This window comes from Leptodactylus fuscus, chromosome 1, assembly GCF_031893055.1.
Source record: "Leptodactylus fuscus isolate aLepFus1 chromosome 1, aLepFus1.hap2, whole genome shotgun sequence".
Lineage (NCBI taxonomy): Eukaryota > Metazoa > Chordata > Amphibia > Anura > Leptodactylidae > Leptodactylus > Leptodactylus fuscus.
Window position 1 is genome coordinate 28,556,713 of NC_134265.1, and position 129,090 is coordinate 28,685,802.

Sequence of the window (129,090 nt, forward strand, 5' to 3'; positions counted from 1 at the left end):
ACTAAGTAGCCAGAGGATTAAAAAAAAAGCCACAAGCCCAGCCTTCTTCCTAGCTCTTTAACACTAACCTGGGAGGCGGGTGCAGCGACGCGAAGAAGAACGAGAACACCGGGCATTGGACCAGCCATCTCTGCAGGTAAGTAGCTAATAGAGATGTTAGCTAGCCTCCCATTAGAATGAATGGACACAGTCGGCGCGCAGGGGGTTAAAGGCTGTGTGCCGGCTGCTTTTATTCATTCCTATGGAACCGCAGCGGAGCCTTCACACTGAGTATATACTCTGCTCAGAAGGCAGGCGTGCAGAAACGCGCGCGTCGGGTGAGAGCCAGCGTGTCCTTTTAATGCCCTATAATTTATTCTAATGCTGCTTTTATGATGGGTAAGCTTTACTCTTCAATATGTATATGACTAGAGATGAGCGAACACTAAAATGTTCGAGGTTCGAAATTCGATTCGAACAGCCGCTCAATGTTCGTGTGTTCGAACGGGTTTCGAACCCCATTATAGTCTATGGGGAACATATACTCGTTAAGGGGGAAACCCAAATCCGTGTCTGGAGGGTCACCAAGTCCACTATGACACCCCAGGAAATGATGCCAACACCTCTGGAATGACACTGGGACAGCAGGGGAAGCATGTCTGGGGGCATCTAACACACCAAAGACCCTCTATTACCCCAACATCACAGCCTAACAACTACACACTTTCCACATTCAAAAAAACCTCTATCAAAGTGGGAAAATACCTGGAAACCTTCTTTACTCCCCAAATGGATGGACACAAACCCCAATTTAAGCTCAACAAACAGTAACAACCACCCCTTTAAATCACGTTCCCCATGACAACCACGGATGGAATAGACAATGGGAAATCCAAAAGCCCTCACCCTTAACTGTCATTTTGAGTGTGTGTGTGTGTGTGTGTGTGTGATGTGGTAAGACCTTCCAAAATTCACTTTTCTAGCCCTTAACATGAGCCCTTCCAAACAAAGTCACAGGACCTTAAGCTGAGCTACCAGCAGAGATTGAGGCCCTTGGCATGAGTAGAGCCTTGCACCAGCAGTGTTTTTGGCACTTAGGGTGAGTTGAGCCTTGTACCAGCATGTGTCCCTTAACATCAGGCGGGCCCTAAGTTCTGCGCTTTGCACAAAAGTTCCACATTAACTAGGCTGAATGGTACAAAGATTAGTAGGCCCGAGAACCAGGAACAGGTCTTGCAATGGCTGTCGGATAACGCTTAAAGCACATTGTCCACCAGCCAGTCAGCCTCTACCTCCTCTTACCCAACAGTCTTGTCCTCCTTCCACCCAAAATTCCCAATCTTCCCAGAACAATAACCCCCACTGTCCCTGCTCCCCAGACCTGTTCTCCCTTCCTTTGACTGTACCGCAACCTGCCCCTCCATTTCGCGATTCCACGGACCTAACAGATGAGTATCTGTGTCCAGATGCTCAAACACTAGAGTCTCCTCCATTCCATCTCCGGTCGATTTGGTGGCGGATGACCAGCAACCCACCCTCATCGACGACGATGAGACGCAGTTGCTGTCAGGGCAGCCAGTTGACATGCGCATTGTGCAGGAGGAGGAGGCGAGACAGGAGTTGGAAGAGGAGGTGGTGGACGACGAGGACACCGACCCCACCTGGACAAGGCGGATGTCAAGCTGGGAAAGTAGTGTGGATGTTGAGGCAGGTGCAGCACCAAAAAGGGTAGCTAGAGGCAGAGACATGTCCAGAGGCAGAGGTCAGCTGCTTTGCCGAAGCCAGGCCAGACCCGGAATGTCCGAAGATGTTCCCTTTTGTACCCAGTCCAGAAAAACTCCCCCATCGAGGGTATGTTTCTTGAAGGTGTAGAGTTTTTTCAAGGAATGCGCCGAGGACAGATATAGTGTCGTCTACACAATTTGCCTCTCGAAATCAAGTAGGGGCCCTGAGAAGAGCAACCTGTCCACCACTTCAATGCACCGTCATTTGGAATCCAAGCAATGGAATCAGTGGCAGGCAGCAACGGCAGGACAAACGTCGCCCGCCGTTCATGCCACTGCCTCTGCTCACAGTGCTGGCGATGCACTCCAGAGGACGAGCCAGGACATCACTTCATCTGCCTCCGCCACTTTGTTGACTTCTCCCTCATCCTCCCCTGTTTCTGTCTTATCTCCTTCTCCTGCACCATCAAAGGCACCATCAGGCGCTTCTTTACAACAACCCACCATCTCTCAGACATTGGAGCGCCGGCAGAAATACACCGCTAACCACCCACCCACGCAAGCCTAGAACGCCAACATCGCTAAACTGCTGGCCCAGGAGAGGTTGGCGTTCCGGCTTGTTGAAACTCCCGCCTTCCCGGACCTGATGGCAACTGTGGCACCTCACTATGCCGTCCCTAGCCGTCACAACTTCTCCCGGTGTGGCGTCCCCGCCTTGCACCAGCACGTGTCACTCAACATCAGGTGGGCCCTTAGTTCCGCGCTTTGCTGCAAGGTCCACTTGACCACCGACACTTGGACAAGCGCCTGTGGTCAGGGATGCTGCTTATCTTTAAGGACAGGCAGGGTGAATGTGGTGGAGTCTGGTCCCGGGGTGCAAACTGAGGTACCCTATCTCCTCTCCCAGGCCAAAATTCATGGCAGGAGTAGACTGAAACCCTACGATGCTGCAACCTCCACCCCAGCTACTAGCGGCAAATGCTAAAACACTGGTGTGGGGAGACGTCAGCAGGCGGTGCTGAAGCTCATCAGCTTGGGGGACAGACAGCACAGTGCCTCCGAGGTCAGGGATGCCATCCTGGCTGAGATGGCATTTTTTTTTCCCTGCTACACCTGGGGCCTGGCATTTTTACGCCTGTGATAATGGCTGGAACCTGGTAGCGGCTCTGGAGCTTGCCAGCCTCCAACACGTTCCATGTTTGGCCCACGTCTAACCTAGTGGTGCAAAGTTTTTTGAAAACATACCCAAATGTACCGAAGCTACTGTTGAAAATGCGGCGCTTGTGCGCCCACTTTTGCAAGTGTACAGGAGTCGCTGCTAGCCTAAAAACACTCTAGCAAGGCCTACATCTGTCCAAACACAGGCTGTTGTCCGTCATTCACACACGCTGAAACCCTACAATACCATATCTTGAGCAGGGTGTGTGAGCTGCACAGACCTTTGATGGAGTTCCATCTACAAAACCCAAGGGTTCCTCAAAGTCAGCTCCCAAAGTTTCTGCACCATGAGTTTCCAGGGGTGGCAGAGTTATGGCTAGGGGAAGAGGCATGGATAGGGATGATGTCTAGGGGAAAAAGCAGTGTGGATGTGGAGGCAAGCTAAGCAGCAAAAACTGGGGGTACAAGCTAAGGCATGGACTGGGGTGATGTCTAGGGGCAAAAGCAGTGTGGATGTGGAGGCAAGCTAAGCAGGGAAAAAGGTGGCTAGAGGCAAAGGGATTTCCAGAGGCAGAAGACAGCTGCATGACAGAAGCTAGACCTGAGCCAGCAAGGCCCAAGATGCCCTCTTTTCTAGCTTCCTTAGAAAAATTCCCCCATCGAGGCCACGTTCCTCGCTGGGGGAGATAATTTCTAAATGTATAGGTCGAGGACAAACTGAGTGTGGTTTACACACTTTGCAATGCAACTCCCCATCTCCCAGGCCTTTCATTCCAGGCTAAAGTACAGCACAACCCACCCACATGCCCAAGGCTTCAACGGCCTCATCTCAAAAATTCTGGCCCAGGAGATGTTGGGGTCCCAGCTTGTGGACACTCTGCCCTTTTTGGGCCTGCTGGCTACTGCGCCACCTCACTGTGCCGTCCACACCAGCACTTTTCCCCAAACATGAGGCGGTCCCTAAGTTCAGCGCTTTGCCCAAAAGATCCACGTGACCAGCTACAAATGGACAAGTGCATGCGGACAGGGACGCTACCTTTCAATCTTGGCACAGTGGTTGAATGTACTTGAGGCATGGACCGGGTCGCAAAATGTGGTGGACTGACTTGTCTCCCCACACAACATTCCTGGGAGGAGGGCTGTAACACCACCCTCCTCCTCCGCTGTTAGATTGACCCCAGCTACGAGCTGGAAACGCTGCACCACTGGTGTGGGGAGACGTCAGCAGGCTGGGCTGAAGCTCATCAGCTTGGGAGACGGACAGCACACTGCCTCTGAGGTCAGGGATGCCATCCTGGATGAGATGGCAATTTGTTTATCCCCACTGCCCCTGGGGCCAGGCTTTTTTGTCTTGTTGGAGGGCTCTGGAGCTTGCCAGCCTCCAACACGTTCCATGCCTGGCCCACGTGTTCAATGTAGTGGTGCAATGATTTTTAAAAACATACCCCAAATTAGCTGAGCTAAGGGTGAAAGTGCGGCACTTGGACACCCACTTTCCCAAATCTACAGTACCTGGAGCTAGCCGCAATACACTCCAGCAAGGCCTACATCTGCCTGAAGCACCTACTGTTGTGCGAGGTCACCACACGCTCTAACCCTAGATACCGTATGTTGAGCAGGGTGTGTGAGCAGCAGAGACCTTTGATGGAGTACCAGCTACAAAAACCAAGGGTTCCTCAGAGTCAGCTCCCTCACTTTCTGCACCATGAGTTTCCATGGGTGGCAGACTTATGGCTAGAGGCACAGGCATGGATAGGGGTGATGTGTAGGGGCAAAAGCAGTGTGGATGTGGAGGCAAGCTAAGCAGCAAAAACTGGGGGTACAAGCAGCCGGTGCCATCATCACTGACAAGCACAGCTGTCTGTCAGCTGACAGGCTGACTTTCACCAAAATGAACAGACAATGGATAGACTCATCATATACATGTCAGTTACATGACAAATTTAGTGCAATTTGCAAGTCCAAGATGGGTTGGAGATATGCAGAGAGGAATCTCACCACCTCTTGTGGGTGCCATCATTTGGAAGGCAAGCCCTGGGCTCAGTGGGTCAGAGCAAGCGCAGGATAATCGTCGTTTGGCCTGGCGGCCACTGCCTCTCCCACTGTTGACAGGGCTGGCGCTGCAGTCCAGACCAGCAGCCAGGACACCTCCACATCTGCCTCTGACACTTTGGGGAGTTCACCCTCATCCTCACCTTTTCCTGCTATTTCTCCTTTTGTCCGCGCCATCATGCGCCTCTTCCCAGCAACTCCCCATCTCCCAAGCCTTTCATTTCATGCTAAAGTACAGCGCAACCCACCCACATGCCCAAGGCTTCAATGGCCTCATCTCAAGAAATCTGGCCCAGGAGATGTTGGAATCCCGGCTGGGGGACACTCTGCCCTTTTTGGGCAGAGTGTCTACTGCGCCACCGCACTGTGCCGTCCACACCAGCACTTTCCCCCAAACATGAGGCGGTCCCTAAATTCAGCGCTTAGCCCTAAAGTTCCACGTGACCAGTTACGAATGGACAAGTGCATGCGGACAGGGACGCTACCTTTCAATTTTGGCACAGTGGTTGAATGTAGTTGAGGCGTGGACCGGGTCGCAAAATGTGGTGGCCTGACTTGTCTCCCCACACAACATTCCTGGGAGGAGGGCTGAAACACCACCCTCCTCCGCTGTTAAATTGACCCCAGCTACGAGCTGGAAACGCTGCAACACTGGTGTGGGGAGACGTCAGCGGGCCGTGCTGAAGCTCATCAGCTTGGGGGCCAGACAGCACACTGCCTACAAAGTGAGTCATGCCATCCTCGATGAGACGGCAATGTGGTTTTTGCCACTGCACCTGGGCCCAGGCATGTTGTCATGTGTGATAATGGCCGTAACCTGGGATCGGCTCTGTAGCTTGGCAGCCTGCAACATATTCCATGCCTGGGCCACGTTTTTAACTCATTGCTGCTAATCATTTTAAAAAGGTACCCCAATGTTCCTGAGCTACTGGTGAAAGTGTGGCGCTTGTGCGGATAGTTTTTAAAGTCTATAGTTGCCGCTGCTAGCCTCTATGCACTCCTACAACGCCTGTACCTGCTGGAACAACGGCTGTTGTGCGACATCTCCACACTGCTGGCACTAAACATATCATGTGTTGAGCAGAGTGTGTGAGCAGCACAGACCTTTGATGTAGTTCCAACTCCAAAACCCTCGGGTTCGTCAAAGTCAACTCCCTCAGTTGCTCAACCATGAGTGGCCATGGGTGGCAGACTTATGTGAAATCCCATCCCATCCATTGCACTGGACACGAAACATTAGCATGCGCTCAGCACAACTTCGGATATGGCAGCTGCGTTAAGCAGGGTGCAGGGTACAACACAGACCAGGCCCGAGCACCAGGAACAGGTGTTAGAAATACTGCAGCATCCGCCATTTCCTTCCAATTTTGGGGTTTTGGACCCGCCACCGACTTGTCTGGACCTAAGTGGGGATCATGAGACACAGTTGCCATCAGGGCAAGCTGTGGTCATGTGCGGTTTGCAGTAAGGGGCCAGTGCGCAATTGGAAGAGGAGTTGGTGGATGACGAGGCCACCGACCCCACATGGACAGGGGTGATGTCTAGGGGCTAAAGCAGTGTAGATGTAGAGGGAAGCTAAATCAACAAAAAACCTGGGTAGAAGCAAAGGCATAAACTGGGGTGATGTTTAGGGGCTAAAGCAGTGTAGATGTGGAGGGAGGCTAATTCAACAAAAAAAAACAGGGTAGAAGCAAAGGCATAAACTGGGGTGATGTTTAGGGGTGAAAGCAGTGTAGATGTGGAGGGAAGCTAAGCAGCAAAAACAGTGGGTAGAATCAAAGGCATGCAAAACTCTACCCTGTTGGAAGACTTATTCCTAGGTCTGGAACACGTTAATGGCCCCCCTGGACAAATTACTGCCACTCAGGGGCCTAGTGTCACCAGGAGGGACAAGTATAGGCGCATGTTGTGGGAATACCTGGCCGACACCAGCTCTGTCCTCTCCGATTCCTCTGTGCTCTACAGCCTACACTTATTTTCTCATCTTTTTTTCTGCACTGCACATCTCTTGCCTGCTTCCTTTGGGATCTTACAAGTGGTGGTCCACTTCCAAAGATGGTAATTTCACTAGACAGTGTAACGGGAGTAGCTGAGGGATCGCTGTCTTAACCACTTTTTGGCACAAAATTAACTTCCAAAGCCAAATATGGTGCAAGTATATGATGTAAGGACACCTACACACCTATCTCTGACACATTGGGGAGTTCACCCTCATGCGCCCTTTTGGCCTGCACCATCATGCGCCTCTTCCCAGCCACTCCACATTTCCCAAGCTTTTCATTGCAGGCAGAAGTACAACACAACCCACCCCCATGCCCAAGCCTTTAACAGCCTCATCGATAAACTGCTGGCCCTGGAGATGTTGGTGTTTGTTTATGCTTCTGGAGACCCAGGCCTTCCGTCAGCAGATGGCAGCTGGGGCACCTCCCTATGCTGGGCCTAGCCGTTACTACTTCTCTTGGTGTGCTGTCCCCGCCTTGCGCCTGCATGTGTCCCATAACATCAGTCGGGCCCAGAGCTCTGCGCTTTGCTGCAAGGTCCACTTGACCATCGACACATGGACAAGCGCCTGTGGTCAGGGATGCTGCAGTGCTTATCTTTAATGACAGGCAGGGTGAATGTGGTGGAGTCTGGTCCCCGGGTGCAAACTGGGGTGGCCTATCTCCTCTCCCAGGCCAAAATTCATGGCAGGAGTAGACTGAAACCCTACGATGCTGCAACCTCCACCCCAGCTACTAGCGGCAAACACTGTAACACTGGCGTGGGGAGATGTCAGCAGGCCGTGCTGAAACTGATCAGCTTGGGGGACAGACAGCACAGTGCCTCCGAGGTCAGGGATGCCATCCTGGCTGAGATGGCATTTTTTTTTCCCTGCTACACCTGGGGCCTGGCATTTTTGCGCCTGTGATAATGGCTGGAACCTGGTAGCAGATCTGGAGCTTGCCAGACTCAAACACGGTCCACGCATGGCCCACGTTTTCCAACTTGTTGGTGCCATGTTTCTTTGAAACCTACACCATTGTGCCTGATATACAGGTCAAAGTGGGGCCATTTTCGTAAGTTAGAACTAGCCTCTGCTAGGCAGAAAACATTCAGAGCACACTCCTCTCATCTTCGCACCGTTGGCTGGCGGAGGAAGACGAGGGGGTTGGAGTGGCATCTGATGTCCCTGTCCTACATGAGGCTAGAGGGTGCACTTCAGTGCATCCCATTGCTTCACCACAAATGGTGTGAAGGGGAGTGGAAAATGGAGGAAATGGAGAGTGACCCTTACAGTTGGGGCCAGCAAAGGCATGCCAAGTAACACACTGGCACACATGGCTGACTTCATCTTGGGTTGCTTTTCAACACATATTTCACATCATGAAGAACAAATAATACTGGATTTTTACAAGCCTCGAACCCCGGTTTAGGTCTAATGTCTGTTCCTTTCTTATATTAGGGGAGAGGGAAAAAAAATTACTTCAGTGATACGTTTAGCGTACATAGACTGACTATTAATGTGTATCCCACTTAGTGTTGTTAGGGTTACACACCGTCACAACCTGGCTAAAGCTTCTATAGCTGTTAATAAAGTCAACATAACTTTACGGTATCCAAAAAGACAGCTGGTACCGACAGAGAGCAAGACAAATGTCAACCAAAGCTGTGAGCTCTGAACACCCACAGTGACTTTGGCGTCATCATCATTATAAGGGAGCGGGTGGTAATAAATAAATATATTCTTTGAATTACCAGTCAGAAACTGGCACTATATACCAGTAGCAAAAATTGTGGGTGCACATAACCCCAATATATTCTTTGAATTCCCAGTCAGACAATGGCACTATATAACAGTAGCAAAAATTGTGGGTGCACGTAACCCCAATATATTCTTTGAATTACCAGTCAGAAACTGGCACTATATAGCAGTAGCAAAAATTGTGGGTGCACATAACCCCAATATATTCTTTGAATTCCCAGTCAGACAATGGCACTATATACCAGTAGCAAAAATTGTGGGTGCACATAACCCCAATATATTCTTTGAATTCCCAGTGAGACAATGGCACTATATACCAGTAGCAAAAATTATGGGTACACGTAACCCCAATATATTCTTTGAATTACCAGTCAGAAACTGGCACTATATAGCAGTAGCAAAAATTGTGGGTGCACATAACCCCAATATATTCTTTGAAATCCCAGTCAGACAATGGCACTATATACCAGTAGCAAAAATTGTGGGTGCACGTAACCCCAATATATTCTTTGAATTCCCAGTGAGACAATGGCACTATATGGCAGTAGCAAAAATAGTGGGTGTATATAGCCCCAATTCTATTGCTAGGGGACTTGCAGGGTATTTCTGGGGTGAAGGTGGGGGGGCACACCGTTGGAACGGGGATCGGGGGTGTATATATAGGGTATACGGGAATACACTGTCAGTGTATTTCATTCAGGATCCGGGGAAAGCTGGGTTGCGGCGATTGAGTCCGTCAGTGCCACGTTACACTGACAAGCTTCTCCCTGGAATTTAGCTCTTATAAGAACTGTTGGTTGTCTTCTCCTTCCTATCCTAGCCTGTCCCTGCCTACCCAGAATCTAAGCCCTAGCTAACTGGACGGAAACCTCCGTCCCCGGTGAATTGCAAGCTCAGAATGACGCGAAGCTGGGCGTCGCTGTTCTTTTAAATTAGAGGTCACATGTTTTCGGCAGCCAATGGGTTTTTCCTACTTTTTTCAACGTCACCGGTGTCGTAGTTCCTGTCCCACCTACCCTGCGCTGTTATTGGAGCAAAAAAGGCGCCAGGGAAGGTGGGAGGGGAATCGAGTAATGGCGCACTTTACCACGCGGTGTTCGATTCGATTCGAACATGCCGAACAGCCTAATATCCGATCGAACATGAGTTCGATAGAACACTGTTCGCTCATCTCTATATATGACGTGTTGTACACCTTGTTACTAAACCTAACTATTAGAGATGAGCGAACACTAAAATGTTCGAGGTTCGAAATTCGATTCGAACAGCTGCTCACTGTTCGAGTGTTCGAATGGGTTTCGAACCCCATTATAGTCTATGGGGAACATAAACTCGTTAAGGGGGAAACCCAAATTCGTGTCTGGAGGGTCACCAAGTCCACTATGACACCCCAGGAAATGATACCAACACCCTGGAATGACACTGGGACAGCAGCGGAAGCATGTCTGGGGGCATAAAAGTCACTTTATTTCATGGAAATCCCTGTCAGTTTGCGATTTTCGCAAGCTAACTTTTCCCCATAGAAATGCATTGGCCAGTGCTGATTGGCCAGAGTACGGAACTCGACCAATCAGCGCTGGCTCTGCTGGAGGAGGCGGAGTCTAAGATAGCTCCACACCAGTCTCCATTCAGATCCGACCTTAGACTCCGCCTCCTCCGGCAGAGCCAGCGCTGATTGGCCGAAGGCTGGCCAATGCATTCCTATGCGAATGCAGACTTAGCAGTGCTGAGTCAGTTTTGCTCAACTACACATCTGATGCACACTCGGCACTGCTACATCAGATGTAGCAATCTGATGTAGCAGAGCCGAGGGTGCACTAGAACCCCTGTGCAAACTCAGTTCACGCTAATAGAATGCATTGGCCAGCGCTGATTGGCCAATGCATTCTATTAGCCCGATGAAGTAGAGCTGAATGTGTGTGCTAAGCACACACATTCAGCACTGCTTCATCAAGCCAATACAATGCATTAGCCAGTGCTGATTGGCCAGAGTACGGAATTCGGCCAATCAGCGCTGGCCAATGCATTCTATTAGCCCGATGAAGTAGAGCTGAATGTGTGTGCTAAGCACACACATTCAGCACTGCTTCATCAAGCCAATACAATGCATTAGCCAGTGCTGATTGGCCAGAGTACGGAATTCGGCCAATCAGCGCTGGCTCTGCCGGAGGAGGCGGAGTCTAAGGTCGGACCTGAATGGAGACTGGTGTGGAGCGATCTTAGACTCCGCCTCCTCCAGCAGAGCCAGCGCTGATTGGTCGAGTTCCGTACTCTGGCCAATCAGCGCTGGCCAATGCATTCTATTAGCCCGATGAAGTAGAGCTGAATGTGTGTGCTTAGCACACACATTCAGCTCTACTTCATCAGGCTAATAGAATACATTGGCCAATCAGCGCTGGCCAATGCATTCTATTAGCTTGATGAAGCAGAGTGTGCACAAGGGTTCAAGCGCACCCTCGGCTCTGATGTAGCAGAGCTGAGGGTGCACAAGGGTTCAAGTGCACCCTCGGCTCTCCTACATCAGAGCCGAGGGTGCGCTTGAACCCTTGTGCAGCCTCGGCTCTGCTACATCAGAGCCGAGGGTGCGCTTGAACCCTTGTGCACACTCTGCTTCATCAAGCTAATAGAATGCATTGGCCAGCACTGATTGGCCAGAGTACGGAATTCGGCCAATCAGCGCTGGCCAATGCATCCCTATGGGAAAAAGTTTATCTCACAAAAATCACAATTACACACCCGATAGAGCCCCAAAAAGTTATTTTTAATAACATTCCCCCCTAAATAAAGGTTATCCCTAGCTATCCCTGCCTGTACAGCTATCCCTGTCTCATAGTCACAAAGTTCACATTCTCATATGACCCGGATTTGAAATCCACTATTCGTCTAAAATGGAGGTCACCTGATTTCGGCAGCCAATGACTTTTTCCAATTTTTTTCAATGCCCCCAGTGTCGTAGTTCCTGTCCCACCTCCCCTGCGCTGTTATTGGTGCAAAAAAGGCGCCAGGGAAGGTAGGAGGGGAATCGAATTTTGGCGCACTTTACCACGTGGTGTTCGATTCGATTCGAACATGGCGAACACCCTGATATCCGATCGAACATGTGTTCGATAGAACACTGTTCGCTCATCTCTACTAACTATTGTAGAGCAAGCTCCATGTAAATTTTATATTATCCTTTTTCCTTGCACTTTAATATTTAATAGTTAATCATTATTACAGGGAGGCCTTTTGTATATTTGCAGACGTCTGCATACACAATTTACTATAATACAACTCTACCTAATCCTGTTGTGTCTGCATACACAATTTACTATACTATAACTCTATCTAATCCAGTTGGTATCATCTGTGTATTTGAACCTCACTGGATAGCTGACCCATTTGGTCTATGTGCTATAGACTTATAAATGTACATCTCTCTATTATCTGTACTTTATTGTTATTTAGGGCACCATTTTTGTATATTTACTGTTGCCATTTGCATCTCATATTTTGTATAATTTTTTAATGTGGTAATATTAAAGTTTGTATATTTTATTAATTATAAATCTTGGTCTTTTATGACCTCATTATTCTGAGTGTCTGTTTACCTTTTTTTTGTTTCTCTAATCTTATTACATACTGGGTTTTTACTTGTCCTCATACAGTTACATTGACAGAAATCAAAAATCTATAGGGCTTATTATGTGATGATGGAAAAACAAACAAAATGGTTTTGCTATCAAGGCCTAAAACAGGCCGTGTGCTAGGCAACAACCTTTTAAGTAAGGTCTCTTAAAGTTAGCAGCCCAAGATTCCATGCTGACATCATAGATCATGGTTGGCCATTATGGGGCTGGCCATTTATAATAAGATAAATCTATGAGCCCTAATAAATATACATAATATTTCTTATAATATGACTGACTATGCCGCTATTTTGGTGAGAATTTCCGTTCCACATAATATGGCGACATCTTTAGGTTTATGGACTGCTGTTCTAAGTGTTGATAGGCAACAAGATTCCATGATGACATCACAGAACATAGCTGGCCATTATGACATCACAGCTCACCATCACTATAAATAAACCATTCACAGTCTTGGGGTCAGACTTGTCAGTGTTTGCTCTATAGATAGTGACCTACTGACTGCGCTTGGATTGCAATGTCTGAATTTCTATTCGACAGTGCTGAGGTGGAAGTACAACTACAGGGGATTCTTAAAAACTATTCCCCTGACATTGTGCCTCCACCACCTGATGGCATCCTCAGCTTCACTCACCGGCTGGTGGTGGAGCTAGTGAGAGATTGCCTGACCAAATGTCACCAAGGTCGTCTAACCTCAAGTTATCTTGAGGATCTCCAGACCAACATACGGACGTTACTACAACAGGTAAATAGCAGATACCCTGCACATATTTTATATACAATAAAAGATAATAATAGTAATAATACTGTAATAGAAGGTTACTCACAGGAAATTGTTATTTAGGCCTAAATGTAAATGTAGCAGAAGATAGGAGTGACATATTAACTTATATTGGCAGTCTCTGCTTTCTCCTCTAAGCTCATGATTATACGCAATTTCCTGAGACTTTCTGCAGTAATCTCCTGCGCTCCCTCTAGTGGTGGCTGCAGGAAGGCAGAATCTTATCTTTTAAATATACATCTATGAAAGAGATTTGCAATTCTGTAGTAGATAAAAAAAAAACTCTGATCGCTATAAATATATTTTGAGAAATGAGGTTTTAGGGTCTAAAACCCGCAGGTTAAATGGTGGAAATTCCATAGACTTAATGGTTTCATTAATAATCTAAATGATTTCATAAACAATAAACACATAAAACTATAAAGGTTATTCTACATTGGTCAACAACCAGGTTGTTTGCTATAATAAGATAAATCTATGAGACGTAATAAATATACATAATATTTCTTATAATATGACTGACTGTGCCGCTATGCCGGTGAGAATTCCGGTTGCACATAATATGGCGACATCTGTAAGTCTATGGAATGCTATTCTAAGTGTTACTAGGCAGCATGATTCCATGATGACATCACAGCTCACCAGCACTATTAATATACCTTTCACAGATCTTATATAGGATAATAGATAATAATAGTAATAATAATGTAATAAAAGATTATTCACTTAAATTGTTATTTAGACCTACTGTAAATGTAACTGTAGCAGAAGATAGGAGGAGCCCTAATAAATATACATAATATTTCTTATAATATGACTGACTATGCCGCTATGCCGGTGAGAATTCCGGTTGCACATAATATGGCGACATCTGTAAGTCTATGGAATGCTATTCTAAGTGTTACTAGGCAGCATGATTCCATGACATGTTGTTACTACAATAGGTAAATGGTAGAAATCCTGACCAAATCTTATACACAAACCATTGTGCACGTTCTAATCTCATGATTTTCCTTCTCTGTTTGCTTTGATCTATTTAGGCTGAAGAAAGATCCCAAAGTGGAGAATTCACCTTTCTCAAAGAACTGGCCCAAAACGTCCTGTGTGTGATAGAACGTCTGGCCCCATTGGAACGCCTGGTAAGGATCATCTTCTATATGATATGTCTTTGTTTTCTCCACATTGCCAGTCAGATATCAGAACATCAGATTCATGATCTTCCTTGTCATCTCCAGGCAGATACAGGATATTTTATGGCAGCCTGTATTCTGCTGTTGTATTCACAGGACAATGGTGGGGAGTTATTATTTCTGACCTCTATTTGTGGTCTTGCTTAGTTATCAGATTTGTCCTTCTTGTAAATGCTGCAGTTCTGATAATAGATGTTATTATAGAAATGTTGTGATTATAAGTTACTTATATATTAATGTGGATGTGCTAGAGAGGAGCTGCAGTGTAAAGTAATTCCACCCAATAATGAAATAAATCATGTAAATCCAGGTTTAGTTCTTCCTACCTTGTATATATGGGGATTTAGTGTGTGTGAAATAAATTCATTATATGTCTTATAACTTTTAGGACAAAACAGAAGGCGACGCCAAAGAGGGGCAAATTCCAAAACCAGAAATTGACCATGAGAGCTGTCAACTGGGACCAAAAAGTGATCTGACTGAAGGTAAGCCGACCATCCTACGTCCTATTTACAAGTATGATAAATCCTTTCCAATGGCCGACCTCTTTGAGAAGTTCTCCCCTTCATCTAGACCAGACTGTCCATGATTGTCCCCGTCATTGTCTTCATTATGTTATTGTATTATGTACTTCAGATTGATATAATCTAATACATTATGTTTCTTCTTTGTTCTTCTTCAATATTTTAGATACATCTGAGTTGCCAAATGCAGAAATTAAAATCTCAGAGACCCCAGAGGTCCAAGAATCTGCCAGTGTAAGTATCATGGAGAGAGGTGTCCTTATATCACCAGAGAACTGGGTATAAATGACATATCTGATATTATACCCCATGAAATATCTCTATTCTTAATGTAGATCAGATCTATTGTGTTACATAATAACATTTATACTGAGACCTCCAGTGTGTGATATCCCTTACCATCCAATACTGTACAATAATACATGTGCATGGTGGATACACCTTATATTCTATAGGGTCTGTGCAGAGTCCGGCTTGTATCACCTCCTCTGTATCTGCTGTGATGTAAATCAGTTATGAGGGGAGAAGTTTCCACATCTGGAGCTTTTATTTTCTGCAGCTTCTATGTCTTATTGTTATTTCTTTTATTCTTCTTTAGAACTCGATCAGATCATTGAATGCGGCAAGAAAGCCGTGCAAGAGAGACTTTGAGACCTCCAAACTTGTCAGCAGTGGGGCTTTTGGGTGAGCATTATGTTGGTATTATATACGTGTCCCGGGTTTCTTATGACAATGCTTCTGCCTGTGTCCTCTGCCAGTTCAATGTTATCATAGAGAAATGATATAGATCCACATCACTGTCCACATCCAATAGTCACCATTCAGGTCAGTGAGGATGTGACATGGATGAGGACTCTGGCAGTCCTGACATTGTGTAGACCTCCCAAGTTTATGGAGTGTTATTTCATATATTACTAGACATGTATTTGTAGTGTCCACTGTAGGTCTATCACTCTATTCTTTATAATCCATGGATTTTTCTCTTCTCCAGGGCTGTCTACTTAGTGCACCATAAAGACACACACCAACTATTTGCTATGAAGAAACTGGATAAGAAGAACCTTGATCCAAGCCTGCTACAACTGGCCTTTATAGAAAGGGACATCTTAACATTCGTAGAGTGTCCCTTTGTGGTCTTCATGCTCTGCTCCTTTACAACCAAACTTCACCTGTGTATGGTCATGGAGTATGTAGGAGGTAGGACATATGCATTGTATTTAGATTTCACCCATTTCACCACTACTACAATCATCCTGATAGTATATACTCTATATATCCCTATATGTTATGTCGTTCCCCTATGTCTCAGGTTACTTATCGTTATATGACATGTGGGATCTACCTTGTATAACTCTCTTACCGGTCATTTTTGCTTTCTGCTGCAGGAGGAGACTGCGGGAGCCTTCTAAAGTCAATGGGCTCTTTACCTGTCACCTTGGCTCGGATGTACTTTGCAGAGCTGGTTCTTGCTGTAGAATACCTGCATAGCTATGGTGTGGTGCACAGAGACCTGAAGCCTGACAAGTAAGTGACACTTGTAGTATAATCAAGGGAAAGAGAGTTACAGCCTCTTATATTACAGTCTATGGATTATTACCTGGATCTAACACCATCTTTTCTTTCACAGTATTCTGATAACACCCACTGGACATATTAAAGTGACTGATTTTGGGCTTGCAAAAGTCGGCCTTATGAGACCAGCCACAAATCTCTACAAGCCTACAGTGATGGACATCAGCAAAGAGTTCCCCGATCATGAGGTCAGCTGTACTTACAAGAATCTAGCTTCTTCTTAGCTCGCTCTTTACAGATCTCATCTCTGTCAACTTCTCTATTTTCCCTTCTAGAAAATGTTTGCACTGATATCTTTGGTCATACTGATTTTTAATTCATTGTCTTTCTTCTACTGGTTTTCAGAGCTGTGGTACCCCTCATTACATGGCCCCAGAGGTTATCATGCAGCTGGGATACGGAAGACCCGTTGACTGGTGGTCATTGGGGATCATCCTATATGAGTTCATTGTAGGATCTGTACCATTTGATGGGAAAATCAGATCGGAGATTTTTGTTAAGATTGTCGTGAGTAAGTAGAATAATCCGGATGATATGAGACGCCATTGTCCTTGATTTTATTGTTAGAATTGGTTGATTGGTTTAGATATTTGCTCTGTAAATCAGAAGTTTGCTTTCTATCACACTTCAGTGGTTTATTTTCTGTAATATTTGCTTTTCTATATGATAGGAAACATACATTGGAGTTCTATTGCCAACGCTCCTCCACCCGATGTAAAAAATATTATCAATCAACTTCTTAGAAAAGATCCTGCACGTAGACTCGGGACAGGTAATATATATAACAGTATTAATATATACTTATTACTCCCTGGACTGTGGAACAAGACAAATGTCATATTCATGAGGATCAGCACTGAGAATTTTTACTTTATGTGACTGTCTATTTCCAGTTCTTTATTGTATGGCTTCTAGTAGATGATTATCTTTCTTTCATATCTCCATTTGGCAGTCTCTGTTAATTTCTCCATCACTTTTTTCTTATTTTTCCAGGAGGAGCAAAGGAGCTCAAGGTTCACCCATTCCTGAAGGACTTGGACTTTGAGAACATTCTGAGTCAGAAGCCAGAGTATGTTCCTCAGCTAGTGTCAGACATGGACACCAGCAACTTTGATGATTGTAAGTACAATGAGATGTCAACTAGACCGAGCTGTTGTTTGTCTCGTCTTCCGTTTCTTTATGTTGCCATCATTAGTAATGATAAAATGATTTCTGTTTCTGTGTCATGTCTTATACTAACAACCTGTGATAACACTTGAATTCTTGTGGCTTGTAGCTCATTCTAAGAGACAGCACCATAAAGTCTCAGATGAGGAGGAAACAAGCGAGGACGATGACTGCCAAGAGCTCAAAAACTTTGTGTCATCAACTCAAAGGTTTTCTGAAGTAAGTCCAGTATGTGAGCTATATGTCTATATTACCTGTAACATAATACATTTACAGCAAAAGGGAAACAATATATTTATGTACATTATATCTTCTATCTCCTTGTGTGTATTTAGCTCTGTACCAGGATGGTGACCAGTGAGGATCCCAAGTCCTCTCCAGGTTGTTCCCCGGTGCACAGCGCGGACCACTCAGAAATGTGAGTAGATTGTGGGGTTATTACTGGGATCTCTGGGTTGATATCGGTAGAGAACAACAGATAGAAGACAGGGGTAACACTTTACTAAATGTATCCATCACCCCAGCCATCTTTCCTGACTTAGCCAGATGGGGCAGTATTTGCTGAAGCCTTTCTCACCAGTGTTAGGGTATCAGGTCAGCAGTGTAGACATATTTCCTGCCATCTGTCCTCATGATAATACACTTATCACACAGCTGGGAGCTCAGTAACATTGCAGTGGATTTAGCTGGGTATTCTGTATTGATTTTCATTTTCATTTTTTTCTTCTATAAAACAGGCAGAAAGAATCTTCACCATCTGAAGCTGATGGTGACAATAAGAGGAGCACTACTAGTTGCAGCAAGTCATCCTCATACACATCGTCAGATCTGTTCAGGTCTGCACAATCGTCACCTTCTAAAGCTGCTGGTGACAATAAGAGGAGCACTACTAGTAGCAGCAAGTCATCCTCATACACATCGTCAGATCTGTTCAGGTCTGCACAATCGTCACCTTCTAAAGCTGCTGGTGACAATAAGAGGAGCACTACTAGTAGCAGCACGTCATCCTCATATGCATTGTCAGGTCTGTTCAGGTCTGTACAATTGTCACCTTCTAAATCTGCATTAAACCTGAGAGAACAAGAACAAAACCAAACCATAGGAGATGTAGAACTCAGAGCCAGAGGTAAGTGTGACAATACCCTCCATGTTGTATTATGTCAGTCAGTGAGAATACTTCATGCGGAATAGATGTTCACTGTCAATGATGAGATTGTCCCATGTATGATGAACTATGATCCCTTACCCCCGTATAGATAAGACTCCTCTGCCATCCTGCCGCAGTGACATCACAGTAGTTTCCTGTAATATGTTGTCCCATTACTTACATTATATTTGCTTCTCCTAGGTTCTAGAGTCCGCCGATTGTTATCGTCCTGCTGGCGCAGATTATCCAGAGCTGCTCGTGCCATTAGAAGTGGCTGCCGTTCTGCATGCTGTTTCTGTTCCACCAGTACTTAGTACTATTGCCTTGCAGCACTCAGGTCCTTACCAAGGGCAACATCTGCATGGAGTTTGTATGTTCTCCCCGTGCTTGCGTGGGTTTCCTCCGGGTACTCCGGTTTCCTCCCACACTCCAAAGACATACAAGGGCCCATCATCTTCAGGGTTCCTTCTAAACCTAAAATCCTAACTTCTACATTTCACACCTTGAATGAAGTCAATAAAGAAGTTAGTGTAAAAAAAAACAAAACAAAAAAAAACTGTGTATCTAAGCCTGTCTGTCTATCGTCGTACAATTAATCACATAAAGCTCAGTATGGTAAGGTAGTATGATAACTAAACCAGTTTTGGGGATTTCCACCTACAAACAAATACCACTGTGTGCACACCCACGTGTTCAAGTTGTGCCATAACATGAAATGTCCAAAGTTTGATAGTTCTTCTCAGCTGAATTCCTTTGGTAAATACAAAGGGTTAAACGCTATAGTGAAAAGCATAAATTGATGTACTGCCTCTAGAAACATGCACCCCTTGTCATTTTGAGTATGAAATTTGGTTAACTGTAATCTGCTTTATCTATAATACTTCGGGTCTGACCCATGGTGAAACACAAAAACAGTCTTTATTGATAGGAGGCAGTTTAACAGGCACATCCTATTTGGGAACAATGCACCCCAATAATAGGAGTGCACATGATCTTCTCTTACAGCAATGGTCCACAACCTTTCTTACGTTGCAAGATTCATTCTATGTATAGATTCTATAGAAGTCATATAATCATACCATGAATGAATACCATAGTGCATACCTCCCAACTTTTGAAGAACAGAAAGAGGGACAAAATATGTGTGCCGCTGCAAATTTAGATTCGCCCACATTTATGTTGACTCCGTCCATTCTCATTCATTTTTCATGTGTCCCCACACAGTATAATCATCCTACAGTCACCTGTACATTATATGTCTCCACATTATAATGTTCCCTTCTAACTGCTCCTCAGTATTAAGTCCCTCTCCTGGTGCCCCACTTTAAACTGGGGGAAACTAGAGGGGACATGAAACTGGGGCAGTTGGAGGGGGACATTAAACAGTGGGGGTAATTGGAGAGGGACAATAAATTAATGGCAACTGAAGTAGGACATTAAACTGGGGGCAACTAGAGGGGGGACATTAAACTTGGGCAGCTAGAAGCAGAAAGGTATCCCTCCAGCTACTCCCATGGTTTAATGCCCCTTCCATCTTTCCCCAGTTTCATGTCCCCCTCCATCTGCCCCCAGTTTCATGTCCTTCCCCTGCCCCCAGTTTCATGCTCCATCTCATCTCGGCCCCCAGTTTCATGTCCTTCCTTCCATCTCTACCCCCAGTATAATGTTCCCCTTTCATCTCTGCCCCCAGTATATTGTTCCCCTTCCATCTCTGCCCCCAGTATATTGTTCCACTTCCATCTCTGCCCCTAGGTTACTGTTTTTCCTAAATGTGTCATCAAACTTTAACATAAAAACATTGATACTCACCTTAACCTCGATCCCCTGTCTGCAGTCTCAGTCTGTTCTGGAAAGCTGCGAGTGCAATGTGAGTGACGTCATCATATCGTGCCCGGTGCCGTAGCACAGCGTTGAAGCAAGAGCTGTCTGGCAACAGCTCCTGCTTCCTCCGATACTGTATTCAACTCATCTACGTCCTCCAGATGCAGATGAGTTGAAGCCAGGACATACATCCCGCCGACCACGACTACGGGATATGACCCTGAATTCGGGAATGTCCTGCAGAATCCGGCACAGTTAGGACGTATGGCATAGTGGAGCATTGAGCTATCAGTTCTGTGCTCCATTATTCAACCTTTTACTGGTGTTGTCTGTGCTGGGAAGTGCAATGAGCGCAGACATCATTACAGCCAGACCCTGCAGAGCCATCGGACTGTGGTTAGGTGACTATTCATTCGTTGGTCTGTTTTCCTTTTTTGTGTGGTGGTTGAGACGATTTAACTTACACAAGTTTGTTAGTGGTAAATATTAATCAATATTTTTATATTTATTTATAATTAAAAAAAAAATGGGAAATTTGATGGAAATTTTGAAAAAAAAACCTCACAATTTTCAAAATGTGAAATGCTCTGCTTTTTATCAGATAGTCATATCACACAAATACATTAATGAGTATTATCTACCATATCTCTGCTTTATATTGGCATCATTTTTTAATTGTCCGTTAATGAATTTTGGACATTATAAAGTTTACAAGTGTAACAGCAATTTTCCAGATTTACAAGAAAGTTTCCCAAACTAATTTTTTAGGGACCACTTCATTTCTGAATGGGATTATAAAGACTTATAAATGAGAAACCCCCATAAATCACACCATTTTCAAAACAGCACCCCTCAAATAATGCAAAACTGCATTTGGGAAGTTTGTTAATCCTTTAAGAATTTCACAGAAATTAAAAAAAAATGGAGGTGAAATTTAGACATTTCATTGTTTTTCAATAAAACATTCATTTAGCCTTAAAATTAACATATTCACAAAGGGTTATAGGAGAAAATGCATCTCACAGTTTGTTGTCCAATTTCTCCCGAGCACAGAAATACCCCACAAGTGGGTGTAAACTGAGGTTTGGGCACAGGGCAGTGCATGGAAGGGAAGGAGCAACACTGAGAATTTGAAAAGTAGTTTTTGCTGGAATAGACACCCCCGGAGCCATCAGCAAAGGGGGACATGACTTTGGGATGAGGGAACCAATAACTCCTGCAGTTTCTTCTTCGTGCAGTAGTTGTGTAGATTTATACAGACTGGGTCAGCTTTAAGAATATATCGGTGTATATTCAGCTTTAGGAGTATATAATCAGTGTATATTCAGCTTTAGGAGTATATATCTGTGTATGTTCTGCTTTAGGAGTATATATTTGTGTATATTCAGCTTTAGGGGTATATATCTGTATGTTCTGCTTTAGGAGTATATATCTGTGTATATTCTGCTTTAGGAGTATACACTCACCGGCCACTTTATTAGGTACACCATGCTAGTAACAGGTTGGACCCCCTTTTGCCTTCAGAACTGCCTCAATTCTTCATGGCATAGATTCAACAAGGTGCTGGAAGCATTCCTCAGAGATTTTGGTCCATATTGACATGAAGGCATCACACAGTTGCCGCAGATTTGTCGGCTGCACATCCATGATGCGAATCTCCCGTTCCACCACATCCCAAAGATGCTCTAATGGATTGAGATCTGGTGACTGTGGAGGCCATTGGAGTACAGTGAACTCATTGTCATGTTCAAGAAACCAGTCTGAGATGATTCCAGCTTTATGACATGGCGCATTATCCTGCTGAAAGTAGCCATCAGATGTTGGGTACATTGTGGTCATAAAGGGATGGACATGGTCAGCAACAATACTCAGGTAGGCTTTGGCGTTGCAACGATGCTCAATTGGTACCAAGGGGCCCAAAGAGTGCCAAGAAAATATTCCCCACACCATGACACCACCACCACCAGCCTGAACCGTTGATACAAGGCAGGATGGATCCATGCTTTCATGTTGTTGACGCCAAATTCTGACCCTACCATCCGAATGTCGCAGCAGAAATCGAGACTCATCAGACCAGGCAACGTTTTTCCAATCTTCAATTGTCTAATTTCGATAAGCTTGTGGAAATTGTAGCCTCAGTTTCCTGTTCTTAGCTGAAAGGAGTGGCACCCGGTGTGGTCTTCTGCTGCTGTAGCCCATCTGCCTCAAAGTTGGACGTACTGTGCGGCGTTCAGAGATGCTCTTCTGGCTACCTTGGTTGTAACGGGTGGCTATTTGAGTCACTGTTGCCTTTCTATCAGCTCGAACCAGTCTGGCCATTCTCCTCTGACCTCTGGCATCAACAACGCATTTCCGCCCACAGAACTGCCGCTCACTGGATGTTTTTTCTTTTTCGGACCATTCTCTGTAAACCCTAGAGATGGTTGTGCGTGAAAATCCCAGTATATCAGCAGTTTCTGAAATACTCAGACCAGCCCTTCTGGCACCAACAACCATGCCACGTTCAAAGGCACTCAAATCACCTTTCTTCCCCATACTGATGCTCGGTTTGAACTGCAGGAGATTGTCTTGACCATGTCTACATGCCTAAATGCACTGAGTTGCTGCCATGTGATTGGCTGATTAGAAATTAAGTGTTAACGAGCAGTTGGACAGGTGTACCTAATAAAGTGGCCGGTGAGTGTATATCTGTGTATATTCAGCTTTAGGAGTATATATCTGTATATTCTGCTTTAGGAGTGTATATCGGTGTATATTCAGCTTTAGGAGTGTATATCTGTGTATGTTCTGCTTTAGGAGTGTATATTTGTGTATATTCAGCTTTAGGGGTATATATCTGTATGTTCTGCTTTAGGAGTATATATCTGTGTATATTCTGCTTTAGGAGTATATATCGGTGTATATTCAGCTTTAGGAGTATATATCTGTGTATATTCAGCTTTAGGAGTATATATCTGTGTATATTCAGCTTTAGGAGTATATATCGGTGTATATTCAGCTTTAGGGGTATATATCTGTGTATATTCTGCTTCAGTATATGGTGCTTAGTGTGTTACTGTAGGGAGGGAGGAGTTAGGAATAGATGTCACTTCCTGTCTCATCCATCTTCATCCTCTTTCTCATCACAAGACCTGGATGAAGCATTTCCTGCCCGCCCGCCCTCTTTTCAGCACTGTGTTACACTTGTTTTTTATTTTTATTTTTTTCACATTTTCCTATCTAATGTATTATTGTACCATTGCTTTGTTACTGTAATTGTGTATTTTGCTCTATATATTCAATTCTGAGATTACTTTGATGAGTTATTGTTGGGCATTGTCCTTCTAAGCCCAAGGGAAGGGCAATCTTCCAGCCATGGTTCCCTAGAGGTTTCCTCCACAGGGGGTTTTTCCTCTCCTGAGTGCTGTAGGATGACTCTTTGTGAGTCGGGGGTTTGCCATTATTTAGTCAGTCATGGGTAATAAAGTATTACGTGTCACATGGTCTATTGATAAACTGTCACAGCTTTACGTTTGCGGTTGAGGAGTCAGGTGGGAGTTGCAGGCAAGTTATTGTGGACTTATTTTAACTAATAGAGGAGGTTAAACCTCATGGTGGTGAACAGGCTGAGCTTTAGAAATGGCCAGCCTGAAGGATGTGGTAATAGTAACGTCATCCAGAGGCGGGCACAGTGGTTAAGCACAGGGTCGTTGGTGCCCTTAAAGTGTACTGGCTCTGCTAGAATTGCAAGCCGGAGCGTGCCGCCTCCCTTTATTTATTTATTGCTGTCTGTCAGACAGCTGGGGATCTCACAGTATTCGTGAATCCCAATGGTCTAGCACTTCACTTGACTCCTTCTGTCATTATTTTACTTCTGTGAGTTTAATAAAGCTGTGGCCATTTTTACAACCAAAATAAAGTGTTTTGTGCATTTATTCCAAAGTCATTATTTACCGTAGTTTGGGTGGTTTTAGGAAGGAGTGAGGGACATCCCATATCCAAAGTCAAGTTTTTGGTGCCATGTCTCATTTGCAGAGCCTCTAAAGTGCCAGTATAAAGGAAACCCCCCAAAAGTGACACCATTTTGAAAAATACATCCCTCAGAATTTATCAGGAGGTCTAGTGAGCATTTTGACCCAACAGCCTTTTCACAGATTTTATTAAAGGCATTCTATTATTAGAGTCCTGTTTTTAGTTAAACCCACGTCGGAATAGCCTTAATGAGGACCTTTCATGGTTTTGGGCACAGGCAGTTCTATATACTGCTGGAAAGCCGACAGTGCGCTGAATTCAGGCTTTCCCGATCTGTGCCCCGGGTAAAAAGCTATTGGTCCCGGTACCGTAGCTCTTTACAGTCAGAAGGGTGTTCCTGACAGTCAGTCAGGTACATCCTTCTTTAAAGCAGCGCCTATCGCACTGTACAGTGTGAGCGGGGAGGAACGCCCCCTCCTTCTGCTCACAGTGCTCGTCCATAGATGAGTATTATCAGGAGGGGAGGGGGCGTTCCTCCCCGCTCACACTGTATAGCGCGTTGCTTTGAAGAAGGACGTACAACCAAAACGTGGGGACCAAAAACACAGTAGAAATAAATACACCAAAAGAAAAAGTTTCTTTTATGTATAAAATATGTAAATATGTATTAATACTTAGTATAAAAAAGAGAAATATATGGCAGCAGGGCAGATGTAACAAAAAAGCCAAAGAGAAGATACAAAGATATAAAACAAGTGCACATTACCGATGTATCAATCGCCAATATAAGTATATAGTGGGGTAGAAAGTATAAAAATTATCTCTACACTAGCAGAAATATAAAGATATAATAATTCCTCAATATATACAGTCCTATGAAAAAGTTTGGGCACCCCTATTAATCTTAATCATTTTTAGTTCTAAATATTTTGGTATTTGCAACAGCCATTTCAGTTTGATATATCTAATAACTGATGGACACAGTAATATTTCAGGATTGAAATGAGGTTTATTGTACTAACAGAAAATGTGCAATATGCATTAAACCAAAATTTGACCGGTGCAAAAGTATGGGCACCCTTATCATTTTATTGATTTGAATACTCCTAACTACTTTTTACTGACTTACTGAAGCACAAAATTGGTTTTGTAACCTCAGTGAGCTTTGAACTTCATAGCCAGATGTATCCAATCATGAGAAAAGGTATTTAAGGTGGCCAATTGCAAGTTGTTCTCCTATTTGAATCTCCTCTGAAGAGTGGCATCATGGGCTACTCAAAACAACTCTCAAATGATCTGAAAACAAAGATTGTTCAACATAGTTGTTCAGTGGAAGGATACAAAAAGTTGTCTCAGAGATTTAACCTGTCAGTTTCCACTGTGAGGAACATAGTAAGGAAATGGAAGACCACAGGGACAGTTCTTGTTAAGCCCAGAAGTGGCAGGCCAAGAAAAATATCAGAAAGGCAGAGAAGAAGAATGGTGAGAACAGTCAAGGACAATCCACAGATCACCTCCAAAGAGCTGCAGCATCATCTTGCTGCAGATGGTGTCACTGTGCATCGGTCAACAATACAGCACACTTTGCACAAGGAGAAGCTGTATGGGAGAGTGATGAGAAAGAAGCCGTTTCTGCACGTACGCCACAAATAGAGTTGCCTGAGGTATGAAAAAGCACATTTGGACAAGGCAGCTTCATTTTGGAAACAAAAATTGAGTTGTTTGGTTATAAAAAAAGGCGTTATGCATGGCGTCCAAAAAGAAACAGCATTACACAAAAAACACTTGCTACCCACTGTAAAATTTGGTGGAGGTTCCATCCTGCTTTGGGGCTGTGTGGCCAATGCCGGCACCGGGAATCTTGGTAAAGTTGAGAGTCGCATGGATTCCACTCAGTATCAGCAGATTCTTGAGAATAATGTTCAAGAATCAGTGACGAAGTTGAAGTTACGCCGGGGATGGATATTTCAGCAAGACAATGATCCAAAACACTGCTCCAAATCCTCAGGCATTCATGCAGAGGAACAATTACAATGTTCTGGAATGGCCATCCCAGTCCCCAGACCTGACTATCATTGAACATCTGTCGGATGATTTTAGAGCGGGCTGTCCATACTCGGCGACCATCTAACTTAACTGAACTTGAATTGTTTGTCCAAAATACCTTCATCCAGGATCCAGGAACTGATTAAAAGCTACCGGAAGCGACTAGAGGCTGTTATCTTTGCAAAAGGAGGATCTACTAAATATTAATGTCACTTTTCTGTTGAGGTGCCCATACTTTTGCACCGGTCAAATTTTGGTTTAATGCATATTGCACATTTTCTGTTAGTACAATAAACCTCATTTCAATCCTGAAATATTACTGTGTCCATCAGTTATTAGATATATCAAACTGAAATGGCTGCTGCAAACACCAAAATATTTAGAACTAAAAATGATTAAGATTAATAGGGGTGCCCAAACTTTTTCATAGGACTGTATAGAAAATAAATTACTGCAGGTAACAGGTTAAACCAGTATGTTAATAATTACATGATGGTAAATACCCAAATATTGTACATATGGCTCCACTCATCAAAGATAGTGAAGCAGTAGAAATTTATGTCAGCACAAATACATGTGCACCATCAAAAGGTATATAAAGAAATATATTAAGTCACATAACATCCAATAACAGGTTAACCTGCAGTAATATGTAAAAATGGTGGTACATGTGCTGAAAAAATGCCCAATCATACGATCAACATATATAGCTAAAGAGCAAACGCCAAAAAGCACAAACGCCAAAAAGGAGCGAATCATATATCAATGAAAATGTATTAGATGTAAGACACAGATTAGGGCAAACAGAAACATGTACTATGTGAATAGAACCAGATAACAATTACCTGCAGTCATGGTCACAGAAACTGGTACGGCACTTGCTAAAAGAGGGTGTCCCTGGCATCAGTCTGTCCTTAAGTGTCCGTTCACAAAGATGTCCAATTTTTCATGTCTCTTATATTGTCAGGTGGTAATCTCTAATGTCAGCCATTCTATTTGTGTGCTGTATAGTGTACTAGTAGAATACCCGCAGCCTGGGCCGCCATCAGGAATTTTGGGGCCCCATACAGCCTAAATGTCTGCCCCCCCCCCCCCGCCATTTTAAAACTACTTTATTTTGCAGCATACCAATTCTGTATTACATTTCCCTTTATTTAGCAGCATTACAAGGCTTAATCAGATTCTATTTGCAGGTACAATCTGCTAAGTGTGACAGCGCCTATAGAGAGCCAACACCATCTATAAGAGCCCTCTTAATAAATCCTCAGGGCTTATTCACATTGCGTTTTTGGCCTCCCTTGCCAGGATACGTTGGTAACCAGTCAGAATCAGCTGTCAACTTATCCCTGCACGAAGAACTGGCCATTAAAAAAAAAGGGGGGCCTGCAGTTCTCCATGCAGGGATAAGTGGGGAGCTGATTCTGACTGGTTACCAATGTATCCCGGCAAGGAAGGCCAAAAACGCAATGTGAACACTCCTTTAAAGTGAAAGTCCCACCCCCAAACAGGCTGCTATGCTAGTAGCATAGCAGCCTACATCATTATTAATACAAAGCACACATATGGACCATCGCCATCGCCAGATTTGGCTTCAGGTACCATCTTTATGCTGATGACACCCAATTATACACATCTTCCCGTGACATCACCCCTGCACTCATACAGAACACCAGTGACTGTCTCTCTGCTGTCTCTAATATCATGTCCTCGCTCTATCTGAAACTAAATCTCTCTAAGACTGAACTACTACTGTTTCCACCATCAAACAGATCTGTCCCTGATATATCCATTGCAGTCTCAGGCCTTACTATAACTCCTAGGCAGCAGGCCCGCTGCCTTGGGGTCATATTTGACGCAGACCTTTCCTTCACCCCTCATATTGAATCACTCGCACGTTCATGTCACCTCCACCTCAAAAACATCTCCAGAATACGCCCTTTCCTTACCAGAGATACACTAAAGACACTTATTGTCTCTCTGATTCATTCTCGCCTTGACTACTGTAATTCCTTACTAATCGGTCTTCCCCTCACTAAACTCTCTCCTCTACAATCTATTCTGAATGCAGCGGCCAGGCTCATCTATCAGGCTAGACGCTACAGCGATGCCTCCGGTCTGTGCCAGTCACTACATTGGCTGCCTATTCATTATAGAATAAAATATAAAGTTATTACTCTCATCCACAAGGCTCTCCATAATGCCGCACTTCCCTACATTTCTTCCCTCATCTCTGTCTACCGCCCAACTCGTGCTCTCTGCTCACTCAATGATCTAACACTTACATCCTCTATTATCAGAACCTCCCATGCTCGTATACAAGACTTCTCCCGAGCTGCACCACTTCTCTGGAATGCTCTACCCCGGACAATAAGATTAACTCCCAACTTCTACAGTTTCAAACGCAAACTAAAGACGCATCTTTTCAGACAGGCCTATCACAATGTCTAATGCACAAAATTGTCTGAACACTGTATAAGCAATGCCGCCCCTGCTACCTCTTGTGTCACCCCCTCTACCTCATAGATTGTAAGCTCTTTTGAGCAGGGCCCTCAGTCCCATTGTGTGAAATGACGTTCTTTGTTATGTATGTCTGTAGCTGAACCCTATAAATTGTACAGCGCTGCGGAATATGTTGGCGCTATATAAATAAAATGTATTATTATTATTATATGGAGGTATTGTGTGCTTTGTAGTTCTCCAGCTAAAAACTTATATATTATTGCCCCAGTTCCCTCTCCGCAGTGCTGCACACCCGATGCCCCAACAATACCCCCGTCCACCTTCTAACATCTTTCCATTGCCCCCTGTACCCATACCTCCCAACTTTTGAAGAACCAAAAGAGGGACAAAATGTGCGGCTCATTAATTTTTCATGTGCCCGCAAACAGTATAATCCTCCTACAGTCACCCGTAAATTATATGTCCCCCCTCTATCTCTACCCCAGCTTCATATACACCCTTCATCTGCCCAGTTTCATGTCCCCCATCTCTACCCCCAGATTCATGCCCCCCATCTCTGCCCCCAGATTCATGTCCCCCCAACTCTTCCCCCAGATTCATGTCCCCTCCATCTCTGCCCCCAGATTCATGTCCCCTCCATCTCTGCCCCCAGATTCATGTCCCCACATCTCTGCCCCCAGATTCATGTCCCCACATCTCTGCCACCAGATTCATGTCCCCACATCTCTGCCCCCAGATTCATGTCCTCTCCATCTCTGCCCCCAGATTCATGTCCTCCATCTCTGCCCCCAGATTCATGTCCTCCATCTCTGGCCCCAGATTCATGTCCCCCCTCTCTGCCCCCAGATTCATGTCCCCTCCATCTCTGCCCCCAGATTCATGTCCCCTCCATCTCTGCCCCCAGATTCATGTTCCTCCATCTCTGCCCCCAGATTCATGTCCCCTCTATCTCTGCCCCCAGATTCATGTCCCCTCCATCTCTGCCCCCAGATTCATGTCCCTCCATCTCTCCCCCCAGATTCATGTCCCTCCATCTCTCCCCCCAGATTCATGTCCCTCCATCTCTGCCCCCAGTGTCATGCCGTCCTCTCCATCTCTGCCCCCAGATTCATGTCCCTCCATCTCTGCCCCCAGTGTCATGCCGTCCTCTCCATCTCTGCCCCCAGTGTCATGTCCCCCATCTCTGCCCCAGATTCATGTCTCCACATCTCTGCCCCTAGATTCATGTCCCCACATCTCTGCCGCCAGTGTCATGCCGTCCTCTCCTTCATCTGCCCCCAGTTTCACGTTCCACCTTAGTGTACACGACATTACACTTACCTTCTCCTCCGCTCCCTCGCCGCTCTCTGCGCGCCTCTCTCTCTCTCGCTGACACAGTTGTAGACATGATGTGACGTCATCACATCGCGTCTACACAGCCAGTAGGCGGCGTTCAGTGGCGAAGCAAGGAGCTGACCTGTGTCAGCTCCTTGCTTCAGCCGTGTATGTGTTCAACTCAGATCAGCGTCCTCTGGACGCAGATCTGAGTTGAAATAGGACATACAATGACTGCTGCGGGCGCCAGGGGGCCGGCACATGGTGGCGGGCCAAAACCAGGCCCCCCCCATTTTTCAATTTGGCCGGGCCCCTGACGCCAGTAGCAGTAGTAATGGCCTATCGGTGGCCCTGCCCGCGGCTTCGCTCACGTAAAATATGTTAAATTGTTGGTTATGCTAGCTAAAGTAAAATTTTCCACTTAAAATTTTTATTATTTTGGCATTTTCCTAATTTGTCATAACGTTGATGTGAACAACAACTTTTTCTTTAATTTCAACATTTTTATTGATTTTACATATTCAATACATATTATGTAGTATAAACTATTACAACTATTTTTTTTTAACTATTTTGTTTATCAAAAATGTAAATTTCTGCCCCTTACACAAACAAATAAAACCTTTATACCCAATTAACAACATAGTGCACCCCTCCCCCTCCTTCCAGTGTAATATATAAGTAGTTCATGGACAAAAGAGTATAATTGGTTTCCAGTTACACAACTATCTATTGTAGTTGCTTTTTGGTAACAATGTTTCTTGTTTTACCTTTATGTGCATACCTGTATATGAAAAGATTTTTGGGGTTACCCACTCAAGAGCAAGCAATGTACAACTGTCCATGTGAAAAACACGGGCTCTTCAAATTAATGCCGGCTACTTTAAGTGATTGACCTTGTGCTTTCTTTAGGATAAGTTGACACAGGGTTTTGTTGGACCGGAACCTGAGGTGGTTCAAAATACGGGTACCTGCGACTGGATGCTGGTGCAGTGCACCGTCATCCAGTCGCGCACTCCGCTCCAGATTAGGCTCAATAGGAGGAATAGTAAATACAGAGCAGTACTCACACAGTATTAGGGTCATTCACACGGAGGAATATGACACTGTATTTGGCACTGAATTTTCTGAGCTGAAAAAAAGCCTCCCATTGATTTCAATGAGTTTTGCTAGTTTTTTTTCCACTCGAGTAATTTCCCACTAGCTGAAAATTCAGCGCCAAATACAGCGACATTTTCCTTTTTTGGCACTGATTTTGACACTGAATCCGCGTCAGAATCTACATGGAAAAAACGCCTCCCCATACAGTTCTATTGGTTTCACACTCTTTATTTTTCCACTTGCGGAAAAAAAAGCTTCCTTCAAGCGGATTCCGCCCACAAAAACCAACACAGTCAGTGGGTGGTGTAAAATCCACGTCAGGGATTTGGGCACAGAATTAGCAAAAACCGCACAGAAAAAAACGCTAGCATTTTTTTCAGGGTCCATGCATTGTGCAGAAGGAAAAACAAAACAAAAAAAAGACTCAAAAAATGCTCCAAAAACCTGCTTTTTTTAAAAAAAACATTTCTTAATTCCTGAAGCGGTTTTTTTCCTCGCCAAAATGCTCGCCAAAAAACTCCGTTCTAGTAGAAAAAAAATCCAGGTATACAAATACAGTAAGGAAAACTTTTAGCTCACCGCTTCTGTTGGTAAATATTTTATGTTCCCCGGGTGCACGACCAAATGGCTCTGGACTCATAGAGCTCAATCAATCCAATAGTATACGAAGAGATTAGGTCCTCACTCCTCTTTTTCTTAAAACTTCATTTTTAATGTATTGATTTAAAATCCATTTTCATACAGGCAAAAAACAAACATGCAAACAAACATACAAAACCACAGCAAAGTGATTAAAAAATCCTGACTGGCTGACGTGTTTCTGGGCGCTCTGGCCCCTTAGTCATAGCCATAGTCATAGAAAAAAACAAACATTGAAGTCAATGGGTGGCCTTTTTTTCAGCGCTGAAATTCCACACCAAATTCCTCACCATTTTCCTCGGTGTGAATGGCCTACTATACTATGACCTGAAGGAGCTGACATCTCAGTAATGAAACTCACAGGCAGACTTGTGTATTTTCCCATAGCAACCAATCAGAGCTTAGCTTTCACTTTACCTCAGCAGCTTCAGTGATGAAAGCTCCTGTATAGTAAGCAATAATGACAATCTTACTATCAGGCAGATTTTGCCTGACCAATATGGCTGCTCAGTAAAGCTGCTTGCACACTACAGGAGTTTTCACGGGTTTCTGGGCTGTGGATTCTGCAGCTCCATAGACTTCTGGAACCCCTGTGCACACTCAGCTCACGCTAATAGAATGCATTGGCCAGCGCTGATTGGCCAATGCATTCTATTAGCCTGATGAAGCAGAGCTGAATGTGTGTGCTTAGCTCAACTACTCCACCGGTGTAGTTGAGCTAAGCACACACATTCAGCTCTGCTTCATCAGGCTAATAGAATGCATTGGCCAATCAGCGCTGGCCAATGCATTCTATTAGCGTGAGCTGAGTGTGCACAGGGGTTCCAGTGCACCCTCGGCTCTGCTACATCTGATGTAGCAGAGCCTAGTGTGCATAAGGGTTCTAGTGCACCCTCGGCTCTGCTACATCTGATGGGCTGACCGACACACGGTGTAGTTGAGCAGAACTGGCTCAACACTGCTAAGTCTCTGCATTCCCATAGGAATGCATTGGCCAGCCTTCGGCCAATCAGCGCTGGCTCTGCCGGAGGAGGCGGAGTCTAAGGTCGGACCTGAATGGAGACTGGTGTGGAGCGATCTTAGACTCCGCCTCCTCCAGCAGAGCCAGCGCTGATTGGTCAAATTCCGTACTCTGGCCAATCAGCGCTGGCCAATGCATTTTATTAGCCTGATGAAGTAGAGCTGAATGTGTGTGCTTAGCTCAACTACGCCGGTGGAGTAGTTGAGCTAAGCACACACATTCAGCTCTGCTTCATCAGGCTAATAGAATGCATTGGCCAATCAGCGCTGGCCAATGCATTCTATTAGCGTGAGCTGAGTGTGCACAGGGGTTCCAGTGCACCCTCGGCTCTGCTACATCTGATGTAGCAGAGCCTAGTGTGCATAAGGGTTCTAGTGCACCCTCGGCTCTGCTACATCTGATGGGCTGACCGACACACGGTGTAGTTGAGCAGAACTGGCTCAACACTGCTAAGTCTCTGCATTCCCATAGGAATGCATTGGCCAGCCTTCGGCCAATCAGCGCTGGCTCTGCCGGAGGAGGCGGAGTCTAAGGTCGGACCTGAATGGAGACTGGTGTGGAGCGATCTTAGACTCCGCCTCCTCCAGCAGAGCCAGCGCTGATTGGTCAAATTCCGTACTCTGGCCAATCAGCGCTGGCCAATGCATTTTATTAGCCTGATGAAGTAGAGCTGAATGTGTGTGCTTAGCTCAACTACGCCGGTGGAGTAGTTGAGCTAAGCACACACATTCAGCTCTGCTTCATCAGGCTAATAGAATGCATTGGCCAATCAGCGCTGGCCAATGCATTCTATTAGCGTGAGCTGAGTGTGCACAGGGGTTCCAGTGCACCCTCGGCTCTGCTACATCTGATGTAGCAGAGCCGAGTGTGCATAAGGGTTCTAGTGCACCCTCGGCTCTGCTACATCTGATGGGCTGACCGACACACGGTGTAGTTGAGCAGAACTGGCTCAACACTGCTAAGTCTCTGCATTCCCATAGGAATGCATTGGCCAGCCTTCGGCCAATCAGCGCTGGCTCTGCCGGAGGAGGCGGAGTCTAAAGTCGGACCTGAATGGAGACTGGTGAGGAGCGATCTTAGACTCCGCCTCCTCCAGCAGAGCTAGCGCTGATTGGTCGAATTCTGTACTCTGGCCAATCAGCGCTGTCCAATGCATTCCTATGGGAAAAAGTTTATCTCACAAAAATCACAATTACACACCCGATAGAGCCCCAAAAAGTTATTTTTAATAACATTCCCCCCTAAATAAAGGTTATCCCTAGCTATCCCTGCCTGTACAGCTATCCCTGTCTCATAGTCACAAAGTTCACATTCTCATATGACCCAGATTTGAAATCCACTATTCGTCTAAACTGGAAGTCACCTGATTTCGGCAGCCAATGACTTTTTCCGATTTTTTTTCAATGCCTCCGGTGTCGTAGTTCCTGTCCCACCTCCCCTGCGCTGTTATTGGTGCAAAAAAAGTGCCAGGGAAGGTGGGAGGGGAATCAAATTTTTTTGGAGTTTGCCACGTGATGTTCGATTCGAATCGAACACATCGAACAGCCTGATATCCGATCGAACATGTGTTCGATAGAACACTGTTCGCTCATCTCTAGTATGCATGCATATGCGCGTATGATCCATGTGTTTGTGCGTGTGCAGTGCAAGTGTCTATGCGTGCAGCAGTTGTGTGTCCTCTGTGTCCATGTGTATAGTGTGTATCCATCCGAGTGTGTTTGCGTGCATGTGTGTGCATGTGGTATTTTTGGGGTGGTGTTTGTGTTGTGTGTGTCTAGAGTGCTGTGGTGTTTGTGTTTGTGCATGTGGTATTTGTGGGGTGTTGTGCTTGTGGGTTGGTGTATGTGTGTTGCCTGTGTGATGTTTATATGGTGTTTGTGTGTTGTGTGTGGTGGTGCGGCCCCTTTAGCAGCGACTCTTTGCACCGTTGCTATAATCCATCCCTGTCAGTCACAACTGTTGTTTTCCCCTCAGCGCTTTCACATTTCCCCATTATATATGTATAGGGCCTAACTTCGGGAGCCCCAATCTCATGGCGGGGGGACGCTAGTGAGATGTAACATACGCAGTATTCTGTTCCTGTGGGTGGAGAGGGGGTGTGGCAAATTTCACCCAAATCGGTCTAGAACTGTGGATTTGTATAGAGCAGGCTACTACAAAATTTTAGTTTTATTTATGATATATAGATTGTATTGCATTACTTAGCATACAGTTAGCATTGTCTGCAGCAGTGTAGAGGTTAACTAGCTTTGCACCTTGTTTTAACTTTGCAAACCCACATGTTTTAGCATCTTGCAATTTCAGTCACATGTTTTGCTTTCAGCCTATAGGAGCACAAGCTGCTTCTAGGGCAAGCTGCGACTTCTCCCCAGTCCAGCCCCTGCATTCACAGAAAGAGGTGACTGCAGAATGGAGTCTAAGCCTGGCTTCCAGCCAGTCTACATGTCTGCCAGCATTGCTCCAGGCTGGTCAGAACCTCACATGGGCTATATCCAGCTACCAGTCCATCCCAACTACTGAATTCCTGCCAGTCCACACCTGGGAGATCATCTTAAATTCTAATCCTGTTCTACTGGCCTAAGTCAGAGGAATAACCTGTTGAATAAAGAAGTCCTCTGCCTGGATCCACGCTTCTCATGGGTTCCCCAGCTGGCTCTAACCTAAGCGGCTTCCACGTCGTTGATTCTCTGCTTTAGCACCCTACAAAACGGCATTGCTCTAGCACCTACTCTCTTGCAGCACATTGCACAGTATAGCCAAGCTGTGTTAAATCTCCCAAGGTAGAGCTAAAGCTGCACTGGATTGTGCACCAATTACCCATTTCCTACCCAGAATCAGTATGCCTGCTATTGCAGAGGATATGGGACTGTGACTGAAGTACTGAAATTACTTGTTAGGAGTGTAAAGGCTGTACTGCTATTTGCTACTAAAGAGACTGTGATATCTGTACTTTGCCTGCACAAGGGATTTTCAAGTAAAGTTCTTTAAAACCGTTGTTACTGGACTCTTTGTCACAGAAGTCATTCCAGCCTGTGCTCTGTAGAAAGGTAACAGCCGAAAGTGAAAGAAAGGTACATGTATGTGACAGGGGATCAGGGTTATATGCCACTCAGGACTGTAACACAACTGTGACTACTATCCCATCAGCCCTGGACTACCACCACCATCGTGCACCCCCCTTGCTTACTACAATATGACACCTACAGCTACTAATGTGCAAACTGTAGAAAGTTCTAGACCAGGGGTAGGGAACGTACGGCTCTCCAGCTGTTGCAAAACTACAACTCCCAGCATGCATACTGGCTCTGCTGTTCTGGGAACTCCCATGGAAGTGAATGGAGCATGCTGGGAGTTGTAGTTTCACAGCAGCTGGAGAGCCAAAGGTTCCCTACCCCTGTTCTAGACTGAGCCAAACTACAGAGAATGTCCTTGTTTCTAACACAAACATGGAAGTGAATGAGGGGGAAAACCCTGTGGAGAACATTCAGTGGTCAGAACCGGAGGAGGAGAAAGATAAAATGGACGCTGTTTCTCAAACCACTTTGCTACCGACCTGGAAGATAACTTCTAAATCAAAGGATAAAAGGAGAGCCAAAAAGGCCAGATATGAAAAACCTGAACCAGTTCCTATAGAAACCAGCAATGCTCATTGTGTCCTAGCAATGGACTTAAACCCATACCTCCCAACAGAAAAAAGGACAAAATGTGGGCGGGCCATGGCAAGTTTAACTTCACCCAATTCTAAATTGACCCTGCCCATTTCCATCCATTTCTCATTGGGGACACCCTGCACCCCACATCTTTCAAATAACAGTACACCCAAGCACCCCAAATCTCCCCTCACACAGTACACACTGCACCCCACATCTCTCCCCCACACAGTACTTCCATGCGCAGTCAACCTTGTGCCCCACATCCCTCCACAGTAAACCCTGAACCCCACATCTCCCCCACACAGTATATACTGCATCCCACATCTCTTCCCCCAAAGTACACCCATGCACCCCACATTTCACCCCCACACTACACTGTGAACCCCACATCTACCCCTCACACACAGTCCACCTTGCATCCCACAGTACACCCATGCACCCCACATCTCCCCCATACAGTCCACCCCACATCTATCCCCCCCACAGTACACCCATGCACCCCACATTTCACCCCCTAGTACATCCATGCACCCCACATGCCCCCCCACAGTTAACCTTGCACCCCACATCCCCCTGCAATACACCCCTGAACCCCACATCTCTCCCCCACACACAGACCACCCTGCATCCCACAGCTCTCCCCCACACACAGACCACCCTGCATCCCACATCTCTCCCCCCACACAGTCAACCTTGCAATCCACATCCTCCCACAGTCCACCCTGCACCCCACAACTCCCCCACACACAGTCCACCCCGCATCTCACATCCGCCCCCCCCCCAGTACCTTAGAACACATATCTCCCCATCGTTTGCTGGACTGCACAGAATACAAAGAAGCGCCTACCTAGTCATGTGACCGTTTGATGTCAGACAGGTCTTTCTGAGTACAGGAGTTAAACCTTCCCCTGGTCACCACCCACTCTTATCACAATTACACCCTTTTATCTGTTATAAGAGCAGATGGTGATCGAGAGAAAGTTTTTTAATAAGTAAAACACTTCAGGGACATAGCGGGACATGCGGTAAGCCATGTGGGACAGCAGTCTAAAATCGGGACGGTCCCTCAGAATGTGGGATGGTAGGGAACTATGTTAAACCTGTCCTCCCCCACTTACACCCCAGCTTCTTCATCTAGTGAAAAATTCTTAGATGATACGCAGGTGGAGACCTTTGGCCAAACCCTATCTATCCAATGAATCGCCTTGAAATCTGCACCCTAAATGTTAGGGTCTTTACCAATAGAGCCAGAAGAGCTGCCCTTTTAGACACTATGAAGGGTTATGATTAGATATGAGCGAATACCGTTCATTCGAGTAGATATTCGATGTTCATGTCATTTGCGGCTGGGATAGATAGGGAGAGACATTGTGCTGAGGGTCAGAGAGAAATTTTAGCTTCTGCTAGTAGGAAAGAGTCTGAAAAATAGCAACACTACTGAGTCTATAAACACCATCAGCTTATAGGCTCATCCTGCAGAAAGTTCTCAAAACCTCTTTTTAGGGCTGAAATTCCATAGCGCTGGTATACAGTATATACATGGGCTAAAGCAACAGAATGGGGCTGAGACTGTAAATACTGCTGTGGCAAGTCACAATTGAAAAAAGGGATGGAAGAATGCCTACAGGGGGTGGCAGGGCTGAATTGGCACAAAGGGGCACAAGACAAAAATCTCTGCTTGTGGCCTAATGCAAAAGAATGGGGCATAAACTTGAAATACAGGTGAACAAATCTAAGTAGAACTGAAAAGAAAGCATAGACATGCAGGTTCTATCATGAAGTTACAAGTAGAAGAGTGGCTCAGCAAGTGACAGTTACGGTTCATTGTGTACACTCTATGCCACTAAAAAGGCTAATTGGGGGGGCCTACTTGCATCTCCTCGCCGAACTCACCCAAACCTCAGCTGGGGGAAGCCTCCACTCACCCCAAGGGCCACAGGTCCAACATCTACACCCAATACGTGTAAGGCGCAGAGGGATTGGAGAGGACGGGGCTGTGGTTGGCCAGGTACTCATGCAACATGCACCTATACTTTTCCCTCCTGGTGACACTAGGCACCTTAGTGGCGGTAGTTTGGCCGGGGGGGCATTAACGTGTCCCACACCTTGGAGAGTGATACCCTGGTGGTTGTGGACCAGATGGCAGTTGTTAGCCTCTTTGAGGAAATCTCCTCTCTGCTGCCAGCGAGGGTTGACGGAAACATTTCCATCATATTCTGCACCAGGTGCTTGTGGCAATCATTTATGCGATTGTTCCTCTCCCCTACCAGAACAAAAGACGAGATATTGATGTAACACTCAGGAGGGCCAGGGCTGGTATCACGGGTAATATATCAGATGTGGCCGGCTTTTAGGGGGTCCCTGGGTCCCAAATGTGCACAAAATCTCCTTTTTGATGTCCCCAACTACCCACTCCCACGTGATATCTGACAATGACAACAGACAACCAGGTCTCGGGGGTAACCGTTGCTCTTTTACTAGCAGGACAAGGTAATACAAATGTACATATGGAGTAATTCTTCACATACAATACAGCGATCTTTGTAGGTAGTGTCCAATTGAGCAGGTGATGGAGCTTGGAGCAGGAATGCTTTGGATAGTTTAATTAGTAGTTGCTTGGGTAGTTAAACTTGTATATACTTGTAAAGATGGCCTGTATCCAGGGGGTTAGTCCTCAACAAACTGGGTACACGTATGTAGAAGAGCAAATACAATTGTCAGCAACGGGAGACCCTCAAATTCTGCCAGACTAGCTATGGGCTTCTTAAATATAGATTTGTCGCAAAGACTTACTTGAATAGAGAGATACGTGTAGAAGTCCCAGATGTATGGATAAAACAGGTCCGTAAACTTTAGTGCTTGTAGGCTTGGAGCTTCAGAGGAAAACGCTCTCTGAGGAGAATCTTGAGTACAGAGGAAAAGACATCTCTGTTTGGAGTGCCTTGAGACTTGGCTGCCATTTTCAGCTTCCCATGTGTGTAGCTCCACACAAAAGACCAAGATAAAAGGTCCACAACCCCCTAGAGGGGGCTGTAACTCCTCCTCCTCTAGGCCAGTCAAGGGAGCTTGATTGGTCCTGAAGGTCACCTGATCATACTGGACATTCCTGTACACTGGCAACTCAAATTACAATGGCAAGTATAGGCAGGCGTAGTTCACAAAAACATCCACAAGATGGCGCATTAATAGACCCCCCTGTGTGCTGGCTCTGGTAAAATAGGAACACTGGTAAATATATAGAAGGAATGAAGGGGGAGGAATCTCTTTACCTTATTTGCAAATGTCCATACCATCTCGGTCTGCAAGGACAATACTGTGCTAAAAAAGCGCACTGCCACACAAATATATATCAAACATATTAAACTTTATTAAATTTAACAAGCTTAAAGGGGCTCTATCAGCAAAATCATGCTGATAGAGCCCCACATATGCATGAGTAGCCTTTAAAAAGGCTATTCAGGCACCGTAAATGTTATATTAAACTACTCCCTCCGTTTTAAAATAAAACCCTAAAAAAGAATGTTATCTACTTACGCATCGTGCACTGTGGGCGGGCATTCAGGGTGTGTCTTCTTCTTCTTCCACGCCTCTTCTTCCTCCGATGTCCTCGGGTCCCGTACTCCTCCGGCGCTCGCGAGCGGACACTGATATAAAAAAAAATGGCCTGGGCACCTGTGCAGTAGCTGTAGTAGCAGCCGCATGCTACTGCACATGCGCCCAGGCCATTTTTTTTATATCAGTGTCCGCTCGCGAGCGCCGGAGGAGGACGGGACCGGAGGACATCGGAGGAAGAAGAGGCGTGGAGGAAGAAGAAGAAGACACACCCTGAATGCCCGCCCACAGTGCACGATGCGTAAGTAGATAACATTCTTTTTTAGGGTTTTATTTTAAAACGGAGGGGGTAGTTTAATATAACATTTACGGTGCCTGAATAGCCTTTTTAAAGTATATAGAAAACTGATACAGGGGATAGTACAAAGCATAAAACACATGGAGGTTATGCTGTAGTACTCTATGAAAGCCTGTAGATGTCACTCTAGTTATTTGTATATAATGAATATGATGCAATAAAAGTCAAAGTTATATCAGTTTCAACATAATCACAGATAGAGTGCACATATAAGAACGTAATTTTCCCCCTGACGAAGCCACATAATGGCGAACCACGCGTCACTCACATGGAGGTCCTATTATAGGTAATGTAAAATTCTTAATATTATGCTAACTTTGATGAACCCTTGGGTTTTGGAGATGTAACTCCATCAAAGGTCTCTGCTGCTCACACACCCTGCTCAGCTAGGGTTTCAGCGTGTGGTGACCTCGCACAACAGCTGGTGCTTCAGGCAGATATAGGTGGTTTTCCAGCTAGCAGCGGCTACTGTAGACTTATGGAAGTGGCCGCTCTTTCATCAGTAGCTCATGAACATTGGTGTAAGTTTTTAAAAACGTTGGCACCACCAAGTTGTTAGGTCTGATATACTGTATAACAGTATAGAGGAATGAGTGACTTCACTAACTGATGGATTGTATACCACTTAGGCTTTTTAGGGTATACACAGAGGCTAGATATATTGAGCATATATTAGGTCCTATATACTGTATGACAGTATACAGGAATGATTGACTTAATTCATGGATTGTATACCACTTAGGCTTTTTTGGGTATACACAGATGGTAGCCACCTTTTTTGCTGCTGCTCTTGCCTCCACATCTACACTGCTTTCCCCGCTAGACATCACCCCTGTCCATACCTCTGCCTCTAGCAACCTTTATTGCTGCTGCGCTTGCATCCACAGCTACACTGCTTTCCCCACTAGACATCACCCCTGTCCAGGTTGGGTCGGTGGCCTCGTCATCCACCGCCTCCTCTTCCAATTGCTCACTCTCCTGTTACTGCAAACCGCATATAACCACAACCTGCCTTGATGGAAACTGTGTCTCGTCATAATCACTGAGGCCGAGAAATGCTGGTTGCGGGTCTACAACCACAAAATTGGCAGGAAATGGTGGATGCTCCAGTGTTTGGGCATCAGGACACACAAAGTCGTCTGCTAGCTCTTGGGATTCGGGAAGTGGTTCAACAGAGAGAGAGAGACAGTAAAAGGACAGGTCCTGGGATGGGGTAAGGGTGGGATGACTCTGCTGGGAAGATTGGGCATGTTGGGAGGAAGGAGGGGCAGACTCTTGGGTATGAACACGACTGGAGGTAGTGGGTGACTGTTACGGTTCTGTGTGTATATATAAAAATAATAATGAACACAACCAGAACTGCTAAGCTGCAGAGCACTGCAGCGAGGTCCACAAGCCCAGATCGGCAGCCGTATATGTCTGAATATGAACCACCAGTTAAAGTGCACTGGCAGTGATGTTGTGCGGCACAAATATGAACAGGCTGCAATAGACTCTCTCCAGTTAACTTCACTGGGAGAGAGTGCCTATGTATAGCAGTTGAGTGAAGTCAAATGAAGTTTGGCCAGAAACACCTGCTAATTACAGCAGGAGAACAAGGCCCTGGCATATGCTTCACTCTGCTGCACAAACAAGACTGCCAGGGGTTAACTTCACTCCTGGTCAGTCACACAACAAACTCCTAAACCTGCAAGGAGCTACACAGCAGTTAGACAAGGAAATAGGCTTACTGATTCCAAATGGCTGAGCCAAGGAATTCTAACTTGATCCCTACTCAGCTCCTGCAATTGACTGGAACCTGGCCCTGGCCCTGGCCCTAACCTCCTGTCTCAAAGTATTACTAGGCAAAGTGTGTGCACCGGGTGGGTGTCGGCTCACACTATTTATAGGCTAGTCCCCGTCCAACAGGGGCGGTGGCATGATGACACCTGATCATGCTCAGTATGGCCAAAATGGGACTTAGCCTCTGAACGGACCCAAAATGTCTGAGCATGCTCAGTAGGGAGAGAATGGCACTTAGCCTCTGAGCGGCTCCAAAATGTCTGAGCATGCTCAGTGGGCCGAAGGCTGGACTTAGACTCCAGACAGAAAGATTATAAATGATAATCTGTTTTCCCTTAGCCCAAACAGCAGCACAACTGGGGTATTTCTGCCCCTATGAGCTGTTAGGACAGGTGGAATTTTTAATTACCTAACAGCTTTTGACCCCTGTAAGAGGCCGGAAGACCTGCTCCTCCCTTGTGTTAGTAACAAGTATGATCTACAAAGCAATTCATAAAGGTGACACACACATATACATCACATATTGTACAATAGCACTTAGGGAGGGAGCCTTGTGCTGCTGTTTGGGCTAAGGGAAAACAGATTCCCTGTCGTCCTCAACAGCTGCACAATGTGGGGTATTTCTGCCCCTGTGTGCTGGTAGGACAGGCGGATATTTAATTAGCCAATAAGATGCGTGGCAGGCCCTATAAGAGGGCACAAGAACCTCCCCTCTGCGTGTTTTTTTCTGTCCTGTGTGGACAGAGGACAGGTGTGAGGACTTGTGTCCTCTTACAGGGCTCAGCTGTTGAGCTTGATGTTTTTGTCAAGCACCCTCTTTCCTATGGAGAGGGTGCTGGTTAGCCTGCGTTGGCTTTTTCCCCTGAATCCTCCTTCTCCTCCCCCGCTCACCCCCCTCTCCTCCCTACCCTTTCAGCTCTGTTGAGCGCTGATCCTCAGAGCCGCACCACGCCACTGCGTGGTTACGGCGGGTTCGTGCGGCAGCTGGAACTCGCTCTGTATGGCTGCATTCGCGGCGGCCGCACTTTGCTTGCGCGCACTTCCGGTTTTGACCGGAAGTTCGCGGCGCGGGTTAGCATGCCGGCCAGCGGGCCAGCTGAACTATCGTTCACTACACTTCAGGCTCCACTCCAGTGTTCGGAGCCCCAGCGGAGGAGAGGGTGAGTGTTCCCCTGGCTTGGGGATTGCTGGGGAGGGGAGACAGTAGCCTTATTAACCCCTGTTTGGGGTAGTGGATGGGAGCGTTTAGCTCCTCCCATTTCCGGCCGGCCAGGTTAAAGGTCAGGCCGGCTGTGTCACTTGTACCTTCCTGCTGCATCTGGAAGGCTGTGCTATTGTGAGTCTGCTTATTGGTCTCACTGGCATTGCGTTTTGCGTTGTTAACCCGAGTCTGGTTATTGTCTGTCACCTTTACTCATCCGGTCTTCTGAACCTGGTAAGATCTACCCCTTTTTTTAAAAAAAAAAAAAAAAAAAAAAGGTGCAATGTATGATGCATGGTGACAGTTTGCATGGTCTATTATCTCTTTATTGCAGGATATGTCATCCTCTACTACCCCTCCTGGGGATGGTAGGAGGAAATCCTCTGCCAAGAGGAAACACCTTTCCTGTTTTAATTGCGACACACCGCTCCCTGATGGTAGGTAGCGGCTTAAGGGGTTGGTCCCTTTCATGTAGTGTGGTCCTATAACTTGCCTATTATTTTTAGGCTATGAATGGGCCCGTTGTCGCGGGTGTAGAGGTCCTCCACCTGAGGAGCCCTCTCCCAGAGATATGATGGCCTGGGTCAAGGAGATGGTGAGTTTGGGCATCGCTTGGGTAAATAGGTTTTCCCTTGCTTGTTTTCTCCTTTTGTTTTGCAGGACGATTCCCTCAAAGGAATTCATGCCACCTTGTCTCAGCTTACCAAAAGACCATGCCCTGAGCACCGTTCCTCCTCCCTGCCACCTTTGGAACTGTTGCGGGTGGCAGAGGATGATTCTTCTGAGGACGACTCAGTAATTTCCGGCAGACCTGTGTTCCACTATGAACAAACAGGCAGGCTGCTGAAGTCCATCCGGTCTACAGTGGGCCGAGATGTTGACGGGGAAGCCTCCACGTCTGCCTCTGGGGGACATATTGCCTTCCATGCGGACGCCACGCTGTCCGACCTTATGGCACAGCAGTGGAAACAGCCAGAGAAGGGACACACTCTCTCCAGGATTTTCAAGACCTTGTTTCCTGTTGACACTGCCCAGTGGGATTCCTGGGGGCCTCCCCCGAAGGTGGATTTGGCAGTTGCTAAGCTGTCCCGCAGAACCCTGGTGCCCCTAGAAGATGGTTCCAATCTTCAAGACCCTCTGGATCGCAGGGCGGACTCTGCTCTAAAGAAGATCTACTCCGCTTCCTCTGCACAAGCCTCTGTGGCCATAGCCTCCTCCACGGTTGGCGACTTTCTGCGCAACCGTTTAGCCGCCTTGGAGCGGGATATAGATGCGGGCGTGGATAGAGACGAAATTCTGTCCTCTATGAAGAGAGTTCATAGGGCCGCAGATTATCTGGCGGAAGCTTCCCGCCATCAATTGAAGATCTCCGCCAAATCTATGGCGTTATCCACCGCTGCCCGTAGACCCCTGTGGCTAAAGCCTTGGCGTGCAGATTTTGCATCTAAGGCAGCTCTCTGCGCTCTCCCCTTTGAACCGGGAAGAGTGTTTGGCCAAAGTTTGGATGCCATTATGGAGGGTTTAGCTGAAGGTAGGGGAAGGTCCCTACCTCAAGCATCCAGGGGCAGACGTGCTCCCTCTAGAGGCAGAGGTTCTTCCTCTAATTATAGATGCCCGGCTCAGCAGCGGCGTTCTAGATACCGCCCTAGGGGTGCCGGACGTGGCGCTCCCAAGGAGGATGCCAAGAGGAAGCCTGAGTTTTGACGTGGGGCAGCTCCCTGTGGCCCCTCTTCCTGTGGGAGGACGTCTCGCCTCCTTTTTCAAAGCATGGTCCACCCACATTCAAGACCCTTGGGTGTTGAAGATTATACAGCACGGGTATCACATCGATTTTCACCTTCCTCCTCCAGATCGGTTCGTCATCACCCGAATCCTTCCACCTTCTCAGCAGTCCAGTCTGGAAGCCTCGGTCGCCGATTATGTTACCAAGGGCGCCCTGGAGAAGGTACCAACCTCAGATCACGGCCTGGGAGTTTACTCCCCCGTCTTTCTGGTCCCCAAAGCCACCGGGGGCTGGAGAATGATAATAGACCTGAGGTACCTCAACCAGTTTATCAGGAAGAGGTCATTTCGTATGGAGACCGTGGATTCCGTAGCTGTTTTTCTTCAACCAGGAGAGGTGATGGTTACCCTCGACTTGAAGGACGCTTATCTACATGTCCCTATTGCTCCTTCCCACAGGAAGTTCCTCAGGATTACCGTTTCTATGGCAGGCCACAGGGAGCACTATCAGTTCACAGCTCTGCCTTTCGGCATCACATCCGCCCCACTGGTATTCACCAAGGTGATCGCTCCGGTCGCTGCGACCCTCAGACTTCAGGGTCTTTTCATCGTCCCTTATCTAGACGACTGGCTATTGAAAGCTCAGTCTCCTGCTGCCCTCCTCCAGCAGCTCAATCTTGCCATCAACTTCCTACAAGAATTAGGATGGATTATCAATTGGGAGAAGTCCGAAGTCGTTCCATCCACCCGAAGGAAATTCCTCGGTTTTTTAGTGGATTCAGAAGCGATGCAGATCTTCCTCTCCCGTCCAAGAAAGGAAAGGATCCAAGCCAGTGCACGATTCCTATTGCGCACTCGGCAGGTAACTATCCGCACCGCCATGAGAGTTCTGGGCCTAATGTCATCCTCGGCCAGGGCGGTCCCTTGGGCTTTATGGCATTTGCGTCCCCTACAGATGGAAGTGTTGAGAACCTGGAACAGGTCTCCACGGGGACTGCACAAGAAGATCTGCCTTTCTCCCGCTACCCGTCTTTCCCTCAGATGGTGGATACACCTGAAAGACGGAAGGTCCACGGTCCCGACAGTGTGGACCCTGTTGACAACAGATGCATCCCAGTGGGGATGGGGAGCCCATTGTCAAGACAAAACTGTACAAGGACGATGGAGATGTCCGGAGCTGGGGTCATCCAATCTCAAGGAACTCAGAGCAGTGTACCTGGCCCTAGTACACTTTGCCCCGGAATTGAAAGGCAAGTCAGTCAAGATCCGGTCAGACAATACGACGGTGGTTGTTTATATAAACAAACAAGGGGGCACCAGGTCACCAACCTTGCTGAGAGAGACGAATCTCATATTCACCTGGGCAGAGAAGAATCTGGTCCAGTTGTCCGCTGTTCACATAAAGGGCTCCCTGAACATAGTAGCGGATCAGCTGAGTCGGGGTATTACCGTATCAGGAGAATGGTCTCTCAATCCAGACGTATTTCAACAGATCGTCCAGAGATGGGGTCTCCCGGAGGTCGATCTTATGGCTACCCGACTCAACGCCAAGGTAGGGACCTTCTGCTCCCTGTACCAGGAGGACAATCCTTTGGCAGTGGATGCCCTGTCCATCCCTTGGAGGTTCAGGCTGTTTTACATTTTCCCTCCAATTCCAATCATACCAAAGGTATTGATAAAAATAAGACAGGACCAAGCCTCGGGAATAGCCATAATCCCGTTCTGGCCAAAAAAAGGCTTGGTTTGCTCAGCTCATACAAATGAGTCAGGGCATATATTGGAGGCTTCCCCCACTCCCAGACCTGGTAACCCAAGGAGAGCTGAGATGCCAGGATCTGAGGAGACTCAACCTGACAGCCTGGAGGTTGACCAGTCCCTATTGAGAAATAGAGGACTGTCACAAGCCGTCTTGAAGACCCTATCCAGCGCCAGAGCAGATTCGACTAACAAGAACTACCGTCGAATAAGTAACATCTTTAATGCCTGGTGTCTGCAGCATCAAGTGGACTCCACCGATCCCCCTACGGAGGCGATCCTGGACTTCCTTCAAGACGGACTAGACAGAGGTCTCGCTGTGGCCACACTCAAAGTACACGTTGCGGCCCTGTCCGCCTATCTGGGGAGGCGTTTGTCTCAAGATTCCTTAGTGAGCACCTTTATTAAAGGGGCAACTAGGCTGAGACCGGTGGTAAACACCCCTGTCCACCAATGGGACCTTATTCCGGTCCTAAACGCTTTATGTGTTCATCCATTTGAACCTTTGGAGGAAAGCTCCCTCAAGTCATTAACCGGCAAGATGGCGCTACTATTGGCAGTAACAACTGCCAAACGGGTTGGTGAACTACAAGCCTTGTCCGCTGAGGAGCCATATACCACCTTTTTCTCTGACCATGTGCAGCTTAGGTTCCTCCCGGGTTTTCGTCCCAAGGTTCCATCCGCTGTAAACAGAAACCAGATAATCTCCCTTCCGGTATTTTTTCCTTTCCCTTCTTCTGCTGAAGAAGAGAGATGGCATAAACTGGACGTGGTCAGATGCCTACAGATTTACTTACAGCGCACTCGCCCTTTTAGGCGAACTGAAAACTTGTTGGTCAGCTACACGGGGAGAAACAAGGGCGCCAAAGCCGCTAAAGCCACAATATCCCGGTGGGTGACCGAGACTATTAAAATCGCCTATACCACCCAAGGTTTGTCGGCTCCAGCATTTCTTCATGCCCACTCAACCAGGGCAGTGTCTACCTCTCAGGCAGAGAAGAGTGCCTTGACGGTGGATCAAATCTGTGCAGCGGCCTCCTGGGCGTCGGAATCTACCTTCATCCGGCATTATCGCCTGAAGGACCAAGTGGCAGGTTCCACTGCTTTTGCCCATACCGTTTTAAGTTCGGTTATGAGTTAATCCCACCCATCCTGGGGACCTGCTTGCTATATCCCCACATTGTGCCGCTGTTGAGGACGACAGGGAACGAGTGATTATGAAGATAATCTTGTTTCCCTAAGTCCTAACAGCGGCACAAGATTTCCCACCCTGGGAATCATATCTTATGTCTAAAAGCTGTATATAAATATTATGGAGGTACTTTTGTATTTACACGCAGAGGGGAGGTTCTTGTGCCCTCTTATAGGGCCTGCCACGCATCTTATTGGCTAATTAAATATCCGCCTGTCCTACCAGCACACAGGGGCAGAAATACCCCACATTGTGCCGCTGTTAGGACTTAGGGAAACAAGATTATCTTCATAATCACTCGTTATCATTCATAATCTTTCTTTCCCCCTACGCCCAACAGCAGCACAACTGGGGATTTAGCAAGTATTGTCTCCCCTAGGGCGGGACCTCCTGGCAGGCTGATGCCAAGACGGAGTGCCCAAATGCTGTAGCATCGGCCGTACGCCAGTCCAATCTGTAGTGTTTGGCAAAAGTCAGCTGTGAACTCCAAGAGGCTGCAGCACATATCTGCTCTAGAGAGAGGAACCGTGTCTCTGTCCATGATGTCGCTACTGATCGGGTGACATGGGCTCATAGGAAATCTGGAACAGGAAGATTCTGAGCCCATAGGGAACAGCTGATAGCTTCTCTGATCCATCTAGACAGGGTTACCTTTGATGCTTTAGCGCCTCTATTGTGGCCAAACACATTAACCAGAAGATTCTCTGATCTTCGGAACGGTGCTGTACGATCCAGGTAGATACGTAGTGCTCTTACCAGATCCAGTGTGTGTAGCTTCTCCTCCTGCTCAGTGGCAGGGGAGGGAAAGAAACCCGGTAGGGTGATCACTTGATTGGTGTTCTGAAGTGTGGGTACCTTTGGCAAGAATCCTGGGACGAACCTTAGCTGTACTCTGTCAGGGAAGAAAGTTATGAAAGGTTCGGAGGCTGCTAGAGCCTGCAATTCGCCAACCCTCTTGGCGGAGGTTATTGCCAACAGAAACGTCACTTTAAATGACAGGTACTTCCAGTCCACTTCAGATAATGGTTCGAAGGGGGGCGCACAAAGCCCTTGTAGAACCGCGGCCAGGTCCCACCTGGGGACAGGGGGCCGTACCTGGGGGCGGAGCCTGGCAGCCCCCCTAAGGAACTGTTTGACAAGAGGATCTTGTGATAACCGTGTCTCCAGGAGAGCAGATAGAGCTGACACTTGAACCTTGAGGGTGGCAGGTGCTAGTCCTCTCTCCAGGCTGTTCTGTAAGAACTCTAGGACTGCATCTCTGTCTGGATCGCGGTGGCTGCCTGTACACCAATCTCGGAATATCCGGGCGATCCTCTGGTAGCTCTGATTAGTTGCCTCTGCTCTTGAGTGGGCTAAGGTACTTAGCACTCCCTGGGACAATCCTCTGTCTGCGCGTATGGCGCGGTTAACCTCCAGGCAGTGAGGTTGAATTTGTCTAGGCCCAGGCAAGGCCGACTGTTCAGTGACACCAGGTTCCTGACTGGTGGAAGCCTCCAGTAGTTCCCCCGACTCATAAGGATAAGGTCGGTGAACCATGCCCTTTTTGGCCAGAACGGCATGATCACTATTGCCGAAGTCTGGTCCTGCCTGAGTTTCACCAATACCTTCGGTATCATCGGGATGGAAGGGAACACGTATGCCAGTTCGAACCTCCATGGTATTGACAGGGCATCCACAGCCAAAGGGTTGTCTTTCCGATACAGGGAGCAAAATCTTTCTACTTTGGTATTGTGTTGGGTGGCCATCAGATCCACCTCGGGGAGACCCCACCTCCTGGTCAGGTAGTGGAAGATGTCCTGATTCACGGACCATTCGCCTGCGGTCGGCCAGCCTCTGCTGAGTTGATCCGCTAGGATGTACCACGGCCAGCTGGGAGAGGTTTCGTTCTGCCCAGGAGAAGATCAGGTTGGTGACTTGCATGAGCGAGGGGGACCTGGTTCCTCCCTGCTTGTTGATATAGTGGACTGTCGTCAGATTGTCTGATCTTACTTTGACCGCTTTCCCCCGTAGAAGTGGTGCAAATGCCAGAAGGGCTCGATGAACTGCAGTAAGCTCTCGCCAGTTGGATGAGTGCGTCCTCTCCCGCTGCTTCCATGTACCTTGAACCAGGGTCTCCCCCAGATGGGCTCCCCAGCCTGTGAGGGAGGCATCTGTAGTCAACAGGGTCCAGACGGGCTGGACCGAGGACTTCCCATCTTGCAGATGGGTCCACCAGGGCAAGGTTTGCCGGGTGCTGATGGTTAACTGGATTGGCTTCTGTAAACCTGAAGGACTGTGATTCCAGACTCTCAAGATCTCGTTCTGTAGAGGGCGCATATGCCATAGGGCCCAAGGAACTGCATCTAGGGTAGCGGACATCAATCCAAGGACCTTCATAGCCGTCCTGATGGTGACCTTCCGTGTAGAAGACAAATGATGTGCTGCCCGAGCAATATTCCTTTTGCGAGGAGAGGGTAGAGAGACCGTCATGTTGAGAGAGTCTAGAATAAGTCCCCGGAACTGAACTCATGTTGATGGCACCATTACTGACTTAAGCCAGTTTACCAGCCACCCCAGCTTGTCTAGTAGAGCTACGACGGTCTGCACCTGCGTGGTAAGAACCTCCTTTGAATGAGCCTTCAGAAGCCAGTCGCCCAGGTACGGGACTATGAATATGCCTTGAAGGCGCAGGGCGGCAGTGACCGGAGCTATGACCTTTGTGAAGGTGACCATCTGAGTGCCCTGCACAAGGCAGCATCGAGCAACAAACTAGCAAGTGAGAGGAAGGAAGCAAGGAATGAGCACTGTTTTTCAACCAGCGAAAATCAGAGGAAAGCGCGAACGCAGTCCCCCACTACTACAAATTATGCAGTTGAGTTTCACGCATTTGGGTTAATCGCAGGGGTCAGCACATCCGGCGTGCAATGGATGAGCCTCACCCTGGGAGAACGACCTTCGGGATCATGGTATCTCCCCTGCCAGGTAAGTATGAGTTACTTACCGACTGCTAGGCCAGCGCCCCTCCCCCACAGCCCTGCCGCATTGGGGAGGCATTGGCCCTTGGCCAACAGAGGTCCAATTGTGTGGTGCAATGCCGGGCACACCGCATGCATAGGCGGCCGTAGCACGGGCTGCGCTCCATTCCTCTCCCCGACACCCCGCTGCCTGCATACAAATGTTCCCGGCTAGGCATTTCCAAGATGCAGTGCAGCAAGGGCATTAGCATAACACGAAAGGGGAGGGGGCGAATGGATGGCGGCTTCCAGATGCGGCAGGGCTGCGGGGGAGGGGCGCTGGCCTAGCAGTCGGTAAGTAACTCATACTTACCTGGCAGGGGAGATACCATGATCCTGAAGGTTGTTCTCCCAGGGTGAGGCTCATCCATTGCACTCCGGGTGTGCTGACCCCTGCGATTTCCCCAAATGCGGGAAACTCGACTGCATAATTTGTGGTAGTGGGGAACTCTAAAGTTCCAACGGTGTGACTGAATCAGTGGACTGTCGCTCATCCACTAGAGGGAGACAAAGGCCACCTGGAATGCTTTGCTAACACTGTGGCAGCAGCAGCAGGTTCCGATAGTCTAACCATCTGAGTGCACTGCACAGGGCAGCATCGAGCAAGAAACTAGCAAGTGAGAGGGAGGAAGCAAGGAATGAGCACTGTCTTTCAACCAGCGAAAATCAGGGGAAAGCGCGAACGCAGTCCCCCACTACCACAAATTATGCAGTCGAGTTTCCCGCATTTGGGGAAATCGCAGGAGTCAGCACATCCGGCGTGCAATGGATGAGCCTCACCCTGGGAAAACAACCTTCGGGATCATGGTATCTCCCCTGCCAGGTAAGTATGAGTTACTTACCGACTGCTAGGCCAGCGCCCCTCCCCCACAGCCCTGCCGCATTGGGGAGGCATTGGCCCTTGGCCAACAGAGGTCCAATTGTGTGGTGCAATGCCGGGCACACCGCATGCATAGGCGGCCGTAGCACGGGCTGCGCTCCATTCCTCTCCCCGACACCCCGCTGCCTGCATACAAATGTTCCCGGCTAGGCATTTCCAAGATGCAGTGCAGCAAGGGCATTAGCATAACACGAAAGGGGAGGGGGCGAATGGATGGCGGCTTCCAGATGCGGCAGGGCTGCGGGGGAGGGGCGCTGGCCTAGCAGTCGGTAAGTAACTCATACTTACCTGGCAGGAGAGATACCATGATCCCGAAGGTCGTTCTCCCAGGGTGAAAGATTTGTTCGTTCTGAAGAGAAGCCAGAGTATACCGAGTGAGAGGCCCGCCCCCAGGGTCCGAGGCCATGGCCCCGGTCCTGGGCGAGCTCAAGGAGAGCGCCCCAGAAGAGGCACCGCTAAAGAAGTGAACATCACAGCCCCCAAAGGGCAAGATGAGCTATGTGGCAGCAGGCTCCTTTGGCTTCCAGGTGGCAGCTGGAAGCCGCGCGGACCAGCCAATTCCCTGCTGAAGGGAAGGGGGCGGGCCCTGTTCAGGATATGCAGATAAGGCCAGCAGCCACCGACCAGCCTGCAGAAGTTAGAGCCGCCGCTCAAGAACCCAAGCACACTCTATTTTTCAACCCAAGCATTGGAAGCCCCAGCAGGCTGGAGCATGCAAAAATTGCTGCAAAACTCAGTTTCGCTCCTCTCCACGGAAATCTTTAGTAAAAGGCGAAAGATTTGTTCGTTCTGAAGAGAAGCCAGAGTATACCGAGTGAGAGGCCCGCCCCCGGGGTCCGAGGCCATGGCCCCGGTCCTGGGCGAGCTCAAGGAGAGCGCCCCAGAAGAGGCACCGCTAAAGAAGTGAACATCACAGCCCCCAAAGGGCAAGATGAGCTATGTGGCAGCAGGCTCCTTTGGCTTCCAGGTGGCAGCTGGAAGCCGCGCGGACCAGCCAATTACCTGCTGAAGGGATATGCAGATAAGGCCAGCAGCCACCGACCAGCCCGCAGAAGTTAGAGCTGCCGCTCAAGAACCCAAGCACACTCTATTTTTCAACCCAAGCATTGGAAGCCCCAGCAGGCTGGAGCATGCAAAAATTGCTGCAAAACTCAGTTTCGCTCCTCTCCACGGAAATCTTTAGTAAAAGGCGAAAGATTTGTTCGTTCTGAAGAGAAGCCAGAGTATACCGAGTGAGAGGCCCGCCCCCCGGGGTCCGAGGCCATGGCCCCGGTCCTGGGCGAGCTCAAGGAGAGCGCCCCAGAAGAGGCACCGCTAAAGAAGTGAACATCACAGCCCCCAAAGGGCAAGATGAGCTATGTGGCAGCAGGCTCCTTTGGCTTCCAGGTGGCAGCTGGAAGCCGCGCGGACCAGCCAATTCCCTGCTGAAGGGAAGGGGGCGGGCCCTGTTCAGGATATGCAGATAAGGCCAGCAGCCACCGACCAGCCCGCAGAAGTTAGAGCCGCCGCTCAAGAACCCAAGCACACTCTATTTTTCAACCCAAGCATTGGAAGCCCCAGCAGGCTGGAGCATGCAAAAATTGCTGCAAAACTCAGTTTCGCTCCTCTCCACGGAAATCTTTAGTAAAAGGCGAAAGATTTGTTCGTTCTGAAGAGAAGCCAGAGTATACCGAGTGAGAGGCCCGCCCCCGGGGTCCGAGGCCATGGCCCCGGTCCTGGGCGAGCTCAAGGAGAGCGCCCCAGAAGAGGCACCGCTAAAGAAGTGAACATCACAGCCCCCAAAGGGCAAGATGAGCTATGTGGCAGCAGGCTCCTTTGGCTTCCAGGTGGCAGCTGGAAGCCGCGCGGACCAGCCAATTCCCTGCTGAAGGGAAGGGGGCGGGCCCTGTTCAGGATATGCAGATAAGGCCAGCAGCCACCGACCAGCCCGCAGAAGTTAGAGCCGCCGCTCAAGAACCCAAGCACACTCTATTTTTCAACCCAAGCATTGGAAGCCCCAGCAGGCTGGAGCATGCAAAAATTGCTGCAAAACTCAGTTTCGCTCCTCTCCACGGAAATCTTTAGTAAAAGGCGAAAGATTTATTCATTCTGAAGAGAAGCCAGAGTATACCGAGTGAGAAGCCCGCCCCCGGGGTCCGAGGCCATGGCCCCGGTCCTGGGCGAGCTCAAGGAGAGCGCCCCAGAAGAGGCACCGCTAAAGAAGTGAACATCACAGCCCCCAAAGGGCAAGATGAGCTATGTGGCAGCAGGCTCCTTTGGCTTCCAGGTGGCAGCTGGAAGCCGCGCGGACCAGCCAATTCCCTGCTGAAGGGAAGGGGGCGGGCCCTGTTCAGGATATGCAGATAAGGCCAGCAGCCACCGACCAGCCCGCAGAAGTTAGAGCCGCCGCTCAAGAACCCAAGCACACTCTATTTTTCAACCCAAGCATTGGAAGCCCCAGCAGGCTGGAGCATGCAAAAATTGCTGCAAAACTCAGTTTCGCTCCTCTCCACGGAAATCTTTAGTAAAAGGCGAAAGATTTGTTCGTTCTGAAGAGAAGCCAGAGTATACCGAGTGAGAGGCCCGCCCCCGGGGTCCGAGGCCATGGCCCCGGTCCTGGGCGAGCTCAAGGAGAGCGCCCCAGAAGAGGCACCGCTAAAGAAGTGAACATCACAGCCCCCAAAGGGCAAGATGAGCTATGTGGCAGCAGGCTCCTTTGGCTTCCAGGTGGCAGCTGGAAGCCGCGCGGACCAGCCAATTCCCTGCTGAAGGGAAGGGGGCGGGCCCTGTTCAGGATATGCAGATAAGGCCAGCAGCCACCGACCAGCCCGCAGAAGTTAGAGCCGCCGCTCAAGAACCCAAGCACACTCTATTTTTCAACCCAAGCATTGGAAGCCCCAGCAGGCTGGAGCATGCAAAAATTGCTGCAAAACTCAGTTTCGCTCCTCTCCACGGAAATCTTTAGTAAAAGGCGAAAGATTTGTTCGTTCTGAAGAGAAGCCAGAGTATACCGAGTGAGAGGCCCGCCCCCGGGGTCCGAGGCCATGGCCCCGGTCCTGGGCGAGCTCAAGGAGAGCGCCCCAGAAGAGGCACCGCTAAAGAAGTGAACATCACAGCCCCCAAAGGGCAAGATGAGCTATGTGGCAGCAGGCTCCTTTGGCTTCCAGGTGGCAGCTGGAAGCCGCGCGGACCAGCCAATTCCCTGCTGAAGGGAAGGGGGCGGGCCCTGTTCAGGATATGCAGATAAGGCCAGCAGCCACCGACCGGCCCGCAGAAGTTAGAGCCGCCGCTCAAGAACCCAAGCACACTCTATTTTTCAACCCAAGCATTGGAAGCCCCAGCAGGCTGGAGCATGCAAAAATTGCTGCAAAACTCAGTTTCGCTCCTCTCCACGGAAATCTTTAGTAAAAGGCGAAAGATTTGTTCGTTCTGAAGAGAAGCCAGAGTATACCGAGTGAGAGGCCCGCCCCCGGGGTCTGAGGCCATGGCCCCGGTCCTGGGCGAGCTCAAGGAGAGCGCCCCAGAAGAGGCACCGCTAAAGAAGTGAACATCACAGCCCCCAAAGGGCAAGATGAGCTATGTGGCAGCAGGCTCCTTTGGCTTCCAGGTGGCAGCTGGAAGCCGCGCGGACCAGCCAATTCCCTGCTGAAGGGAAGGGGGCGGGCCCTGTTCAGGATATGCAGATAAGGCCAGCAGCCACCGACCAGCCCGCAGAAGTTAGAGCCGCCGCTCAAGAACCCAAGCACACTCTATTTTTCAACCCAAGCATTGGAAGCCCCAGCAGGCTGGAGCATGCAAAAATTGCTGCAAAACTCAGTTTCGCTCCTCTCCACGGAAATCTTTAGTAAAAGGCGAAAGATTTGTTCGTTCTGAAGAGAAGCCAGAGTATACCGAGTGAGAGGCCCGCCCCCGGGGTCCGAGGCCATGGCCCCGGTCCTGGGGAGCTCAAGGAGAGCGCCCCAGAAGAGGCACCGCTAAAGAAGTGAACATCACAGCCCCCAAAGGGCAAGATGAGCTATGTGGCAGCAGGCTCCTTTGGCTTCCAGGTAGCAGCTGGAAGCCGCGCGGACCAGCCAATTCCCTGCTGAAGGGAAGGGGGCGGGCCCTGTTCAGGATATGCAGATAAGGCCAGCAGCCACCGACCAGCCCGCAGAAGTTAGAGCCGCCGCTCAAGAACCCAAGCACACTCTATTTTTCAACCCAAGCATTGGAAGCCCCAGCAGGCTGGAGCATGCAAAAATTGCTGCAAAACTCAGTTTCGCTCCTCTCCACGGAAATCTTTAGTAAAAGGCGAAAGATTTGTTCGTTCTGAAGAGAAGCCAGAGTATACCGAGTGAGAGGCCCGCCCCCCGGGGTCCGAGGCCATGGCCCCGGTCCTGGGCGAGCTCAAGGAGAGCGCCCCAGAAGAGGCACCGCTAAAGAAGTGAACATCACAGCCCCCAAAGGGCAAGATGAGCTATGTGGCAGCAGGCTCCTTTGGCTTCCAGGTGGCAGCTGGAAGCCGCGCGGACCAGCCAATTCCCTGCTGAAGGGAAGGGGGCGGGCCCTGTTCAGGATATGCAGATAAGGCCAGCAGCCACCGACCAGCCCGCAGAAGTTAGAGCCGCCGCTCAAGAACCCAAGCACACTCTATTTTTCAACCCAAGCATTGGAAGCCCCAGCAGGCTGGAGCATGCAAAAATTGCTGCAAAACTCAGTTTCGCTCCTCTCCACGGAAATCTTTAGTAAAAGGCGAAAGATTTGTTCGTTCTGAAGAGAAGCCAGAGTATACCGAGTGAGAGGCCCGCCCCCGGGGTCCGAGGCCATGGCCCCGGTCCTGGGCGAGCTCAAGGAGAGCGCCCCAGAAGAGGCACCGCTAAAGAAGTGAACATCACAGCCCCCAAAGGGCAAGATGAGCTATGTGGCAGCAGGCTCCTTTGGCTTCCAGGTGGCAGCTGGAAGCCGCGCGGACCAGCCAATTCCCTGCTGAAGGGAAGGGGGCGGGCCCTGTTCAGGATATGCAGATAAGGCCAGCAGCCAACGACCAGCCCGCAGAAGTTAGAGCCGCCCCTTAAGAACCCAAGCACACTCTATTTTTCAACCCAAGCATTGGAAGCCCCAGCAGGCTGGAGCATGCAAAAATTGCTGCAAAACTCAGTTTCGCTCCTCTCCACGGAAATCTTTAGTAAAAGACGAAAGATTTGTTCATTCTGAAGAGAAGCCAGAGTATACCGAGTGAGAGGTCCGCCCCCGGGGTCCGAGGCCATGGCCCCGGTCCTGGGCGAGCTCAAGGAGAGCGCCCCAGAAGAGGCACTGCTAAAGAAGTGAACATCACAGCCCCCAAAGGGCAAGATGAGCTATGTGGCAGCAGGCTCCTTTGGCTTCCAGGTGGCAGCTGGAAGCCGCGCGGACCAGCCAATTCCCTGCTGAAGGGAAGGGGGCGGGCCCTGTTCAGGATATGCAGATAAGGCCAGCAGCCACCGACCAGCCCGCAGAAGTTAGAGCCGCCGCTCAAGAACCCAAGCACACTCTATTTTTCAACCCAAGCATTGGAAGCCCCAGCAGGCTGGAGCATGCAAAAATTGCTGCAAAACTCAGTTTCGCTCCTCTCCACGGAAATCTTTAGTAAAAGGCGAAAGATTTGTTCGTTCTGAAGAGAAGCCAGAGTATACCGAGTGAGAGGCCCGCCCCCGGGGTCCGAGGCCATGGCCCCGGTCCTGGGCGAGCTCAAGGAGAGCGCCCCAGAAGAGGCACCGCTAAAGAAGTGAACATCACAGCCCCCAAAGGGCAAGATGAGCTATGTGGCAGCAGGCTCCTTTGGCTTCCAGGTGGCAGCTGGAAGCCGCGCGGACCAGCCAATTCCCTGCTGAAGGGAAGGGGGCGGGCCCTGTTCAGGATATGCAGATAAGGCCAGCAGCCACCGACCAGCCCGCAGAAGTTAGAGCCGCCGCTCAAGAACCCAAGCACACTCTATTTTTCAACCCAAGCATTGGAAGCCCCAGCAGGCTGGAGCATGCAAAAATTGCTGCAAAACTCAGTTTCGCTCCTCTCCACGGAAATCTTTAGTAAAAGGCGAAAGATTTGTTCGTTCTGAAGAGAAGCCAGAGTATACCGAGTGAGAGGCCCGCCCCCCGGGGTCCGAGGCCATGGCCCCGGTCCTGGGCGAGCTCAAGGAGAGCGCCCCAGAAGAGGCACCGCTAAAGAAGTGAACATCACAGCCCCCAAAGGGCAAGATGAGCTATGTGGCAGCAGGCTCCTTTGGCTTCCAGGTGGCAGCTGGAAGCCGCGCGGACCAGCCAATTCCCTGCTGAAGGGAAGGGGGCGGGCCCTGTTCAGGATATGCAGATAAGGCCAGCAGCCACCGACCAGCCCGCAGAAGTTAGAGCCGCCGCTCAAGAACCCAAGCACACTCTATTTTTCAACCCAAGCATTGGAAGCCCCAGCAGGCTGGAGCATGCAAAAATTGCTGCAAAACTCAGTTTCGCTCCTCTCCACGGAAATCTTTAGTAAAAGGCGAAAGATTTGTTCGTTCTGAAGAGAAGCCAGAGTATACCGAGTGAGAGGCCCGCCCCCCGGGGTCCGAGGCCATGGCCCCGGTCCTGGGCGAGCTCAAGGAGAGCGCCCCAGAAGAGGCACCGCTAAAGAAGTGAACATCACAGCCCCCAAAGGGCAAGATGAGCTATGTGGCAGCAGGCTCCTTTGGCTTCCAGGTGGCAGCTGGAAGCCGCGCGGACCAGCCAATTCCCTGCTGAAGGGAAGGGGGCGGGCCCTGTTCAGGATATGCAGATAAGGCCAGCAGCCACCGACCAGCCCGCAGAAGTTAGAGCCGCCGCTCAAGAACCCAAGCACACTCTATTTTTCAACCCAAGCATTGGAAGCCCCAGCAGGCTGGAGCATGCAAAAATTGCTGCAAAACTCAGTTTCGCTCCTCTCCACGGAAATCTTTAGTAAAAGGCGAAAGATTTGTTCGTTCTGAAGAGAAGCCAGAGTATACCGAGTGAGAGGCCCGCCCCCCGGGGTCCGAGGCCATGGCCCCGGTCCTGGGCGAGCTCAAGGAGAGCGCCCCAGAAGAGGCACCGCTAAAGAAGTGAACATCACAGCCCCCAAAGGGCAAGATGAGCTATGTGGCAGCAGGCTCCTTTGGCTTCCAGGTGGCAGCTGGAAGCCGCGCGGACCAGCCAATTCCCTGCTGAAGGGAAGGGGGCGGGCCCTGTTCAGGATATGCAGATAAGGCCAGCAGCCACCGACCAGCCCGCAGAAGTTAGAGCCGCCGCTCAAGAACCCAAGCACACTCTATTTTTCAACCCAAGCATTGGAAGCCCCAGCAGGCTGGAGCATGCAAAAATTGCTGCAAAACTCAGTTTCGCTCCTCTCCACGGAAATCTTTAGTAAAAGGCGAAAGATTTGTTCGTTCTGAAGAGAAGCCAGAGTATACCGAGTGAGAGGCCCGCCCCCCGGGGTCCGAGGCCATGGCCCCGGTCCTGGGCGAGCTCAAGGAGAGCGCCCCAGAAGAGGCACCGCTAAAGAAGTGAACATCACAGCCCCCAAAGGGCAAGATGAGCTATGTGGCAGCAGGCTCCTTTGGCTTCCAGGTGGCAGCTGGAAGCCGCGCGGACCAGCCAATTCCCTGCTGAAGGGAAGGGGGCGGGCCCTGTTCAGGATATGCAGATAAGGCCAGCAGCCACCGACCAGCCCGCAGAAGTTAGAGCCGCCGCTCAAGAACCCAAGCACACTCTATTTTTCAACCCAAGCATTGGAAGCCCCAGCAGGCTGGAGCATGCAAAAATTGCTGCAAAACTCAGTTTCGCTCCTCTCCACGGAAATCTTTAGTAAAAGGCGAAAGATTTGTTCGTTCTGAAGAGAAGCCAGAGTATACCGAGTGAGAGGCCCGCCCCCCGGGGTCCGAGGCCATGGCCCCGGTCCTGGGCGAGCTCAAGGAGAGCGCCCCAGAAGAGGCACCGCTAAAGAAGTGAACATCACAGCCCCCAAAGGGCAAGATGAGCTATGTGGCAGCAGGCTCCTTTGGCTTCCAGGTGGCAGCTGGAAGCCGCGCGGACCAGCCAATTCCCTGCTGAAGGGAAGGGGGCGGGCCCTGTTCAGGATATGCAGATAAGGCCAGCAGCCACCGACCAGCCCGCAGAAGTTAGAGCCGCCGCTCAAGAACCCAAGCACACTCTATTTTTCAACCCAAGCATTGGAAGCCCCAGCAGGCTGGAGCATGCAAAAATTGCTGCAAAACTCAGTTTCGCTCCTCTCCACGGAAATCTTTAGTAAAAGGCGAAAGATTTGTTCGTTCTGAAGAGAAGCCAGAGTATACCGAGTGAGAGGCCTGCCCCCCGGGGTCCGAGGCCATGGCCCCGGTCCTGGGCGAGCTCAAGGAGAGCGCCCCAGAAGAGGCACCGCTAAAGAAGTGAACATCACAGCCCCCAAAGGGCAAGATGAGCTATGTGGCAGCAGGCTCCTTTGGCTTCCAGGTGGCAGCTGGAAGCCGCGCGGACCAGCCAATTCCCTGCTGAAGGGAAGGGGGCGGGCCCTGTTCAGGATATGCAGATAAGGCCAGCAGCCACCGACCAGCCCGCAGAAGTTAGAGCCGCCGCTCAAGAACCCAAGCACACTCTATTTTTCAACCCAAGCATTGGAAGCCCCAGCAGGCTGGAGCATGCAAAAATTGCTGCAAAACTCAGTTTCGCTCCTCTCCACGGAAATCTTTAGTAAAAGGCGAAAGATTTGTTCGTTCTGAAGAGAAGCCAGAGTATACCGAGTGAGAGGCCCGCCCCCCGGGGTCCGAGGCCATGGCCCCGGTCCTGGGCGAGCTCAAGGAGAGCGCCCCAGAAGAGGCACCGCTAAAGAAGTGAACATCACAGCCCCCAAAGGGCAAGATGAGCTATGTGGCAGCAGGCTCCTTTGGCTTCCAGGTGGCAGCTGGAAGCCGCGCGGACCAGCCAATTCCCTGCTGAAGGGAAGGGGGCGGGCCCTGTTCAGGATATGCAGATAAGGCCAGCAGCCACCGACCAGCCCGCAGAAGTTAGAGCCGCCGCTCAAGAACCCAAGCACACTCTATTTTTCAACCCAAGCATTGGAAGCCCCAGCAGGCTGGAGCATGCAAAAATTGCTGCAAAACTCAGTTTCGCTCCTCTCCACGGAAATCTTTAGTAAAAGGCGAAAGATTTGTTCGTTCTGAAGAGAAGCCAGAGTATACCGAGTGAGAGGCCCGCCCCCCGGGGTCCGAGGCCATGGCCCCGGTCCTGGGCGAGCTCAAGGAGAGCGCCCCAGAAGAGGCACCGCTAAAGAAGTGAACATCACAGCCCCCAAAGGGCAAGATGAGCTATGTGGCAGCAGGCTCCTTTGGCTTCCAGGTGGCAGCTGGAAGCCGCGCGGACCAGCCAATTCCCTGCTGAAGGGAAGGGGGCGGGCCCTGTTCAGGATATGCAGATAAGGCCAGCAGCCACCGACCAGCCCGCAGAAGTTAGAGCCGCCGCTCAAGAACCCAAGCACACTCTATTTTTCAACCCAAGCATTGGAAGCCCCAGCAGGCTGGAGCATGCAAAAATTGCTGCAAAACTCAGTTTCGCTCCTCTCCACGGAAATCTTTAGTAAAAGGCGAAAGATTTGTTCGTTCTGAAGAGAAGCCAGAGTATACCGAGTGAGAGGCCCGCCCCCCGGGGTCCGAGGCCATGGCCCCGGTCCTGGGCGAGCTCAAGGAGAGCGCCCCAGAAGAGGCACCGCTAAAGAAGTGAACATCACAGCCCCCAAAGGGCAAGATGAGCTATGTGGCAGCAGGCTCCTTTGGCTTCCAGGTGGCAGCTGGAAGCCGCGCGGACCAGCCAATTCCCTGCTGAAGGGAAGGGGGCGGGCCCTGTTCAGGATATGCAGATAAGGCCAGCAGCCACCGACCAGCCCGCAGAAGTTAGAGCCGCCGCTCAAGAACCCAAGCACACTCTATTTTTCAACCCAAGCATTGGAAGCCCCAGCAGGCTGGAGCATGCAAAAATTGCTGCAAAACTCAGTTTCGCTCCTCTCCACGGAAATCTTTAGTAAAAGGCGAAAGATTTGTTCGTTCTGAAGAGAAGCCAGAGTATACCGAGTGAGAGGCCCGCCCCCCGGGGTCCGAGGCCATGGCCCCGGTCCTGGGCGAGCTCAAGGAGAGCGCCCCAGAAGAGGCACCGCTAAAGAAGTGAACATCACAGCCCCCAAAGGGCAAGATGAGCTATGTGGCAGCAGGCTCCTTTGGCTTCCAGGTGGCAGCTGGAAGCCGCGCGGACCAGCCAATTCCCTGCTGAAGGGAAGGGGGCGGGCCCTGTTCAGGATATGCAGATAAGGCCAGCAGCCACCGACCAGCCCGCAGAAGTTAGAGCCGCCGCTCAAGAACCCAAGCACACTCTATTTTTCAACCCAAGCATTGGAAGCCCCAGCAGGCTGGAGCATGCAAAAATTGCTGCAAAACTCAGTTTCGCTCCTCTCCACGGAAATCTTTAGTAAAAGGCGAAAGATTTGTTCGTTCTGAAGAGAAGCCAGAGTATACCGAGTGAGAGGCCCGCCCCCCGGGGTCCGAGGCCATGGCCCCGGTCCTGGGCGAGCTCAAGGAGAGCGCCCCAGAAGAGGCACCGCTAAAGAAGTGAACATCACAGCCCCCAAAGGGCAAGATGAGCTATGTGGCAGCAGGCTCCTTTGGCTTCCAGGTGGCAGCTGGAAGCCGCGCGGACCAGCCAATTCCCTGCTGAAGGGAAGGGGGCGGGCCCTGTTCAGGATATGCAGATAAGGCCAGCAGCCACCGACCAGCCCGCAGAAGTTAGAGCCGCCGCTCAAGAACCCAAGCACACTCTATTTTTCAACCCAAGCATTGGAAGCCCCAGCAGGCTGGAGCATGCAAAAAATTGCTGCAAAACTCAGTTTCGCTCCTCTCCACGGAAATCTTTAGTAAAAGGCGAAAGATTTGTTCGTTCTGAAGAGAAGCCAGAGTATACCGAGTGAGAGGCCCGCCCCCCGGGGTCCGAGGCCATGGCCCCGGTCCTGGGCGAGCTCAAGGAGAGCGCCCCAGAAGAGGCACCGCTAAAGAAGTGAACATCACAGCCCCCAAAGGGCAAGATGAGCTATGTGGCAGCAGGCTCCTTTGGCTTCCAGGTGGCAGCTGGAAGCCGCGCGGACCAGCCAATTCCCTGCTGAAGGGAAGGGGGCGGGCCCTGTTCAGGATATGCAGATAAGGCCAGCAGCCACCGACCAGCCCGCAGAAGTTAGAGCCGCCGCTCAAGAACCCAAGCACACTCTATTTTTCAACCCAAGCATTGGAAGCCCCAGCAGGCTGGAGCATGCAAAAATTGCTGCAAAACTCAGTTTCGCTCCTCTCCACGGAAATCTTTAGTAAAAGGCGAAAGATTTGTTCGTTCTGAAGAGAAGCCAGAGTATACCGAGTGAGAGGCCCGCCCCCCGGGGTCCGAGGCCATGGCCCCGGTCCTGGGCGAGCTCAAGGAGAGCGCCCCAGAAGAGGCACCGCTAAAGAAGTGAACATCACAGCCCCCAAAGGGCAAGATGAGCTATGTAGCAGCAGGCTCCTTTGGCTTCCAGGTGGCAGCTGGAAGCCGCGCGGACCAGCCAATTCCCTGCTGAAGGGAAGGGGGCGGGCCCTGTTCAGGATATGCAGATAAGGCCAGCAGCCACCGACCAGCCCGCAGAAGTTAGAGCCGCCGCTCAAGAACCCAAGCACACTCTATTTTTCAACCCAAGCATTGGAAGCCCAGCAGGCTGGAGCATGCAAAAATTGCTGCAAAACTCAGTTTCGCTCCTCTCCACGGAAATCTTTAGTAAAAGGCGAAAGATTTGTTCGTTCTGAAGAGAAGCCAGAGTATACCGAGTGAGAGGCCCGCCCCCCGGGGTCCGAGGCCATGGCCCCGGTCCTGGGCGAGCTCAAGGAGAGCGCCCCAGAAGAGGCACCGCTAAAGAAGTGAACATCACAGCCCCCAAAGGGCAAGATGAGCTATGTGGCAGCAGGCTCCTTTGGCTTCCAGGTGGCAGCTGGAAGCCGCGCGGACCAGCCAATTCCCTGCTGAAGGGAAGGGGGCGGGCCCTGTTCAGGATATGCAGATAAGGCCAGCAGCCACCGACCAGCCCGCAGAAGTTAGAGCCGCCGCTCAAGAACCCAAGCACACTCTATTTTTCAACCCAAGCATTGGAAGCCCCAGCAGGCTGGAGCATGCAAAAATTGCTGCAAAACTCAGTTTCGCTCCTCTCCACGGAAATCTTTAGTAAAAGGCGAAAGATTTGTTCGTTCTGAAGAGAAGCCAGAGTATACCGAGTGAAAGGCCCGCCCCCCGGGGTCCGAGGCCATGGCCCCGGTCCTGGGCGAGCTCAAGGAGAGCGCCCCAGAAGAGGCACCGCTAAAGAAGTGAACATCACAGCCCCCAAAGGGCAAGATGAGCTATGTGGCAGCAGGCTCCTTTGGCTTCCAGGTGGCAGCTGGAAGCCGCGCGGACCAGCCAATTCCCTGCTGAAGGGAAGGGGGCGGGCCCTGTTCAGGATATGCAGATAAGGCCAGCAGCCACCGACCAGCCCGCAGAAGTTAGAGCCGCCGCTCAAGAACCCAAGCACACTCTATTTTTCAACCCAAGCATTGGAAGCCCCAGCAGGCTGGAGCATGCAAAAATTGCTGCAAAACTCAGTTTCGCTCCTCTCCACGGAAATCTTTAGTAAAAGGCGAAAGATTTGTTCGTTCTGAAGAGAAGCCAGAGTATACCGAGTGAGAGGCCCGCCCCCCGGGGTCCGAGGCCATGGCCCCTGGTCCTGGGCGAGCTCAAGGAGAGCGCCCCAGAAGAGGCACCGCTAAAGAAGTGAACATCACAGCCCCCAAAGGGCAAGATGAGCTATGTGGCAGCAGGCTCCTTTGGCTTCCAGGTGGCAGCTGGAAGCCGCGCGGACCAGCCAATTCCCTGCTGAAGGGAAGGGGGCGGGCCCTGTTCAGGATATGCAGATAAGGCCAGCAGCCACCGACCAGCCCGCAGAAGTTAGAGCCGCCGCTCAAGAACCCAAGCACACTCTATTTTTCAACCCAAGCATTGGAAGCCCCAGCAGGCTGGAGCATGCAAAAATTGCTGCAAAACTCAGTTTCGCTCCTCTCCACGGAAATCTTTAGTAAAAGGCGAAAGATTTGTTCGTTCTGAAGAGAAGCCAGAGTATACCGAGTGAAAGGCCCGCCCCCCGGGGTCCGAGGCCATGGCCCCGGTCCTGGGCGAGCTCAAGGAGAGCGCCCCAGAAGAGGCACCGCTAAAGAAGTGAACATCACAGCCCCCAAAGGGCAAGATGAGCTATGTGGCAGCAGGCTCCTTTGGCTTCCAGGTGGCAGCTGGAAGCCGCGCGGACCAGCCAATTCCCTGCTGAAGGGAAGGGGGCGGGCCCTGTTCAGGATATGCAGATAAGGCCAGCAGCCACCGACCAGCCCGCAGAAGTTAGAGCCGCCGCTCAAGAACCCAAGCACACTCTATTTTTCAACCCAAGCATTGGAAGCCCCAGCAGGCTGGAGCATGCAAAAATTGCTGCAAAACTCAGTTTCGCTCCTCTCCACGGAAATCTTTAGTAAAAGGCGAAAGATTTGTTCGTTCTGAAGAGAAGCCAGAGTATACCGAGTGAGAGGCCCGCCCCCCGGGGTCCGAGGCCATGGCCCCGGTCCTGGGCGAGCTCAAGGAGAGCGCCCCAGAAGAGGCACCGCTAAAGAAGTGAACATCACAGCCCCCAAAGGGCAAGATGAGCTATGTGGCAGCAGGCTCCTTTGGCTTCCAGGTGGCAGCTGGAAGCCGCGCGGACCAGCCAATTCCCTGCTGAAGGGAAGGGGGCGGGCCCTGTTCAGGATATGCAGATAAGGCCAGCAGCCACCGACCAGCCCGCAGAAGTTAGAGCCGCCGCTCAAGAACCCAAGCACACTCTATTTTTCAACCCAAGCATTGGAAGCCCCAGCAGGCTGGAGCATGCAAAAATTGCTGCAAAACTCAGTTTCGCTCCTCTCCACGGAAATCTTTAGTAAAAGGCGAAAGATTTGTTCGTTCTGAAGAGAAGCCAGAGTATACCGAGTGAGAGGCCCGCCCCCCGGGGTCCGAGGCCATGGCCCTGGTCCTGGCGAGCTCAAGGAGAGCGCCCCAGAAGAGGCACCGCTAAAGAAGTGAACATCACAGCCCCCAAAGGGCAAGATGAGCTATGTGGCAGCAGGCTCCTTTGGCTTCCAGGTGGCAGCTGGAAGCCGCGCGGACCAGCCAATTCCCTGCTGAAGGGAAGGGGGCGGGCCCTGTTCAGGATATGCAGATAAGGCCAGCAGCCACCGACCAGCCCGCAGAAGTTAGAGCCGCCGCTCAAGAACCCAAGCACACTCTATTTTTCAACCCAAGCATTGGAAGCCCCAGCAGGCTGGAGCATGCAAAAATTGCTGCAAAACTCAGTTTCGCTCCTCTCCACGGAAATCTTTAGTAAAAGGCGAAAGATTTGTTCGTTCTGAAGAGAAGCCAGAGTATACCGAGTGAGAGGCCCGCCCCCCGGGGTCCGAGGCCATGGCCCCGGTCCTGGGCGAGCTCAAGGAGAGCGCCCCAGAAGAGGCACCGCTAAAGAAGTGAACATCACAGCCCCCAAAGGGCAAGATGAGCTATGTGGCAGCAGGCTCCTTTGGCTTCCAGGTGGCAGCTGGAAGCCGCGCGGACCAGCCAATTCCCTGCTGAAGGGAAGGGGGCGGGCCCTGTTCAGGATATGCAGATAAGGCCAGCAGCCACCGACCAGCCCGCAGAAGTTAGAGCCGCCGCTCAAGAACCCAAGCACACTCTATTTTTCAACCCAAGCATTGGAAGCCCCAGCAGGCTGGAGCATGCAAAAATTGCTGCAAAACTCAGTTTCGCTCCTCTCCACGGAAATCTTTAGTAAAAGGCGAAAGATTTGTTCGTTCTGAAGAGAAGCCAGAGTATACCGAGTGAGAGGCCCGCCCCCCGGGGTCCGAGGCCATGGCCCCGGTCCTGGGCGAGCTCAAGGAGAGCGCCCCAGAAGAGGCACCGCTAAAGAAGTGAACATCACAGCCCCCAAAGGGCAAGATGAGCTATGTGGCAGCAGGCTCCTTTGGCTTCCAGGTGGCAGCTGGAAGCCGCGCGGACCAGCCAATTCCCTGCTGAAGGGAAGGGGGCGGGCCCTGTTCAGGATATGCAGATAAGGCCAGCAGCCACCGACCAGCCCGCAGAAGTTAGAGCCGCCGCTCAAGAACCCAAGCACACTCTATTTTTCAACCCAAGCATTGGAAGCCCCAGCAGGCTGGAGCATGCAAAAATTGCTGCAAAACTCAGTTTCGCTCCTCTCCACGGAAATCTTTAGTAAAAGGCGAAAGATTTGTTCGTTCTGAAGAGAAGCCAGAGTATACCGAGTGAGAGGCCCGCCCCCCGGGGTCCGAGGCCATGGCCCCGGTCCTGGGCGAGCTCAAGGAGAGCGCCCCAGAAGAGGCACCGCTAAAGAAGTGAACATCACAGCCCCCAAAGGGCAAGATGAGCTATGTGGCAGCAGGCTCCTTTGGCTTCCAGGTGGCAGCTGGAAGCCGCGCGGACCAGCCAATTCCCTGCTGAAGGGAAGGGGGCGGGCCCTGTTCAGGATATGCAGATAAGGCCAGCAGCCACCGACCAGCCCGCAGAAGTTAGAGCCGCCGCTCAAGAACCCAAGCACACTCTATTTTTCAACCCAAGCATTGGAAGCCCCAGCAGGCTGGAGCATGCAAAAATTGCTGCAAAACTCAGTTTCGCTCCTCTCCACGGAAATCTTTAGTAAAAGGCGAAAGATTTGTTCGTTCTGAAGAGAAGCCAGAGTATACCGAGTGAGAGGCCCGCCCCCCGGGGTCCGAGGCCATGGCCCCGGTCCTGGGCGAGCTCAAGGAGAGCGCCCCAGAAGAGGCACCGCTAAAGAAGTGAACATCACAGCCCCCAAAGGGCAAGATGAGCTATGTGGCAGCAGGCTCCTTTGGCTTCCAGGTGGCAGCTGGAAGCCGCGCGGACCAGCCAATTCCCTGCTGAAGGGAAGGGGGCGGGCCCTGTTCAGGATATGCAGATAAGGCCAGCAGCCACCGACCAGCCCGCAGAAGTTAGAGCCGCCGCTCAAGAACCCAAGCACACTCTATTTTTCAACCCAAGCATTGGAAGCCCCAGCAGGCTGGAGCATGCAAAAATTGCTGCAAAACTCAGTTTCGCTCCTCTCCACGGAAATCTTTAGTAAAAGGCGAAAGATTTGTTCGTTCTGAAGAGAAGCCAGAGTATACCGAGTGAGAGGCCCGCCCCCCGGGGTCCGAGGCCATGGCCCCGGTCCTGGGCGAGCTCAAGGAGAGCGCCCCAGAAGAGGCACCGCTAAAGAAGTGAACATCACAGCCCCCAAAGGGCAAGATGAGCTATGTGGCAGCAGGCTCCTTTGGCTTCCAGGTGGCAGCTGGAAGCCGCGCGGACCAGCCAATTCCCTGCTGAAGGGAAGGGGGCGGGCCCTGTTCAGGATATGCAGATAAGGCCAGCAGCCACCGACCAGCCCGCAGAAGTTAGAGCCGCCGCTCAAGAACCCAAGCACACTCTATTTTTCAACCCAAGCATTGGAAGCCCCAGCAGGCTGGAGCATGCAAAAATTGCTGCAAAACTCAGTTTCGCTCCTCTCCACGGAAATCTTTAGTAAAAGGCGAAAGATTTGTTCGTTCTGAAGAGAAGCCAGAGTATACCGAGTGAGAGGCCCGCCCCCCGGGGTCCGAGGCCATGGCCCCGGTCCTGGGCGAGCTCAAGGAGAGCGCCCCAGAAGAGGCACCGCTAAAGAAGTGAACATCACAGCCCCCAAAGGGCAAGATGAGCTATGTGGCAGCAGGCTCCTTTGGCTTCCAGGTGGCAGCTGGAAGCCGCGCGGACCAGCCAATTCCCTGCTGAAGGGAAGGGGGCGGGCCCTGTTCAGGATATGCAGATAAGGCCAGCAGCCACCGACCAGCCCGCAGAAGTTAGAGCCGCCGCTCAAGAACCCAAGCACACTCTATTTTTCAACCCAAGCATTGGAAGCCCCAGCAGGCTGGAGCATGCAAAAATTGCTGCAAAACTCAGTTTCGCTCCTCTCCACGGAAATCTTTAGTAAAAGGCGAAAGATTTGTTCGTTCTGAAGAGAAGCCAGAGTATACCGAGTGAGAGGCCCGCCCCCCGGGGTCCGAGGCCATGGCCCCGGTCCTGGGCGAGCTCAAGGAGAGCGCCCCAGAAGAGGCACCGCTAAAGAAGTGAACATCACAGCCCCCAAAGGGCAAGATGAGCTATGTGGCAGCAGGCTCCTTTGGCTTCCAGGTGGCAGCTGGAAGCCGCGCGGACCAGCCAATTCCCTGCTGAAGGGAAGGGGGCGGGCCCTGTTCAGGATATGCAGATAAGGCCAGCAGCCACCGACCAGCCCGCAGAAGTTAGAGCCGCCGCTCAAGAACCCAAGCACACTCTATTTTTCAACCCAAGCATTGGAAGCCCCAGCAGGCTGGAGCATGCAAAAATTGCTGCAAAACTCAGTTTCGCTCCTCTCCACGGAAATCTTTAGTAAAAGGCGAAAGATTTGTTCGTTCTGAAGAGAAGCCAGAGTATACCGAGTGAGAGGCCCGCCCCCCGGGGTCCGAGGCCATGGCCCCGGTCCTGGGCGAGCTCAAGGAGAGCGCCCCAGAAGAGGCACCGCTAAAGAAGTGAACATCACAGCCCCCAAAGGGCAAGATGAGCTATGTGGCAGCAGGCTCCTTTGGCTTCCAGGTGGCAGCTGGAAGCCGCGCGGACCAGCCAATTCCCTGCTGAAGGGAAGGGGGCGGGCCCTGTTCAGGATATGCAGATAAGGCCAGCAGCCACCGACCAGCCCGCAGAAGTTAGAGCCGCCGCTCAAGAACCCAAGCACACTCTATTTTTCAACCCAAGCATTGGAAGCCCCAGCAGGCTGGAGCATGCAAAAATTGCTGCAAAACTCAGTTTCGCTCCTCTCCACGGAAATCTTTAGTAAAAGGCGAAAGATTTGTTCGTTCTGAAGAGAAGCCAGAGTATACCGAGTGAGAGGCCCGCCCCCCGGGGTCCGAGGCCATGGCCCCGGTCCTGGGCGAGCTCAAGGAGAGCGCCCCAGAAGAGGCACCGCTAAAGAAGTGAACATCACAGCCCCCAAAGGGCAAGATGAGCTATGTGGCAGCAGGCTCCTTTGGCTTCCAGGTGGCAGCTGGAAGCCGCGCGGACCAGCCAATTCCCTGCTGAAGGGAAGGGGGCGGGCCCTGTTCAGGATATGCAGATAAGGCCAGCAGCCACCGACCAGCCCGCAGAAGTTAGAGCCGCCGCTCAAGAACCCAAGCACACTCTATTTTTCAACCCAAGCATTGGAAGCCCCAGCAGGCTGGAGCATGCAAAAATTGCTGCAAAACTCAGTTTCGCTCCTCTCCACGGAAATCTTTAGTAAAAGGCGAAAGATTTGTTCGTTCTGAAGAGAAGCCAGAGTATACCGAGTGAGAGGCCCGCCCCCCGGGGTCCGAGGCCATGGCCCCGGTCCTGGGCGAGCTCAAGGAGAGCGCCCCAGAAGAGGCACCGCTAAAGAAGTGAACATCACAGCCCCCAAAGGGCAAGATGAGCTATGTGGCAGCAGGCTCCTTTGGCTTCCAGGTGGCAGCTGGAAGCCGCGCGGACCAGCCAATTCCCTGCTGAAGGGAAGGGGGCGGGCCCTGTTCAGGATATGCAGATAAGGCCAGCAGCCACCGACCAGCCCGCAGAAGTTAGAGCCGCCGCTCAAGAACCCAAGCACACTCTATTTTTCAACCCAAGCATTGGAAGCCCCAGCAGGCTGGAGCATGCAAAAATTGCTGCAAAACTCAGTTTCGCTCCTCTCCACGGAAATCTTTAGTAAAAGGCGAAAGATTTGTTCGTTCTGAAGAGAAGCCAGAGTATACCGAGTGAGAGGCCCGCCCCCCGGGGTCCGAGGCCATGGCCCCGGTCCTGGGCGAGCTCAAGGAGAGCGCCCCAGAAGAGGCACCGCTAAAGAAGTGAACATCACAGCCCCCAAAGGGCAAGATGAGCTATGTGGCAGCAGGCTCCTTTGGCTTCCAGGTGGCAGCTGGAAGCCGCGCGGACCAGCCAATTCCCTGCTGAAGGGAAGGGGGCGGGCCCTGTTCAGGATATGCAGATAAGGCCAGCAGCCACCGACCAGCCCGCAGAAGTTAGAGCCGCCGCTCAAGAACCCAAGCACACTCTATTTTTCAACCCAAGCATTGGAAGCCCCAGCAGGCTGGAGCATGCAAAAATTGCTGCAAAACTCAGTTTCGCTCCTCTCCACGGAAATCTTTAGTAAAAGGCGAAAGATTTGTTCGTTCTGAAGAGAAGCCAGAGTATACCGAGTGAGAGGCCCGCCCCCCGGGGTCCGAGGCCATGGCCCCGGTCCTGGGCGAGCTCAAGGAGAGCGCCCCAGAAGAGGCACCGCTAAAGAAGTGAACATCACAGCCCCCAAAGGGCAAGATGAGCTATGTGGCAGCAGGCTCCTTTGGCTTCCAGGTGGCAGCTGGAAGCCGCGCGGACCAGCCAATTCCCTGCTGAAGGGAAGGGGGCGGGCCCTGTTCAGGATATGCAGATAAGGCCAGCAGCCACCGACCAGCCCGCAGAAGTTAGAGCCGCCGCTCAAGAACCCAAGCACACTCTATTTTTCAACCCAAGCATTGGAAGCCCCAGCAGGCTGGAGCATGCAAAAATTGCTGCAAAACTCAGTTTCGCTCCTCTCCACGGAAATCTTTAGTAAAAGGCGAAAGATTTGTTCGTTCTGAAGAGAAGCCAGAGTATACCGAGTGAGAGGCCCGCCCCCCGGGGTCCGAGGCCATGGCCCCGGTCCTGGGCGAGCTCAAGGAGAGCGCCCCAGAAGAGGCACCGCTAAAGAAGTGAACATCACAGCCCCCAAAGGGCAAGATGAGCTATGTGGCAGCAGGCTCCTTTGGCTTCCAGGTGGCAGCTGGAAGCCGCGCGGACCAGCCAATTCCCTGCTGAAGGGAAGGGGGCGGGCCCTGTTCAGGATATGCAGATAAGGCCAGCAGCCACCGACCAGCCCGCAGAAGTTAGAGCCGCCGCTCAAGAACCCAAGCACACTCTATTTTTCAACCCAAGCATTGGAAGCCCCAGCAGGCTGGAGCATGCAAAAATTGCTGCAAAACTCAGTTTCGCTCCTCTCCACGGAAATCTTTAGTAAAAGGCGAAAGATTTGTTCGTTCTGAAGAGAAGCCAGAGTATACCGAGTGAGAGGCCCGCCCCCCGGGGTCCGAGGCCATGGCCCCGGTCCTGGGCGAGCTCAAGGAGAGCGCCCCAGAAGAGGCACCGCTAAAGAAGTGAACATCACAGCCCCCAAAGGGCAAGATGAGCTATGTGGCAGCAGGCTCCTTTGGCTTCCAGGTGGCAGCTGGAAGCCGCGCGGACCAGCCAATTCCCTGCTGAAGGGAAGGGGGCGGGCCCTGTTCAGGATATGCAGATAAGGCCAGCAGCCACCGACCAGCCCGCAGAAGTTAGAGCCGCCGCTCAAGAACCCAAGCACACTCTATTTTTCAACCCAAGCATTGGAAGCCCCAGCAGGCTGGAGCATGCAAAAATTGCTGCAAAACTCAGTTTCGCTCCTCTCCACGGAAATCTTTAGTAAAAGGCGAAAGATTTGTTCGTTCTGAAGAGAAGCCAGAGTATACCGAGTGAGAGGCCCGCCCCCCGGGGTCCGAGGCCATGGCCCCGGTCCTGGGCGAGCTCAAGGAGAGCGCCCCAGAAGAGGCACCGCTAAAGAAGTGAACATCACAGCCCCCAAAGGGCAAGATGAGCTATGTGGCAGCAGGCTCCTTTGGCTTCCAGGTGGCAGCTGGAAGCCGCGCGGACCAGCCAATTCCCTGCTGAAGGGAAGGGGGCGGGCCCTGTTCAGGATATGCAGATAAGGCCAGCAGCCACCGACCAGCCCGCAGAAGTTAGAGCCGCCGCTCAAGAACCCAAGCACACTCTATTTTTCAACCCAAGCATTGGAAGCCCCAGCAGGCTGGAGCATGCAAAAATTGCTGCAAAACTCAGTTTCGCTCCTCTCCACGGAAATCTTTAGTAAAAGGCGAAAGATTTGTTCGTTCTGAAGAGAAGCCAGAGTATACCGAGTGAGAGGCCCGCCCCCCGGGGTCCGAGGCCATGGCCCCGGTCCTGGGCGAGCTCAAGGAGAGCGCCCCAGAAGAGGCACCGCTAAAGAAGTGAACATCACAGCCCCCAAAGGGCAAGATGAGCTATGTGGCAGCAGGCTCCTTTGGCTTCCAGGTGGCAGCTGGAAGCCGCGCGGACCAGCCAATTCCCTGCTGAAGGGAAGGGGGCGGGCCCTGTTCAGGATATGCAGATAAGGCCAGCAGCCACCGACCAGCCCGCAGAAGTTAGAGCCGCCGCTCAAGAACCCAAGCACACTCTATTTTTCAACCCAAGCATTGGAAGCCCCAGCAGGCTGGAGCATGCAAAAATTGCTGCAAAACTCAGTTTCGCTCCTCTCCACGGAAATCTTTAGTAAAAGGCGAAAGATTTGTTCGTTCTGAAGAGAAGCCAGAGTATACCGAGTGAGAGGCCCGCCCCCCGGGGTCCGAGGCCATGGCCCCGGTCCTGGGCGAGCTCAAGGAGAGCGCCCCAGAAGAGGCACCGCTAAAGAAGTGAACATCACAGCCCCCAAAGGGCAAGATGAGCTATGTGGCAGCAGGCTCCTTTGGCTTCCAGGTGGCAGCTGGAAGCCGCGCGGACCAGCCAATTCCCTGCTGAAGGGAAGGGGGCGGGCCCTGTTCAGGATATGCAGATAAGGCCAGCAGCCACCGACCAGCCCGCAGAAGTTAGAGCCGCCGCTCAAGAACCCAAGCACACTCTATTTTTCAACCCAAGCATTGGAAGCCCCAGCAGGCTGGAGCATGCAAAAATTGCTGCAAAACTCAGTTTCGCTCCTCTCCACGGAAATCTTTAGTAAAAGGCGAAAGATTTGTTCGTTCTGAAGAGAAGCCAGAGTATACCGAGTGAGAGGCCCGCCCCCCGGGGTCCGAGGCCATGGCCCCGGTCCTGGGCGAGCTCAAGGAGAGCGCCCCAGAAGAGGCACCGCTAAAGAAGTGAACATCACAGCCCCCAAAGGGCAAGATGAGCTATGTGGCAGCAGGCTCCTTTGGCTTCCAGGTGGCAGCTGGAAGCCGCGCGGACCAGCCAATTCCCTGCTGAAGGGAAGGGGGCGGGCCCTGTTCAGGATATGCAGATAAGGCCAGCAGCCACCGACCAGCCCGCAGAAGTTAGAGCCGCCGCTCAAGAACCCAAGCACACTCTATTTTTCAACCCAAGCATTGGAAGCCCCAGCAGGCTGGAGCATGCAAAAATTGCTGCAAAACTCAGTTTCGCTCCTCTCCACGGAAATCTTTAGTAAAAGGCGAAAGATTTGTTCGTTCTGAAGAGAAGCCAGAGTATACCGAGTGAGAGGCCCGCCCCCCGGGGTCCGAGGCCATGGCCCCGGTCCTGGGCGAGCTCAAGGAGAGCGCCCCAGAAGAGGCACCGCTAAAGAAGTGAACATCACAGCCCCCAAAGGGCAAGATGAGCTATGTGGCAGCAGGCTCCTTTGGCTTCCAGGTGGCAGCTGGAAGCCGCGCGGACCAGCCAATTCCCTGCTGAAGGGAAGGGGGCGGGCCCTGTTCAGGATATGCAGATAAGGCCAGCAGCCACCGACCAGCCCGCAGAAGTTAGAGCCGCCGCTCAAGAACCCAAGCACACTCTATTTTTCAACCCAAGCATTGGAAGCCCCAGCAGGCTGGAGCATGCAAAAATTGCTGCAAAACTCAGTTTCGCTCCTCTCCACGGAAATCTTTAGTAAAAGGCGAAAGATTTGTTCGTTCTGAAGAGAAGCCAGAGTATACCGAGTGAGAGGCCCGCCCCCCGGGGTCCGAGGCCATGGCCCCGGTCCTGGGCGAGCTCAAGGAGAGCGCCCCAGAAGAGGCACCGCTAAAGAAGTGAACATCACAGCCCCCAAAGGGCAAGATGAGCTATGTGGCAGCAGGCTCCTTTGGCTTCCAGGTGGCAGCTGGAAGCCGCGCGGACCAGCCAATTCCCTGCTGAAGGGAAGGGGGCGGGCCCTGTTCAGGATATGCAGATAAGGCCAGCAGCCACCGACCAGCCCGCAGAAGTTAGAGCCGCCGCTCAAGAACCCAAGCACACTCTATTTTTCAACCCAAGCATTGGAAGCCCCAGCAGGCTGGAGCATGCAAAAATTGCTGCAAAACTCAGTTTCGCTCCTCTCCACGGAAATCTTTAGTAAAAGGCGAAAGATTTGTTCGTTCTGAAGAGAAGCCAGAGTATACCGAGTGAGAGGCCCGCCCCCCGGGGTCCGAGGCCATGGCCCCGGTCCTGGGCGAGCTCAAGGAGAGCGCCCCAGAAGAGGCACCGCTAAAGAAGTGAACATCACAGCCCCCAAAGGGCAAGATGAGCTATGTGGCAGCAGGCTCCTTTGGCTTCCAGGTGGCAGCTGGAAGCCGCGCGGACCAGCCAATTCCCTGCTGAAGGGAAGGGGGCGGGCCCTGTTCAGGATATGCAGATAAGGCCAGCAGCCACCGACCAGCCCGCAGAAGTTAGAGCCGCCGCTCAAGAACCCAAGCACACTCTATTTTTCAACCCAAGCATTGGAAGCCCCAGCAGGCTGGAGCATGCAAAAATTGCTGCAAAACTCAGTTTCGCTCCTCTCCACGGAAATCTTTAGTAAAAGGCGAAAGATTTGTTCGTTCTGAAGAGAAGCCAGAGTATACCGAGTGAGAGGCCCGCCCCCCGGGGTCCGAGGCCATGGCCCTGGTCCTGGGCGAGCTCAAGGAGAGCGCCCCAGAAGAGGCACCGCTAAAGAAGTGAACATCACAGCCCCCAAAGGGCAAGATGAGCTATGTGGCAGCAGGCTCCTTTGGCTTCCAGGTGGCAGCTGGAAGCCGCGCGGACCAGCCAATTCCCTGCTGAAGGGAAGGGGGCGGGCCCTGTTCAGGATATGCAGATAAGGCCAGCAGCCACCGACCAGCCCGCAGAAGTTAGAGCCGCCGCTCAAGAACCCAAGCACACTCTATTTTTCAACCCAAGCATTGGAAGCCCCAGCAGGCTGGAGCATGCAAAAATTGCTGCAAAACTCAGTTTCGCTCCTCTCCACGGAAATCTTTAGTAAAAGGCGAAAGATTTGTTCGTTCTGAAGAGAAGCCAGAGTATACCGAGTGAGAGGCCCGCCCCCGGGGTCCGAGGCCATGGCCCCGGTCCTGGGCGAGCTCAAGGAGAGCGCCCCAGAAGAGGCACCGCTAAAGAAGTGAACATCACAGCCCCCAAAGGGCAAGATGAGCTATGTGGCAGCAGGCTCCTTTGGCTTCCAGGTGGCAGCTGGAAGCCGCGCGGACCAGCCAATTCCCTGCTGAAGGGAAGGGGGCGGGCCCTGTTCAGGATATGCAGATAAGGCCAGCAGCCACCGACCAGCCCGCAGAAGTTAGAGCCGCCGCTCAAGAACCCAAGCACACTCTATTTTTCAACCCAAGCATTGGAAGCCCCAGCAGGCTGGAGCATGCAAAAATTGCTGCAAAACTCAGTTTCGCTCCTCTCCACGGAAATCTTTAGTAAAAGGCGAAAGATTTGTTCGTTCTGAAGAGAAGCCAGAGTATACCGAGTGAGAGGCCCGCCCCCCGGGGTCCGAGGCCATGGCCCCGGTCCTGGGCGAGCTCAAGGAGAGCGCCCCAGAAGAGGCACCGCTAAAGAAGTGAACATCACAGCCCCCAAAGGGCAAGATGAGCTATGTGGCAGCAGGCTCCTTTGGCTTCCAGGTGGCAGCTGGAAGCCGCGCGGACCAGCCAATTCCCTGCTGAAGGGAAGGGGGCGGGCCCTGTTCAGGATATGCAGATAAGGCCAGCAGCCACCGACCAGCCCGCAGAAGTTAGAGCCGCCGCTCAAGAACCCAAGCACACTCTATTTTTCAACCCAAGCATTGGAAGCCCCAGCAGGCTGGAGCATGCAAAAATTGCTGCAAAACTCAGTTTCGCTCCTCTCCACGGAAATCTTTAGTAAAAGGCGAAAGATTTGTTCGTTCTGAAGAGAAGCCAGAGTATACCGAGTGAGAGGCCCGCCCCCCGGGGTCCGAGGCCATGGCCCCGGTCCTGGGCGAGCTCAAGGAGAGCGCCCCAGAAGAGGCACCGCTAAAGAAGTGAACATCACAGCCCCCAAAGGGCAAGATGAGCTATGTGGCAGCAGGCTCCTTTGGCTTCCAGGTGGCAGCTGGAAGCCGCGCGGACCAGCCAATTCCCTGCTGAAGGGAAGGGGGCGGGCCCTGTTCAGGATATGCAGATAAGGCCAGCAGCCACCGACCAGCCCGCAGAAGTTAGAGCCGCCGCTCAAGAACCCAAGCACACTCTATTTTTCAACCCAAGCATTGGAAGCCCCAGCAGGCTGGAGCATGCAAAAATTGCTGCAAAACTCAGTTTCGCTCCTCTCCACGGAAATCTTTAGTAAAAGGCGAAAGATTTGTTCGTTCTGAAGAGAAGCCAGAGTATACCGAGTGAGAGGCCCGCCCCCCGGGGTCCGAGGCCATGGCCCCGGTCCTGGGCGAGCTCAAGGAGAGCGCCCCAGAAGAGGCACCGCTAAAGAAGTGAACATCACAGCCCCCAAAGGGCAAGATGAGCTATGTGGCAGCAGGCTCCTTTGGCTTCCAGGTGGCAGCTGGAAGCCGCGCGGACCAGCCAATTCCCTGCTGAAGGGAAGGGGGCGGGGCCCTGTTCAGGATATGCAGATAAGGCCAGCAGCCACCGACCAGCCCGAAGAAGTTAGAGCCGCCGCTCAAGAACCCAAGCACACTCTATTTTTCAACCCAAGCATTGGAAGCCCCAGCAGGCTGGAGCATGCAAAAATTGCTGCAAAACTCAGTTTCGCTCCTCTCCACGGAAATCTTTAGTAAAAGGCGAAAGATTTGTTCGTTCTGAAGAGAAGCCAGAGTATACCGAGTGAGAGGCCCGCCCCCCGGGGTCCGAGGCCATGGCCCCGGTCCTGGGCGAGCTCAAGGAGAGCGCCCCAGAAGAGGCACTGCTAAAGAAGTGAACATCACAGCCCCCAAAGGGCAAGATGAGCTATGTGGCAGCAGGCTCCTTTGGCTTCCAGGTGGCAGCTGGAAGCCGCGCGGACCAGCCAATTCCCTGCTGAAGGGAAGGGGGCGGGCCCTGTTCAGGATATGCAGATAAGGCCAGCAGCCACCGACCAGCCCGCAGAAGTTAGAGCCGCCGCTCAAGAACCCAAGCACACTCTATTTTTCAACCCAAGCATTGGAAGCCCCAGCAGGCTGGAGCATGCAAAAATTGCTGCAAAACTCAGTTTCGCTCCTCTCCACGGAAATCTTTAGTAAAAGGCAGAGATTTGTTCGTTCTGAAGAGAAGCCAGAGTATACCGAGTGAGAGGCCCGCCCCCCGGGGTCCGAGGCCATGGCCCCGGTCCTGGGCGAGCTCAAGGAGAGCGCCCCAGAAGAGGCACTGCTAAAGAAGTGAACATCACAGCCCCCAAAGGGCAAGATGAGCTATGTGGCAGCAGGCTCCTTTGGCTTCCAGGTGGCAGCTGGAAGCCGCGCGGACCAGCCAATTCCCTGCTGAAGGGAAGGGGGCGGGCCCTGTTCAGGATATGCAGATAAGGCCAGCAGCCACCGACCAGCCCGCAGAAGTTAGAGCCGCCGCTCAAGAACCCAAGCACACTCTATTTTTCAACCCAAGCATTGGAAGCCCCAGCAGGCTGGAGCATGCAAAAATTGCTGCAAAACTCAGTTTCGCTCCTCTCCACGGAAATCTTTAGTAAAAGGCGAAAGATTTGTTCGTTCTGAAGAGAAGCCAGAGTATACCGAGTGAGAGGCCCGCCCCCCGGGGTCCGAGGCCATGGCCCCGGTCCTGGGCGAGCTCAAGGAGAGCGCCCCCAGAAGAGGCACCGCTAAAGAAGTGAACATCACAGCCCCCAAAGGGCAAGATGAGCTATGTGGCAGCAGGCTCCTTTGGCTTCCAGGTGGCAGCTGGAAGCCGCGCGGACCAGCCAATTCCCTGCTGAAGGGAAGGGGGCGGGCCCTGTTCAGGATATGCAGATAAGGCCAGCAGCCACCGACCAGCCCGCAGAAGTTAGAGCCGCCGCTCAAGAACCCAAGCACACTCTATTTTTCAACCCAAGCATTGGAAGCCCCAGCAGGCTGGAGCATGCAAAAATTGCTGCAAAACTCAGTTTCGCTCCTCTCCACGGAAATCTTTAGTAAAAGGCGAAAGATTTGTTCGTTCTGAAGAGAAGCCAGAGTTTACCGAATGAGAGGCCCGCCCCCCGGGGTCCGAGGCCATGGCCCCGGTCCTGGGCGAGCTCAAGGAGAGCGCCCCAGAAGAGGCACCGCTAAAGAAGTGAACATCACAGCCCCCAAAGGGCAAGATGAGCTATGTGGCAGCAGGCTCCTTTGGCTTCCAGGTGGCAGCTGGAAGCCGCGCGGACCAGCCAATTCCCTGCTGAAGGGAAGGGGGCGGGCCCTGTTCAGGATATGCAGATAAGGCCAGCAGCCACCGACCAGCCCGCAGAAGTTAGAGCCGCCGCTCAAGAACCCAAGCACACTCTATTTTTCAACCCAAGCATTGGAAGCCCCAGCAGGCTGGAGCATGCAAAAAATTGCTGCAAAACTCAGTTTCGCTCCTCTCCACGGAAATCTTTAGTAAAAGGCGAAAGATTTGTTCGTTCTGAAGAGAAAGCCAGAGTATACCGAGTGAGAGGCCCGCCCCCCGGGGTCCGAGGCCATGGCCCCGGTCCTGGGCGAGCTCAAGGAGAGCGCCCCAGAAGAGGCACCGCTAAAGAAGTGAAACATCACAGCCCCCAAAGGGCAAGATGAGCTATGTGGCAGCAAGCTCCTTTGGCTTCCAGGTGGCAGCTGGAAGCCGCGCGGACCAGCCAATTCCCTGCTGAAGGGAAGGGGGCGGGCCCTGTTCAGGATATGCAGATAAGGCCAGCAGCCACCGACCAGCCCGCAGAAGTTAGAGCCGCCGCTCAAGAACCCAAGCACACTCTATTTTTCAACCCAAGCATTGGAAGCCCCAGCAGGCTGGAGCATGCAAAAATTGCTGCAAAACTCAGTTTCGCTCCTCTCCACGGAAATCTTTAGTAAAAGGCGAAAGATTTGTTCGTTCTGAAGAGAAGCCAGAGTATACCGAGTGAGAGGTCCGCCCCCCGGGGTCCGAGGCCATGGCCCCGGTCCTGGGCGAGCTCAAGGAGAGCGCCCCAGAAGAGGCACCGCTAAAGAAGTGAACATCACAGCCCCCAAAGGGCAAGATGAGCTATGTGGCAGCAGGCTCCTTTGGCTTCCAGGTGGCAGCTGGAAGCCGCGCGGACCAGCCAATTCCCTGCTGAAGGGAAGGGGGCGGGCCCTGTTCAGGATATGCAGATAAGGCCAGCAGCCACCGACCAGCCCGCAGAAGTTAGAGCCGCCGCTCAAGAACCCAAGCACACTCTATTTTTCAACCAAGCATTGGAAGCCCCAGCAGGCTGGAGCATGCAAAAATTGCTGCAAAACTCAGTTTCGCTCCTCTCCACGGAAATCTTTAGTAAAGGCGAAAGATTTGTTCGTTCTGAAGAGAAGCCAGAGTATACCGAGTGAGAGGTCCGCCCCCCGGGGTCCGAGGCCATGGCCCCGGTCCTGGGCGAGCTCAAGGAGAGCGCCCCAGAAGAGGCACCGCTAAAGAAGTGAACATCACAGCCCCCAAAGGGCAAGATGAGCTATGTGGCAGCAGGCTCCTTTGGCTTCCAGGTGGCAGCTGGAAGCCGCGCGGACCAGCCAATTCCCTGCTGAAGGGAAGGGGGCGGGCCCTGTTCAGGATATGCAGATAAGGCCAGCAGCCACCGACCAGCCCGCAGAAGTTAGAGCCGCCGCTCAAGAACCCAAGCACACTCTATTTTTCAACCCAAGCATTGGAAGCCCCAGCAGGCTGGAGCATGCAAAAATTGCTGCAAAACTCAGTTTCGCTCCTCTCCACGGAAATCTTTAGTAAAAGGCGAAAGATTTGTTCGTTCTGAAGAGAAGCCAGAGTATACCGAGTGAGAGGCCCGCCCCCCGGGGTCCGAGGCCATGGCCCCGGTCCTGGGCGAGCTCAAGGAGAGCGCCCCAGAAGAGGCACCGCTAAAGAAGTGAACATCACAGCCCCCAAAGGGCAAGATGAGCTATGTGGCAGCAGGCTCCTTTGGCTTCAGGTGGCAGCTGGAAGCCGCGCGGACCAGCCAATTCCCTGCTGAAGGGAAGGGGGCGGGCCCTGTTCAGGATATGCAGATAAGGCCAGCAGCCACCGACCAGCCCGCAGAAGTTAGAGCCGCCGCTCAAGAACCCAAGCACACTCTATTTTTCAACCCAAGCATTGGAAGCCCCAGCAGGCTGGAGCATGCAAAAATTGCTGCAAAACTCAGTTTCGCTCCTCTCCACGGAAATCTTTAGTAAAAGGCGAAAGATTTGTTCGTTCTGAAGAGAAGCCAGAGTATACCGAGTGAGAGGCCCGCCCCCGGGGTCCGAGGCCATGGCCCCGGTCCTGGGCGAGCTCAAGGAGAGCGCCCCAGAAGAGGCACCGCTAAAGAAGTGAACATCACAGCCCCCAAAGGGCAAGATGAGCTATGTGGCAGCAGGCTCCTTTGGCTTCCAGGTGGCAGCTGGAAGCCGCGCGGACCAGCCAATTCCCTGCTGAAGGGAAGGGGGCGGGCCCTGTTCAGGATATGCAGATAAGGCCAGCAGCCACCGACCAGCCCGCAGAAGTTAGAGCCGCCGCTCAAGAACCCAAGCACACTCTATTTTTTCAACCCAAGCATTGGAAGCCCCAGCAGGCTGGAGCATGCAAAAATTGCTGCAAAACTCAGTTTCGCTCCTCTCCACGGAAATCTTTAGTAAAAGGCGAAAGATTTGTTCGTTCTGAAGAGAAGCCAGAGTATACCGAGTGAGAGGCCCGCCCCCCGGGGTCCGAGGCCATGGCCCCGGTCCTGGGCGAGCTCAAGGAGAGCGCCCCAGAAGAGGCACCGCTAAAGAAGTGAACATCACAGCCCCCAAAGGGCAAGATGAGCTATGTGGCAGCAGGCTCCTTTGGCTTCCAGGTGGCAGCTGGAAGCCGCGCGGACCAGCCAATTCCCTGCTGAAGGGAAGGGGGCGGGCCCTGTTCAGGATATGCAGATAAGGCCAGCAGCCACCGACCAGCCCGCAGAAGTTAGAGCCGCCGCTCAAGAACCCAAGCACACTCTATTTTTCAACCAAGCATTGGAAGCCCCAGCAGGCTGGAGCATGCAAAAATTGCTGCAAAACTCAGTTTCGCTCCTCTCCACGGAAATCTTTAGTAAAAGGCGAAAGATTTGTTCGTTCTGAAGAGAAGCCAGAGTATACCGAGTGAGAGGCCCGCCCCCCGGGGTCCGAGGCCATGGCCCCGGTCCTGGGCGAGCTCAAGGAGAGCGCCCCAGAAGAGGCACCGCTAAAGAAGTGAACATCACAGCCCCCAAAGGGCAAGATGAGCTATGTGGCAGCAGGCTCCTTTGGCTTCCAGGTGGCAGCTGGAAGCCGCGCGGACCAGCCAATTCCCTGCTGAAGGGAAGGGGGCGGGCCCTGTTCAGGATATGCAGATAAGGCCAGCAGCCACCGACCAGCCCGCAGAAGTTAGAGCCGCCGCTCAAGAACCCAAGCACACTCTATTTTTCAACCCAAGCATTGGAAGCCCCAGCAGGCTGGAGCATGCAAAAATTGCTGCAAAACTCAGTTTCGCTCCTCTCCACGGAAATCTTTAGTAAAAGGCGAAAGATTTGTTCGTTCTGAAGAGAAGCCAGAGTATACCGAGTGAGAGGCCCGCCCCCCGGGGTCCGAGGCCATGGCCCCGGTCCTGGGCGAGCTCAAGGAGAGCGCCCCAGAAGAGGCACCGCTAAAGAAGTGAACATCACAGCCCCCAAAGGGCAAGATGAGCTATGTGGCAGCAGGCTCCTTTGGCTTCCAGGTGGCAGCTGGAAGCCGCGCGGACCAGCCAATTCCCTGCTGAAGGGAAGGGGGCGGGCCCTGTTCAGGATATGCAGATAAGGCCAGCAGCCACCGACCAGCCCGCAGAAGTTAGAGCCGCCGCTCAAGAACCCAAGCACACTCTATTTTTCAACCCAAGCATTGGAAGCCCCAGCAGGCTGGAGCATGCAAAAAATTGCTGCAAAACTCAGTTTCGCTCCTCTCCACGGAAATCTTTAGTAAAAGGCAGAGATTTGTTCGTTCTGAAGAGAAGCCAGAGTATACCGAGTGAGAGGCCCGCCCCCCCGGGGTCCGAGGCCATGGCCCCGGTCCTGGGCGAGCTCAAGGAGAGCGCCCCAGAAGAGGCACCGCTAAAGAAGTGAACATCACAGCCCCCAAAGGGCAAGATGAGCTATGTGGCAGCAGGCTCCTTTGGCTTCCAGGTGGCAGCTGGAAGCCGCGCGGACCAGCCAATTCCCTGCTGAAGGGAAGGGGGCGGGGCCCTGTTCAGGATATGCAGATAAGGCCAGCAGCCACCGACCAGCCCGCAGAAGTTAGAGCCGCCGCTCAAGAACCCAAGCACACTCTATTTTTCAACCCAAGCATTGGAAGCCCCAGCAGGCTGGAGCATGCAAAAATTGCTGCAAAACTCAGTTTCGCTCCTCTCCACGGAAATCTTTAGTAAAAGGCGAAAGATTTGTTCGTTCTGAAGAGAAGCCAGAGTATACCGAGTGAGAGGCCCGCCCCCCGGGGTCCGAGGCCATGGCCCCGGTCCTGGGCGAGCTCAAGGAGAGCGCCCCAGAAGAGGCACCGCTAAAGAAGTGAACATCACAGCCCCCAAAGGGCAAGATGAGCTATGTGGCAGCAGGCTCCTTTGGCTTCCAGGTGGCAGCTGGAAGCCGCGCGGACCAGCCAATTCCCTGCTGAAGGGAAGGGGGCGGGCCCTGTTCAGGATATGCAGATAAGGCCAGCAGCCACCGACCAGCCCGCAGAAGTTAGAGCCGCCGCTCAAGAACCCAAGCACACTCTATTTTTCAACCCAAGCATTGGAAGCCCCAGCAGGCTGGAGCATGCAAAAATTGCTGCAAAACTCAGTTTCGCTCCTCTCCACGGAAATCTTTAGTAAAAGGCGAAAGATTTGTTCGTTCTGAAGAGAAGCCAGAGTTTACCGAGTGAGAGGCCCGCCCCCCGGGGTCCGAGGCCATGGCCCCGGTCCTGGGCGAGCTCAAGGAGAGCGCCCCAGAAGAGGCACCGCTAAAGAAGTGAACATCACAGCCCCCAAAGGGCAAGATGAGCTATGTGGCAGCAGGCTCCTTTGGCTTCCAGGTGGCAGCTGGAAGCCGCGCGGACCAGCCAATTCCCTGCTGAAGGGAAGGGGGCGGGCCCTGTTCAGGATATGCAGATAAGGCCAGCAGCCACCGACCAGCCCGCAGAAGTTAGAGCCGCCGCTCAAGAACCCAAGCACACTCTATTTTTCAACCCAAGCATTGGAAGCCCCAGCAGGCTGGAGCATGCAAAAATTGCTGCAAAACTCAGTTTCGCTCCTCTCCACGGAAATCTTTAGTAAAAGGCGAAAGATTTGTTCGTTCTGAAGAGAAGCCAGAGTATACCGAGTGAGAGGCCCGCCCCCCGGGGTCCGAGGCCATGGCCCCGGTCCTGGGCGAGCTCAAGGAGAGCGCCCCAGAAGAGGCACCGCTAAAGAAGTGAACATCACAGCCCCCAAAGGGCAAGATGAGCTATGTGGCAGCAGGCTCCTTTGGCTTCCAGGTGGCAGCTGGAAGCCGCGCGAACCAGCCAATTCCCTGCTGAAGGGAAGGGGGCGGGCCCTGTTCAGGATATGCAGATAAGGCCAGCAGCCACCGACCAGCCCGCAGAAGTTAGAGCCGCCGCTCAAGATCCCAAGCACACTCTATTTTTCAACCCAAGCATTGGAAGCCCCAGCAGGCTGGAGCATGCAAAAATTGCTGCAAAACTCAGTTTCGCTCCTCTCCACGGAAATCTTTAGTAAAAGGCGAAAGATTTGTTCGTTCTGAAGAGAAGCCAGAGTATACCGAGTGAGAGGCCCGCCCCCCGGGGTCCGAGGCCATGGCCCCGGTCCTGGGCGAGCTCAAGGAGAGCGCCCCAGAAGAGGCACCGCTAAAGAAGTGAACATCACAGCCCCCAAAGGGCAAGATGAGCTATGTGGCAGCAGGCTCCTTTGGCTTCCAGGTGGCAGCTGGAAGCCGCGCGGACCAGCCAATTCCCTGCTGAAGGGAAGGGGGCGGGCCCTGTTCAGGATATGCAGATAAGGCCAGCAGCCACCGACCAGCCCGCAGAAGTTAGAGCCGCCGCTCAAGAACCCAAGCACACTCTATTTTTCAACCCAAGCATTGGAAGCCCCAGCAGGCTGGAGCATGCAAAAATTGCTGCAAAACTCAGTTTCGCTCCTCTCCACGGAAATCTTTAGTAAAAGGCGAAAGATTTGTTCGTTCTGAAGAGAAGCCAGAGTATACCGAGTGAGAGGCCCGCCCCCCGGGGTCCGAGGCCATGGCCCCGGTCCTGGGCGAGCTCAAGGAGAGCGCCCCAGAAGAGGCACCGCTAAAGAAGTGAACATCACAGCCCCCAAAGGGCAAGATGAGCTATGTGGCAGCAGGCTCCTTTGGCTTCCAGGTGGCAGCTGGAAGCCGCGCGGACCAGCCAATTCCCTGCTGAAGGGAAGGGGGCGGGCCCTGTTCAGGATATGCAGATAAGGCCAGCAGCCACCGACCAGCCCGCAGAAGTTAGAGCCGCCGCTCAAGAACCCAAGCACACTCTATTTTTCAACCCAAGCATTGGAAGCCCCAGCAGGCTGGAGCATGCAAAAATTGCTGCAAAACTCAGTTTCGCTCCTCTCCACGGAAATCTTTAGTAAAAGGCGAAAGATTTGTTCGTTCTGAAGAGAAGCCAGAGTATACCGAGTGAGAGGCCCGCCCCCCGGGGTCCGAGGCCATGGCCCCGGTCCTGGGCGAGCTCAAGGAGAGCGCCCCAGAAGAGGCACCGCTAAAGAAGTGAACATCACAGCCCCCAAAGGGCAAGATGAGCTATGTGGCAGCAGGCTCCTTTGGCTTCCAGGTGGCAGCTGGAAGCCGCGCGGACCAGCCAATTCCCTGCTGAAGGGAAGGGGGCGGGCCCTGTTCAGGATATGCAGATAAGGCCAGCAGCCACCGACCAGCCCGCAGAAGTTAGAGCCGCCGCTCAAGAACCCAAGCACACTCTATTTTTCAACCCAAGCATTGGAAGCCCCAGCAGGCTGGAGCATGCAAAAATTGCTGCAAAACTCAGTTTCGCTCCTCTCCACAGAAATCTTTAGTAAAAGGCGAAAGATTTGTTCGTTCTGAAGAGAAGCCAGAGTATACCGAGTGAGAGGCCCGCCCCCCGGGGTCCGAGGCCATGGCCCCGGTCCTGGGCGAGCTCAAGGAGAGCGCCCCAGAAGAGGCACCGCTAAAGAAGTGAACATCACAGCCCCCAAAGGGCAAGATGAGCTATGTGGCAGCAGGCTCCTTTGGCTTCCAGGTGGCAGCTGGAAGCCGCGCGGACCAGCCAATTCCCTGCTGAAGGGAAGGGGGCGGGCCCTGTTCAGGATATGCAGATAAGGCCAGCAGCCACCGACCAGCCCGCAGAAGTTAGAGCCGCCGCTCAAGAACCCAAGCACACTCTATTTTTCAACCCAAGCATTGGAAGCCCCAGCAGGCTGGAGCATGCAAAAATTGCTGCAAAACTCAGTTTCGCTCCTCTCCACGGAAATCTTTAGTAAAAGGCGAAAGATTTGTTCGTTCTGAAGAGAAGCCAGAGTATACCGAGTGAGAGGCCCGCCCCCCGGGGTCCGAGGCCATGGCCCCGGTCCTGGGCGAGCTCAAGGAGAGCGCCCCAGAAGAGGCACCGCTAAAGAAGTGAACATCACAGCCCCCAAAGGGCAAGATGAGCTATGTGGCAGCAGGCTCCTTTGGCTTCCAGGTGGCAGCTGGAAGCCGCGCGGACCAGCCAATTCCCTGCTGAAGGGAAGGGGGCGGGCCCTGTTCAGGATATGCAGATAAGGCCAGCAGCCACCGACCAGCCCGCAGAAGTTAGAGCCGCCGCTCAAGAACCCAAGCACACTCTATTTTTCAACCCAAGCATTGGAAGCCCCAGCAGGCTGGAGCATGCAAAAATTGCTGCAAAACTCAGTTTCGCTCCTCTCCACGGAAATCTTTAGTAAAAGGCGAAAGATTTGTTCGTTCTGAAGAGAAGCCAGAGTATACCGAGTGAGAGGCCCGCCCCCCGGGGTCCGAGGCCATGGCCCCGGTCCTGGGCGAGCTCAAGGAGAGCGCCCCAGAAGAGGCACCGCTAAAGAAGTGAACATCACAGCCCCCAAAGGGCAAGATGAGCTATGTGGCAGCAGGCTCCTTTGGCTTCCAGGTGGCAGCTGGAAGCCGCGCGGACCAGCCAATTCCCTGCTGAAGGGAAGGGGGCGGGCCCTGTTCAGGATATGCAGATAAGGCCAGCAGCCACCGACCAGCCCGCAGAAGTTAGAGCCGCCGCTCAAGAACCCAAGCACACTCTATTTTTCAACCCAAGCATTGGAAGCCCCAGCAGGCTGGAGCATGCAAAAATTGCTGCAAAACTCAGTTTCGCTCCTCTCCACGGAAATCTTTAGTAAAAGGCGAAAGATTTGTTCGTTCTGAAGAGAAGCCAGAGTATACCGAGTGAGAGGCCCGCCCCCCGGGGTCCGAGGCCATGGCCCCGGTCCTGGGCGAGCTCAAGGAGAGCGCCCCAGAAGAGGCACCGCTAAAGAAGTGAACATCACAGCCCCCAAAGGGCAAGATGAGCTATGTGGCAGCAGGCTCCTTTGGCTTCCAGGTGGCAGCTGGAAGCCGCGCGGACCAGCCAATTCCCTGCTGAAGGGAAGGGGGCGGGCCCTGTTCAGGATATGCAGATAAGGCCAGCAGCCACCGACCAGCCCGCAGAAGTTAGAGCCGCCGCTCAAGAACCCAAGCACACTCTATTTTTCAACCCAAGCATTGGAAGCCCCAGCAGGCTGGAGCATGCAAAAATTGCTGCAAAACTCAGTTTCGCTCCTCTCCACGGAAATCTTTAGTAAAAGGCGAAAGATTTGTTCGTTCTGAAGAGAAGCCAGAGTATACCGAGTGAGAGGCCCGCCCCCCGGGGTCCGAGGCCATGGCCCCGGTCCTGGGCGAGCTCAAGGAGAGCGCCCCAGAAGAGGCACCGCTAAAGAAGTGAACATCACAGCCCCCAAAGGGCAAGATGAGCTATGTGGCAGCAGGCTCCTTTGGCTTCCAGGTGGCAGCTGGAAGCCGCGCGGACCAGCCAATTCCCTGCTGAAGGGAAGGGGGCGGGCCCTGTTCAGGATATGCAGATAAGGCCAGCAGCCACCGACCAGCCCGCAGAAGTTAGAGCCGCCGCTCAAGAACCCAAGCACACTCTATTTTTCAACCCAAGCATTGGAAGCCCCAGCAGGCTGGAGCATGCAAAAATTGCTGCAAAACTCAGTTTCGCTCCTCTCCACGGAAATCTTTAGTAAAAGGCGAAAGATTTGTTCGTTCTGAAGAGAAGCCAGAGTATACCGAGTGAGAGGCCCGCCCCCCGGGGTCCGAGGCCATGGCCCCGGTCCTGGGCGAGCTCAAGGAGAGCGCCCCAGAAGAGGCACCGCTAAAGAAGTGAACATCACAGCCCCCAAAGGGCAAGATGAGCTATGTGGCAGCAGGCTCCTTTGGCTTCCAGGTGGCAGCTGGAAGCCGCGCGGACCAGCCAATTCCCTGCTGAAGGGAAGGGGGCGGGCCCTGTTCAGGATATGCAGATAAGGCCAGCAGCCACCGACCAGCCCGCAGAAGTTAGAGCCGCCGCTCAAGAACCCAAGCACACTCTATTTTTCAACCCAAGCATTGGAAGCCCCAGCAGGCTGGAGCATGCAAAAATTGCTGCAAAACTCAGTTTCGCTCCTCTCCACGGAAATCTTTAGTAAAAGGCGAAAGATTTGTTCGTTCTGAAGAGAAGCCAGAGTATACCGAGTGAGAGGCCCGCCCCCCGGGGTCCGAGGCCATGGCCCCGGTCCTGGGCGAGCTCAAGGAGAGCGCCCCAGAAGAGGCACCGCTAAAGAAGTGAACATCACAGCCCCCAAAGGGCAAGATGAGCTATGTGGCAGCAGGCTCCTTTGGCTTCCAGGTGGCAGCTGGAAGCCGCGCGGACCAGCCAATTCCCTGCTGAAGGGAAGGGGGCGGGCCCTGTTCAGGATATGCAGATAAGGCCAGCAGCCACCGACCAGCCCGCAGAAGTTAGAGCCGCCGCTCAAGAACCCAAGCACACTCTATTTTTCAACCCAAGCATTGGAAGCCCCAGCAGGCTGGAGCATGCAAAAATTGCTGCAAAACTCAGTTTCGCTCCTCTCCACGGAAATCTTTAGTAAAAGGCGAAAGATTTGTTCGTTCTGAAGAGAAGCCAGAGTATACCGAGTGAGAGGCCCGCCCCCCGGGGTCCGAGGCCATGGCCCCGGTCCTGGGCGAGCTCAAGGAGAGCGCCCCAGAAGAGGCACCGCTAAAGAAGTGAACATCACAGCCCCCAAAGGGCAAGATGAGCTATGTGGCAGCAGGCTCCTTTGGCTTCCAGGTGGCAGCTGGAAGCCGCGCGGACCAGCCAATTCCCTGCTGAAGGGAAGGGGGCGGGCCCTGTTCAGGATATGCAGATAAGGCCAGCAGCCACCGACCAGCCCGCAGAAGTTAGAGCCGCCGCTCAAGAACCCAAGCACACTCTATTTTTCAACCCAAGCATTGGAAGCCCCAGCAGGCTGGAGCATGCAAAAATTGCTGCAAAACTCAGTTTCGCTCCTCTCCACGGAAATCTTTAGTAAAAGGCGAAAGATTTGTTCGTTCTGAAGAGAAGCCAGAGTATACCGAGTGAGAGGCCCGCCCCCCGGGGTCCGAGGCCATGGCCCCGGTCCTGGGCGAGCTCAAGGAGAGCGCCCCAGAAGAGGCACCGCTAAAGAAGTGAACATCACAGCCCCCAAAGGGCAAGATGAGCTATGTGGCAGCAGGCTCCTTTGGCTTCCAGGTGGCAGCTGGAAGCCGCGCGGACCAGCCAATTCCCTGCTGAAGGGAAGGGGGCGGGCCCTGTTCAGGATATGCAGATAAGGCCAGCAGCCACCGACCAGCCCGCAGAAGTTAGAGCCGCCGCTCAAGAACCCAAGCACACTCTATTTTTCAACCCAAGCATTGGAAGCCCCAGCAGGCTGGAGCATGCAAAAATTGCTGCAAAACTCAGTTTCGCTCCTCTCCACGGAAATCTTTAGTAAAAGGCGAAAGATTTGTTCGTTCTGAAGAGAAGCCAGAGTATACCGAGTGAGAGGCCCGCCCCCCGGGGTCCGAGGCCATGGCCCCGGTCCTGGGCGAGCTCAAGGAGAGCGCCCCAGAAGAGGCACCGCTAAAGAAGTGAACATCACAGCCCCCAAAGGGCAAGATGAGCTATGTGGCAGCAGGCTCCTTTGGCTTCCAGGTGGCAGCTGGAAGCCGCGCGGACCAGCCAATTCCCTGCTGAAGGGAAGGGGGCGGGCCCTGTTCAGGATATGCAGATAAGGCCAGCAGCCACCGACCAGCCCGCAGAAGTTAGAGCCGCCGCTCAAGAACCCAAGCACACTCTATTTTTCAACCCAAGCTCTATTTTTCAACCCAAGCATTGGAAGCCCCAGCAGGCTGGAGCATGCAAAAATTGCTGCAAAACTCAGTTTCGCTCCTCTCCACGGAAATCTTTAGTAAAAGGCGAAAGATTTGTTCGTTCTGAAGAGAAGCCAGAGTATACCGAGTGAGAGGCCCGCCCCCCGGGGTCCGAGGCCATGGCCCCGGTCCTGGGCGAGCTCAAGGAGAGCGCCCCAGAAGAGGCACCGCTAAAGAAGTGAACATCACAGCCCCCAAAGGGCAAGATGAGCTATGTGGCAGCAGGCTCCTTTGGCTTCCAGGTGGCAGCTGGAAGCCGCGCGGACCAGCCAATTCCCTGCTGAAGGGAAGGGGGCGGGCCCTGTTCAGGATATGCAGATAAGGCCAGCAGCCACCGACCAGCCCGCAGAAGTTAGAGCCGCCGCTCAAGAACCCAAGCACACTCTATTTTTCAACCCAAGCATTGGAAGCCCCAGCAGGCTGGAGCATGCAAAAATTGCTGCAAAACTCAGTTTCGCTCCTCTCCACGGAAATCTTTAGTAAAAGGCGAAAGATTTGTTCGTTCTGAAGAGAAGCCAGAGTATACCGAGTGAGAGGCCCGCCCCCCGGGGTCCGAGGCCATGGCCCCGGTCCTGGGCGAGCTCAAGGAGAGCGCCCCAGAAGAGGCACCGCTAAAGAAGTGAACATCACAGCCCCCAAAGGGCAAGATGAGCTATGTGGCAGCAGGCTCCTTTGGCTTCCAGGTGGCAGCTGGAAGCCGCGCGGACCAGCCAATTCCCTGCTGAAGGGAAGGGGGCGGGCCCTGTTCAGGATATGCAGATAAGGCCAGCAGCCACCGACCAGCCCGCAGAAGTTAGAGCCGCCGCTCAAGAACCCAAGCACACTCTATTTTTCAACCCAAGCATTGGAAGCCCCAGCAGGCTGGAGCATGCAAAAATTGCTGCAAAACTCAGTTTCGCTCCTCTCCACGGAAATCTTTAGTAAAAGGCGAAAGATTTGTTCGTTCTGAAGAGAAGCCAGAGTATACCGAGTGAGAGGCCCGCCCCCCGGGGTCCGAGGCGAGCTCAAGGAGAGCGCCCCAGAAGAGGCACCGCTAAAGAAGTGAACATCACAGCCCCCAAAGGGCAAGATGAGCTATGTGGCAGCAGGCTCCTTTGGCTTCCAGGTGGCAGCTGGAAGCCGCGCGGACCAGCCAATTCCCTGCTGAAGGGAAGGGGGCGGGCCCTGTTCAGGATATGCAGATAAGGCCAGCAGCCACCGACCAGCCCGCAGAAGTTAGAGCCGCCGCTCAAGAACCCAAGCACACTCTATTTTTCAACCCAAGCATTGGAAGCCCCAGCAGGCTGGAGCATGCAAAAATTGCTGCAAAACTCAGTTTCGCTCCTCTCCACGGAAATCTTTAGTAAAAGGCGAAAGATTTGTTCGTTCTGAAGAGAAGCCAGAGTATACCGAGTGAGAGGCCCGCCCCCCGGGGTCCGAGGCCATGGCCCCGGTCCTGGGCGAGCTCAAGGAGAGCGCCCCAGAAGAGGCACCGCTAAAGAAGTGAACATCACAGCCCCCAAAGGGCAAGATGAGCTATGTGGCAGCAGGCTCCTTTGGCTTCCAGGTGGCAGCTGGAAGCCGCGCGGACCAGCCAATTCCCTGCTGAAGGGAAGGGGGCGGGCCCTGTTCAGGATATGCAGATAAGGCCAGCAGCCACCGACCAGCCCGCAGAAGTTAGAGCCGCCGCTCAAGAACCCAAGCACACTCTATTTTTCAACCCAAGCATTGGAAGCCCCAGCAGGCTGGAGCATGCAAAAATTGCTGCAAAACTCAGTTTCGCTCCTCTCCACGGAAATCTTTAGTAAAAGGCGAAAGATTTGTTCGTTCTGAAGAGAAGCCAGAGTATACCGAGTGAGAGGCCCGCCCCCCGGGGTCCGAGGCCATGGCCCCGGTCCTGGGCGAGCTCAAGGAGAGCGCCCCAGAAGAGGCACCGCTAAAGAAGTGAACATCACAGCCCCCAAAGGGCAAGATGAGCTATGTGGCAGCAGGCTCCTTTGGCTTCCAGGTGGCAGCTGGAAGCCGCGCGGACCAGCCAATTCCCTGCTGAAGGGAAGGGGGCGGGCCCTGTTCAGGATATGCAGATAAGGCCAGCAGCCACCGACCAGCCCGCAGAAGTTAGAGCCGCCGCTCAAGAACCCAAGCACACTCTATTTTTCAACCCAAGCATTGGAAGCCCCAGCAGGCTGGAGCATGCAAAAATTGCTGCAAAACTCCTCCTCCTCCTCCTCCTCCTCCTCCTCCTCCTCCTCCTCCTCCTCCTCCTCCTCCTCCTCCTCCTCCTCCTCCTCCTCCTCTTCCACCTCCTCCTCCTCCTCCTCCTCCTCCTCCTCCCCACACACAGACTGCTATATAGTGTCAATAGGCTCTAAGGATAAAGACTCCATGACAGTAAGTACACATACTAGAAGTACACAGCACTCTACAAGCTACTGCTCTGCAGCTGTGGTCCTAAAACTACAACTCCCATCATGCCCTACTAGGCTACGGTTGCACGTCATACCAACGTCACGTCCTCCTCACGCAGGAATGCGAAGACGCCATCTTACTTGTCAGCAGGAACCTATATCTGCCACTTCCCTTTGACTAAGACTTGTATTCCAGTGATGGCACATAGCTCTCTCTGGTCGTGGTGATAGCTTTTTGTCACTTTTTGCATTGTATTTACGTAGATATAGCGCTAGCCTTATACCAGGCTGTTATGAGTTAAACAAGCAGTCATATTACCTTCCCGCCCCCTGGTGGTGGGTGTGGTGTACTGCGCCTGATAAACAGCAGGGATTAGAGCTGCGAGTTATGAAGTTGCAGGTGTCAGAAAGTTGTGAAGGTAAGTGCTGGGAGACAGGTAGGTGGCCTATACCTGCAACACTAGTGATAATGCAGACTGCTATAATGTCAGTGTCCTGCACAATAATCCACAATACATTATAAGCACTGGCATGCATTTTTACTCTGATTTGCTTATTTTTCTGCTAAATCAACCTTCTAAATATAGGTTTATTATAAAAATCTTCAGAAAATGGCAAATCTCAGGGCAGGAGAAGCGGGAGATTGTTTACAACCTACTAAGCTAATAGCGACACATGCACATGAAGCATGGACCTTGCCCACCCTGCAGCTGTATTGGTTTGGTGTAAATCTGTTGCATCTTTGCCCCATGACTTCTTATTCCAGCAAAGATGATTCACCGTGTTGGTTCTGCTCGGGTGGTGAAGTTACGGTAACTCATGTCAGAAAACCGACAAGTGTCAAAATGATTAACCCTTTAAGGACGCAGGGTAGTTTGGTCATTGAAGGGATTGTGTTGTTCTGGACGATTATCCCCTAGCTGCAGGTCAGGGAATAGCTGGGGGACCGATCACTGAGCCCACCAATGATTAGTAGAACTTCAGTCGGATGTTCCTCCATGGCCGAGGCCCCACAGGGCATAAATGCAGCAGGTTTTTTTTTTTTCCAGCGAATCCCGTGTACACCTTGCAGAAAAATATAGGCAGTGGAAATGGCCTAAAAAAAGTTATATCTACAGAAATGCTGACGGTTTCCCTATAGGTATTATGGAAGCAAAGAGTCCGCAGAGCTTTCTAGCGGTATATAACACCGCATGTGCCCCAAGTGATGAAAGGTCCTCTTTAACGCATCAATATTGTCCACCTGCAGCCATTTCTATCAAGGAGGGTTCCAGCTCCTGTTAAACCAACATTGACATCCTGTGATGTGTTCCCAAATTACTGGTGACTGCCAATACCATTAACACTTTTATTTGTATTACCTTTTTCGTAATCCTTATGAGTGGACCATTTAATGCCTCGTTCACATCTGCGTTTGGTAATCCATTCGGGGAGTCCACATGGGTACCCACCCGAACAGACTACCGAACGCCCTGGCAAGCTGTGTTCAGTGAAAGCACACGGACCCCATAGACTATAATGGGGTCCGTGTGCTGCCCGCAGCAATCGTGCGGACATGAAAGTAGATCAAAAAGTGCTTTTCTGTCTGCATGTTCTGTGTGGACACCGTGTGGTGAGCATTATAGTCTGAGGTCCGTGTGCTTTCACTGCACAGCGCTTGCCAATGTGTGTGGTATACTGTTCAGGGGGGTCTCCATGTGGACTCCCCGAACGGATTACCAAACGCAGATATGAACGAAGCATAACATACCCCTCCCTGTCACCCCTTTGTCTGTTCAGTCTAGCGCTATAAGATTAGTCATTGACCACAGGGCTGTCTGGAAAGGACGTCACTGATTCCTTTTGAGCGTCCATGCAAGACCAGATGTACAATGGCAGCGGACAACAGCGTGCCGAGGACAGGTGCAACCTTCCCCTGGCCTCCTCCTGGTTTGCTCAATTCATGGACAATCCCTTTATTCCAGAGCACATAATGAACAAAAGTCCTTATTGGTGTTCACAAAGGCAATGTGTGACCCTTTCAAATATATGGGCCTAGAGGAATCACCTCATGGACTCCCTGACAATGTCTACAGGTATAAGGCTCATCTACACTGTCTATATTCCTAAGTATGAAATAAAACAGGTGTTATTTTTTTTTTGTCAATAGAAGATTTATGGCCCGGATTTTCTGTTTGCAGGGTTGTTCAGGGGACAATGGAAGATGGCGTTGATACAATTTTATCCGATAAGTCTACAAAATTCCTTTTTAATGAAGAGCCTAATTCGCATATGCCATGGGCTGTAGCCGGAGTGACAGCCTCTGTGTATGCTCTTTGGGGCATGTTTGTCTTTCCAGGTTTCCGCAAAGTTCCCTGGAAACTTAAGGTGAGCATTATATGGTTAAAGCAGTTATATGGATCATTTCTAAACAGTTTCCATGATACACATTGAAATTTACTAAACTAATGGAAATGGCCACTTGTGAATATTACTGTAGAGTTAATAGAAATATACACTATGTGATCAAAAGTATCGACACCTGGCTGAAAATGACTTACAAGTTGGTGGCGCCCTCCATCGGTAATGCTGGAATTCAATATGGTGTTGGCCCACCCTTAGCCTTGATGACAGCTTCCACTCTCGCAGGCAGACGTTCAATCAGGTGCTGGAAGGTTTCTTGGGGAATGGCAGCCCATTCTTCACGGAGTGCTGCACTGAGGAGAGGTATCGCTGTAGGTCGGTGAGGCCTGGCACGAAGTTGACGTTCCAAAACATCCCAAAGGTGTTCTATAGGATTCAAGTCAGGACTGTGTGCAGGCCAGTCCATTACAGAGATGTTATTGTGGTGTGCAGTATGAACAGGTGCTCCATCGTGTTGTAAGATGCAATCGCCATCCCTGAATTGCTCTTCAACAGTGGGAAGCAAGAAGGTGTTTAAAACATCAATGTAGACCTGTGCTGTGATAGTGCCACGCAAAACAAGAAGGGGTGCAAGCCCCCTCCATTACCGATGGAGGGCGCCATGAACTTTTAAGTCATTTTCAGCCAGGTGTCTGGATACATTTGATCACATAGTGTATCATCTACATAATGACTTAGTAACTTTATAACGATATTGCGTATCTAGTCCAGAGGCGCAGTTGCAATTTTTATGGCTGTCATCTCGGTGATAGGTCTGTTCCGCCTAGGCCCTGTTAATATCACTTTTACAGTCATTACATAAGTCCAGTTGGAATTAGTTAGTTTACCAAATAAACTCCTAATATGGAAGAGTGCACATACAACGATACCTGGTAGAAAATTATTCTTTTTCTCAATCAACAAATTGATGTGAATGAAGGAAAGAAAAAGCGAAATTCCATCAATATTCGGTAGGATCTTTGCCATTTCTGGAAGTCATGATATGTTCCCCAAGGAGCCCTGATCACAACATCATCCAGTCTGTCTGGGATGACATGAAGAGACAGAAGGATTGGAGTAAGCCTACATCCACAGAAGATCTGTGCTTAGTTCTCCAAGATGTCTGGGATAATCTCCCTGCGTTCTTGGAAAAATTGATGGAAGTCAAATGGCGGTAAAGAAAGATAGTTGCAGAGCCCTAGGTCAAGTGTTACTTTGCAGATAGAGCAATTGTTGTAGTTCTATATCTTGTACACGTTGAAAATCTATAGGTATTTTCCAATTAGCCATTGCTGGTTCGTAGGTGATGTCCACTCATAGATGTAGACTACAGAAGTGCCCATTCTCTCTGCTAAGCTCTTAATAGACCATCAGAAGTTCTCCCACATCCTCCATCTTCAGTCTTCTGTAGCTTTTACTCCACTCCCTGATAGCCCCATTGTGTCATACTGCTGGAGCTCAGTTCAAGATCCTGATCCCCACATGTTGACATTATCCTTGTTGCTCTTTACGAACTACAACTGAGAAAACTACTCAGGATGGTCCATATTTGGATGTTGCAAGGCTGAACAGCAACTCCAACATGAATCCTGTAAGAGGTGAAGGACAAGAATGGTCAAGGGGCAAGTGGACCACAGTCCATAACTTCTCTACAACCCTTCTTTTTTTGCTTCCAAGAACCCCTGGGCAGCTCAAACACCAACACAGCGCAAGCTGCACTGGCTGAAGGTGGTTGTTGGTGTACGAGGGAAGGACAGTATGCAGGGGTCTTCAGCTTGGAAGACCCCTTTTAAATAGTCATTAGATTTCAGACAACTTAGTCTCCTTTATAGGACTAAAGTGTAATGCCTTCATTTAAAAATGTTGCTGTTTTTTACTTTAAAAACCTGTCAAGTTCCTGCCACTAGGTGTCTACATTGTAGCAAAATCAACTCTTTACTCCCTGTTACAAGGGAAGTTCCATCCATAGATACCTTCAGTTTTATGACGAGCTCATGAGGGAAGTGGCTGATTCCTCCAGCAGTAGTAATGCCTCAGGAAGAAAAAATAAAACGTGCTGCAGCCATATTGGGACTATTAGCAGTAGAAAAACTGATAGGATGCCACATATGAAGTCTTATACAGTCAGAGAACACACATGAGACAGAGAGCCTGTGTAGTGTTACTGCAGCTCAGCTCCATTTGATGTCAATAGGAACTGAGTTGCAGTAAACCACCTGGCCACTATACAGTGTATGGAGCAAACTGCTTCCAGCTCCATACACAGTATAGTACAGGGATCAGAGCAGTCCCAAACAGCTAATCCTTCTGGGACTGGCTGTTGGTCCTTACCAATCAGTTATGCATGTATGATCATAAGGTCATAAAGGAGTTTTCTGGGATTTATTTATTTTTTAAGTATTAGTAAATGATGTGGATCACAAATAATGGACTCTATTAAGAATTGCATGACAAGTACGTCTATGCCTGTAAATCTTTTATTCATCAAAAAAATAAAATAAATTCTGACTGAAATTCAAAGAGCAAAAATAATGTTTTTTTTTTCCTCAGGTGCTTAGGGGGTTAATTTTAAGGGGTTCTATGAAGTCATAAATACATAACACCTTTCTTTCAAAAACAGCACCACTCCTGTCTATGGGCTGCATCTGGTATTACAGCTCAGTCCCCTTCATCTATTTCTTTATGCAGGTCCCATTCATACCTTCTTGCAAGACTCAAACTGCTAATGTGATAAAACTACTGCATGGGCGGAAAGGAAGATTGGTTGACCTTGGATCGGGAGATGGTAGACTGGTAAGGGAGATGTAATTGTACAATATGACACTGTAACATTTAGGCCGGGTTCACACAGGAGGTTTTTTTTTCGGTGTCAAAATCCGGCTCAAAAAACCGCCTCCCATTGAAATCAATGGGAGCCTGTCATTTCCTTTTTCCGTGAGCGGTTTATTCCTGCTCTCGGAAAAAAGAAGCAACATGCCCTTTCTTGAGGTGGATTCAGCCGTGGACATCCGCCTCGCGACACTCCCTCCTGACTAGGCCCTTTCATTTGGGCCTGATCCGGAGCAGAATGCCGCAACTGGATGCCGGTGCACTGCACTGGCATCCAATCGTGGCTAGCCATTTTTTGGACCAGATTCTGAGACTGTCATCGTGTCAAAATCCGGTCCAAAAAAACTCCTATCTGAACCCGACCTTAAAGTCATAAAAAGGGCCCTGTTGTATTCTCAATGATCAAAGTGATGAGAATCCTTCGTCTATTGGCTTTGTGCCGATCCGAGACAACAAGTACGAGGATGTGCTAAAGAAACATGGGAAGCGTATCTCTTCTTATCACCTTTAATAACCAGAGGAGAAACCAAAAAATTGCTTTTAGTGTTATGTCTAGTAACGGGAACATGTAATGTGGTTAGATCTGCCCAGGCTTTTTGGACTTATAAGTGGTGTATCTGGGGGTCAAGTAGACACAGCAGATGAAGTGAACAGGTTACAATCTTGCAAGAGTAACAAGGGGTAAGTGGCTTGCCAGGAAGCAACTAGCTTGGTGGCTACAAAAAGTTTTTCCAATGTCCCTTTCTTTTTTGCAAATTTTGGAATTAATGGTTCGGTTAAATATTGCTTGCGTAACTCTGGTGCCTTGACTGAAAGGGGTTGTCCACTTTTCAGACCAATATTGAGACAAATGTTTGTATAATAAAAAGTTGTACAGTTTTCCCCTATACTTTATATCAATTCCTCAGGATTTTCTAGATCTCTGTTTGCGGTCATTCATTCTACTTATTCCCAGTTTATGGTCATGTGATCTACAGTCCTGAGCCGTTTTTTATAGTGGATTTTGAGGCGGATTCCTCGTCAAAATCCGCTGCCAAAAAACTCTGCGTGAACAGACCCTTACAGATACAGATGACTCTTGAGGTTTTTCACCAGTTTTCCAGTATGGAATATTAAATGGTACCATTATGAAGTACAGTTTGTCCTGCAAAAATTAAGCCCTCATATGGATCTGTGATTAGAATATGGTGGGAAGGGGTTAAAATAAAACTGCCGAAAACACCCTGTATTGTGTATCCATGCTTTATGGTATTCTGTGGGCATTGAATACAGCTATTATATTGGTTGCTTATGTATGTAAAAGAGGTTTTAATTTTGTTGTGAACTTCAACAGAAAGAGGTCTTAATACAAAAAGTTACTAAAGACAATCTGTCGCTAGATATTGCTGTTTTTGACAATATGCAAATGAGCCTTTATTGCGCCAAATGGCTCATTTGCATATTTACTATAAATTGCAATATTTCAGCAACAGAGACACCGATTGACAAGGAGAAAACCTCATTTGATTCAGGAGACCCTAATCTATTTGTAGGGCTGGGATGATGCGTTGGGTTCCGCTGAAGACTCCTTAGATATCTCAATATCTGCATCTCTGGAACCAAAATGTCTATGTTCTATTTGCTGGGTTAAAAACTCAGACCGTGATTTCTGTGCTAGGTTTTGGCGGCAGCATCGGCGGGATTTCACGGTACTGGCTATGAGTTAAATCCTATTTTGTTCAATTTGGCAAAAGTTTTGGCATACCGGAAAGGGGTTTCTAAAGACCAAGCAACTTTCCTTAAGCAGGACTTTTGGGCGGTAAGTAAATCTTATTTCAATGTGTAACTTTTTTTTAACAGTAGTAAAATCCAAAGTTCATTTCTGCTTATTATTTTATAGGCTGATCTATCAAAGTACAATAATGTGACCGTGTTCTTGGCACCTAGCGTTGTGAGTACTAGTCTTCCATTATAGGAGTTTTACTTGTGTTCACTTCTCAAGTCAAGGCCCCGGGCAAAAAATTTTGGAGGTGGGTTCCATCCTTCCTGACTCCCTACTGCTGCCACAGATCTATGGGAGATGCTTACACTCCACTTTTTTTTTGAATAAGAACACTGACTGGCCTTCAAGGAATGAGGCTTGTTGAGGCCTCCTAGGTTCTTGAGATCCGAAGGGTCTGACATTTGCAAAGGTTGTTGGCATTTATTTTGCAAAAATGTCTTGTTAGAGGGTTGTCATTTGTGCTCCACCCAGAAGTCTGATGGTGCCCATTCATTTCAGTCTGGAGCCTTGTGTTTCCAGAAAACCTGGATGACAACCAATTATAAGTAACATCATAAGGGCCTTTTTAATGTCCCAAATTCCTGGACACCAGAGCTGTGCCTTTTTATGTAGAGACCTGTTTTTTTCTGCATAGGAGTGAGGCTGCGTTTACAAGGAGTAACGCGCCGCTCGTTCTGACACGTAAACACGTGTCAGAGTGAGCGCTGTAAAACAGAATCCCATTGACTTCAATAAGTGCCGTCTTATGCGCGCTACGTATTGAAATCAATAGGAGGCTTTTCAACCCATTCAATGTGTAGCGCACGTAAGACGGCACCCATTGAATTCAATGGGGTTCTGTTTTACAGCTCTCACTCTGACACGTGTTTACGTGTCAGAATGAGCGTCGCATTACTCCGTGTGAACGCAGCCTAAGGCTGAGTTCACATGGTGTTTATTAGTCAGGATTTTGACGCGGAAAATACTGATCTCCCATTGAAATCAAAGCGGTGCCAGTCATTTCTTTTTCTGCGAGGCAGTTCAGCCTCGGACATCCGCCTGAAGACACTCCCTCCCGACTAGGCCCATTCATTTGGGCCTAATCTGGAGCGGAGTGCCACGACTGGATTCTAGTGTGCTGCACCGTCATCCAGTCGTGGCTTATATTCACTTGTGTTAACTGTGACAGCCACTGTCAACATGAGAATTTCCTAGAAGGACGTACAGATGTGTCCAGTCTTGCCTTAACTCGAATTTGGTTAAGAAGTTCAATACAATAGGCCAAATTTATATTGTATTTAGGACTAGACACTGATCTAGGTTGGGCATGCTAGACATATGAATGTGCATTCTCAAAGAAAGGGGGCTGAAGTGTGCCACGATACGCCGATATACTGATAAAGAGTAGCAAGCCACCTAAAAAGTGGTATAAGTCTAAAGATAGGTCAGATTTATCATCCAGCATCGGTCATAAATCTGGGCTCTTTTAAGACTGATGTTGGGTTCACACTAGCGCCGGGCTCCATTTTCAGGTTTCCGTCTTCTGCATGCAGAAGACGGAAACCTGTCAGCCCGGTTCCGGCCGTGAGCACGGGTAACCGGTTTCGCTGTGGAGAGCATAAAACACTCACTGGCGCTGACGGCCGGACATCTTTCAAACCCTTTCAAATGAATGGGTATGAAAGAGTCCTGCAGCTTTCTGTTTTGTGCAGGAAACAGAATCCTGTATGAACGGAGACCGGGCGCAGATGTGAACGAGCCCTAAGTTGCACTATTCATAAATCTGGGCCAATATTTTGACCTGCTACCAAAACTTTTGACAGGCTGCCACTCACAACACAACCACTAGTTGTCCACATATAGGATAGGCATCCTGTGACATAGTATTGCAAAATCATGTTTTTTTGAAAAGCTGGACATCTTGGAACAATCCTCTTGTCGAACGAAGAGAAAAGGTGAGGAAGTACATAATGGCATCTCATGATTGATAGTAAGGCACACCTGAAAGGTGATTTCTAAAGGTTTTTTTTTTTTTTTCTTTTGTAATTTTAGGTACATGCGCTCTTTAAATAAACCTCTCTGGAGGGAGACTGTATATAAAGCCATAGGGAGAGCAAGTAAACATGACTTATAAAGATTTCTAATAATAATGTGCTCATTACCGCAGTCACCAGCACAGAACTGGGTTATGAGCAGATTTTTTTTTTTTTTTGTCATTAGCAGATTTGTACAGAACGACGCGAATGTGAAGTTCATTTTTGCACTTCATTAACTTTATGTCCTGGTCGAAATTGTGTAATTGCGCTTTTTTAGTCTATAAAACGGGTAATTTGCATGCACAAAATTAATACTTCACCTAAAATTTGTAAATGCAATTACACAGGCGATGACTAAGCAGCCAGCTTGTCCTTTATTTTGATAATAGAAGTTGATTCCAGCCAGGTTTCGTGGAAAATTGAAAGATTCTTCTTTATTATTTAAAATAACATAACATGTATGACAGCAACCATCTCAACAGGAGCATGGGCGTCAGACTGACGCGTTTCGGATTAGTACCTTTGTCGACAAACTTTCAATTTTCCACGAAACCTGGCTGGAATCAACTTCTATTTTGGATTTCCTCATTGTCAAGCTCCGAGCCGAGGGAGTGTATTCCGAGCTGAGCTTCTGAATTGGGTGGAATAAAACTACATGTTGGAGATTGATTTGATGCTGCAAGTTGGCTGAGTATAAATTCCGTTTCCCCCATTTCCTCTATGCTTTATTTTGATAGTCTATGAACATCTATCCGTAATAGGGTGAGAAAAATGGGAAGCTGGCATGGGCGCCTGTCAGACGTCAGCTTTAACTTTATTTTGTCAGATCAAAAAAATTACAGCAGGTTACTGTTAGAACTTGACTTTGCACTAATTCTATTCCCTCTAAGAATATGTTCACTCATCCGTCACAGGATGAGAACAACGGACCTTAACAATAGTAGAGTGACAGATGTGGATGAAGCCCCCATGGTTTGCGCCTGTTCAAAAACACAACTTTAAAAAAAAAAAAAAATTAAAAAAAAAGTTTACTTTTGTAACAGAACAAAAAGTCTACAGTCAGAACAGTAAAACAAAAAATTGAATAACGCTTCTATTGTTATTTATTTATGTTTACTTGTGGGTAAATGCAGATGGACACCAGGCGGCCCAATTCACATTTGTAGTTTAAGGAGGACCTCTCACCACCTCCATCAAGTCCAGGTCTTTGGCATCATTTAATAGCTGCTGCTCCACTGATTCTGGCAGTTAGAATTTTTTTCTCTACTTCCCACCATTCCTGAGTAATCACTGCTGTCAGTTTTGGTGCCTGATATACTATTTAGGCTCTGTACTGTCAGGAGGGCGGGGTCAGGCAGTAGCAGACAAGGGGTGTGATTCTAAGCTCTGACACTGGCTGCCTCTGATTGGAGCTCTGAATCACACCCCCTGCCTGACACCGCCCACCTGACATTACAGAGTATAACCACTTCAATACCGGGCCAATTTGTGGTCCAGGACCAGACACATTTTCGGGTTTTTTGTATGTGCGATTATGAGGGCTGTAACATTTTTCTCGTATGTCTCATTCAACTAATTTTTGCGTCTTTTTTTCGGGGACACATAGGGCTTTATTTTATGTTGTTTTTATTTTTGAATGTGTTTTTAATTTTTTTTTTTTTTTTATATCCGGGAAAATATAAACATAATAGGAGGGAAATTGTGTCTGGTTTTCACTTTATTATTTTATTTAATTTAATAACACAAAGTGTCACTGAAACACTTTATAAAATAGTTTTTCCTCTCCGTTACGGTAATTTTTATTTTGTATGGTGTTGGCGGGGGTGGGGCTATAACCTTTAACAGCGTTTTATTAGCGTATCTTTTTTTTTTTTATTATTATTATTATTATTATTTTATTTTCATTTTTTCAGACTTTTTTATTTATTTATTTTTTCAGATTGTGTCCCCATAAGGTCATAAGAGACCTTTGGGGACACCTGATCACTTTTTTTTTTTTTTTGTATTGGAGGCTGATTTCCCCTGCAACTGGGACTGCTACATTTAGCCTCAGTTGCAGGAAGAATCCAGCCTCCTGCACACTGTTCTTTACACTTACAGAGCTAATCTGGGTCCTTTAGGACTCAGCAGCTCTTGTAAGACACTGAGCCCAGCGGATCACGTGACCACCAGGTCAGAGGGTGGCCGTATCATGGCAGCACCCATAGCTGTGTATACAGCGCTCATTGAGCACTGTATACACAGCGATCGAGAAAGTAGGGAAGGGAATAAACCTTCCCTGCCATCCCTCTGGGAGCTCCGGCTACTAGGTAACCACTTCCCGGACGTTTATAGTCTATGGGCGGTCCGAAAGTGGTTAAATAAATTATCAGGCATCAAAACTAACTGTGCTTGTTGCTCAGGAATGGCAGAGGCTAAAGAGAAAATTCCAACTGTGCTGGAATTAGTGAAGCAACGTCTATTAACAGATACAAAGAACATGAATTTGTGTAGGTGGTGAAAGGTCCTCTTTAATGTCTTTCGTTCTGAGGGGGTGTTCACACTACCATTGGTGTCCGCTCGGCAGTGTCTGTGGCTATTGTGTGTACAAGATTTTAGTAACGGATAGAGATGAGCGAACACTATTCGAAACAGCCGTTTCGAATAGCTTGCTCCCATAGAAATGAATGGAAGCGGTCGGCACACAGACTTTGCTGGAAGCCGGCCGCTTAACCCGTGCCGGCTACATCCATTAATTTCTATGGGAGCGTGCTATTCGAAATGGGAGTTTCAAATATTGTTTGCTCGTCTCTAGTAACGGACACTAGCTGGTCCTTTTGCAATTTCCGTTCTTTTCAATGGGATTTTATCTTGTGCCCTTTAGTGTCTATTTATAACCATGTCCGTTTTTTCAAGTGGACAAAAAAATCCTACATGAAGGACTTTTCTGTCCATTTTACAAAATGGACAGCAAGTGTCTGTTATTTTATTTTTTTTAACATTGAGGTCTATGGACAACAGACCTATTACAGACACTTACTGATAGCCATCAGTTACTGTCCGTTATGATAGGTGTCCGTTTTGGGTTTTTTTTCTGAGAGGACACCAACATTAGTGTTAACCCTACCTTATCCCGTGGCTGATGAGAGCAGAAGACATTAAATATAGTTAGTGTTAACCCACTCTAAGAGTACATTCACAGTGAATACCGTATGTACTCGAGTATAAGCCGACCCGAATATAAGCCGAGGCCCCTAATTTTACCACAAAAAACTGGGAAAACTTATTGACTCGAGTATAAGCCGGGGGGGAATGCAGCTGCTACTGGAAAATTTCAAAAATTAAAATGGTCGGCGTTTTTGGGTGCAGTAGTTGCTGGGTGCTGGGGAAGAGGAGGGAGTGTTTTGGTTGTCTGTCTGCCCCTTCCCTGAGCTTGAGGACTGATTTCCCCCCCCCCCCCTACTTGGAGTTCAGTCTGGCTGAATATAGGGGATCTGCAGTGCTCCTATTAACCTCTTCCCAACAGAATAGGAGCACTGCAGATCCTCTATATTCAGTAGACCGGGCACTTTCAGACACAGGGATACCTAATGTGTTTGTGTTTCACAGTAATTTTCTTTTGTATGTATTCTAGGGAAAGGAGGGATTTAGAACTTTTATTTTTTTTAAAAGCTTCTTTTTTCCCCCCACTATTTTATGGGAGATTCTATACATTGATATTGCAGCTGGTCATAGATTCCCCCCCACCCCCACCCCTTAAAAAAAATTAAAAAAAATTGCTGACTCGAGTATAAGCCGAGGGGGGCCTTTTCAGCACAAATACTGTGCTGAAAAATTTGGCTTATACTCAAGTATATACGGTAATTTGAAGCAGGTTTTGGACATGGATTATATATATATATATATATATATATATATATATATATATATATATATATTATATAGCGCCATCATATTCCGCAGTGCTTTACAGATATTGTCAGTCACTGTCCCATATAGGGCTCACAATCTACATTCCTTATCAGAATGTCTTTGGTGTATATGTATATTCCCACCAATCTGTAGGGGGTCACAATTTTTGAATGAGCTTGACAGCTTCTTCAATGCTTACCAAGAATAGCGCCATGCACTGAATAGTGGCTGTGCTTGGTATTGCAGCTCAGTACCATTTACTTTAGTTTCTACAATACAGTGAGACTGTTAAAATATAACATTACATGGCTGAACATCGCTGATATCAGCAGGTCTGGTATTCTGGTTAATGTGTAAGCAGGTGTCGTAAGAGCAAGCAATGTGGAGATACTGAGCCAGGCCTGAAGCCTACAGAATTGGGACTACAGCTCAAATCCATAAAATAGATTGAAACTTATCAGTACATATAAGTAATGCAGTGTCTTTGCAGCACAGGAGTAATATAAATCCATGTTATGACTCTTCTTCCCTGTAGGTGGAAGCTCTGAAGAAGAAGTTAGCTGATGAACTTCCCGATGATGCCCGGGTGATTGTTTGTCGCTTTCCATTGACGGGATGGTTGCCAACATGCACTGAAGGTTCTGGGTTGAACCAGGTCTGGGCATACGACATGGCTGATGTTAGAAAAGCACCAGATCAGCTGCTGTCTTGAAGGAGTTCACTTGCTTGAAGATCACCAGTTCACTATTGCTGATTTAATGGCAAATATTTCATATATATTATATGTACTTCTATGCACAAGTATTGAAGCTTAATAAAGCACAAGTGTTTCAGATTCACAATTATGGTGATGTTCTATTAGTGTCCATTATAAATGAATGTAATGTGAGGAAATCCAATTTATATGAAAGGGGTTGTCCAGGTTTATGTTTTTTATGGCCTAACCTCAGGATATCCCATAAATATATGATCGATTGCCGATCCTTGCTGCTTCTGTTGTAAGTCTAAAGACAGTGTTTGGGAAGTGGATGTTTCTCTGGACTGCTAGAGGGCAGGGCTCCGAACCTAAGGGGGCATTCACACGGAATAACGCTGTGCTGATAACTTGCGTAAGAATCAGCGCTGCAAAACAGAAACGCATTGACTTCAATGGGTTCTGTTCTTCAGGTCCCCAAACAGTCCCGATGAACAAAAATCCGAACTCGGCGTCACCCTAAAGCACGTAATAAAGCTGGTGCACAGCATGTACTCCTATTCTTGGCATAAATTTAGCAAGAATTCTGCCTAGTAAATTTCTGCTATGTTTTTAAAATTTGTGAAAGGAAGCCCTATCCATGTACTCTGCACGCGGAGTGTATATGTACGTCCCGGGTTCCAATTGACTGCCTGCAGCTTTGCCATTGACTGCTATGCTACCTTCTAGATAGGCTTACGTGGTGAGATTAATGGGTCTTTTGGTTAAACAGTAAAAATTTATATCAACAATTTAATAGTAGTGGTCAGGAAACGTACATTTAGTTCTCAAGGCTATACATCATATCACCACTAGAGGGGGTAGTTGCACTAAGAAATAAATGAGAGCCTACAATAAGTCAGTCAGGCTGTCCTTGTATTTAAATTCTTCAATATATGTATTTTCCTAATATACTTTAGGTTCCATTCAGATCTAAGTCGTGCATCCGTCACACAGCGGGCACCGACTGAGCCCTCTGTATCTGAAGTCTTTTGGATTGCGCTGTTGCATCCAATATCTTAAGAGGTGCACGACTCTGAGTCTTAATAAATGTTCTACATGTCAGAGATTGTGCTCAAAAACAAGCATTTCCATACATTTTTCTTGCATAAGACGCCATGAGTTAGGCTGCGATGGCCGGCTACAGATTACCCATTTTTCTTGGAAATGGACGCATGTGGCAGGAAATTTTTTAGAACTTTTTTTTTTTTTCACACTACAAAACTGATGTTCCCATGATAAATCCGTCGCTCTTTCCTTGATTTAAAATTCCCTCTTAAAACCAAAATTTTTATGTGATCGGTGATATTATGATCCTCATTGCAGAAATGTTTTGACACGGGAAGGTCCATTCTTCGTTCTCTAATTGTATGGCGATTTGAATTCATACGCTGAAGCTGCTGTCTGGTCTCTCCAACATACAGATTTTCAGTGGGACATTTGGTGCACATTATCAAATACACTACATTAGGTGTGCTGCAGGTGAACGTACCTCGGATTTGATATTCCCTGTTAGAGTTTGGTATCTCTATCCTGTCAGTGGTCAGTATGTGAGGGCAGGTTTTGCACCTTTTCTGTTCGCATGGAAATGTTCCTGTGTTAGTTGAAGGTGACAGTGAGCTGCTGACAACCATATTCCTGAGGTTTGGTGGCTGTCTGTAGCACATGAGAGGGGGATCTGGAAATATGGATGTTAGACGGTAGTCTTTTTGTAGTAGTGGATGTAATTTGCGTGTGATTCCTCTCAGTGTCTCTAGGTGTGGGTTATATGTGACAACCAGGGGCACCCGATTGTTTTCCTGTTTGGTATTGTATTTTAATAACTCCGATCTTGGTATTCTGGTGGCCCTGGTGATTTGGTTATCAATTGTTCTGGGATGGTAACCCTGCCTCAAGAATGTGTTTTTAAGGCCTCCAAAGTGTTCGTCTCTATCTGCAGGGTTTGAACATACGTGATAGTATCTGATGGCCTGGCTGTAGACAATGGAGTTCTTTGTGTTCGGATGAAAACTATCCCATCTTAGTTAGGTTGGTCGGTCAATCGGCTTCCGATACAGCGATGTCTCAGTTTTGTTGTCCTGTATCTTGATGACGACGTCCAGGAAGTTTTATTTCAGAGAAGGAGTAATTGAGCGTCAGGTTGATGATGGGATGGTAGGAGAACAAACATTTTCCTTATACTTCTAGCTACTGATGCAGATACAGAGGACATCACCTGGACACATGGCGATATTTTTGCAGATCTATAATACATTTGCTCTTTCCCCCCAAGCTCTATTAGGCCCTACATTGCAGAAAAGCTATTTTTGTTGCAGATTTTTCTGCATTTTTTTAAGTCAAAGCCAATAGTGGACTGAGCAGAAGGTAGAAGTATAAGAACTCCATTTATATTTCCCATCCCTATTGTAACCACTGTCGGCTTTGGCTCTAAGAAATCGCAGCAAAATACTCAACGTAGGGCCTGAGACTTATTGTTCCTGCTGACTGTACCTTAGTAGTTGCACCTGTTTATTTACATAGGTGTCATCAAGTAGGAAGTGTTTTAACTCCTTGTAACCACTACGGGGAGACAACAGCACATCGTTGAGGACTGTGTCGGTCATTGTTTAGCTAGAAACACTGCACCCTGCTTGGTGGATTATATTGCAGAATTACTAAGAAGTGTGAGACATGCATATAGAGATATTGTGAGGGGTTGCAGAAGTTTGTTTAAAATGTTTTGGGTAATAGTCCTATAACACAGATTGTTGCTGAAAGTTGTCGTAGGGGGTAGATGAATGTCATCTGAACTCCTCATTTGAATCACCATTTTATATTTTTGGGTAGAGATGGGAGAACCGGCTCGTACTGAATATTCCAAATTGTTCTTCATACCCCATAGTATAATAGGTGGAGGCCCAGGGAAGGTGTAAAAATAAAAACATTCATACTTCCCTTCCATTATGTCTTTTGGGCCTCCTTGCGGTATCTGGTGTTCTCCTGGTGATGTCATGTGCCCAGGGTCACGGCTGAGGTGGTGAAATGACAAGTATACAGGGGTCATCCAACTATACACACACTTTCCCTATCCACTGATTATTCGGGGGTCGGACTGCATGGAACCACAACACTCTTCAGAACGGGAATACACAAATTCTCATGAGCGCCCCATTTGCATGGACTTGCATGGCTTCAGTCACTTCTATGGAGCTGCCAGACCGGCAATCTCCAATAGCCCCATAGAGGTGCATGGCGCGGCGACAGCTGCGCCTGTGCTGTAATGCTCCATTCACCTGGAAGTTGCGTGCCCTGGTTCTCCAGATAACTGAGGGTCCCAGAAGTCAGACCCCAATAATCAGACACTTACCCCTTGACCTGTGTAGAAGGGATATGTGTCTATAGTAAAACTCTCTTTAAGTGGAGAACATCTTACAATCGTTTCCCGCAACAAAGCCGCAAGTCTTGCAGTGGTGCTCGGTATCACCATGTTACATCATCATACCAAATATGGCGAGGCAGAGACTGGCATAACTGGTGCCTGCAGACTTGGCATCATTCCCTATATTGGACAGACAATACCTCATCCTTAGTAATCAAAAGGAATGTAAGACTGAAGTGAGATGCCTGACATGACTACGTGCCTCTCTCACTTGCCTCGGGCTACCTGCCTAAGTGATAAGAATATCTGAAAGCTTGCTGTCTAAGACGCTATCATCAGTAGACTGTACCAGAACTCTAAAGGTCCATGCACACGTCCGAGTGTGCAACCCAAGGGGACGTCCAATGGTCCCTTCCATTCTAAAGAAATAGAGCAGGTCCTATCCTGTTCCGTGTCATCGGAACAGAACGGATTGCAAGTCCCCATAGAAGTAAATGCAACACGGAGTGCACTCGAATGTCAATATACGACGCCGCGCCAAAATTTTGGTGCATTTTTTAAAGTGCTGAAAAGTGTAAAATGTGGCACATTCTCCAATAGGTTTGTTGGGGGGTATATATTCACTTACGTGTGCTGGCGGAATGCTTTTGATGGAGTTGGGGGTTCCGATGACATCATCAAGCCTGACTCATGTGATTAGAGGCCGTTTTCGGCTCCCCAGGTTGCTCCGCCCACTCCTCCCCTGGCCCTACAGGGCATTCTGCCGGACCGGGTACATGAATAAATATTCCCCGAACATTTCCTTTAATGTTATGTTCATACTGCAGAAATTTGTAAGGATTTTGAAGAAGATTCTAAGGGTTTGCCTCAAATTCCTCTTTCATGTACTAAAAATGTCTCAACGTTGTTTCATCATTGAGGATACATTTATACAAGGAGTTTTGTGGTGACTTTCTATTCCCTCATACAAAAATTGATACATACAAAAATTTTGTGGTATTTTTGGGGGACTTTTTTTTAAAGAAAAAAAGGCATAAATTTCAAGTGCTTTTATGTTTTCGTTTTTTTTTTTTTATAAGTTTTTCCCTAAAATACACATTTTACCAGCGTTCTGGTGTAAATGATGATAAATTCCCCCCCACATGCCCCTTTTTGGGGAGAGTGGTGAAGGTGGTGCATAGTTTTAAAAACTTGCATAATTGTGAACTTGTACGCCAGAAAATGGGAGTACGAGGCATAATAAATCCACCCCGATGTCCCAGATTATTTGGGTGACCTCACCTTGGTACATTTTTGCCACAGGATGGTGCACTCAGCTCCTGCACCCTATTTTCCACATTTTTAGCCAGTGGGAGGAGCGGGGCGTGAATTATACCAGAAATCTATGCCAGTTCCCGACTGACGTCGATTTTTAGTTCAGGCTCATCTACACTAGCAAGAATTATTAAGAACCTCTTAGTAATTCGGATGCATCTTGTGCTATAGGGATGCCATTTTAATACTTCCCCCTGTTTGTTTGCTTTTGGATGTCCCTTGTAGTCAGACGGCTCCTCTGATATACTGATCATGGGACATCCTGCTGCTCGAACCCGCTGTAATCTGTGGTGGGATCCCGTAGCAAGTGTTTAAATTCTACGCAGCGCCTCCGCAGGAGACCTTAAGTATTACACCGTTCTATTTGGATTCAGATGGCTGTCCCTGTACTGCATGGAGGCACTCTCCAAAGTGAGAGGCCATCTTTGCAGATGCTTTTCTCTCTGGCTAAGGGCTTGTTCACATCTGCGGCCCGGTCTCCGTACTTAGGTTTCCGTTTCCTGCCTAAAACACAGGCAGGATACGGAAACCTGCAGGAGACTTTCTCACCCATTCATTTGAATGGGTGAGAAAGCTGTCCGGCCGTGCGCGGCGGTGAGCGTTTTGCGCTCTCCGCCGCGAAACCGGGTTTTATAATCCGGACACAGAGTCGGACATGCACTACTCTGTGTCCAGATAAAAAAAAATCCGGTTTCGCGGCGGAGAGCGCAAAACGCTCACCGCCACGCACGGCCGGACCCGGTCTATGGTTTCCGTCTTCTGGCATGCAGAAGACGGAAACCATAGAACGGAGACCCCAGTCGCAGGTGTGAACCCAGCGTAAGGCCTGTTTCACATTTGTGCATGGGTTTCCGTTTTGGAAGTCCGCTTGGGGACCCCCCAAATGGAAACCTAATCCGCATAAAAAAGTGGTTAACTAAGGAAACCTGTGGATCCCATAGATTATAATAGGGTCCATGTGGTTTCTGCACAAAAAATGTGGAGAGGGGAACGGAATGGCCCGAACGTAGATGTGAACCGGGCCTAATCCTCAGACCTCTTTGTTTAACTCTATATAGGAGAAAGTGGTTAATTTCTTAGAATAGTTGCAAATAAACGCTGCGTCTTATTATTTAAGTTAAGTATTCTGGCTGCCGGAAGGCGGATAATGACAGGAGGAGATCTGATTGAATATGCAGATCTCCTCTAAGTGGTGCTCTAAACATAGCCTTGTGCTTGCCTGCTGTTCCCTCATTTGAATATGCATATCTGTCATTTGGCCTATGACAGGGGTCCACACCGGCCTGGTTGTCACCGCTGCAGTGACAAGTGTCACATCTAGGAGCAATGTAGTGCACGGTGAGAACGCTGAGCACATCATGGTTTATGTTCACACAGCGAAGCCGACTCTGATCAACAGATCAAAGTGTGATCACCTTCCCTTTACATGTCTGGTCTGACAACTGAGAGGTGTGGACATGCCCGAGCTTGTCAGACCGGGACTAGTCACTGTGGGAGATCTGCGCTCCTGACTTCAGTGACAACTCCTGTCAGCGACAGGCTTCCTCCTACCTGCATTCCCGGATCACAGGGATTGCCTTACATGCTGGTATTACCGGCCAAAAACGTATACGCAATATCCCCGCCAGTATGAAGTGTTCTTATTATGGATGAGCAAATCTCTAACTATTCTTTTCCCCTGTAATGTATTCTATGCAAATCTCAATCCTGTTCACACATGACAGACTTGTTGCAGACATTTCTGTAACTCCTAATCATGCAATGAATGCAATTGTTTGGATTTCTGCAAACCCATTTCAGGCGTTCGGATTTCCTCCTCAATGGAAACCTAAACACATTAAAAAAAACAGTTACTTTCAGGAAACCCATGGACCCCATAGACTATAATGGGGTCCGTGTGGTTTCCGCATGAAACATGTGGAGAGAAAAGTCCTGCAAGCAGCAATTTTCTCTCCGCATGTTTCGTGCGGAAACCACACGGACCCCATTAAAGTCTATGGGGTCCGTGGGTTTCCTGAAGGTAACCAGTTTTTAATGCATATAGGTTTCCATTCGGGGGGTCCCTAAGCGGACTCTGATGTGAATCGGGCCTCAAACTGTATTGTGTAGAAATCAATGGCGTAGAGGTGCAGTTTTCTGCATAGCATTGTGCCCCCTCAATTGTTTGGTTGGTGGGGGTTACTGTGACTGTACCCCTACCACCGGTAAGTGTCTACATACCCTTGCAGTCACTGTAAAAGTAGATGTTAGACCCCATTCACACGACCTTATTTATTTTTCTTCTACTATCCGTAATTACAGATAGTATACAGATCCGTTCCCTTCTAAGGTCTCATGCACAACACTGTGTTTCTTACAGGTCTTTTTGGGGGCTCTGAGCCCCGGGTGCACAATAAGGAGCAGGTTCTAATCCAGTCTTGACTCATTCATTCAGATATATAGTTTTGTGTCTGTACCCTAATGAGCCCGTTCCCACGATGTAACGCGGCGCTCATTCTGACACGTAAACACGTGTCAGAGTCGGCGCTTCAAAACAGAATCCCATTGACTTCAAAGGGTTCAGTTTAACACGCGTAACACATTGAAATCAATGGGTTAAAAAGCCTCCCATTGATTTCAATGCGTAGCGCGCGTAAGACGGCACCCATTGAAGTCAATGGAATTCTGTTTTGAAGCGCTGACTCTGACACGTGTTTACGTGTCAGAATCAATGCCGCGTTACATCATGGGAACGGGCCCTTAGACTAATTTCCCAGCTCTCAGCATGTAGATTAACAATTTGGCTTCTGTGGGATTGCCGAAAACAGCCAAGTTCGGCTGAGGCCCCACTTGACGTAAACACTACGATGAAAACCGAATCGTTTTAAAGTCCCTAGAATCCCATCCGCAGCGGAAATGTCGCGATTTCCAAAACCGTTGCATTTTTGGAAATCGCAGCAAGTCAATTCTACCTATGGAAACGTTGGCGGTTTTCCTATAGGTATAATGGAAGCAGAAAGTGCGCTGAGGAAAACTCTGCGGACTCTCTGTGAAAAACGATGTGGAAAAAATCGCAATGCGTTATTGCTGCCGTTTTTCCTTTTTGGCGGTGGTCTGCTACGTGTGTTTTTAAAAAAAACGCGCTGTGTAAACGCAGTGTAAACTATCCTAGACCTCCGGTGATATTCGCCATTAATCTCTATCCACTCCAGACAACCATGGATATCAATATTAACCCCTTCGTCACCCTAGACCGCCAACAGTACGAGAGGATAGTTATTGCTAACCCCGAAACCACTCTTGGGGTGCATCGGGCAACAGGGGTATAACTATGGGCTATATTAGCATTGTCATTGCCACGGTGGACCCCACCCCACATTTGACTCAGTTCTTTCCTTTGTCTAGATGGATTTGGAGCCTGCGTTGCAGATTCTGTCAAAATGACAAACAAAATCGTGCGGCACGCTGCGGCCATTTGGTATGAGAAACCTGACAGACACCGGTGACCGTATTGACTGGGTCTCCTATCTCATTATGGATGCCTGTCTTATACAAAGAAGAATGTAGGTGTGAAGAGAGTCCTAAATATAGAACTAAGCCAGGCATTTCACTATGTAGGTAGATGCAGTGTGTATAGGAGAGGTTGTATGTATGTGTCATGACTGACACCACTGGAATTCCTTCACATGAGGTAAAATTGTCATTGCAGACAAAGGGTTAAACATGCCGCTGTACTGTCACTACGCTCACCCTCCCTCTATGACAGAATGGTAGCGTCTCGCTTTCTCTATTACATTCATATTTATTTTTTCGGGGCTACCATTGCTGTCACGGGGGGGGGGGGGGATGATGTTATGCGGGTGACAGGAAAGCTCCGGCAATGCAGAGAGATGTGTCCAGGCAATGACCACAGAGGGAGGCGGGATTTGAATGACGCGCCTAGGTGGGCGTGTCCATGACAGCTTATATAAGGCAGTGCTCGTCCCAGCCTTCCGCAGACAGCGCTGGTACATGCAGCGGAAGGTGGCGGGAGAAGGAGTGATGGAAATACTGAGGACTATTACTTACCAGCCAAACAACGGGAGCAAGATGTGTGAGCAGGCACTGGGCAGGGTGTGTGACAGCAGCAGGAGGTGGAAGCTGCCGGCCGAGGGGGAGCAGCATGGACATCACACCTGCACGGGCTCTACTACTGAAGTGTCCAGGATTATCACTGACCCCAGCACTGGCAAGCGATACTGCAGGGGCAAAGTGCTTGGCAAGGTAAAAACCTGCAGCAAGATGGGCATCATCGGATGCACTGGGGATTATATGGACGTGTTGGCATGTGCAGAGTTAACTGCGGGCAGGGATCAGTCTAGATCTACTGTCCTCCTGGATCTATCAGCTGGATGTCCTATTGGACTTACCCTGTGGGCAAGCAGCAGGTTCTAAATGTCATTCACTGCATTGCTATCCTCTGTGATAAGATTTTGCTTTGTGCCCAAATTATACCCCTCATTCATTGACAATTGCTTCCTAGGCAGATCGTCTTTGAGTATGCAAAATATTCTTTTTGGTTGATCCTAAAAATTTACTTGCAATGTATATTTTGCAAAAAATCTGTGCATGAGATTTAAAGAGTAAGGTTCCTGTATCCAAATCTTGCCCCCCATCTTTATATTTTTGGCCCACGTAGCAACAAGTCTGTAGCAGAATGTGCAGGCTTGTGGACATGGTTCCTTTGTTACAGTGCGGGTTCTGTCGTGGAAAGGGTTAATGCCAGATGTTGTTGCGAAAAATCACTTTGCAGTTATTGAAATGATTTTATCTAGGTTGCATGGCATGATTAATATTTGCAATGTGTGTATATTATACTTGTATGGTTAGATAGAAGGGGGGGTTTTTTTGCAAGGTTTCTTTGTTTCGGACCTGCCCGTACTCATCCGTATTTGCTCTCCTTTGTAGGGAGGATTTGCAAAGTGCTATGAAATGACAGATTTGACAACCAACAAAATCTACGCTGCCAAAATTATCCCTCACAGCAGGGTGTCAAAGCCTCATCAGAGAGAAAAGGTGGGTAATGCATGCCCTTGTATAGATGTCTGTCGCCCCTTTTGCACCCTGGTCTAGAATATGCAATGAACTCAACCTTATTCTTCCAGATCGACAAAGAGATTGAATTGCATCGGACCCTGAACCACAGACATGTCGTGCAGTTCTATCACTATTTTGAAGATAAGGAGAACATCTATATACTGCTGGAGTATTGCAGTAGACGGGTAAGCATTCTTGCATCCTGCCGTATGGCTGCAGTGTCTGTCCCTTGTCTGCCCCGATCACTCCCTGGCACAAGCTCATGACATCTTCTATTGTTTCCTTCAGTCTATGGCACATATATTGAAGACAAGGAAAGTACTGACGGATCCTGAAGTGAGATACTACCTCAAACAGATCGTGTCTGGCTTGAAATATCTACATGAACAAGAAATCCTCCACCGGGATTTAAAATTAGGTAAGATCTCTTTAAATGTGAAGCCTGATTCTGACAGATGTAGCTGAGCTGACTGTATGCATGGTTATACTCTGATCATCCTAGGCACTGCTACATCCCTGTAAATACGAATTGCATTCCTTAGCACTAATGCCAGGATTTAAGGTTTCTAGACACTAATATTCGTTTTTGCCTTTCTAGGAAATTTTTTTATTAACGAGAGCATGGATCTAAAAGTGGGCGACTTTGGCCTGGCAGCAAGACTGGAACCTATGGAACAAAGAAGAAGGTAGGGCTACTGAATGATATACGCCCCCCCTGTTCTGTGAATTCGGATACACCTCTGCACATCTCCTATGCATGTGATCTAGTTGGCTAATTTTTTTTGTCCATGGCTTTCTCCGCAGAACGATATGCGGCACACCAAATTACCTCTCACCTGAAGTGCTTAACAAACAAGGGCACGGCTGCGAATCTGACATCTGGGCTTTGGGTTGTGTGATGTAAGTATCTCTGCTGCTTATGGACTGATACAGCATTGCAATGTATATACCATTTAGTAGTAACTTGTATATGTGACCGTAACAAAAATTGGAGAACGTGTCCTTAAATTTCTTCTTCTTCACTAAAGGTATACCATGCTGCTTGGAAGACCTCCATTTGAAACCACAAATCTTAAAGAAACCTACAGATGCATCCGGGAGGCGAGGTACTCTCTGCCGTCTTCACTAATGTCATCTGCAAAGCATCTTATAGCCAGCATGTTGTCCAGAAACCCCGAGGACAGGCCCAGCCTTGATGAAATCATTCAGCACGACTTCTTCACCCAGGTTGGTGGTGATTCATTCCTGGGAATGTGCGCTTTGTACTTGGTGCTCATCCCATGTTCAGACACTAACTGGCTGCTGCTTTTCCCTCCAGGGCTTCACACCAGACAGGCTTCCTTCTAGTTGTTGTCACACGGCTCCGGACTTCCACCTGTCAAGCCCAGCTAAGAGCTTCTTCAAGAAAGCAGCTGCAGCTCTGTTTGGTGGGAAGAAAGAGAAGGCAAAATACTTGGATAATCATAGTAAGTTTCTGGTTATTGATAAAGTGGGAACCTATAGCGTCTCCAGATCTTGTCTTGTGTTGGTATCTAACAGGCTCTGTTGCTTTACAGATAAACTAGCAAAGGAAGATGAAGAAATTTACAAGCTGAGACAAGACTTGAAGAAAACCTCCATATCTCAGCAGAATCCCAGAACGGATGAGGTTGGTTGAGCTTGATTGCTTTTGGGAGGGGGTTTGATGCTGTTGTGCGGGGTCTATTTTTGGAACCTATTGGATGATGGGTCTTCAGCTTGATTCTCATGTTCTTTGTTCTTGCCTTGCAGGAGAGCAAAACCGTCTCAAAGTCAAATGCCCTTGACAAGCCTGACAAGCAGCAGATGGGAGACACGATACGAATGATTGTCCGTGGGACCCTGGGCAGCTGTAGCAGCAGCAGCGAATGTAAGTCTAACCTATCAGGTCTATTGACAGTCTCTGTCCTAGTAGATGAATTATCACCCCGCACAATTAGACTCTCAGCTGCCTTGGCACTGCCACAAGTCAGCACATTGACAGCACAATTATAAAATGTTCTTGCTGCCCGAAATAAACCAGGACAAGATGATAATTGCACTGAGCAGGCTGGTAGTTCAGATTGCTGAATAGATGCCAAGTCTTCCCTAGGCACACACTGGCTTGTAATTGGTAGTAATGTGTCCATTTTGCTTGCTTTCAGGTCTAGAAGACAGCACGATGGGCAGCGTGGCTGATACTGTCGCCAGAGTCCTCAGAGGCTGCTTAGAAAACATGCCGGATTCAGATTGTATTCCAAAAGAACACTTGACCACCTCATTCCACTGGGTGACAAAATGGGTCGACTACTCCAACAAATACGGCTTTGGTTACCAGCTGTCGGATCACACGGTTGGCGTGCTGTTTAATAATGGGGCGCACATGAGTCTTCTGCCTGACAAAAAGTGAGTATCCTACATGGACTGTCTCATTGGTTATCTATTCGGTGTTCATTCCTCCGGCCTGGATGTCTTATACTTATGGCTCTTCCATTTTTGCAGGACTGTGCACTATTATGCTGAACTTGGCCAGTGTTCCATCTTTGCTGCTACTGAAGCGCCGGAGCAATTCATCAGCCAAGTTACTGTCTTGAAATACTTCTCTCACTACATGGAGGAGAATCTCATGGATGTAAGTATTCACGTTTCATACTTCAGTAGGCAATGCAATAAATGTATGTAACAAGTGCCACGTGTACAAAAGCCACAACATGGCGTGCTATGCTTTTTGCACTGTGCACACTTCTAATTTCCCTGCAATAGAGCTGTATGCTATGTTATCAATAATCCATATCTGGTCCAATTCCTACACTAATTGATGCATATAGTATGTATTTTTGCACTGACTCATGATGCTTTTTGGTTTTCTCCATAGGGGGGTGACTTGCCCAGTGTAACAGATGTGTGCAGACCTCGGTTATATCTCCTTCAATGGCTAAAGTCTGACAAGGCCCTCATGATGCTGTTCAACGATGGCACATTTCAGGTAACTGATTATTCTTCGGTTGGGCCAACCATGGTTTTTGTGGGTTTCCAATGTGTGGACCTAGCCAATATGGAGTGAAAGTGACTTAAATGGTTCCTTTTCTTCTTGAACAGGTAAATTTCTACCACGATCACACAAAAATCATCATAGCCAACCAAAGCGACGAGTATCTGCTGACCTACATCAATGAAGATAGGATGTCCACGACCTTCCGTCTGAGTACGCTACTAATGTCTGGTGGGTCGAATGACCTGAGGAACAGGATGGAATATGCTTTGAATATGTTGTTGCAGAGGTGCAATTGAAATGACTGAAAGTTACCGGGAACGTCGAGGATTTACAAGGTCCTTCACTGTGAGAACCCAAGTGTCAAGTATTGGAACCTAGCACGTTGGAAAGAGGAGGTGGTACGAAAACAAACCTCCTACGTAGCACGCTGGGCTGGAACCAGACTGTAGTCAATTCATCCTGCTTTTGTTGGACCAGTTTCGAGGGATACTTTGTGGAAAGTAAATTCTATGGGATGATGAACTTTTACCAGGAGTCCGTCAAAGCGGGGTGACAATGTGTTTTTGCTCTATGGAGAGCATCTCGGTGGTCGCGGAGTTGAACTGTGAACATTTTCACGATTCCGAATGGAATGTTGTCGGCGTTAGAGGACAAGGATGTGACGTTGTGGAATCGCTGTGATAGATGCAGCTTACTGCTGCGAAACTGTGAACTATGGCCATATATAATATATATATTTTTGTTTTAATACCCACGTTTGTGGCTGGACAAGTGCATTCCTAGTTATTATAATAATTTATTACAGCCCAAAAGTGAAGTATTTATGACCTTTTTGGACATTATTTTAAGTATACATTGTATACGTTGTTGGCAATAAATACATGAAACGACCAATGTGTTTTTTACCTTTATTTATGCACTTAGCACAATACGGTGGGATGAAACGCAAAATGTGCATAGAATTTTCTATAGTAGAATTTTATAGCGCTAAAAGCTGTCTTTAATACAATGTATGTGCACATAATCATAATACTGAAGGTGATAAAAGCTTCTATGCAGGCCATAAACCAGAATGACTACATATTCGTTCCCAAGATCGATGATTAGTAATGTTCGGGTTAGATGGAATGTAATATAACCTGTCATTGTGGGCGGCTGAAAACTACACACACTAGTCTACAGCGTTCCGGACCCGTGTCCAAAGGCGAGATCTGTAAAATAGAGCATGTAGCTCCTTGTTTGTATTTATATAGGTTTGGGGTGTATCATTGGTTGGATGGATGGATGGATGGATAGATAGATGGATGTGATCCACAAATAGGCACTGCCTTTACTAGCCATGTATGTGTCCTTGGTGACATCACCATTTGCCTGTGCTATATGGGTGTAGGATACAGGATACTTTACCAGTCATGGTTCATAGCAGAACAGTGGTCATATAGGCCATAAAGAACAAGCATATCCTTTATACCTAAGGCTACAACTGGACATTCAGAAATGTAGGTTTTCTACTAATTTATGGCAAAAAAAATTGTGGAAAGTGTGCAAATTCTACTTGGGATAAGGATAACTGGCCCTATCGCCACCTATGGGGGAAAGTAAGAACCCTGTACAGATGTAGCCAAAGTAAGCTTGACACTTAAAGGGGCTGCGTCATTATAAGGGGTTATAACACTTAAAGGGATTGTACATGTATAGCCTATCTACAGGACAGGGGCTGAGTCTCTAGTGCGCTTGTGTGACCGTTGTCCCATTCACTGATGTGGGATCATACTCTGGCAGCCCCATAGAAGGGGATGAAGCGCTGGTCACGTACGTGTACTGGTGCTCCATTTGCAAGGAGACTTTGGGGGGACCTTCTCGTTCTGATTCAGCCATTGGGCCCCCAGTGATTGGACACTTTTCATGGGGTATAAGTGTCCTTAACAGCACAGCCCCTTTAACACTGCCACACTGTTAATGCATTAACTCTTTACTGAAATGGTCTAAAAGCAAAACTTGGTTGCCCATAGCCACCAGTGTTCATTTTGCACTCTGGTCCAGTAAGCTGTGCTGTGATTGGTTGTTATTGGCATTTAGACCCTTTTAATAAATCCGTCCCCTTGTCTTCTGTAATATATCCTAAATCGGTCAAGTTACTTTGCATAGTCTTGCAACATGACTTTGGATAAAGGCAAAACCAGAAATATCTTTCACAAGGAAAAGTCTATCTGCAATTTTTTTTTTTTATATGAAATGATCTAAAATGTATTTTTTTTCTAATTTTCCATTAAAATTCATGGTCCCTGATAAAATTGAAGGGGTTTCTGGATGTTCTATTGCTTTAGCTATATGGATCAATATCTGAAGGGGGGTGATCTGATTCCCAGGACCACCGTTGGATGTAACAGTGGCACTTGGATGCGGTCCACTATCTACTGAGTGGGGAAGGGCTGCAATACCAATCGCAGCCACTATACAATGTATGGCGCTGTGCTTTTTATTAAATGAAGAGGTTGCAGAGCTCACCCAAATGCTGTAGACCTGATCTGGATTGATCTTTCTTTAGGATATATCAATATTATACTTCTGGCAAACCCCTTTAAGATAAAACAGTTGCAGTACCGGAGAAGTGACTTAGGATTTCACATGACCACAATAACCGGACGTGTGACAGCTGTTTTACCAATGTCTATTTTGACAACACATTGCGTTTAATGTGTCTGTTCACTTGTCCATCTTCGGTAAAGGTGGCCATGTATTGATGCGATGAAGAATGGAACGGATTTGCAGGCAGGGTTCAGCCGTTCACATTTCGGCCCATATTTGCCATCATGGGTATATTAGCCACACACGGTGTGAACGATAAGTGAAATTTTTCAGAATAGACAAAAATATTAAACATGGCCAAGAATAGGTCAACAAAAACAATTATTGGTTTTTACGTTTCTCCAGACACATTTTTGTTCTCGTTAATGTCCATTTTCATCAAATGTACCCGATGTCTGGGCACCTTAAAAATGGTGACAAGGGAGTCTGAAGCAAGACTTTCCCCCTACGCCAAACAGCAGCACAAGATGGGGTATTCCTGCCCCTGTGTGCTGTTAGGACAGGTGGAACTTTTAATTAGCTAAGTTTTTTCCCCCTATAAGAGGCCAGAGCGACCTCCTCCCCCCTGTGTTTTTTTCTGTCCTGTGCGACTGGACAGGTGGAGGAGGCTGTGGCCTCCTCTATGGTTTAGAATAAGGTGTCTTAGATCCTTTCTTCCCTTTCCCTTCTTTCTGAGTGAAAGCTCTATGTTTATACTGCAGTCTTTTGTCTTACCTGCCTTGTGCAGGTTACTGACTTTTTCAGCTGCAGTTCATTTACTGCCCTGCAGTAAGGTAAGCCGTGCCCTCTTTCAGCTTTCCCTCTGTGTTCACTGCAGAGACTAAAAGCACTAATTTCTATTTGCTATGGGCACTCTGTCAACTTCACAATATCGAAGTCGATTCACCGCCATTATGGTAAGATCCAACCAATTTTTTTTTTATTTCTTGCGGTTTTTCAATGTGCATTTAATTCCTAAGCGGGGACTATATGCTGTGAACCTAAAAGAAGGGTTCAGATACCTATGTACTGTCGTTACTTATTAGGTGCATATTTGCTTATTGCTCACATGATGGTGGATGCTCTAAGGCAATTTGTTGTAAGGTTATGCATGTCTGCACTGCTGTCAGTACGGGGTCCTCCAGCTAGGAGCCCTTCATTTATTGTTGTCATCTCCTGGGTGAAGGAGTACATGAGATTTCTGGTAAGGTTCCCTCTCCCAGTTTCCATAAGAGGTCTTACTTAGAAATAGAAGCCCTAGTGGCTCAATCTGTAGGGTTACAGACTTGTATGCCTGAATCCACAGTATCCTGGGTTCGATCCCAGTTGCACTTTGCATTCGTGATAAAAAAAAAAAAAAGTTAATAAGGTACTTGTGGTTCTCATGGTCCATTCACATGGAGAAAGTCTCTAAACTTCATGCTGGACTCTGTCTGCTTGAAAATCTCCCTCCTCTAGGTGGGAAAAGATCATATCAGCAGTGCATTATTTATAGGTGATACAGCGGGTTTCCATCCTAACTGCCAAAGGTTACTGGATCTTATGTCAGGGTCTGCAGTTGCAGTCCCTTGGGCAATATAGCGCATGCGGCCTGCAGAAGGTAAGTCTGAGGCCTGGAATCACAACCCGTGGGGCCTGCAGGGGCTTCATTTTAAGGGCTGGATGTCCATGTCCAGATAGTCTGGACCCTGTTGACCACAGAGACAGCCCTCTCCGGTAGAGAGCGCATCTACAGGAGATTCCCATACGGGCAATGAATTGGATGGAGGAGGCTGTGTCATCCAGCTGACAAAAAACTCAGCAGTCTGGGTCAAGCCAATTTAGTTATTCCTCAAAATTTGTCTTTCATCCAGGTGGGGTTCCATCTTAAGGACGGGATGTCCATGGTCCAGCTAGCGCTGGACCCTGTTGACTATAAACGCCTCTCTCTCACTAGTGGGGCAAATCTAGAGAAAAGTTCCATAGGAATAAAGTGGAATTGGATGAAGAGTTCATGGTCCAATTTATCTGGACCCTGTTGACCACTGATGCATCCCTCTCTGGTGGAGAGTGTCCACGGTCCAGCTAAGGCCGGACCCTGTTGACTACCTATGTCTCCCTCTCTGGTGGAGCGCACATCCAGATAAGCGTTCCATAGGAGGAACATGAAATTGAATGTAGAGTCCACGGTCCAATTTATCTGGACCCTGTTGACCACTGATGCATCCCTCTCTGGTGGAGAGTGTCCACGGTCCAGCTAAGGCCGGACCCTGATGACTACCTATGTCTCCCTCTCTGGTGGAGCGCACATCCAGATAAGCGTTCCATAGGAGGAACATGAAATTGAATGTAGAGTCCACGGTCCAATTTATCTGGACCCTGTTGACCACTGATGCATCCCTCTCTGGTGGAGAGTGTCCACGGTCCAGCTAAGGCCGGACCCTGTTGACTACCTATGTCTCCCTCTCTGGTGGAGAGCACATCCAGATAAGCGTTCCATAGGAGGAACATGAAATTGAATGTAGAGTCCACGGTCCAATTTATCTGGACCCTGTTGACCACTGATGCATCCCTCTCTGGTGGAGAGTGTCCACGATCCAGCTAAGGCCGTAACCTGTTGACTACCTATGTCTCCCTCTCTGGTGGAGAGCACATCCAGATAACCGTTCCATAGGAGGAACATGAAATTGAATGTAGAGTCCACGGTCCAATTTATCTGGACCCTGTTGACCACTGATGCATCCCTCTCTGGTGGAGAGTGTCCACGGTCCAGCTAAGGCCGGACCCTGTTGACTACCTATGTCTCCCTCTCTGGTGGAGAGCACATCCAGATAAGCGTTCCATAGGAGGAATATGAAATTGAATGTAGAGTCCACGGTCCGATTTATCTGGACCCTGTTGACCACTGATGCATCCCTCTCTGGTGGAGAGTGTCCACGGTCCAGCTAACGCCAGACCCTGTTGACTACCTATGCCTCCCTCTCTGAGGAGAGCACATCTAGATCGGCTGGGTAGGCTATTTGGTCTCATCATATGTCCGCCTGATCACGGCTTATCCAAGATCCATCGGTCCTTCAACTTGTTCAAGCCAGACAAATATGTAAGGACCCTCCCTCTTCAGGGCATCAAGCAACTTTATCTAGACAGCTCTCCCATTCGGTAAATCCTTGGCCCCCCCCACACCTTCACAAAGGTAGTGGCCCCGGTCGTAGCCGCCCTGCGCCTCCAAGGGATCTTATTGTCCCATAACTAGACGAATGGCTCCTAAAAGCCCGGTCAAAGGAGGTGCTTGCTACACAGTTGGAATCCACTGTGGCTTTCCTAAATGAGCTGGGCTGGCTAATAAACTGGCAGAAGTCGGTAGTGGTTCCATCTACCCCGATTCAATTTCTGGGGTTTATCTTTAATTCTCTCAGCATGATGATCTCCCTGCCTCCTCCTTGGAAGGAGAAGATTGGTCAAGCGGCTCATCACCTATCCACAACCCGGAAGGTTACTATCAGGACCGCCATGAAGGTCCTAGGTCTCATGTCTGCAGCCATCAAGGCAGTTCTGTGAGCCCTATGGCACATGCGCCCCTTACAGTGCGAGATCCTGAGAGTCGGGAACCACAGTCCTTCGGGGCTACAGAGGCCTATCCAGTTATCCATCAGAACCCATCGATCACTGGCTTGGTGGTCCCAGCTCAGAGATGGGAAATCCACGGTCCAGACATCCTGGACCCTGTTGACCACAGATGCCTCCCTCACAAGATGGGGAGTGCTTCTGGGGGAGACCCCGGTACGTAGGACCTGGAACCAGCTTAGAGAAGGCTCATTTGTCCAACTGGCGAGAGCTCAGTGTGGTGCACCGTGTGCTTCTAATGTTTGCACCCCACCTGCAAAGGAAAGCTGTGAGAGTGAGAACAGACAACTTAACAGCAGTCCGATATATCAGCAAACAAGGAGGGAACCAGATCCCCCTCGCTTCTGCAGGTGACAAATCTAATATTCTCCTGGTGGAGAGGAATCTTTCACAACTATCAGCGGTTCATATTCGAGGTGGGCTGAACATCCTTGCGGATCAGCTAAGCAGAGGCCTGGTGACGACAGGCGAATGGTCCCTAAAATCCGGACATCTTTCATCACCTCACTGAGATGTGGGGTCTCCCCGAGGTGGACCTGATGGCCACCCAGTACAACGCCAAAGTGACGAGGTTTTGCTCCCTCTACCGGGAAGACAATCCTTTGGCGGTAGATGCCCTGTCAATACCTTGGAGGTTCAAACTGGCATACGTTTTTCCTCCTATTCTGATGATTCCGAAGGTATTGGCGAAACTCAGGCAGGACCAGACTTCGGCAATAGTGATCATGCCGTTCTGGCCAAAAAAGGGCATGGGTTACCCACCTCATCCTAATGAGTCAAGGGACCTACTGGAGGCTTCCACAAGTCCAAAACCTGGTAATTCTGAACTGACAGCTCTGCCAGGACCTGGACAGGTTCAACCTCATGGCCTGGAGGTTGACCGCATCGTATACGGAGATAGACGATTATCCCAGGCCGTTCTAAGAACGTTGGCCCATTCAAGAGCGGATTCAACTAACAGGAGTTACCAAAGGATCTCGGATAGGCAGCTTAATAACTCTGCTATCGAATCGGTCTTGGAGTTCCTACAGAGTGACCTGGATAAGGGGCTAACTCCAGCTACCCTGAAGGTTCATGTTTCAGCACTTTGCGCTCTTCTAGGGACCTGGTTATAACAAGATCCTCTATTAAAGTAATTCCTTAAAGGGGCCTCTAGGCTCAGCCCTCAGATGCAGCCCCCTGTCCCGCAATGGGACTTGGCTGCGGTTCTTCAGGGGCTTTGTTCTCCCCCCTTTTGAACTCTTAACAGAAGTGGACTGGAGATATCTCGCCTACAAGGTAACCTTCTTGTTGGCAATTACCTCTGCCAAAAGGGTTGGAGAATTACAAGCTTTGGCTGCCTCGGAGCCATTCATTACCTTTTTCCCTGATAGGGTTCAACTTGGGTTCATCCAGGGATTTTGTCCTAGGGTCGCATATACAGTCCTATGAAAAAGTTTGGGCACCCCTATTAATCTTAATCATTTTTAGTTCTAAATATTTTGGTATTTGCAACAGCCATTTCAGTTTGATATATCCAATAACTGATGGACACAGTAATATTTCAGGATTGAAATGAGGTTTATTGTACTAACAGAAAATGCGCAATATGCATTAAACCAAAATTTGACCGGTGCAAAAATATGGGCACCTCAACAGAAAAGTGACATTAATATTTAGTACATCCTCCTTTTGCAAAGATAACAGCCTCTAGTCGCTTCCTGTAGCTTTTAATCAGTTCCTGGATCCTGGATAAAGGTATTTTGGACAAACAATTCAAGTTCAGTTAGGTTTGATGGTCGCCGAGCATGGACAGCCCGCTTCCAATCATCCCACAGATGTTCAATGATATTCAGGTCTGGGGACTGGGATGGCCATTCCAGAACATTGTAATTGTTCCTCTGCATGAATGCCTGAGGATTTGGAGCGGTGTTTTGGATCATTGTCTTGCTGAAATATCCATCCCTGGCGTAACTTCAACTTCGTCACTGATTCTTGAACATTATTCTCAAGAATCTGCTGATACTGAGTGGAATCCGTGCGACCCTCAACTTTAACAAGATTCCCGATGCCGGCATTGGCCACACAGCCCCAAAGCATGATGGAACCTCCACCAAATTTTACAGTGGGTAGCATGTGTTTTTCTTGGAATGCTGTTTCTTTTTGGACGCCATGCATAACGCCTTTTTTTTATAACCAAACAACTCAATTTTTGTTTCCAAAATGAAGCTGCCTTGTCCAAATGTGCTTTTTCATACCTCAGGCAACTCTATTTGTGGCGTACGTGCAGAAACGGCTTCTTTCTCATCACTCTCCCATACAGCTTCTATTTGTGCAAAGTGCGCTGTATAGTTGACCGATGCACAGTGACACCATCTGCAGCAAGATGATGCTGCAGCTCTTTGGAGGTGGTCTGTGGATTGTCCTTGACTGTTCTCACCATTCTTCTTCTCTGCCTTTCTGATATTTTTCTTGGCCTGCCACTTCTGGGCTTAACAAGAACTGTCCCTGTGGTCTTCCATTTCCTTACTATGTTCCTCACAGTGGAAACTGACAGGTTAAATCTCTGAGACAATTTTTTGTATCCTTCCCCTGAACAACTATGTTGAACAATCTTTGTTTTCAGATCATTTGAGAGTTGTTTTGAGTAGCCCATGATGCCACTCTTCAGAGGAGATTCAAATAGGAGAACAACTTGCAATTGGCCACCTTAAATACCTTTTCTTATGATTGGATACATCTGGCTATGAAGTTCAAAGCTCACTGAGGTTACAAAAACAATTTTGTGCTTCAGTAAGTCAGTAAAAAGTAGTTAGGGGAATTCAAATCAATAAAATGATAAGGGTGCCCATACTTTTGCACCGGTCAAATTTTGGTTTAATGCATATTGCACATTTTCTGTTAGTACAATAAACCTCATTTCAATCCTCAAATATTACTGTGTCCATCAGTTATTAGATATATCAAACTGAAATGGCTGTTGCAAACACCAAAATATTTAGAACAAAAAATGATTAAGATTAATAGGGGTGCCCAAACTTTTTCATAGGACTGTATCTGCGCATATATTTGGATTGTACAGCTTCCTTTCGAAGAACCTGCTCATCAATACCTACGGCTATAACAAAGCTGTTAAAGCCTCTAAAGCCACCCTGTCAAGATGGATCAGGGAGGCCATCGCTTGCTCTCTTCGCGCTCAAGACCTACCAGTACCGGAATTGGACCAACTTCCCGGTCAGAGAGACGCTCGCTCTCCTTAGAGCAGATATGTTCTGCTGCTTCCTGGAGGTTTCATCTGATGTTCGCCAGACACTGCAGATTGGACTGGCGCAGCTCAGAGGCCACAGCCTTCGGACATTCTGTCTTGGCATCTGCTTGCCAAGATCTCCCACCCTAGTTGGGATTTTACTTGCTAGATCCCCATCTTGTGCTGCTGTTTGGCATAGGGGGAATGGAAGATTATGAAGATAATCTGTT

The 129,090-nt window shown here is 49.4% G+C and overlaps 2 protein-coding genes and 94 non-coding genes across 98 annotated transcripts; 3 read left to right on the forward strand and 93 right to left on the reverse strand.

Moving 5' to 3' along the window:
- Positions 1-51,038: 51,038 nt before the first annotated feature.
- LOC142190741 (U1 spliceosomal RNA) lies at positions 51,039-51,202 on the reverse strand. The gene has a single exon (XR_012714420.1). It is a non-coding gene; the product is annotated as a U1 spliceosomal RNA (small nuclear RNA).
- Positions 51,203-51,531: 329 nt separating this feature from the next.
- On the forward strand, positions 51,532-51,689 carry LOC142190742 (U1 spliceosomal RNA). Its single transcript, XR_012714421.1, has one exon. It is a non-coding gene; the product is annotated as a U1 spliceosomal RNA (small nuclear RNA).
- Positions 51,690-51,893: 204 nt separating this feature from the next.
- On the reverse strand, positions 51,894-52,057 carry LOC142190728 (U1 spliceosomal RNA). The gene has a single exon (XR_012714408.1). It is a non-coding gene; the product is annotated as a U1 spliceosomal RNA (small nuclear RNA).
- Positions 52,058-52,799: 742 nt separating this feature from the next.
- Positions 52,800-52,915, reverse strand: LOC142190779 (U5 spliceosomal RNA). The gene has a single exon (XR_012714433.1). It is a non-coding gene; the product is annotated as a U5 spliceosomal RNA (small nuclear RNA).
- A 302-nt stretch (positions 52,916-53,217) lies between these two features.
- On the reverse strand, positions 53,218-53,333 carry LOC142190781 (U5 spliceosomal RNA). Its single transcript, XR_012714435.1, has one exon. It is a non-coding gene; the product is annotated as a U5 spliceosomal RNA (small nuclear RNA).
- Positions 53,334-53,658: 325 nt separating this feature from the next.
- LOC142190782 (U5 spliceosomal RNA) lies at positions 53,659-53,774 on the reverse strand. The gene has a single exon (XR_012714436.1). It is a non-coding gene; the product is annotated as a U5 spliceosomal RNA (small nuclear RNA).
- A 324-nt stretch (positions 53,775-54,098) lies between these two features.
- LOC142190876 (U5 spliceosomal RNA) lies at positions 54,099-54,214 on the reverse strand. Its single transcript, XR_012714526.1, has one exon. It is a non-coding gene; the product is annotated as a U5 spliceosomal RNA (small nuclear RNA).
- Positions 54,215-54,538: 324 nt separating this feature from the next.
- Positions 54,539-54,654, reverse strand: LOC142190784 (U5 spliceosomal RNA). The gene has a single exon (XR_012714437.1). It is a non-coding gene; the product is annotated as a U5 spliceosomal RNA (small nuclear RNA).
- A 324-nt stretch (positions 54,655-54,978) lies between these two features.
- LOC142190785 (U5 spliceosomal RNA) lies at positions 54,979-55,094 on the reverse strand. The gene has a single exon (XR_012714438.1). It is a non-coding gene; the product is annotated as a U5 spliceosomal RNA (small nuclear RNA).
- A 324-nt stretch (positions 55,095-55,418) lies between these two features.
- Positions 55,419-55,534, reverse strand: LOC142190786 (U5 spliceosomal RNA). The gene has a single exon (XR_012714439.1). It is a non-coding gene; the product is annotated as a U5 spliceosomal RNA (small nuclear RNA).
- Positions 55,535-55,858: 324 nt separating this feature from the next.
- On the reverse strand, positions 55,859-55,974 carry LOC142190787 (U5 spliceosomal RNA). The gene has a single exon (XR_012714440.1). It is a non-coding gene; the product is annotated as a U5 spliceosomal RNA (small nuclear RNA).
- A 323-nt stretch (positions 55,975-56,297) lies between these two features.
- Positions 56,298-56,413, reverse strand: LOC142190788 (U5 spliceosomal RNA). The gene has a single exon (XR_012714441.1). It is a non-coding gene; the product is annotated as a U5 spliceosomal RNA (small nuclear RNA).
- Positions 56,414-56,738: 325 nt separating this feature from the next.
- LOC142190789 (U5 spliceosomal RNA) lies at positions 56,739-56,854 on the reverse strand. The gene has a single exon (XR_012714442.1). It is a non-coding gene; the product is annotated as a U5 spliceosomal RNA (small nuclear RNA).
- A 324-nt stretch (positions 56,855-57,178) lies between these two features.
- On the reverse strand, positions 57,179-57,294 carry LOC142190883 (U5 spliceosomal RNA). The gene has a single exon (XR_012714532.1). It is a non-coding gene; the product is annotated as a U5 spliceosomal RNA (small nuclear RNA).
- Positions 57,295-57,618: 324 nt separating this feature from the next.
- On the reverse strand, positions 57,619-57,734 carry LOC142190790 (U5 spliceosomal RNA). Its single transcript, XR_012714443.1, has one exon. It is a non-coding gene; the product is annotated as a U5 spliceosomal RNA (small nuclear RNA).
- A 324-nt stretch (positions 57,735-58,058) lies between these two features.
- LOC142190791 (U5 spliceosomal RNA) lies at positions 58,059-58,174 on the reverse strand. The gene has a single exon (XR_012714444.1). It is a non-coding gene; the product is annotated as a U5 spliceosomal RNA (small nuclear RNA).
- Positions 58,175-58,499: 325 nt separating this feature from the next.
- On the reverse strand, positions 58,500-58,615 carry LOC142190793 (U5 spliceosomal RNA). Its single transcript, XR_012714446.1, has one exon. It is a non-coding gene; the product is annotated as a U5 spliceosomal RNA (small nuclear RNA).
- A 325-nt stretch (positions 58,616-58,940) lies between these two features.
- LOC142190794 (U5 spliceosomal RNA) lies at positions 58,941-59,056 on the reverse strand. The gene has a single exon (XR_012714447.1). It is a non-coding gene; the product is annotated as a U5 spliceosomal RNA (small nuclear RNA).
- A 325-nt stretch (positions 59,057-59,381) lies between these two features.
- LOC142190795 (U5 spliceosomal RNA) lies at positions 59,382-59,497 on the reverse strand. Its single transcript, XR_012714448.1, has one exon. It is a non-coding gene; the product is annotated as a U5 spliceosomal RNA (small nuclear RNA).
- A 325-nt stretch (positions 59,498-59,822) lies between these two features.
- On the reverse strand, positions 59,823-59,938 carry LOC142190796 (U5 spliceosomal RNA). Its single transcript, XR_012714449.1, has one exon. It is a non-coding gene; the product is annotated as a U5 spliceosomal RNA (small nuclear RNA).
- Positions 59,939-60,263: 325 nt separating this feature from the next.
- On the reverse strand, positions 60,264-60,379 carry LOC142190797 (U5 spliceosomal RNA). Its single transcript, XR_012714450.1, has one exon. It is a non-coding gene; the product is annotated as a U5 spliceosomal RNA (small nuclear RNA).
- Positions 60,380-60,704: 325 nt separating this feature from the next.
- LOC142190798 (U5 spliceosomal RNA) lies at positions 60,705-60,820 on the reverse strand. Its single transcript, XR_012714451.1, has one exon. It is a non-coding gene; the product is annotated as a U5 spliceosomal RNA (small nuclear RNA).
- Positions 60,821-61,145: 325 nt separating this feature from the next.
- LOC142190799 (U5 spliceosomal RNA) lies at positions 61,146-61,261 on the reverse strand. Its single transcript, XR_012714452.1, has one exon. It is a non-coding gene; the product is annotated as a U5 spliceosomal RNA (small nuclear RNA).
- Positions 61,262-61,586: 325 nt separating this feature from the next.
- LOC142190800 (U5 spliceosomal RNA) lies at positions 61,587-61,702 on the reverse strand. The gene has a single exon (XR_012714453.1). It is a non-coding gene; the product is annotated as a U5 spliceosomal RNA (small nuclear RNA).
- Positions 61,703-62,027: 325 nt separating this feature from the next.
- On the reverse strand, positions 62,028-62,143 carry LOC142190801 (U5 spliceosomal RNA). Its single transcript, XR_012714454.1, has one exon. It is a non-coding gene; the product is annotated as a U5 spliceosomal RNA (small nuclear RNA).
- A 325-nt stretch (positions 62,144-62,468) lies between these two features.
- On the reverse strand, positions 62,469-62,584 carry LOC142190802 (U5 spliceosomal RNA). The gene has a single exon (XR_012714455.1). It is a non-coding gene; the product is annotated as a U5 spliceosomal RNA (small nuclear RNA).
- A 325-nt stretch (positions 62,585-62,909) lies between these two features.
- On the reverse strand, positions 62,910-63,026 carry LOC142190880 (U5 spliceosomal RNA). Its single transcript, XR_012714529.1, has one exon. It is a non-coding gene; the product is annotated as a U5 spliceosomal RNA (small nuclear RNA).
- Positions 63,027-63,351: 325 nt separating this feature from the next.
- LOC142190804 (U5 spliceosomal RNA) lies at positions 63,352-63,467 on the reverse strand. Its single transcript, XR_012714457.1, has one exon. It is a non-coding gene; the product is annotated as a U5 spliceosomal RNA (small nuclear RNA).
- Positions 63,468-63,791: 324 nt separating this feature from the next.
- Positions 63,792-63,907, reverse strand: LOC142190881 (U5 spliceosomal RNA). The gene has a single exon (XR_012714530.1). It is a non-coding gene; the product is annotated as a U5 spliceosomal RNA (small nuclear RNA).
- Positions 63,908-64,232: 325 nt separating this feature from the next.
- Positions 64,233-64,348, reverse strand: LOC142190805 (U5 spliceosomal RNA). Its single transcript, XR_012714458.1, has one exon. It is a non-coding gene; the product is annotated as a U5 spliceosomal RNA (small nuclear RNA).
- Positions 64,349-64,673: 325 nt separating this feature from the next.
- LOC142190806 (U5 spliceosomal RNA) lies at positions 64,674-64,789 on the reverse strand. The gene has a single exon (XR_012714459.1). It is a non-coding gene; the product is annotated as a U5 spliceosomal RNA (small nuclear RNA).
- A 326-nt stretch (positions 64,790-65,115) lies between these two features.
- Positions 65,116-65,231, reverse strand: LOC142190807 (U5 spliceosomal RNA). The gene has a single exon (XR_012714460.1). It is a non-coding gene; the product is annotated as a U5 spliceosomal RNA (small nuclear RNA).
- Positions 65,232-65,556: 325 nt separating this feature from the next.
- LOC142190808 (U5 spliceosomal RNA) lies at positions 65,557-65,672 on the reverse strand. The gene has a single exon (XR_012714461.1). It is a non-coding gene; the product is annotated as a U5 spliceosomal RNA (small nuclear RNA).
- A 325-nt stretch (positions 65,673-65,997) lies between these two features.
- LOC142190809 (U5 spliceosomal RNA) lies at positions 65,998-66,113 on the reverse strand. Its single transcript, XR_012714462.1, has one exon. It is a non-coding gene; the product is annotated as a U5 spliceosomal RNA (small nuclear RNA).
- Positions 66,114-66,437: 324 nt separating this feature from the next.
- LOC142190810 (U5 spliceosomal RNA) lies at positions 66,438-66,553 on the reverse strand. The gene has a single exon (XR_012714463.1). It is a non-coding gene; the product is annotated as a U5 spliceosomal RNA (small nuclear RNA).
- Positions 66,554-66,878: 325 nt separating this feature from the next.
- On the reverse strand, positions 66,879-66,994 carry LOC142190811 (U5 spliceosomal RNA). Its single transcript, XR_012714464.1, has one exon. It is a non-coding gene; the product is annotated as a U5 spliceosomal RNA (small nuclear RNA).
- Positions 66,995-67,319: 325 nt separating this feature from the next.
- Positions 67,320-67,435, reverse strand: LOC142190812 (U5 spliceosomal RNA). The gene has a single exon (XR_012714465.1). It is a non-coding gene; the product is annotated as a U5 spliceosomal RNA (small nuclear RNA).
- A 325-nt stretch (positions 67,436-67,760) lies between these two features.
- Positions 67,761-67,876, reverse strand: LOC142190813 (U5 spliceosomal RNA). The gene has a single exon (XR_012714466.1). It is a non-coding gene; the product is annotated as a U5 spliceosomal RNA (small nuclear RNA).
- A 325-nt stretch (positions 67,877-68,201) lies between these two features.
- Positions 68,202-68,317, reverse strand: LOC142190816 (U5 spliceosomal RNA). Its single transcript, XR_012714468.1, has one exon. It is a non-coding gene; the product is annotated as a U5 spliceosomal RNA (small nuclear RNA).
- Positions 68,318-68,642: 325 nt separating this feature from the next.
- LOC142190817 (U5 spliceosomal RNA) lies at positions 68,643-68,758 on the reverse strand. Its single transcript, XR_012714469.1, has one exon. It is a non-coding gene; the product is annotated as a U5 spliceosomal RNA (small nuclear RNA).
- Positions 68,759-69,083: 325 nt separating this feature from the next.
- LOC142190818 (U5 spliceosomal RNA) lies at positions 69,084-69,199 on the reverse strand. The gene has a single exon (XR_012714470.1). It is a non-coding gene; the product is annotated as a U5 spliceosomal RNA (small nuclear RNA).
- Positions 69,200-69,524: 325 nt separating this feature from the next.
- On the reverse strand, positions 69,525-69,640 carry LOC142190819 (U5 spliceosomal RNA). Its single transcript, XR_012714471.1, has one exon. It is a non-coding gene; the product is annotated as a U5 spliceosomal RNA (small nuclear RNA).
- A 325-nt stretch (positions 69,641-69,965) lies between these two features.
- Positions 69,966-70,081, reverse strand: LOC142190820 (U5 spliceosomal RNA). The gene has a single exon (XR_012714472.1). It is a non-coding gene; the product is annotated as a U5 spliceosomal RNA (small nuclear RNA).
- A 325-nt stretch (positions 70,082-70,406) lies between these two features.
- Positions 70,407-70,522, reverse strand: LOC142190822 (U5 spliceosomal RNA). Its single transcript, XR_012714474.1, has one exon. It is a non-coding gene; the product is annotated as a U5 spliceosomal RNA (small nuclear RNA).
- A 325-nt stretch (positions 70,523-70,847) lies between these two features.
- On the reverse strand, positions 70,848-70,963 carry LOC142190823 (U5 spliceosomal RNA). The gene has a single exon (XR_012714475.1). It is a non-coding gene; the product is annotated as a U5 spliceosomal RNA (small nuclear RNA).
- A 325-nt stretch (positions 70,964-71,288) lies between these two features.
- On the reverse strand, positions 71,289-71,404 carry LOC142190824 (U5 spliceosomal RNA). Its single transcript, XR_012714476.1, has one exon. It is a non-coding gene; the product is annotated as a U5 spliceosomal RNA (small nuclear RNA).
- A 325-nt stretch (positions 71,405-71,729) lies between these two features.
- LOC142190825 (U5 spliceosomal RNA) lies at positions 71,730-71,845 on the reverse strand. Its single transcript, XR_012714477.1, has one exon. It is a non-coding gene; the product is annotated as a U5 spliceosomal RNA (small nuclear RNA).
- A 325-nt stretch (positions 71,846-72,170) lies between these two features.
- LOC142190826 (U5 spliceosomal RNA) lies at positions 72,171-72,286 on the reverse strand. The gene has a single exon (XR_012714478.1). It is a non-coding gene; the product is annotated as a U5 spliceosomal RNA (small nuclear RNA).
- Positions 72,287-72,611: 325 nt separating this feature from the next.
- LOC142190828 (U5 spliceosomal RNA) lies at positions 72,612-72,727 on the reverse strand. The gene has a single exon (XR_012714480.1). It is a non-coding gene; the product is annotated as a U5 spliceosomal RNA (small nuclear RNA).
- Positions 72,728-73,052: 325 nt separating this feature from the next.
- On the reverse strand, positions 73,053-73,168 carry LOC142190829 (U5 spliceosomal RNA). The gene has a single exon (XR_012714481.1). It is a non-coding gene; the product is annotated as a U5 spliceosomal RNA (small nuclear RNA).
- Positions 73,169-73,493: 325 nt separating this feature from the next.
- On the reverse strand, positions 73,494-73,609 carry LOC142190830 (U5 spliceosomal RNA). The gene has a single exon (XR_012714482.1). It is a non-coding gene; the product is annotated as a U5 spliceosomal RNA (small nuclear RNA).
- Positions 73,610-73,934: 325 nt separating this feature from the next.
- LOC142190831 (U5 spliceosomal RNA) lies at positions 73,935-74,050 on the reverse strand. The gene has a single exon (XR_012714483.1). It is a non-coding gene; the product is annotated as a U5 spliceosomal RNA (small nuclear RNA).
- A 325-nt stretch (positions 74,051-74,375) lies between these two features.
- LOC142190832 (U5 spliceosomal RNA) lies at positions 74,376-74,491 on the reverse strand. The gene has a single exon (XR_012714484.1). It is a non-coding gene; the product is annotated as a U5 spliceosomal RNA (small nuclear RNA).
- Positions 74,492-74,816: 325 nt separating this feature from the next.
- Positions 74,817-74,932, reverse strand: LOC142190833 (U5 spliceosomal RNA). The gene has a single exon (XR_012714485.1). It is a non-coding gene; the product is annotated as a U5 spliceosomal RNA (small nuclear RNA).
- Positions 74,933-75,257: 325 nt separating this feature from the next.
- LOC142190834 (U5 spliceosomal RNA) lies at positions 75,258-75,373 on the reverse strand. The gene has a single exon (XR_012714486.1). It is a non-coding gene; the product is annotated as a U5 spliceosomal RNA (small nuclear RNA).
- A 325-nt stretch (positions 75,374-75,698) lies between these two features.
- On the reverse strand, positions 75,699-75,814 carry LOC142190835 (U5 spliceosomal RNA). The gene has a single exon (XR_012714487.1). It is a non-coding gene; the product is annotated as a U5 spliceosomal RNA (small nuclear RNA).
- A 325-nt stretch (positions 75,815-76,139) lies between these two features.
- On the reverse strand, positions 76,140-76,255 carry LOC142190836 (U5 spliceosomal RNA). Its single transcript, XR_012714488.1, has one exon. It is a non-coding gene; the product is annotated as a U5 spliceosomal RNA (small nuclear RNA).
- Positions 76,256-76,579: 324 nt separating this feature from the next.
- Positions 76,580-76,695, reverse strand: LOC142190837 (U5 spliceosomal RNA). Its single transcript, XR_012714489.1, has one exon. It is a non-coding gene; the product is annotated as a U5 spliceosomal RNA (small nuclear RNA).
- Positions 76,696-77,020: 325 nt separating this feature from the next.
- Positions 77,021-77,136, reverse strand: LOC142190839 (U5 spliceosomal RNA). Its single transcript, XR_012714491.1, has one exon. It is a non-coding gene; the product is annotated as a U5 spliceosomal RNA (small nuclear RNA).
- Positions 77,137-77,461: 325 nt separating this feature from the next.
- Positions 77,462-77,577, reverse strand: LOC142190840 (U5 spliceosomal RNA). Its single transcript, XR_012714492.1, has one exon. It is a non-coding gene; the product is annotated as a U5 spliceosomal RNA (small nuclear RNA).
- Positions 77,578-77,903: 326 nt separating this feature from the next.
- Positions 77,904-78,019, reverse strand: LOC142190841 (U5 spliceosomal RNA). The gene has a single exon (XR_012714493.1). It is a non-coding gene; the product is annotated as a U5 spliceosomal RNA (small nuclear RNA).
- Positions 78,020-78,344: 325 nt separating this feature from the next.
- LOC142190889 (U5 spliceosomal RNA) lies at positions 78,345-78,459 on the reverse strand. Its single transcript, XR_012714538.1, has one exon. It is a non-coding gene; the product is annotated as a U5 spliceosomal RNA (small nuclear RNA).
- A 325-nt stretch (positions 78,460-78,784) lies between these two features.
- Positions 78,785-78,900, reverse strand: LOC142190842 (U5 spliceosomal RNA). Its single transcript, XR_012714494.1, has one exon. It is a non-coding gene; the product is annotated as a U5 spliceosomal RNA (small nuclear RNA).
- A 326-nt stretch (positions 78,901-79,226) lies between these two features.
- On the reverse strand, positions 79,227-79,342 carry LOC142190872 (U5 spliceosomal RNA). The gene has a single exon (XR_012714522.1). It is a non-coding gene; the product is annotated as a U5 spliceosomal RNA (small nuclear RNA).
- A 325-nt stretch (positions 79,343-79,667) lies between these two features.
- LOC142190886 (U5 spliceosomal RNA) lies at positions 79,668-79,785 on the reverse strand. The gene has a single exon (XR_012714535.1). It is a non-coding gene; the product is annotated as a U5 spliceosomal RNA (small nuclear RNA).
- A 326-nt stretch (positions 79,786-80,111) lies between these two features.
- On the reverse strand, positions 80,112-80,227 carry LOC142190843 (U5 spliceosomal RNA). Its single transcript, XR_012714495.1, has one exon. It is a non-coding gene; the product is annotated as a U5 spliceosomal RNA (small nuclear RNA).
- Positions 80,228-80,551: 324 nt separating this feature from the next.
- LOC142190888 (U5 spliceosomal RNA) lies at positions 80,552-80,666 on the reverse strand. The gene has a single exon (XR_012714537.1). It is a non-coding gene; the product is annotated as a U5 spliceosomal RNA (small nuclear RNA).
- A 325-nt stretch (positions 80,667-80,991) lies between these two features.
- LOC142190844 (U5 spliceosomal RNA) lies at positions 80,992-81,107 on the reverse strand. Its single transcript, XR_012714496.1, has one exon. It is a non-coding gene; the product is annotated as a U5 spliceosomal RNA (small nuclear RNA).
- A 324-nt stretch (positions 81,108-81,431) lies between these two features.
- On the reverse strand, positions 81,432-81,547 carry LOC142190846 (U5 spliceosomal RNA). The gene has a single exon (XR_012714497.1). It is a non-coding gene; the product is annotated as a U5 spliceosomal RNA (small nuclear RNA).
- Positions 81,548-81,872: 325 nt separating this feature from the next.
- LOC142190847 (U5 spliceosomal RNA) lies at positions 81,873-81,988 on the reverse strand. Its single transcript, XR_012714498.1, has one exon. It is a non-coding gene; the product is annotated as a U5 spliceosomal RNA (small nuclear RNA).
- A 324-nt stretch (positions 81,989-82,312) lies between these two features.
- LOC142190848 (U5 spliceosomal RNA) lies at positions 82,313-82,428 on the reverse strand. The gene has a single exon (XR_012714499.1). It is a non-coding gene; the product is annotated as a U5 spliceosomal RNA (small nuclear RNA).
- Positions 82,429-82,753: 325 nt separating this feature from the next.
- LOC142190849 (U5 spliceosomal RNA) lies at positions 82,754-82,869 on the reverse strand. The gene has a single exon (XR_012714500.1). It is a non-coding gene; the product is annotated as a U5 spliceosomal RNA (small nuclear RNA).
- A 325-nt stretch (positions 82,870-83,194) lies between these two features.
- LOC142190890 (U5 spliceosomal RNA) lies at positions 83,195-83,310 on the reverse strand. The gene has a single exon (XR_012714539.1). It is a non-coding gene; the product is annotated as a U5 spliceosomal RNA (small nuclear RNA).
- A 327-nt stretch (positions 83,311-83,637) lies between these two features.
- LOC142190851 (U5 spliceosomal RNA) lies at positions 83,638-83,753 on the reverse strand. Its single transcript, XR_012714502.1, has one exon. It is a non-coding gene; the product is annotated as a U5 spliceosomal RNA (small nuclear RNA).
- A 325-nt stretch (positions 83,754-84,078) lies between these two features.
- Positions 84,079-84,194, reverse strand: LOC142190874 (U5 spliceosomal RNA). Its single transcript, XR_012714524.1, has one exon. It is a non-coding gene; the product is annotated as a U5 spliceosomal RNA (small nuclear RNA).
- Positions 84,195-84,519: 325 nt separating this feature from the next.
- On the reverse strand, positions 84,520-84,635 carry LOC142190852 (U5 spliceosomal RNA). Its single transcript, XR_012714503.1, has one exon. It is a non-coding gene; the product is annotated as a U5 spliceosomal RNA (small nuclear RNA).
- A 325-nt stretch (positions 84,636-84,960) lies between these two features.
- On the reverse strand, positions 84,961-85,076 carry LOC142190853 (U5 spliceosomal RNA). Its single transcript, XR_012714504.1, has one exon. It is a non-coding gene; the product is annotated as a U5 spliceosomal RNA (small nuclear RNA).
- Positions 85,077-85,401: 325 nt separating this feature from the next.
- On the reverse strand, positions 85,402-85,517 carry LOC142190854 (U5 spliceosomal RNA). The gene has a single exon (XR_012714505.1). It is a non-coding gene; the product is annotated as a U5 spliceosomal RNA (small nuclear RNA).
- A 325-nt stretch (positions 85,518-85,842) lies between these two features.
- On the reverse strand, positions 85,843-85,958 carry LOC142190855 (U5 spliceosomal RNA). The gene has a single exon (XR_012714506.1). It is a non-coding gene; the product is annotated as a U5 spliceosomal RNA (small nuclear RNA).
- A 325-nt stretch (positions 85,959-86,283) lies between these two features.
- On the reverse strand, positions 86,284-86,399 carry LOC142190879 (U5 spliceosomal RNA). Its single transcript, XR_012714528.1, has one exon. It is a non-coding gene; the product is annotated as a U5 spliceosomal RNA (small nuclear RNA).
- Positions 86,400-86,724: 325 nt separating this feature from the next.
- On the reverse strand, positions 86,725-86,840 carry LOC142190856 (U5 spliceosomal RNA). Its single transcript, XR_012714507.1, has one exon. It is a non-coding gene; the product is annotated as a U5 spliceosomal RNA (small nuclear RNA).
- A 325-nt stretch (positions 86,841-87,165) lies between these two features.
- On the reverse strand, positions 87,166-87,281 carry LOC142190857 (U5 spliceosomal RNA). Its single transcript, XR_012714508.1, has one exon. It is a non-coding gene; the product is annotated as a U5 spliceosomal RNA (small nuclear RNA).
- A 325-nt stretch (positions 87,282-87,606) lies between these two features.
- On the reverse strand, positions 87,607-87,722 carry LOC142190858 (U5 spliceosomal RNA). Its single transcript, XR_012714509.1, has one exon. It is a non-coding gene; the product is annotated as a U5 spliceosomal RNA (small nuclear RNA).
- A 325-nt stretch (positions 87,723-88,047) lies between these two features.
- Positions 88,048-88,163, reverse strand: LOC142190859 (U5 spliceosomal RNA). Its single transcript, XR_012714510.1, has one exon. It is a non-coding gene; the product is annotated as a U5 spliceosomal RNA (small nuclear RNA).
- Positions 88,164-88,488: 325 nt separating this feature from the next.
- LOC142190860 (U5 spliceosomal RNA) lies at positions 88,489-88,604 on the reverse strand. The gene has a single exon (XR_012714511.1). It is a non-coding gene; the product is annotated as a U5 spliceosomal RNA (small nuclear RNA).
- A 325-nt stretch (positions 88,605-88,929) lies between these two features.
- LOC142190863 (U5 spliceosomal RNA) lies at positions 88,930-89,045 on the reverse strand. The gene has a single exon (XR_012714513.1). It is a non-coding gene; the product is annotated as a U5 spliceosomal RNA (small nuclear RNA).
- Positions 89,046-89,370: 325 nt separating this feature from the next.
- LOC142190864 (U5 spliceosomal RNA) lies at positions 89,371-89,486 on the reverse strand. Its single transcript, XR_012714514.1, has one exon. It is a non-coding gene; the product is annotated as a U5 spliceosomal RNA (small nuclear RNA).
- Positions 89,487-89,811: 325 nt separating this feature from the next.
- Positions 89,812-89,927, reverse strand: LOC142190865 (U5 spliceosomal RNA). The gene has a single exon (XR_012714515.1). It is a non-coding gene; the product is annotated as a U5 spliceosomal RNA (small nuclear RNA).
- A 325-nt stretch (positions 89,928-90,252) lies between these two features.
- Positions 90,253-90,368, reverse strand: LOC142190866 (U5 spliceosomal RNA). Its single transcript, XR_012714516.1, has one exon. It is a non-coding gene; the product is annotated as a U5 spliceosomal RNA (small nuclear RNA).
- Positions 90,369-90,712: 344 nt separating this feature from the next.
- Positions 90,713-90,828, reverse strand: LOC142190867 (U5 spliceosomal RNA). The gene has a single exon (XR_012714517.1). It is a non-coding gene; the product is annotated as a U5 spliceosomal RNA (small nuclear RNA).
- A 325-nt stretch (positions 90,829-91,153) lies between these two features.
- On the reverse strand, positions 91,154-91,269 carry LOC142190868 (U5 spliceosomal RNA). Its single transcript, XR_012714518.1, has one exon. It is a non-coding gene; the product is annotated as a U5 spliceosomal RNA (small nuclear RNA).
- Positions 91,270-91,594: 325 nt separating this feature from the next.
- LOC142190869 (U5 spliceosomal RNA) lies at positions 91,595-91,710 on the reverse strand. The gene has a single exon (XR_012714519.1). It is a non-coding gene; the product is annotated as a U5 spliceosomal RNA (small nuclear RNA).
- Positions 91,711-92,016: 306 nt separating this feature from the next.
- Positions 92,017-92,132, reverse strand: LOC142190870 (U5 spliceosomal RNA). The gene has a single exon (XR_012714520.1). It is a non-coding gene; the product is annotated as a U5 spliceosomal RNA (small nuclear RNA).
- Positions 92,133-92,457: 325 nt separating this feature from the next.
- On the reverse strand, positions 92,458-92,573 carry LOC142190871 (U5 spliceosomal RNA). Its single transcript, XR_012714521.1, has one exon. It is a non-coding gene; the product is annotated as a U5 spliceosomal RNA (small nuclear RNA).
- Positions 92,574-93,059: 486 nt separating this feature from the next.
- On the forward strand, positions 93,060-106,830 carry LOC142198216 (adenine nucleotide translocase lysine N-methyltransferase-like). Of its 3 annotated transcripts, none has more exons than XM_075269158.1 (6): positions 93,060-93,115; positions 95,313-95,499; positions 98,203-98,307; positions 100,001-100,141; positions 100,223-100,273; positions 106,547-106,830. In XM_075269158.1, exons 2-6 carry the CDS (start codon positions 95,329-95,331, stop codon positions 106,721-106,723), a joined length of 645 nt encoding a protein of 214 aa, XP_075125259.1. In that variant the 5' UTR covers positions 93,060-93,115; positions 95,313-95,328; the 3' UTR covers positions 106,724-106,830. The 3 variants fall into 3 exon arrangements, with proteins under 3 accessions (XP_075125259.1, XP_075125250.1, XP_075125265.1); XM_075269149.1 differs by lacking the exon at positions 93,060-93,115 and adding an exon at positions 93,264-93,551; XM_075269164.1 differs by lacking the exons at positions 93,060-93,115; positions 100,223-100,273 and adding an exon at positions 93,264-93,551.
- Positions 106,831-115,402: 8,572 nt separating this feature from the next.
- PLK2 (polo like kinase 2) lies at positions 115,403-120,351 on the forward strand. The gene is made up of 14 exons (XM_075268854.1): positions 115,403-115,658; positions 116,343-116,450; positions 116,540-116,656; positions 116,760-116,889; positions 117,070-117,157; positions 117,276-117,371; positions 117,500-117,698; positions 117,790-117,937; positions 118,028-118,119; positions 118,242-118,359; positions 118,634-118,874; positions 118,971-119,100; positions 119,344-119,454; positions 119,568-120,351. The coding sequence occupies exons 1-14, from the start codon at positions 115,407-115,409 to the stop codon at positions 119,757-119,759; spliced, it is 2,022 nt and encodes a 673-aa protein (XP_075124955.1). The 5' UTR covers positions 115,403-115,406; the 3' UTR covers positions 119,760-120,351.
- The last annotated feature ends 8,739 nt before the right edge of the window (positions 120,352-129,090 follow it).

What these genes read in the sequence shown, in the direction of transcription:
- PLK2 (XM_075268854.1), top strand. Translation starts at nt 115,407, where the DNA reads ATGCAGCGGAAGGTGGCGGGAGAAGGAGTGATGGAAATACTGAGGACT. An exon ending in GGGGCAAAGTGCTTGGCAAG is followed by an intron (nt 115,659 to 116,342) that starts GTAAAAACCTGC and finishes TCTCCTTTGTAG; the next exon opens with GGAGGATTTGCAAAGTGCTA. An exon ending in CTGTAGCAGCAGCAGCGAAT is followed by an intron (nt 118,360 to 118,633) that starts GTAAGTCTAACC and finishes GCTTGCTTTCAG; the next exon opens with GTCTAGAAGACAGCACGATG.
- LOC142198216 (XM_075269158.1), top strand. Translation starts at nt 95,329, where the DNA reads ATGGAAGATGGCGTTGATACAATTTTATCCGATAAGTCTACAAAATTC. An exon ending in TTAAGCAGGACTTTTGGGCG is followed by an intron (nt 100,142 to 100,222) that starts GTAAGTAAATCT and finishes ATTATTTTATAG; the next exon opens with GCTGATCTATCAAAGTACAA. An exon ending in TGTTCTTGGCACCTAGCGTT is followed by an intron (nt 100,274 to 106,546) that starts GTGAGTACTAGT and finishes TCTTCCCTGTAG; the next exon opens with GTGGAAGCTCTGAAGAAGAA.